At 43.7% G+C, this 144,179-nt stretch overlaps 1 protein-coding gene across 2 annotated transcripts; it reads right to left on the bottom strand.

Annotated features, from left to right (window-relative positions):
- Nucleotides 1–43,845: 43,845 nt before the first annotated feature.
- Wif1 (Wnt inhibitory factor 1) lies at nucleotides 43,846–114,662 on the bottom strand. Of its 2 annotated transcripts, XM_021174052.2 has the most exons (10): nucleotides 114,157–114,662; nucleotides 113,574–113,713; nucleotides 71,776–71,884; nucleotides 62,626–62,766; nucleotides 60,717–60,812; nucleotides 59,682–59,777; nucleotides 54,538–54,633; nucleotides 48,385–48,480; nucleotides 47,752–47,847; nucleotides 43,846–44,728 (listed from the first exon to the last, which is right to left on the bottom strand). In XM_021174052.2, the coding sequence occupies exons 1-10, from the start codon at nucleotides 114,296–114,298 to the stop codon at nucleotides 44,607–44,609; spliced, it is 1,134 nt and encodes a 377-aa protein (XP_021029711.1). In that variant the 5' UTR covers nucleotides 114,299–114,662; the 3' UTR covers nucleotides 43,846–44,606. The 2 variants fall into 2 exon arrangements, with proteins under 2 accessions (XP_021029711.1, XP_021029712.1); XM_021174053.3 differs by lacking the exon at nucleotides 47,752–47,847.
- Nucleotides 114,663–144,179: the final 29,517 nt, after the last annotated feature.

The following is a 144,179-nucleotide window of genomic DNA, read 5'->3' as shown; positions in this document are numbered from 1 at the left end:
GGTGTTGTCGAGCCACACATGCTAGACTGGTTGAGAGGGCGAGCCAAGCCTCATGTCAAAGCGTTTAATAAAACTCCCCTTTACTGCGGGAACTTCAGCAGGAGAGTTTGGAGTTCCACCTTCTCTAGGTAGCAAAATTATGCCAAGGAGCAGTCACTGCTGAAAACCCTGGCCCAGGCAGCTTCCTGGTGGTTAACAACCACCGGGTTTCACATTTTCTTGGATGGAATCTAGAGAGGAAAGGCCATACAATCCTGTGTTCTTCAGCGTGATGGCAGGACTCAGAGTCTGTAGCAATGAAGTCGTTGCCTTGGGTTATCTGATAATTCTTTTGGCTCAACGTGAAGTCTGGAAAGCCATCAAGTACAAAAGAGAAGGGGCTGGAAGGAGGCATAAAAGTAAATAATAGAGGGGGAAGTTGGACCGACATGAGGCGAAGCTCTCTAGAGCCCAGGATGCTGTTTCTGTGAGCCGACAAGCTCGGCCTGTAAAATCCAGTAATCAATTGTGAGCGACTTGCAGGAAATGCCGGACTAAGGATTCATCAATGCCATGTGCGCATCTCCACGCGACAGTCATCAGCCTGGGAACCGTGTGACGCTGCTTTCTGGTCTGTGGCTAAAACTCCTTTTAACTTCAAGGTGGATTAAAAGGATGGAAGACTCCTCTCCGTGTTTTCCTTGTGATGACAGCTCAGAGAGGCCGTGAAGTAAACTAATTTGGAAGATGGGATTTTTATGGCTTATGACTTCCCGGCAGCTACCCCGAAGATGAAGCAAGCCACACGGTGAGCCACAGAATCACAGAGACACAAACAGTTTTTGGCAGGAGCAACTTCAAGGCTTCTTCAAAGTTTCCAGAGATCGTGAGCAGGAGGTACCACGAGAGAGGAGCGGAGCCATCTGAGGACAAGTTCAAAGGAAATCAATATCAGAGATGACGATCGGGGGGGGGGGGGGTGTGGGGTGCTCCAGGCTTGCCAGCTCCTCGTTCAACAGAAACCGGCTCGAGAACCAAGAGATTGCAGGAGGGTGCGCTAGGAAGCCAGACTATACTGATAGTCTAGCTCTATGGTGGGTAGAAACCATTGCATCACGCTGGAGTTTACGTTTTCTTCTGTATGGCGGCTTTCTGTCTAGCCGGCTGCTGAGCCATGCTAGGGAGACTATCTCCACCTGCGGCTTCGGCCGTGGGCATGTAAATGGTTCTGCCATTCTGTGATGACAATAAACATCTTTTCACTGTTTATTATGAAAATATCCCCCAATTCGCCCTGGTCAGGAGTTATTTGATATGATGCTCTCAGCCTTAGCCAATCAGAGAATAGAATCACTTGACTTGCCCATCCTGGGAGCTCAGCACAGCATGGCAGATAGCATAGGTTTGACACTGACCATTAAAGCAGACTGTGACCTTATCCACTTTGCTTGTATTCATCTGAACGGATGATATAGATATCAACATGCAGAATGGAGTTGCTGGAGGGGCATTTCCACTGCATGTAACACATGCATGCACTTGCTGGCAAGGTGCTGCCAGTCAAGGGTCCCTCCCACTCCAGAGAGCTCAGAACAGCTAAGTGACTTTCTTTTCTATCACCTTTATTTCTTTCTCTTGCCTTATTGCTCTAAGATTTCGAGTCCTAGGTTGGTTAAGAGTGGAGACAGTGGACACTTTGTTTCATTCCTGACTTTAAAGGAAACATTTTTACTTTCTCCACCCCCCAGTTGGTGATAGGTGTGCTACGCATAACTTTTATTAAATTGATACATGTCTGATACATGTTCCTTCTATTCTACTTTGGTTTTGATCACAGAGCAGTAGTGACATCATAGAGTTGGTTTGGTACCATCCTTTCCTATTTTTTAAGACTTAAAAGATTATACTTTGAGTATAATTTCATGTATGTTTGCAATCAAATATGGTCCTATCTACCACATTTCTCCCCTGCTATGCTACATATTTTCACCTCAACCTGCCCCCTTCCAACTTCCTGCCTCTCCTTATTTCTTTGTTGATAACTCACTAGGTCCAGTTGGTTCCACCCTGTGTGCCTGGGTGTGCACCACCCACTGGTGCAGGATTCCCTGTCTGTCTTATAGAATAATTGAAGAACATTAGTTGTTAGTTCTTCTTTATAGGTTTGGTAGAATTTGGATGTAAATCTGTCAGGTCTTCGTTTTTTCTTTGTTAGAGTATTTATTTTTAATCACATATTATTTTGTGTGTGTGTGTGTGTGTGTGTGTGTGTATACATTCATGCCACAGCATACTGTGGCTGGAGATCAAGGAGAATTTGTTGACATTTGTTCTTTCCTTCCGTATGCTGGTGGTAGGTCTCTGGCCATCAGGTGTGACAGCAGGTCCCTTTATCTGCTGAGTTATTCTGCCATTTCATGGGAGATTTATTTTTAAACATGATCTTTAACCCTGGGGCTAGATAGGAGGCTCTGTGGTTAAGCACGCATTGTCATATAGAGGGACCTGGGTCCAGTTCCCAGCCAGATTTCACTCTAGTTCCAGAGAATCTGCCTTCTGTTAGCACTGCATGCATGTAGTGCACAGACAAAACATGCAGACAGTGAGACGATGCCGGGGCCTAGCAAACACAGGAGTGGATGTTCACAGTCAGCTATTGGATGTATCACAGGGCTCCCAATGGAGAAGCTAGAGAAAGTACCCAAGGAGCTAAAGGGATCTGCAACCCTATAGTTGGAACAACATGATGAACTAACCAGAACCCCGGAGCTCTTGTCTCTAGCTGCATATGTATCGAAAGATGGCCTAGTCGGCCATCAATGGAAAGAGAGGCCCATTGGACTTGCAAACTTTATATGCCCCAATATAGGGGAATGCCAGGGCCAAAAGAATGGGAATGGGTGGGTAGGGAAGTGGGGGGCGCTATGGGGGACTTTTGGGATAGCATTGGAAATGTAATTGAGGAAAATATGTAATAAAAATATTAAAAATCAAAAAAAAAAAATAAAATAATAAATAAATGAAAAAAAAAGCATATTTATGCTGTAAGATCAAGAGTTGACAAATGGGACCTCATAAAATTGCAAAGCTTCTGTAAGGCAGAAGACACTGTCAATAAGACAAAAAGACCACCAACAGATTGGGAAAGGATTTTTACCAATCCTAAATCAGGGGACTAATATCCAATATATATAAAGAGCTCAAGAAGCTAGACTCCAGAAAGTCAAATAACCCCATTAAAATGGGGTACAGAGCTAAACAAAGAATTCTCAACTGAGGAATACCGAAGGGCTGAGAAGCACCTGAAAAAATGTTCAGCATCCTTAATCATCAGGGAAATGCAAATCAAAACAACCCTGAGATTCCACCTCACACCAGTCAGAATGGCTAAGATCAAAAATTCAGGTGACAGCAGATGCTGGCGAGGATGGGGAAAAAAAAAAAAACATGCAGACAATACACCCACACACACAAAATAAAAACAAAGGCATTTTAGAATTTGCCCAAAAGTGTCTGCCTGCCTGCCTATCTATCTATCTATCTATCTATCTATCTATCTATCTATCTATCTATCTATCTATCTATCTATCTATCATCTATCTATATCTATATCTATCTGTTACCTATCTGTCTATCTATCTATCTAACATATATCTATATCTCTATCTATCTATTCCTATCATCTATCAATCATCTATCTTTTCTATCTATCTTCTATTTGCTCTCTCTGTCTGTCTGTCTGTCTTTTTATCTATCTTCTATTTTCTCTATCTCTAACTGTTCTATCTATCTATCTATCTATCTATCTATCTATCTATCTATCTATCATCTTCTATTTGCTCTATCTGTCTGTCTGTCCATCTGCCTGCCTATTGATCTATCTATCTATCTATCTTCTATTTGCTCTCTTTCTGTCTGTCTATCTGTCCATCTGTCTATTTTTATCTATCTTTTTATCTATGCATACACTCTATTTGCTTGCTCTATATCTATCTTTCTATCTATCTATCTATCTATCTATCTATCTATCTATCTATCTATCTATCTATCTATCTATATATCTATCTATCTATCTATCTATCTGAGGGGATAGGGCACATGCATGCTAAGACATACACGTGGGAGTCCGAGGACAGTTTGCATAAGTTGGCTTTCTTTTTCCTTCGTGTGGACCCTGGGGATAGAACTCAGGTCATTAGGCTTGGCAGCAAGCATCTTCACTGTTGAGCCATCTTGCCAGTCTCCACAGGATACTTCTTAATACTGTGCCCATCTCAGTGATCATTATAGATTTGCCCAGATTTTATGTATCCTCCTGGCTTAATTTTGTTGGGTCTCTGGATCTAGGAATTCTGGTTTCCAAAGTGTTTCCTCATGAGCGCCCTGGAACTTTTTGCTGTCTTTAACAATGTCTCCTTTTTAATCTTTTATTTCCTCACTTTGAGCCTCCCCTTTCTGACTGGAAAATCTGCTTGCTGGGCTCACACTGTCTTGTCCCATGAAAAGGAAGAAACCCTCCATGTAGAAAAATATATATACATATTATTTAATATATAAACATTTTTGAAGAGTAAATGTACAAAAGTAAATATTTCAGTCATTATTATTTCTAAATATTTGTGAGTACATATGCCTGTGTATGTGTGCAGTGTGTGTGTGTTTGTGTCTAGGGTGTATGTATGTGTGTGTGCATTAGTATGTGTTGTGTGTGTACATGGTATGCATAGGTATGTATGGATATGTCAGGTATATGGGTATGTGTGTGTGTGCATGGTATTCACAGGTACACATATATGTAGGATGTATGTTTGCATGTGTGTGTGTACACATGGGTGTACATGTGTGTATGTGGGTGCTCTGCATGTAGATGCATGGACATAGATTGGTGTTGTGGGTGTCCTCCTTGCTTTCTTCTCTCCTTTATTTTTATTCTATTATTTACATTTGTTCTTTTTCTGTGTGCTCTTTGAGATTCTAATAGAAACACTCAAAGCTATGGTCTCCTCTGTAGAATTGTCTTTGATGTGTCCTCCAAAGTTCTAAGTTGTCCTTCTGCTTCCAATTTGATTCTGGGGATTTAAGTGTCTCTCAAGTTCTTCAATGCCAGGTTTAGTATTTGAGAGAACATTCCTTACTCTGCTTGGACTTACTCAATGAATGTAGTTCCTCTTCTATTGGTGTCTGGTTTTACTCCACTATATGGAATCAAGTAAAAATATAGGAAATAAATTTTTGTATTCTTAAACTTGCTTTATGTAATTTACTTATCGTCCACTTTTGTGGAAGGTCAAGGCTATTGAGGAAAATATGTCTCTGTAGCTCTGTGATGGAGCAGTCTACCGACACCTATCAAGTTCAGATGATCAATGATGCAATCTAGCTCTAAAGTCTCTTTGTTGACTATTTTTTGCTGTCCATGATTAAATGATGTATCTACTGATGAAAACTGAGTATTGGCCTCACCCCTTACCATCCGATCTTGACTGATCTATCCAACAGTGCTTATTTCAGGAAGCATGGCGTGTCAACATTCAGTGCGTATGTGTTTGCAGTTGTTACCTATTCTTAGTGGGGTTTTCCTTTTAAAACAATTACCTTATTTATTTCTTCTTCCCAATTTAAAAATGATTTTAGTTTTTATTTTTAAATTATGTGTGTCTGTGTGTCTGTGTGTGGGTAGGTGTATTTGAGTGCAGTGCCCCTGGAGGAGGTCAAAAGAGGGTTTCAGAACCCCTGAACCTGGAGTCACCGGCCATTCTGGGCCACCTGCTAGGGATCCCAGCCACTGAACTCAGGTTTTCTGGAGATGCAGCAAGTGTTGCTTAGGAGTCATTTCTCCCGCCCTGATTTTATTTCTGTCTGATTTTAATTTGATAGCTACTTCAGTAGCTGATTTTTACTTAGCCACTCTGGAAGTTTCTAGCTGTACCATTTATATCTTGGTGTTTTCAGCCTGTGAGGTCAGTAATGATGAGTGTCTTTATTATGGGCAAGAAATTTAACCCAATCAGCTTGTATCACTTCATTAGAGAATTTAGCCCATCAACATTTATAGTCATTTTTAAGAGGTGTTAATCAACTCCCATCTTCTGTTGTCTTATTTTTCTGACTGGTCATGGTCTTTGTTTTATTTCCATTTCTTTGGGACCCCTCTGTGCATTAGGGACTTGCTGGTTTATTGAGTTTGGTCATCATTGGTTCTTATGTGGTTCATCTTTGTTCCTCAATCTGTCTTCTTCCTCTGTGGGTAGGTTCCCATGAGTATCTTCTGCAGCGTTGTCTCGATGATTAGGGATTGAATTTGTACTCATCTTGGGATGCTTTTATTCATCCATCAAATTTAAGAGATAAGGTTACTGGATAAAGTTTCTTCGTTAGCGTTTATTGACTTTCAGGGCTTGAGATGCATCATTGTAGCCTCTCTTGACTCTTAAGGTTTCTGCTGAAAGTCGGAAGTTGTTCTTCCAGGGTGGCCTTTCTGTGTGAGTTTGTTATTTGTTTGGTTTTTTTCCTCTTGCATCTTTTAATACTGTTTCTTTGTTTCATGTTGGTTATAGCGTTCTATGGAAAGATTCTTGTCACGTGTGTTTGGGATCCCAAGTACTTCCTATGCTTGGATAGAAATTTCCCAGATAAAAGAACACTTCTTTAATTTCACTGAATAGATTTCTCTATGCCCTTAGATTCTTTTCTTTTTATTATAAGCACCTTCTGCCCCCTCAGTTTCTTGTTGGTTTTTTTTTTTCTTTTCTCTCAGTCATGTCTCAGAGTTCTGAGATGCTGTGGTTACTGCGTTTCTTTTTTCTTTAGTAATGTAGTAATTAATATTCCTCAGATTTCCGTGCCTGATATTCTTTCTTAAATTTGGTCTAGTCTGCTGGTAAGGATTTCATTATTTTTGCTTGCTTATCCGTTTGAGTATAATTTCTTCATCTCCAACACTTTGGCCCTTCTTTGCCCCCCAAATCTGACTTCGTCTTTTCTGCATTTGTCTTCTGCCTCTTCTACATCGCCCACTGCCCCAGTGATATCCTCAACGTATTTCCTAACTTCATTCTTTGACCGGCTTCCTTTTTGAAACCATCAATCATTTTTTTATTAGGTAAATTTGGTCTTTGGTAATCTCACTCGTGTGTAATGCACTAGGATGCTCTCACCCTGGCTCATTGCCCACTTCACTCCCATGTTACTAGGCACTTTCCCGCATTGATTTCCTGTTTGATTTGTGTCTCTCTGGGTTTTCTAGGGCTCTCTGTGTGGCCCCAGGATTAAAACTATTCCCTGGAGCCTGGTGGGCTCAGCAGTAGGTATTCAACTGAAGACAAAGGAGCCCCATCTCCCAGAGTCTATCAGCAGCCATAGTTGAGCAGTAAGGTGAAGGGCCCCATGAGCACTCCCTTTTCTTGGTGACATTGTTAATCCTGTTTATAGGGAGACCTTCCCATTGAGCACTTCAGACTCCTCAGTGCCTGTTGGATTTGGTAATTGAGGAGTTGAAGTCTTTGGAGGACTTTCTGTTGCTTTGTCTTTTTCTGTTTCTGTGTTACAATCTGTGCAGGCGCTGATTTATTTATCTCTCCTGTTTTATCCATGAATCTTCTTGGAGGGAAGGCTGTTCTTACATGTTCCATCTCTGTACCACTCGGTGAAGATAAAAGTAATTACGGTAACAGCAACAGTGCCCGTATAAACTGATGGCATGCCCTCCCCCTGATATGGACAAGAGGAAGGTTTTTCTTATAGATAGGTATTGCCCGCGCTTTTGTGTGTCCCCCTGGTAAGAACACGCTCAGGGCAACCGGAATCTTCTGCAGCACAAGCTTTATTGCTTACCCCATCAGGAGCCAGTGGAGAAGGGAGCCAGAGAGAGCTCCAGAGAGAGAGAGAGCTGGCGGAGCCCCCTCCCTTTTATGGAGGACTGTCCTCCGCCTCGGACGTGTCACTCCCTGATTGGCTGCAGCCCATCAGCCGGAGTTGTCGTCACGGGAAAGGCAGAGCATATGGCGTGGAAAGCTACCCCGGCACATGCGCAGCTTGCTTGTTTACTACTTAGAACACGGGTGTCAGTGCCATCAGCGCCATCTTGTAATGGCGAATGTGAAGGCGGCTCCTTACAGATAGGAGAGAGGACAGCCAGAGGCATAGGAAGAGTCCAGAGCAGAGAGAGAAAGTAGGAGACTGAACATGGCCATCCGACTGGTCCTGGGCAAGAGAGAAGCAGGATCAGGGCAGAGAGAGCAGAGGAGAGAGAGCAGGAGAGAGAGAGAGCAGGAGAGAGAGAGAGCAGGAGAGAGAGAGAGCAGGAGAGAGAAAGAGCAGGAGAGAGAAAGAGCAGGAGAGAGAGAGAGAGAGAGAGAGAGAGAGAGAGAGAGAGAGAGAGAGAGAGAGAGAGAGAGAGAGAGACCAGGAGAGAGAGTGAACAGCAGTGGGGAGGGAAGTCATGAGCTGGAGAGGTTTAGGAAGGGCCAGGACACCAGCATGAATCTGAAATGTGTGACACTGAGGGAACCTGGATCCCAGCATGCACTTTGTGTACTAATAGGCATTCCAGATAACCATTAGCCCCATGACAGTGATAAGGAAAGGACTCTCCTTTTGTTAGAGCATAATCAGCCCCACAGATTCCTGAAGAATGCTGGCTTTTGTCTAACCTCTGGGTTTGGAGGGAAAACTGTATTTCCTTTGGAGCCAACACTACCAACCTGAACAAGATACAAACCGATGAGATCTAACCGACATGCCATGAAAAACACAAAAATGATGTAGCGTACGGAATGATGGTAAATGTTCTATACAGCGAGTTAAAAATGGTGGATAAGCGAATAAAGAAAGGGGCCAAGGAAAGGGCTGAAGCAAGTAAATGAAGCAAAAGTAAGACAAGGAAGGAAAGAGAGGAATGGAGAGGACTGATGAGAAGGGATGGAAATCCAAGAGGGAAACAATGCCCTGAGATCAAAGTGCATAGAGCCCAGAGAGGCAGATCAGCAGGTAAGAGCACTGGTCTCATAGAGGACCCAGGAATGGCTCATGACAGTCTGTAACTCCAGCTCCAGGGGATCTGATACCCTCTTCTGACCTCTGTGGGGACCAGGCATGTATTCAAGTATGTAAGCAAAATACTCACTATATATATATATATATGTAGATATATATATATATATACATATACATATATATGTATATATGTATATATACACACACATATATGTACATGTATATACACACACATATAGATGTACACATCTATATACAATTAAATGTATATACACATATATTATATACATTTAATTATATTTAATTATACATATGCTATATCATATTATGATTTATATATTTATATATTATATGTTATAATATAATATAAACACACATTATTATAATATGTAATATACAATATATAATGTAATATATAGCATATAATAGATATTACACAATATAATATTATAATATATTATATGCACATTGCATATAATATTTGTATATTATATTTACATATAATATTAACAACTATATAATATACATTATATTCATGTATGTTAATTATATATTACATAACATGATTGTATCATTATATAATATATAACATAACATAATATAAAATGTGTAATGTATAATATAATTAAATATATATTTAAAAAAGAATATGTAAACAAAGATAGACAAGTATCAGAACAATGTAAGTAAGAACATAAATGCATTTTAAAGTGAAGTAACAGCAAACTATTGTTGCAAGTATATAAAGAGGGAAAAGGGGGAAGCAGCGACCAAAACAACAAGAAAGCCATGACTGGAGCAACCTGTGAAGGTGAGGGCGGGTCCGCTGCAGTCAGAAACGCTTGCTTTTCCTACCGCTAAGGCAGAGTTGAACCTGACCTGGTCCTTGTCTGGCCGCCTTCACATTGAGAGCCTCTCTTCTTTACATATGGAGAGCCTCTTCTGGCCTCAGTTAACTTTGCCTTCTGTGGCCCAGATGGGTTTTTCCCATATTCCTAAAAGCCCTGATTTCACACACCCTGGACTAGGTAGTGTTTTGTCTCGGGGGCGTCCTTCATGTGTGTTGATTGACACAGTCTGAGAGGACAGGAGGACCAGTATCTGCTTTCATCTCCTTCTCAGGTCTCTGAGGGGCTTAGAGAGTAGACTAGTGTAAGAGGTAACTTTTTACTATTCCTTTATCTAAAGGAATTCAGCTTACAGTGTCTGCCCCCAGTATTCAACCACCCGTGCATGTCTCATGGTGAACAACTGGATAGGAAAAAACATAAAGTTTAAAGGTCATGTAAGATCTGAGGATACTGAAGCTGCTAAGCTCGTGTTTGAGGGTCCAAGACTGTGTTTCAAGGACAGTGAATGCACGCTATGAAGGTTGGAAGGAGCGAGAAGTGCGTCAGATTTCCTCCTCTCGCAGAGTGACTGTTCTATTAAGACTCTTCTGAGCTTTGGCGTTAATCAATGGAGTTCCGATAAACTATCAGCCTAACCCTGATAAAACATCCCACTCTAGATCCACTATCATAGTCACAAGCTCAAGATTTTAAATGGTCTCCCAGGCTTCTACTGCGACTCAAGGGCGCGAGTCTGCTGCTCTTCCTACAGTGTGGATTTCACTACAGATGACAAACAGTGGTAATATCAAAAATGTCTCTCTTTCTGTAAACTTAAAAATATTCTTGTGAGCTTCAAGAAATCCTCTTAGATCTACCTCTACTGGTCAAATGGACTCCAGGTAATTACTGTCAATCAACAGCCAATTTCTCTCCCCACCTGCCTATTTCTGAGGGTGGGATCAATTCCCCTTTCTGGGTCCTGGAACCTCCCCTCCAAACTTCCAAGACCATGATCCTAAAGGTTTCAAATATACACCCAAGAAAAAGTTTTCCTCCCTAAACTCCTTAGCCTTATCTTTTGCCCCTGAAATATATATCTGTTCCAGCATCCTGCCAGGTTCCAATGTTCCTTCGAAATCTTCATCCAGGACAGCCACTAGCTCCAGATGTCCACACAACCTAGACAGCAGCTAAAACAGCCTGCTCTTCCCAGACTTGGCCAACATGCCAGATTTCTGTCCCCTCCCAAAACCAATACCCCAATATCAGCAGGAAGTAGTCACAGATAATGACATCATCCCCTATTCATTGGTTATCAACAAAAGGCGGGGATATTGGGAATAAGACCCGAGACAAGCAGCTGAGGTGCATATTTAACAGATCAAAGTGGACCTGGCCTCTAGGTTCTCCCAGCATCCCTCAGTCCTTACCTGTTACAGGGCATGGCTGCATACTCTATACTCTGCCCTCTATGCTGAGCTTTTCAGCCCAGGGGCTGGGATTCCCCCCCACCCCAAGCTCTTCCCTATATAATCTAGACATTTTAGTCTCTCCTTTCTCTGTTTCTCCTTCTCTACATTTTTTCTCTCTCCCTTCATGTGCATGTTCTTTCTCTTCACCTTCCCCTCTGTCTCCCTCTCCATGGTAACGTCCCTCCTCTTGTTTCTTGGGACCAGTGAGTGAGCTCCCCAATAAACCTGCCTTTCTGGACTCTAATTTGGCCTGAATTGGCTCATTTCGTTGTTGGAAAATACCCATCTCTTTCCATCCCTTCTTCTGCAATGACCCTGGAGCCTTAACTGCAGAGTTGTGTTAGATGTCCCCATTGGGACAAACTCCACAAGTCTGTATTTTGATTAGTTGTGGCTTTCTATAGTCATCTTTATTTGTTGCAAAGAGAAGTTCTTTGATAGCTAAGGAGTGAGAATGTAGTTAGGGGTTATGCTGGTAAAGTAGCTCAAAGATCTGTGACTTCACTAGACCTGAGTATCTGGCTAGGTTTCAAGTACTAGTTATGATTTGCTTTTTGAGCAGGGTCTTAGATCCAACTAGAGAGCTGTGGGTTACCACCAAGGTGTGTGTGCCACTACTACATTCTAGGGTTATCATACTATGCTAGCCTTTGTGGTTCATAGGATTATAGCCAGGTGTAACTATTGGTTATTTCCCTCCATTGGAAGTTCGTGTGCTACCTTTTGGTACCATGAAAGCGAGGCGTAGGGAGGAGGCTTCCAGGGCAGATCCAGCTCAGGGTCTTCCGGTCTTGTGTCTGAAATGTATAATATCTTCAGCAAAAGGGACTTAACGTCTACGTCTGGGAGGCAACCAAGGCAACATAAATAGCCTGTGATATTTTAGAAGTTTCTTGGATAAGCTTGAACAACTCAAAAGAGTTTCTCATGCCTGGTATGATGTTTTGATTAGCTCTTGTGGGAGACATTGTCAGCCCAGATGGGAAAAATCACTTAAATTATATGTATATGGATATGTATGTATATGTGTAGATGTAGATGTCGATGATGTATATGTAGATAATGTATATATAGATAATGTAGCTGTAGATGATATATATGTAGAGGATGTATACATTATATGAATATTTAGATGATGTAGATCAGATGATGTAGCTGTAGATGATGATGTAGATGATGATGTAGATGATATAGACTTAGCTGTAGCTGTAGATGATGTATATGTATATATAGATGATGTAGCTGTAGATGTAGCTATAGATTATATATATATAGATACATACATATATATGTGTGTGTGTCTGTGTGTGTGTAGATGATGTAGTTGTAGATGTAGCTGTATTTGTAGCTGTAGCTGTAGATGTAGCTGTATCTGTAGATGATGTATACGTATGAGTAGGTGTATGTGTGTGTGATGTGTATGTGATATGTATATGATGTATACACAGGCTTACATATATTATACACACACACAAATACATATACATATATATATATATGGTAGATAATTGTATGATTCCTTCTGGCTGTTTTAGATCTCCTTGCTGTCATTTTGTCCTTCTTCTGTATTTATTTATCTTTATTTCCTTTCCCTAATTAAAGCCTTAGCCCATTTCTCCCATCTCTCTGAATGTACTCAATCTTGTATGATCCACTCTTGAAAACAAACAAACAAACAAACAAACATCAACTTGAAAACATTTGGAGCTGGTAAGATGGCACAGCAGGTAAAGGTGCCTGCCACCGAGCCTGACAACCCGAGTTTCATCCTTGGGACCCACTTGGGAGAAAAGGACTTAATTCCCTCAAGTTGTCATCTGACCTCCACAGGAACCCCAGCCAGCCCACACAAAATAAGTAGTAAAATCAAAGTTAAAACGTTCTACCTAATCCAGGCCTACACAGAGAAACCCTGTCTCTAAATAAATAAATAAATAAATAAATAAATAAATAAATAAATAAATAAAACAAAACAAACAAACAAACAAACAAAAGTTCTACCTGTGATAAGGTGGCACACATTCCGTTTGTCGTCTGCCTTCCTGAATTTGATCTTCATCCTCAGTTGTGAGGTTTCTGTTTTGCATTCGGGTCTGTGGGTCTTCTGTTGGCAGAATGTCAGTCAGTTAGGTTGGAGCAAGTGACACTTAAGAGATCGTGTTCTGAGAAAGAAGAATATCTGCAGGGTTGACCACTGAACTCAGCTGCCACAGCACTCAGGTCGAGTCAGCTTGACGGGCAATGAAGCCTAAAAGCCACTCATGAGGCAAAGAGTTTCAAGGAAGCTCTCCTCCTGGAGTCTGGCGTTCTCTCTAACCCATACATTAATTTTCCATTCCTGAGTTAGTCTAGTGTATGGATCCACGTGCTCTCTTTTAGTATTATCCGAGGGTCTGCGGCACTCAGCCCTGAAACACAGAGGCTCCTGGGTAACAAATGCTATTGTCTAAAAGAAGGGATGGCATTCTTGGCTAACATTTAGGTTGAGTGGGTAGCAGTAACCAATGGTCACGCTGGAGACCCACTCCAGGCACTGCCTGATCCACCCCATAATGCTGTATAAACTCACCAGCATCTTATAGTGTGTGTGTCTACACATGCATCTTGGTGGGTACACATATGTGAGACTACACGGCACATGTGCTCTCTCAGATGTGGAAGCCAGAGGACAACTTTAGCTGTCACTCTTCAGGCACTGCCTACCCTTTTTAAAAGTCAGGGTTTTTTTTTCTTATGGCTGTGGGGCACACCCTGGGCATCATCCCTGCCTCAGTTGTGCTGACAGTAGAAATGCATGTCACCCTGCTGAGCTTTTAAAACCTGAGTCCTGGGGCTCAGATGCACATCATCACCATGCTGGGCTGAGTTCTGGCTTCAAACTCAGGTCTTTGTTCTTGTGAGGAAAGCAGAAAACAGGAAAGCGCTTTGAGCTGCCTGCCTGGCTAAATATTTTACATTTTTGCAGCGGGATTTTCTCTCTACCGAATGTGACTAGGAGAAACTGAGCAGGGACCACTCTTGCCCAGGTAATTAACATAATGTTTGTCCCCAGGGCCATTTATATATATATATAATGTTATTCACACGGAGCTAGCTTTCTGAAGACCTGGGTAGGAAGCTTGAGTGCCAGCACAGGTACTTTCCTGAGTCTGAGCGACTACTGAATCGGTAAGAGCATACGCTGGAAAGAGAGCTTGCTCTCCAGTGCCCGTTAGAGCTCAGCTCTCGGTCTCTGTATTCTGCACACGGGTGCTCTGTGGAGTGTCAGCTCCTCAGAAGGCGGATTGATGAAACTGCTTAACTGCTTCTAAACACAACATTCTCTTACATGTTAAAATTCTTCAAGCCGGGTGTGGTGGCGCACACCTTTAGTCCCAGCACTTGGGAGGCAGAGGCAGGCGGATTTCTGAGTTCGAGGCCAACCTCGTCTACAAAGTGAGTGCCAGGACAGCCAGGGCTACACAGAGAAACCCATTTTCCCATCCCCGAAATCTCTCTCTGTTTCTCTGTCTCTGTCTCTGTCTCTGTCTCTGTCTCTGTCTCTGTCTCTGTCTCTGTCTCTCTCTCTCTCTCTCTCTCTCTGTGTTTCTGAAATTAAAGTAAATCTCTCTTGGCATGTGGCAACCCCATCGGTTGCATAAATAGATCTACACAAACTGCATTCCACAGGACGAGTGTTTATCCCCCCTCTCCCCCTCCCCAGGGCTCAGGTAACTCAGCAGCGCCTCGGGTAACTGCACTTGGCTCCCAAAGGCTCTCACCACACATTTTGTTTCTTGCTGAGACTTAGGTTGTCTTTGAGGGCCTTTGCCTTTCCACCTCCCTGAATGCTATGAAACAGTTTACTGGAGCGGAATTGCTTTCATGTGTCGGCTTTCTCCCATCATGGCCTTTTCTGGCTGGTTCCTTGGCGGCGTGGCTGGCTGTTGGCATGCACTGTGAGGCTTTGGTAACTGGGCAAGCCGTTAGGAAAGCCAGACAAATTTTCCCCTCTACAGCCAGGACTTCCTGGCTCCTCTGTACAGGACTTGGCTAAACAATGAGGATGGAGGGAGGAAAACAGTAAGCCACTTTTGTCTTTAAAACAAAATTAAAGCATCACTTAAGCTGCTGCCATTTTATAGTTGAGGGCAAGATGCTTCAAAACCCAATGCCAGGGGAAGTGTGTGTGTGTGTGTGTGTGTGTGTGTGTGTGTGTGTGTGTGTGTGTGTATTTACACACACTTGGATGCCAGAGGTCAAACTGGGGTGTTCTTCCTCAGGAGCTATCCGTCTCATTTCTGTTATAAATTTTTTTATTTTATTTTTTATTTTTAAACAGTCCCTCTTTTATTTTTTTAAATATTTATTAATTTATTATGTGTAAGTACACTGTAGCTGTCTTCAGACACTCCAGAAGAAGGCGTCAGATCCCATTATAGATGGTTGTGAGCCACCATGTGGTTGCTGGGATTTAAACTCAGGACCTTTGGAAGAGCAGTCAGTGCTCTTACGTGCTGAGCCATCTCGCCAGCCCCATAATTTTTATTTTTAAAACTGCATCTGTGTATTGATCGTGTGTGTGTGTGCGTGTGCATCATGCCGGTTCATGTGCCATGGTGTACATGTGGCAGTCAAAGAATGATGCTCTGGAGCCGGCTCTCTCCTTCTGCCTTTACGTGGGTTCCAGAGATCAAACTCAGCTCTTCAGGCTTAAAGGCAAGGGTTGATAACGTGGTGAACTCTCTCGTCGGCAGCTACCTTATTTTCTTCAGTCTCAATCTGAGCAGTTCATTTGAAACTTGTTGGACTATGCTGGCTGGTTAGGTGGTGGTGGTGGTGGTGGTGGTGGTGGTGGTAGTGGTGGTGGTGGTGGTGGTGATGTGTTTATAAAAAGATAAAGAAGAAGAATCTGTTCTATGGGGGTGTGGTGAGGTATGGAGGAAGGGGGTGTCACAGCAGGCCTATGCTGAAGCATCCCTTCCCCTTGAGGGACGAGCCACAGGTAGGTATAGTATAGAATAGAGTTTATTCAGGGTATGGGGAGGGGAGTTAAGTGGGTAGTAGAGGCAGAGAGAGGGAGAGAATGGAGAAGTAGAGGCCGGCCATGCCACGTGGAGGGGAGGAGGGAAGGGAATGGGGAGAGAGGGGGGAGCAAGAAAGCAAGAGGCAAGGAGGAGAGACAAGCAGCCCCTTTTATAGTGGCCAGGCCTGCTATATAAGGCATCCCTTCCCCCTGAGGGACCAGACACACACTGGTATAGTATAGAATAGAGTTTATTTAGGGCATGGGGGCAGAGAAAGGCAGAGAGGAGAGAGGAGAGAAGTAGGGGCTGGCCATGGCCACGTGGAGAGAGGGAAAGAGGGGGTGGCAGAAAGAGAAGGGGAAAAAGAGGAAGAGGGAGGGGCATTCCCCTTATTTATATGGTAAATGACATAACAGAGGTAAAGGTGGGAGGTGAGCCAAGTGGATTCTGGGAATATGGTAGCTGTTGTCTTGGTAACAGATCCGTAGGTCTCACTGTCGCCTATGTGATGTCATAGGTTTGGGAGGTCCTGATGCCAAATAGGAGCATATCTGGCTGTTGCCAGGTAACTGTGGGGTGGAGCTTAGGCAGAATGCTAACAGGGGGCCAGGAGTCTTTCCCTACTTCCCTTGGGGGAGTGGTGGTTCACGTGGTCGGTCACCACCACTCCCAGCTTTGAACAAAAGTTCTGGGGATTGGTGTCATGTCTGTGTGCTTGCACAGTGAGCACCTTGAGCTCACTGTGCCACCCCCAAGTCCCTGATCAGGGTCATTTTGAGAAGACATGGCATCCTCACCTAGACTACCATCTGCGTAAACTTTTGTACCTTTCTGCTGCTGTATAGCAGTTTAGGAGCAGATATTCAGACTCCTTCGTGAGATATTGCTAATGGCAGAAGTTTCTGGAAACTTCTGCTTACGTTCCAAGATGCTAGTTTGGGAGAGGGGTTAGAAACTGAGACAGACACCTCTTCAGACATCTTGGAAACAAATGACAGATTAGGCTGGAGTTGTCATTAGAGCCCGAGACGAAACTTATTCCATCCTGGAAACTAAACAAGTTAGGGAGAAGTGAAAAAAATCTAAATATAATTTATGGACGTAGAAAAGAAATGCTGAATTAGCGGGACTAGGCAAGGGTCCAAAGGGAAATCGGAGCATGGATTCGGCAGGCAGAGGATCAGATGGCATATCCTTTTAAAGCTTTTCAAAGTTCTGGATGTTGTTGCTCTTGAAGTGCCATGGAGGAAACAGAAAAGCCGCGCCTGGAAGCTTTCTTGAAACCAGGGGAGCAGAAATTCTCCAGTCTAGCAAGCTAAGCTTGGTGTCACCACATTCTCCTTTCCCTTTGTTCTATGTATGACTGCCAAGGGACATAACTGGGACCCTTATGAGCAATAAAAGCCTGAGAGAGAGAGAGAGAGAGAGAGAGAGAGAGAGAGAGAGAGAGAGAGAGAGAGAGAGAGAAAGAAGAAGAAGAAGAAGAAGAAGAAGAAGAAGAAGAAGAAGAAGAAGAAGAAGAAGAAGAAGAAGAAGAAGAAGAAGAAAAGAAGTGGACTGTAAGAGGAGACTGCATTCCCGAATCACTCTGAGGGGCTCACAGCACTGTAGCTGTATCCTTTGTCTTTGGAGACACCACGTGGGACCTGGGAGGGGGTGATGGGATTGAGTGTGGAGTGTGAGGGTGAAGTGTGGGAGGGAGGGAAAGGGGCCATTGAGGATGAGAGAGGATAATGAATATCAAACAAACCACAAGAAGACCAGAGTGCCAGACTCCCCAAGAGACATTTCAACACTTTCAGCACAGGTAAGCTGGGGAAACCGCACCAAATGCGCCGCCCTTGATCTAAGGCGGTAAAGGTGACGCTTCCTTTGTGTTATGCTTTCTGAAGGCCAGACCCATGGATGCAGATGGACGATGCTCTTGCAAAGAGCACTGTACTCAGTTTCTCGACTTGCTGGGGCTTGCCATGTCAATGGGACCTTAGGAAGAAGAAGTTGCTTTTCTGATGTATAAGAACATTCTTGAGGGGGAGGAAGACAAGGTCAGAGGACTGACCATGTGACTTCCTGACAGTGACCAAGCACATGGACTTTGACAGAAGAAAACCTGCAGAGTGCTTGCTAACGAACAGGTACAAGGAGCGTGTAGTACTTCCCAGCCAATGTGATGGGGTACATGACGAAGCCATTTAGGGAAGGACCAGCTTACTTGGCTCTCAGTGGGAGAGTACAGTCCACCACGATTGAGGAAGTCAGCCAATGGAGACCGAGGTAGCTGGTCACATGTCCAGTCAGGAAGCGCAGAGGCGCAAAGGCTCTTGCTCAGAATGCTTTTCCTTTTAATCGAGCCCAGGACCCCAGTCCATGGAATATTTAGGGTAAATTTTCTCATGCCAACTAATTCAGGCTAGAAATTCCTTCCCAGGCACGCTGCAAAGGGTGTTTCCATAACGATTATAATTCACAGCACATCACGACACGCTGAAGCATCACAGGCAGTGCTGGATTTTGTTTGTTTGTTTGTTTGTTTTTTGAGACAGGGTTTCTCTGTGTAGCCCTGGCTGTCCTGGAACTCACTCTGTAGACCAGGCTGGCCTCGAACTCAGAAATCTGTCTGCCTGGGATTAAAGGTGGCGCCACCCCGCCCGGCTTAGTGCTGGATCTTCTGAACCTTGAGTTCTGCAAACAGAGATTCAACATTCTGGTGTTCTCATGATGTCATTCCTCCTCACAGATAAACAAACCAACCAACCAACAAATAAAACCAGAACTTCTTCGTCCCTTTTTTTTTCCCCCTAACAACTTCCACAAAATCTCTTTAAAAGGAAAAAAAAATAGAGTATTTCTTGTTTTCTTCGGTCGGAGGCCCGTGACATCATCACCTGAGTCCTCTTCCCATCTTGTCTTTTGCTTGGTGTCACCACATTCTCCTTTCCCTTTGTTCTATGTATGACTGCCAAGGGACATAACTGGGACCCTTATGAGCAATAAAAGCCTGAGAGAGAGAGAGAGAGAGAGAGAGAGAGAGGAAGAAGAAAAGAAGAAGAAGAAGAAGAAGAAGAAGAAGAAGAAGAAGAAGAAGAAGAAGAAGAAGAAGAAGAAGAAGAAGAAGAAAAGAAGACAAGCAAGAGGATCATGGTGTGAGGAGAAGATCAATGAAGAATAGCCACCGGTGGGTTGTCAGAGGCGGTCTACAATCACAGGCTAATCTGATCTCTAGGGGCTCAAACTACAAAAGAAAGGAGGGAAGCTTCCTCGGGCTTGTTCCCAGTACATCTGTTTCTTCTTGAACTTGGTGGAGATTAGTGTTCCCCAAGCATAAGAGTAGTTCCATCTGACAGCCTTCCCCGGGAGTGGGATGTACTGATGTAAGTGGGCAACCCCGAGAGCTGTGCCATGGGAAATACCACGGGTCTACCTGAAGACCTAGGAGAGACTTCGAATCTGGGCTTCTAAGAAATATGTAAGTTCAGAACTATATTTAGATCCATGGCTAAATCTCATGGCGCCACAACATCACTCGTGTTTCTCTTTCAAACAACACTCACACAGGGTTGACATAAGATACACAAAGTCTCCATGTTGCCTCTGATCTAACAAAGGCAGTGGGTGGAATCACCGGGCGCCCCCTGCTGGCAACCTTACTCGGCAGCTCCTGCTGTGTCTGCGCATCAGGGACTCCCTGCCCAGTGCACCAGATGGTCAGCCCTGCAAGTGACTCCGCACTGCAGAGAAGCCAAACCAGGTGGCACAACAGAACATGGATGCCACCAGAGGGCCTCGTGACCCCGTGAGCACATGCTTCTACATGAAATAGCGGTGATTAAAAGTTGACCAGATTGGAGCCTAATGTCGCTTGGACTTGTCTAATATGTGCAAAGACTGAAGCCTGGTCCCCAAACACGGAGAGAAGAAAAAGGGGAACATCTCTTGGCAAAGCTAAGCATTGTTTAAAGTCAGGTGGGTGGCAGCCTTGCCTGAGGGTTGGAAGGAGCAAGAAGACTTCTAGGAACGCGACGCGTTCTTCTTAGAAATTTTTACCAAGTAGTATAATTGTGACTTTATGCTTCTGAGTGGATGTAATAGTTCAACTGAAATTTTCTTCCTTAAAGTGTCTTCCTTTGGGTCAAAGCACATCATTTCATGTCTGTCTCATGATAATTATCTTGTCACGGCTTCCGGTCGATGCCTCCAAGGGTTACAAGAGCCGACTGTCCAATTTACAGACAGTCAGAGTACCGCTGTGTCCTCACATGGAGCATGGGAGGAGGAGAGCTTTGTCTAGCCTCTTTTGTAAGGGTCTGGGATCCTGTTCACAGGGCTTCATTGTCATGGCCTAGTCATCTCTCAAGTGCTTCACCCCCAGCACCACTGCCAAGGAAGGCTGGGGACTCAGGGAAGACAACCAGTCTCTCCATCACGGTAGGTATCTATGTTTGTGAAGTGAATTGATTTTCTTTGGAATGCCATTTCCAACCATCTGTCCTTGTCCTTCTGGGCAAAATGCCACTGAACACACATAGTTTACAGATGTCAGCTACATGGCAGTGGGTTACCGTGGTCCCCGGGTGAGGACACCCAGTGGGCAGGTGCTTGGCATTTTTATATCTTACGTTCTGTTAAGCACAGGATTAAAAACCCAAGCCTTAGAGAAGTCATTCTAAATAACAGATGCACATCATCTGCTCTGGCACTCCGTGGTTGAAGGGGGAAAAATAAAACAAACGAAAACCCTAGAGTCAAGTACAAAGGCCCAGTTGCTCTAGGAAGGCTGGAAGAACTTCCCACCTGACGCTTTCCCTCTCACCCTGACATTCCCAGGAGTGCCTACTCCCTTGGATTCTGATTTCTCTGTATAACATGTTAGTCCTTAGGTTTAAAATGCACTTAAAATGTTTTTCAAACAAAAAGCAAGCTTAAAGAGAGGTGGTAGCTATGATATAATTGTTTGGAGGATACAACACTCTGTGATAAGTCGCTGACCCAATATTGTATAAACTGATGGCTTGACCCTTCCATGGAATGGTTAAGGTGAAGGCTTTTATTTGGTGTGTGTGGGGTGTGTGTGTGTGTGTGTGTGTGTGTGTGAGGGAGAGAGAGAGAGAGAGAATGAGAACAGCTAGAGGCATCAGACTGGATAGGCAGGAGCAGAGCAGAGACAGAGAGAGATAGGGGGAGACTATGGAGAGTGTGTGGGAGGGAGACAGAGAAAATGAAAGTAGGGGGTGGAGGGGAGACTAAGGAAGGCAAAAAGGCAAGCACAGCCAAAATAGCAGCATTATAAGGAAGCCTGTGAACTGGAGGGAGTTTAGGGTAGGAGAGGAGATACAAAGAGGCAGGATGCTAAGGATGCTAATGCAGACTCTGAAATGTGTAGCTGGTGCTTGCTGATATAGAGGGATCCTGGAGGCCAGCATGCATCTGGGTGTGCTACTTGTCTCTTCTAACATCAAGAAGGGAAATGGCTCCTTTTGGTGGAGGGGAGCCAGCTTCACAAGTTCCTGAGGAGTGCTGCTGACTTTCTTCTAACCATCAGAATTTGGGGAAATCCAGGTTCCTTGAAGCTTAGCAGATGCCACCTCTTCCTGAATACAGGGCCTATAGCCTATATTCTCTCACACTGTCTCACACTGCAGCATCCCGATTCAGGAAGTTTACAGTGACACATCGTGATTGGCAAAACTTGTTCTACCTGCTGTCCCCATAAAGCCACAGAAGGTCCAGCTGAGAATCCTACTTCACCTCATCCACCTATGGCAGCAAGAGTCTCTCCATGGAAAAGATCATCAGCTAGCTCTCCGGAGCGGTATCCCTCAATATGAGCTTCTCCACCATGACTGTATGAACCTAAAATGTTCACCAAAAGTTCATGAGAAAGGCTTGGCTGTCAGCTGATGGGCTTTGGAGAAGCATATACCAATACAACTCTTACTGCGACAGAGCACCCAACAAGAAACAACTTGAAAGAGGTTGGATTTATACAGCTTACAGTGGAATGAGACACGGCGACCCATCAATTTTGGAAATGTGTGGTGGTGGCAGGGTGGTCAGCTGGTCACAATGCATTAGCAGTCAGGAAGCAGAGTCAACAGGAAGTAGGACCAGGTTATAAAACCTCATGTCCCACCTCCAGTGACAGCCTTCCTCCTGCAAGGCTTCATCTCCGTGTGCCCAGCCAGCTACCAAGTGTTCAAACACAACTTATGGGGACGTTTCACATTCAAACTATAGCAGGAAGTGAATGGATCCCAGGTACTTTGGACTAGTGGATGGGCTAGTCTTCCTTGATGGACTCAATAGTGTGGAGGCAATCCTGGAAGATGGTAGAGAAGGAGCCGGGCCTGATTGGAGGCAATAGGATGCCCTGGCAAGCCATTCCTTGCTTCTTGCCTGTTTGTTTTTGTTCCTAGCCCTCCATGGCTGCCCCAAGTGGGCCAACTCTGCTCCGTGAAGCTTGTCACCACAGCGCTCTGACTCACACCAGACCCGCTGGATCCGGACCATCATACACAGCAACTCTTCTGAAACAGAGACAAAGATCTTCCGCCCTCTAAAGTTGTTCCAGGCACTTGGCTGGAGCAGTGACAGACACACAAAACAGAAAACACAAACTGTTTGCTCATGAATGAATTTGAGCAATGAGTTTTTTTTTTATTAAGCGAGCCCAGAGGCGGGACGCATCTCTCTCCTCCAGTGTTCTCAGATGGCACAGCATTCTAATTTATGATATGACTCACCTCCGGGGGTCACTTAATAGATGTGTGTCCGCCCAGCTTCTCCCCTCCGTCACTGTTACTTTGTAATCAGAATTAGTGGAAGGAAGGTAACTTGGGTCTTTGTAAATGTCACGTTCTTCATCACGCTGTCAATGTATTAGGTTATAAAGCAACTCGGCATAGACTGTGGCTTCCTTCTTCCGTGGGCGGCCCCTGCCCTCTTTACATGTTTTTATTGATATGATCATTCATTAGCTTACGTGGGCTGAGAGAGAGCTGGGATGCTGGTAAGGTATACATGTGATTGTAAAGGCATTTCAAGTGCAGGTTCTTGCATGGATTAGCAAACAGAGGGGAAGCCCGGCTGTCAGTGTGGGCAGTGCCATCCCATGGACTGAAGGGTCAAGAAAGGCTAAAAGCCAAAGGAAGGGGGAATTCCCAGACGAGCTGAGTTCCCCTCGAGGCAACACTGTTTGTTGCAGCCATTGATGCCAAAGATGCCGTCCAGGTTACTCAGACTTTGAACCTGGACTCTAGGAGTGACACCTCATGGCATTTGGGACCATCAGCCTTGGACTATGTGATCTTCCCTGCCCTACGGTTTCTAGGTTCTTGGACTGAGAATTGGTGATTTCCCTGGCTTTCTGGCTACAGATGGTTCCGCTAGTCAGCCTCTAATCACAGACCCCAATCTAATGAATCCCTTCTTAGAATTAAAGGTACATTCTGTATGCCCAGTTCCTCTAGACCAGCAGTTCTCAACCTACGGGTCACTCACAACCCTTTCACAGGGGTCACATAACAGATATCTTGTACATCAGACATTTATACGATGATGCACAACAGCAGTCAAATTACACTTATGAAGTAGTAACTGAAATCATTGTACAGTTGTAGGGGTCACCACAACACTAGGGGCTGTATTAGAGGGTCTTCTAGCTTGGTAAGTGGATCCAGTCCAGGCCAAACAATGGCCTTTTTCTATCTCCTGTCATTGAGCATAACCTTATTTCTCAACCTCATCATATTTTTGTCCGTGGGAGTTAACCGAATCTTTCCAGGAGCCAACGGGTCCACATTCACCCATAAATGTATCTTTATTTCTATATCTTAATTTGTATGTGGAAACCTCAAGTTTCTAGCCAGACACCAACTAATATGAGAGGGTTCATAATTGTAACTGTGTTCCTCAGAGTGTACGATGGTTTGTTTCAGTGTGTCCTCCCTCCCTCCCTTCCTCCCTCCCCCTCTCCCTTCCTTCATCAGATCTCAGTCTGAATCTCAAGCTGTAGCTCAGGCTGGCCTGAAACTCACTAGGCATCAAACTTACAGTCATTCTTCTACCCGTGCATCCTAGTGGTATGACATCCACTTAGTAACAAAAAGTATTTTGGTTTTGTTGTAGGAGACTGAACACAGGCCTAGTTCTTTACCTACTGACCGAGAAACAGATATGCTTCAAGCCGATAAGGAGGAATCTCTGGTTCCCTTTTATAATAATTCCAGATAAACATTTGCCATACAGGTTTTATTTCTCTCTGGTTGAGGACAGTGGCAGACATGAGTAACAAGAAGGTTGAGCGCTGATTTATAATTTTCAATCAAGGAGGATCACTGGGAATTCAACTCGTTGGCCTTCCTTCTACCTAAAGGGCGCTTGTCATAATTAAGACGGAGTGCTTTGCTGCTGTGGGGAAGTAGAGTGAGGAGGGAGTGGGTTCCGAGTTCACCAACTCCCAGGCAGGGCTGGAGAGTACTTCATTCAGAGGCCGTTTCCCATACTGAACAGAGTGTCACCCCCTGCTTCTCACGTCCTCTCCTTCAGTGTCTTCTATGTCAGAAACACTCCCACTTACTTGAAAGCGGTTCCTAGGAGTTGGGACATTTATAACTACTATCCTGGGGAGATTGCCAGGGAGCCCCACAAGAATGACTTACTGGGGTACACCACCTCCATAGACCTAAGGACTTCCAGGAAGGCTCCAGCTTCCACACATCCCAGTGCCTCCCAAAGAAGCCATCCTGAAGACATAGCCTTTAGCACAGATGCATTTTGGATCACCATCCACACATACTCCCCATGAACTATGAATTTGTAACAGTTAAATTCTAAAGACAGAGCCAGGAGAAAAAGCCTGGATCCTGGGCGGTCATGTGGAAGAGGGCTTCCATTCATCAGGAATGTCTACTCCGATTTCAATACATATGAAAATTTAACTTATATTATTTCTAAACATGTAGGGTTTTTTTTCTTTATTACAGCAATGAGTTATTTCCGAATACTTTTGACCCAGCAGACAGAAGGTTAAACTGGAGGACAGTTGCTTTGTAGAATTTATAATCCTCTGCTTCTCTTGGCCTCTCCCTCTCTATCTCACCCTTTCCTTCTTCATGTCTTCCTTCTTGTCATCACATTTGAACACCCTTTACAGCTTGGAGGGAACTGGGAGAGGAAATGGGGAATCCTATTTGAGTTTCCAAGGCCAAACAAGACCTATACTAGAATATCAGGGAGTAAAATGGGAGTTTGGTTAGCTCATCTAATATTTCTTAGGAGTTTGCTTTCCTCAGAAACTATGATGAAGACCGTGGTGTCCAGGGTGGGTGATTCCTTTTCCATTCTGTGATCATAATATCCAGAGACTCAACTTTCATCTCTGCAAGAAGAAACCCTTACTGGGTCCCGTCTCAAAACAGTGAATTTCATATAAAAGCTTATTACTGTCTTTTTCAGCGATCCACAACAATTAAGAGATCTTTAAAAATATTGTGAGATAATTCTACTTTTTTTTTTTTTTTTTTTTGGCTAAAAACTCAGATAAAGACGCAAGGAGTCAGTAGAGGGAAGGAAAACTGCGGTTGGGTTCTAATATATGAGAGAAGAATAAAATAAGTAAATAAAATCAGTCCTCTTTCCAAAGCCAAGGTCATAGGTGATGGAAATGTTTAAAAAAAAAAATGTTCAGAAAAACCCTGTCTCGAAAAAAAAAAATGTGGATGGAAGAATATAGGGTACACAGAGTAAAGTCTTTTCTCCTTATTAAAGATTTATTTTTAATTTTAATTATGTAAAAGAAAACCTTAGGGGTCAGCTTCTTAAGAATGTCATGTATGGCCAGGCGTGGTGGCACACGCCTTTAATCCCAGCACTCGGGAGGCAGAGGCAGGCGGAGTTCTGAGTTCGAGGCCATCCTGGTCTACAAAGTGAGTGCCAGGACAGCCAGGGCTACACAGAGAAACCCTGTCTCGAAAAACCAAAAAAAAAAAAAAAAAAAAGAAAAGAAAGAAAGAAAGAAAAAGAATGTCATGTATGACGTTCATAGGTAACACGCACGATGTTCAGGGCTGGGGGCAGGGGAGCTGCTCTAGGATTCAGCTCATCTGGGAGATGTATTTATGGGATGTTGTCATGGTTGTCCCTGCCGTCTTTTTTTCCACCCAAGTTTTTTTGGGAATCTTTTCTGCAGAAGGCAGGCTTAATCATCTTTCCTGTTCAGGTCAGAATGAGGCGCCTCTTCTACACCTGTACTGTGTGCCACAGTACCTTCTACGGGCATGCATCCCACAGAACGTTCACAAATGACCCCCCCCACACACACACACACACTTCCCTCCTCAAAGATTTGTTTCTTTGCCTGTTTGGTTGTGAGCCCAGGCTTTAATGGCTGAGCCATCTCTCCTGCCCTTCTTGCTTTGTTCATGTGTATGCAGGTGCTGAGGCTAAAGGTGTGGGATTCCCCCTGTAACTGGTGTTCCAGGGGGTTGTGAGCTGCCTGGTGTGGGTGTTGGGAATGGAAAATGTGCGCTTCTCTGGAAGATCCGTGAGCTTTCTCCTTGGCTGGATCATCACTCCAGCTCCCAGCTCTTTTTATTTGGTTCTTGTTGCAGGGACTTCATCTACAAAGTTGGAATGTGGTACAGGACTAAATAAACTCTCTCCACATCTGCAGCTTCTCTTGCTTACATTGTATTGGAAAATTGAATTGTGCAAAGGTCCCCTCAGGTCTTTAGAAAAGTGTGGACCCTTTGGTGCGGGGTGGGAGGGAGTGTTCTCTGAGAGATAGTTTTGTGGAAATCTTACTTTTGGTACCCTGAAGAACTTTTGCTTGGTTTCTGTCCATCAATCCACATCACTTTTTTTTTTTCCTGGCAGTGCAAGACGTTCTTAGCTACTGATGGAGGAAATCCTGCTACAAATTGAGTCCTGTAGACACTTAAAAGGAAGTGTGTCTCTTAGGAAACCTATGTTTTGCCATGCCCAAGTGGGCCTCTGGCACTTGAGGACATTGGGCCCAGACACCAAAATGAAATTAACAAAGCTTGCCCCAGGAGGAGGACTGGGCATCTGAGCAGCCAGCTGGGCCCAGTGAGAGTGCTAATGAGGTATTTTACAGGATTCTGGCAAACTTAGCCTGCGTGTGCTCTGAATTTTCTCTCAAGGTATCATTAAAATCAAATGATTGTCTCATTTTGAGGATCCATTTACGCTGTAATTATCTCCGTCTTTTGTAGTGACTTTTTGTGGTTAAATTAGGCAATTCTTCTCCTGCCTGGGTAGATAATGTAATGACTTTTTAATTATTTGTTTTCCACTATCCAAATTGTTTCCATGATACCATTAGAAATTCTTCTGTAGAGACTCCAGTGGGTTTATTGAACTACTTACTGGGTGTCAGTCTGGGCTGCAGGCTGCTTGCTACAAATACAGCCAGTGAACAGTGAATGCCATCCATGTCCCCTGGAACCCAGAAAGAGACTAATAATTGTGATGAAATAACTTAGTTCCTTATGTTTGTCATAGAAAATGTGAAGAATACAATGTGGTTAGAAAGAGTTTTTAGGGAAATTGCACTTCCTGTTTTGTTCCCATATAAAAGTGATACATTGTTTTTACAGAAAATTTAGACATATGTAATATATATATATATAATCAAATACACTGTTACTTTGTGATTTAAAATCATTATCCTGTAAGGTGATATTTCCTGATGGTTTGCCTTTATTTTCTATTATCTAACATCTATCTTGAAATCATTTATCTATTATTTTTATACTATTTATGTCATCTATAATATGATGACTTTTTATTATCTATCATTCTCTCTAAATTTGTTGAACTTTTCTATCTGCACAAAATTAGAGCCATACATTGCAACTACAGAGGTTTTCACCTGGTTTGTAGGTGTCTTGTGGGTGTTAGAGGTTACAACTATTACTAGCTTGCACAGTGTCTTGTAGCTATTCTCAGAAGTTGCAGCTGTTAGTGATTCCACAATTTACTGTTATAGTCATTTGTTCTCCAGATACTTTCTAAGAGCCTGATATGGCCGAGTGCAGAAGATGCTGTGACTTCGTTTGTCATTTCTCTGTGGTTTGAGCATCTCAATCCCTTAAAAATATGGCAAATTCTTGCTTTTCATTTTGATCCCTATGCTTAAGAGTGTAAGCCTGCATCCCTTGTGATGGCCTCTGAGGCCTGTCCCCAGCCTTGTGATGGCCTTTGAGGTATATCCTCCACCTTGCAATGGCCTTTGGGGCCCGACCCCAGCCCTTCCTGTGAGGTTTCTTCTATTTGTCCCTCCCACTTGCTCTGCCCATCCCAGTCACACTGGGTCTCCAGCAGGCTTTCCACCTGTCCCTCAGACTTGTGCCTCTGGGCTTCAGAACTAGCTCTTCGCCATCACTACCCAGACAGCCCAGCAACCCACTTCTCAGGCCTCTTAACTTCTTTAATGAGGTGTTTTCTTCCACCTCTTGCCTCTGATCTCTTTGTCTCATACAATCATCATTTATTTGTGGCAGAACATGTTTTTGGAATTATTTGATTACTAATACCTCCAGACTTGAAAATATTCATGCAAAGAAGCGGCCATTCGTGATTGGATTAAAGCCACGCCGTAGGCCTCCCAACCCCTTTGTTGGGTGCCTTTATGTTGCTTTTTATGTATCTCCAAATGAAGTAGGGTGTAATTTTGCCTCTTTTGAAGAGGAGAGCATCTATATGGGCTCTTCTATACTGTTCATAGTGCTGTGTTTTTAAGACACCGTGTTTCCATAGCTGTTCATGGTTTTACTGCTGTCCAGTCATCTCTCATACACATACATCCCATTTATATGTCCAGTGTTTTTTAAATAGACAATTATTTTTAAACAAAATTTCTACTTTCCTGCTTTATGATCCTGGAAGCAACATTTTGGCCCACTTCTGTAGGGTATTTACCTAGGAGAGGAATTGCTGTGTACAAAGTTGTTTGAAACTCCTCTTCAAACTGGCTGTGCCAATTTATACTCACATTAACAGCGCAGGGGAATTCTCTTGCTTCACACTTTGAACTGCCAAAATGACAGAGAGCGAAACAGATCTCATTGTGGTTGAATTTGTCTTTAATGGATACTAACTGAAGACATTAAATGCCCCTTCAAATGGCTATTGGCTATTCATTTTCCCACTTGTCTTTCTTTATACTTAAGGAATAGCAGCCATCATCACAATTATTGGTGGATATTGCATTCTGTGTCCCAGGCATCTACAGGTCATACTATCCCTCGTTAATTTTATGAAGACGTTAACACTGTATTTTGGGGGCCTAGAGAGGTTAGTAATGGAACATGTGCTACAAACTGATTTCCCCTAAGTGATGGTTTTTACATTGTTATAGCACATGACCTGAAATCGAAGATAAATCTGTAACTCTGATAGATTGCCGTTTAGTGGCAGGCAAGTCGCTGCTAATGTCTGCATTATGGCCTGTCAGGGAGTTAGAACATGTTGCCTGTAGTTCTCTGAAAGAAAAAGTCACAGAGTTTGTCTCTGATGCCATTTCACTGTCACCTTGGTAGGCAAAATAAGACTGGCATTTCTGTTTCTGTTTAGAAATTATCTACATGAAGGAGCTACCCAGCAAAGGCACCCAGTGTTTTGTGTTTAATGAATCTATAACCACACTGGTTGGTCTCAACTGTATATGATCATATATATGATCACTGTCTCTCTCTCTCTCTCTCTCTCTCTCTCTCTCTCTCTCTCTCTCTCACACACACACACACACACACAGAGAGAGAGAGAGAGAGAGAGAGAGAGAGAGAGAACAGAAAGTATGGTTCATGCATTATACATTCACATGCTTGCTGGATTGGTCCATTGATAAGTCAAACTCCAGAAAGTTTTATTTCAGTGTAAGGAACAACGTAAGAAAATGGAAACCAAACCTAGAGTGTGTGTGTGTGAGTATGATAAAGTTGTAATTTGTGAACACCTTAATTATGATTGTCTAAAAGTAGTTTAAAAACTCCAGTCTGGCACTGCAACTCGCTTGCTCCCAGAGCCATATGGAGATGGAGATACCATCGTGTTGAGAGAGGAGTCCAGCGATCCAGACGCCCACCGCCGAATGAGAGGAGCCCACACACGGACCGTGCTCCAGCTGAACCCGAGAAAAGAAGGACACGTCTCCAACCTTACCTGATTCGCTGTCATCAAGCCAGGCTAAGACATCAGGCCAGACCAGAGGTTAGTGAAGTGTGTATGTATGTGAAGGAATGCGATCCCATGTTGTTCTTTGTTACTATTCCTGAATCAATAAGTGGTTATAACCTGACCTCCGAGTCTGAGTCCGAGGCTTCCTTCTCGCCTCTGTCCTTAACCCTGATTCGAGACAGTATTCATGACCAGTTTCTCCACAGTTTCACGACATTCAGTCAACTGCCTGTGATCCATTATACACCCCTGAAAGACCTGCCAACTCTCCTGAGAGGATACCCATAAGAGATGTCTTGAGACTGACCCAAAGTGCCACAGAAAGGCACTAGCTGATGGCCATTGGATTGAGGCCATGTTTGGCTATTATAACAATATTGCTATGAGTATTCATTGGCAAGATTTCCTGTGAACTGACACTGAGACCTCTGTGGCTTTTGACCTGACTAGGGTCAACAAGGGAACAAAGAAAAGATAATAACACTTACACACACAGAAAATCTGGGATTGGATGGGGCTGGCTCTCTAAAGGAGAGGCTGCAGCACCCTGGAAGCTCAGAGTGTTTATTGCACCCATTTGAGCGGGGAGGTGTGATTAATTGATTAATTCGAAGAGGAAAACAAGAACACAAGGGGGTTATCTGATTTCAGTAGGGGCAGTCTCTGTAGGGGGCAGTCTCGCTGTTGGGGGCAGTTTCTGAAGGGGGTAGTCTCTCTGTAGGGAGCAGCCTCTGTAGGAGGCAGTCTCTCTGTAGGGAGCAGCCTCTGTAGGAGGCAGTCTCTCTGTAGGGGGCAGTCTCTCTGTAGGAGGCAGTCTCTCTGTAGGGGGCAGTCTCTGTAGGGAACAGCTTCTCTGTGGGGAGCAGTCTTAAGAAGGCAATCTCTCTATTGGGGGGCAGTCTTTCTGTAGGGGGCAGTCTTCAGACCTTAACACTTTCGCTATAGACTCAACAGCCACACATGGACTAAAGGAAGGCTTTGCCAACGCTCTGAGTCTCACCTTGTGGCGTTTCCCATGAGTCTGAGATTAGGTCCTTGACACCCACATCAATAATATGCCCTCAGGACTTCCTCCACTCCCTGACAACATAGGTCCAGCTTCCTAAGAGTAGAATTGACAGGCTGTATGGTCCGTCAGTCCACATCTATCTTGTTTGATAAACTGTCACGAAAGTAGCGTATCTTTTTATCACCCTAGCAATTGACTTCTTGCTATGAATTCTATCTTGTATGAGTTTTACCTTCCTCTAAAAGCTGGTGGCTTCTTGGTGACAGAAATCCTGCCTGAGACCTCACTGTGAACACAGAACAGGTTTCTGCTTCCTGATGTATGAGGGCTGTAGTGGACCAAGTAGTGGTTCCAAAGATTTGTTCATATTGTGATTCTTGGAACCTGAAAGTACGGACCTATGACAAAAGATGTAATTAATGACCTTTGACCCTATCTTTGAATTTGAAGTGGATCCCAAGTGCCACCACTAATATTATTAAAAGGGGACAAAAGCCAACGGAGCTTGAACACAGACACACAAGACAAGAGCACATGCGACCGCAGAACTGAGAAAGATGTGTTCACAACCCAAGGACTGTTGGCAGCGGCCAGGAAATGAAGGCAGGAAAGGAGACATTCTCCCCACAGTCCTTCAGAGAGATGTAACAACACCTTGATTTCTGCTCAGTGACACTAAATCTTTACTTCTGTCCTCCAGAGCTACAGGAAGAAATGTCTTGTGTTCGGAGCTCTGGTTTTGTGGTAACTTGCTATAGAACCCAATACAACTGCTCAAAATGGCACCAAGATAGAGCAAATTTGAAAGCTAAATCCTGTTCCAGTGGTGGGTGTGGGTGGGGGTGGGGGTGGGGGTTGGGGAAGGGGAAGGGGAGGACGCAGGGGTGGGGGTGGCCTAGCAGACAGTAGACAGAATCCCTGGCTTCAGGGCTAGCCTTTCTTAGGAAGGAAGTGCATCTATTTTCCCACTAACCATTTACCGTCCACCGATGGAGCTCTAGTTGCTGTGATTACTTGATTGTACACCTGTCCTTCTTTCCTTCTGGGAGGAACTGATACACACACACGCACACACACATATACATACACGTATACGTGTATGTATATGTATAAACAAACAAGATTCTTCAACCAGACTGCAAGTGGACTGGCTCTGTGACTTCCAGCATGTCACAGGCCTTCTCAGGTCCTTTATCTGTGGGATGAGAGTCATAATTGTGCATCCCTGTGAGGCTTTTGTGGGAGTAGACTATTGGCATTTAGCCTCCCGCTCTCCAGGGAAATACAACCTAGGTTTTCAACATTTACCAATTTCTGGGGTAAAACTACCCCTTCCTTAGGTGGTTTGAAGTTGTCAACATAGGATCTCAAATATAGAGTTGGGAAGACAGGCAGAGCGGTTCATCGTGATGTTTCCCGTGTAGAAAGAATAGATGTAAATGACTTCAAAAGCAGAACTATAGTAAACTAATAGGAAAGAGATTGGCTTTGAATAGTTGTCACCTTTTAAAGTGAGTTATCAAATTAAACATTTTAATTTTTAGCTGTTGCTTTTAAACGGATATACATGGCCCCCAGCTCGCTCGCTTGCTCCAGTGTAGAAGTCCCTGTCTGGTCCCCAAAGAACAGTAATTATAGTCAGACGATCCAGCTCCGAGGACATCGGCATTCAAGAGCAGTGCAGGGTTAGAAACAGTATGAAGGGAAGCTTGCCATCTCCACCTCCGTCATCTCCATCATCTCCACCATCTCCACCTCTATCATCTCCATCATCTCCACCATCTCCACCTCCATCATCTCCATCATCTCCACCATCTCCACCTCTATCATCTCCATCATCTCTATCATCTCCACCATCTCCACCATCTCCACCTCTATCATCTCCATCATCTCTACCATCTCCACCTCCATCATCTCTATCATCTCCATCATCTCTACCATCTCCACCATCTCCACCTCTATCAACTCTATAATCTCTACCATTTTCATCATCTCCACCATTTCCATCATCTCCACCATCATCTACACCATCTCTACCTCCATCATCTCTACCATCTCCACCATCTCCACCTCTATCATCTCCATCATCGCCACCATCTCCACCATCTCCACCTCCATCATCTCCATCATCTCCACCATCTCCACCTCTATCATCTCCATCATCTCTACCATCTCCACCTCCGTCATCTCCATCATCTCCACCATCTCCACCTCTATCATCTCCATCATCTCTACCATCTCCACCTCCACCATCTCCATCATCTCCACCATCTCCACCTCTATCATCTCCATCATCTCTACCATCTCCACCATCTCCACCTCTATCATCTCCATCATCTCTACCATCTCCACCTCCATCATCTCCATCATCTCCATCATCTCCACCCTCTCCACCATCTCCACCATCTCCACCTCTATCAACTCTATAATCTCTACCATTTTCATCATCTCCATCTCCATTATCTCCATCTACACCATCTCTACCTCCATCATCTCTATCATCTCCACCATCTTCACCTCTATTATCTCCATCATTTCCACCATCTCCACCATTTCCATCATCTCCACCATCTCCATCACCTCCACCATCTCAATCATCTCCATCATCTTCACCTTATCCATCATCTCTACCATCTCCAACCTGTTCATCACCAAGTACTCACGTGACCAAACTCTTCTTTGCTTGGGAGACAACCATTGGGGATACAGAGGAAGCCCAGCCAGGGGGACAAGATGGCCACATCTAGCTTAAGGGGCATCACTTTGAGACTCTTAAAATAGGATCAAATGTAGGATTTTGTGGGTAATCCATGGGGCTCCTTGAAGGCTGGGTGTTCCTCCTGTATGGCTGAGGTCTGGACATGAAATGCCTTCTCAAGAGCTTATGTATTGAAGGCTTGGTCCCTAGATGGTGGTACTATAGGCAGATCATGAGGGGACTTCATTAAAAATACTAACTAACAAGCAGGATGTGAGGGCATAACGCCTTTAGAACCAGCACTTGGGAGGCAGAGACAGGGGGATTTCTGTGAGTTCCAGGACAGCCAGGTCTCTATAACAAGCTCCAGGTTAATCAGTTACACAGTGAGACCCTGTCTGAAGAAAAAAAGTCCTTATAAGAATTACTTCTCTGGTGTTCTTATATCTTTACAAATCTGGGATAAATAGATCCATTTCTCTCGAAATACATACGTAGGGGAAAACTAGGCAAATTGCCTAAAACCAACTGATTTATAATTCAAACCGCAAGCCCTTTGTATTGTAAATTACAAGGTTCAGTTCTCTTTGAATTAGCTTCAAACAGACAGTACAAGAATAAAAACACTAGAGAAAAAAAGTCTAGGAATGACTCAACTTTAGGGACTTCAAACCACTTAGCTAGGGGTGTGCTCCCCAGTGTGTGTTGGACAGGGTTTTTGTTCCTGGAAAATGCTTTCATGAAGAAAAGGGCATCTTTATTCAAATAAGTTAGGAACCCAGCCTGCTGGTCCTTTTTGCGGATACACAGCAAAATGGTGCGACTGGGACTCTGAGACGTGATGCAGCACGGACACCCTCAGCTAGTATCGGTTGGTCAGACGGTCCTTGTCTGCTGTATCTGTTTGACTCCAGAACCCCTTTCCATCTAATTCCTATGAATGTTTCAGAAACCACCATTCTGAAGGACAGAATTTTGGCATCTCTACAATGGCATCTTCTGCTTCTAGACTGTTTCATGAGCATTTATTTACAAATGCTATCTAGCCCCGCCCCCACCCTGCCCCCCACCCTGCCTCCCACCCTCACCCCTACCCCCTTGGTTTGTCTTAGGATGCCCTTAGTCCCCTCTCTGAGCAGTGTGAATCCACGTTTCCACAGCGACTTTTAAAGGTGGGTGATGTTACATTCATGGTAGAAGACACGCAGGCGAGATGAAAGCCCATGCATTCTTCTCTGACTGCATTTTGCCAGGGATCTCAGTCATGCACGAAGCTACGATGTCAATCTCTGGTTGACATCCGTATTAAAAAAAAAAAAAAATCAATAGATACTTGGCAAAAGCCAGGGAAGCTCCGACTTGTTTCAATTTCAACCTGATAGTCTGTTTTCTTGAAAGGCACCACTGCCACAATTACTTCCCCTGATATGTTTGAAAGTCAGTCCCATGGAGGCAGGTTGTCACGGGATAGCCTGCTTTCCCACTATGATGTCAAGGGTGGCTTACGTGTGGAGCCAGGGTGGCTGCTGCCTAGGGCTCCCTTCGGCTTGTTACATTGAAACGGTTCCTTCAGTCTGGTTTTGGTTTAGGAGAAAGGCAGTATGCAGTCCAAATAAACAAGCCAGGGCAGACTCTCTAAATGACTACAAACAAAACAGCGTTCGAGCTCTGGTAGAAAACCTACAGTTCAGCTCTCTCCACATAAGCCTAGGGTTCACGGTTAAAGAGGGTACCCGATGGCCAAAGACATCCATAATGGCTTTGCGTCTGAAGAGGCAGCATTTGCTTCTTCCAAAAGCATGCTGGGTCTTCGCCTCAAACGCTTAGTAACTACTCACGTTTAAAGAGTAGGGGAAAACGTTTTTATTTATTTATTTATTTTTAAGTTTTGGGTGTTTTCTTAATTTGAGGCAAGACTAATTGGGGCTTTGGGGACATTTGTTGTGGGATTTTCTGGAAAGTGTCATGTGGCTCTTCATTGAATTAGGATTCCGTGGCTAGGATGAACTCATGGTCTGTCAAAAGGCATATGATCCCAGCTCCTCCAGGTTTCCATGTTTCTGTCTCCTAATAAAGAACAGAAACCAGAAGTTGGGATAATCCCAAGTGATCTCTTTGGTTATAATGGATTGTCCACAGACTGATGGAAAGTATCCTTCCCTTGTGAGCCGTAAATTCAAAACTACCCGTTTTCTTTTTCTTCCTTAATCAGGAACCAAAGTTCAAAGACTTTCACTGGAATAAAACCTAAAGCAAATTAATTTGGTCCCCTTAACTTGACCCCCTCTGGTCTTTCCGGTTTGTGTGTTTGCAATATTAATTCAAAAGAAGTTTGCAATGGTCACTGACTTAGCTGGTCCTCAAGGCCTGTCCACCATGAAACTGAAGGGACAGCCATCCGGCTAGTGCCTAGGCAGAGACTGTAAACTTACTCAGACAGGTACAATGTAATGACCCAAAGGACCCGAGACCAGAAGTATTCTGGATTTATAAATCTTAAAAAAACATTTTTAAATGCACATGATGTGCATTCCTACGGTTGGAAATCAAGTCTAAACATAAAGAAAGGCTTTGTGTGTATACACACACACACACACACACACACACACACACACACGTATACTATGAAGCTGTTCAATGTCATGTCCAGTAGAGCAGAGAGCTGAGTATTCACTCTGAACTGTGTCCATTTCAATGTCCCCTCTGGTGGATTTTGTGGACGTTTTGACATCTACATGTGTAGCTTTTCCTGTCATTGGTGGACATCTAGTTGGTTTGGACTTTTAAGATATGTCAGGTCATTTTAAGAGCTGAAGATGATTAGGAAGGCAGACCTGTTGCTCAGGGTGAATACCGAGACTCCAGTGCTTATTAAAATGTTTCTCATTTGTAATTTTTAATATACTTATCAATTATAAATCAGTAAACAGGTTAAAAAATCAATTTACATCGGGAGAGTACATTAGTGTTCTTAAAAATCGAGAACCGAGGTGCTTAGGGAGCACCTGAGTGTTTTGTTCGACGCTGTCAGTTTGCGGTATATGGTTTCTATTTCTTAATCTTGAGCCATATGGAGGATATTTATTCAATGTGCTTATTAAGTTTTTTTTTATATTTGTACCAGTTGCACAAACTGTGTAGGAATTGTTACAACAAAACTCCAAAGACAGGAGTCTTTGGAGAGGCATTTGGTTTCTTCTTTCTTTTTTTATTGCTTTCAGGAAAAAAAAAAAAAATCTTTTGAAACGGTGACAGCTCTCCATGACCCAATTTGTTGACCGCAGTATTCTTCCTTGCCTTGGTACCATTCTAGGTAGAAATGCTTCCCTTAAATTGTACTTTCCTGTGAATCCTGTGACTTCTGAAAGAATATGAAGAGGAAGAGCCCTGTACCATTCTAGGTAGAAATGCTTCCCTTAAATTGTACTTTCCTGTGAATCCTGTGACTTCTGAAAGAATATGAAGAGGAAGAGCCCTGTGACGGCTCTGTGCATGTTATTCAGCGTGTCATGGAATCCACGCGTCTTAGTCAGGGTTTCTATTCCTGCACAAACATCATGACCAATAAGCAAGCTGGGGAGGAAAGGGTTTATTCAGCTTACACTTCCACATTGCAGTTCATCACCAAAGGAAGTCGGGACTGGAACTCAAGCAGGTCAAGAAGCAGGAGCTGATGCAGAGGCCATGGAGGGATGTTACTTACTAGCTTGCTTCCCCTGACTTGCTCAGCTTGCTTTCTTATAGAACCCAAGACTACCAGCCCAGTGATGGCACCACCCACAAGGGGCCCTTCCCCCTTGATCACTAATTGAGAAAATGCCTTACAGCTGGATCTCATGGAGGCATTTCCTCACCTGAAGCTCCTTTCTCTGTGATAACTCCAGCTTAGGTCAAGTTGACACACAAAACCAGCCAATACAACATGGTATTCTGGCCTTTTTCTGAGAACTATAGGAAGGGCTGTGGATGTAGTTCAGTGGTAGAGAATTTGAATACCATGTGAAAGGTCTTGGGCTGAGCTAGCATCGTGAAAGCCCACAGGAGACAAACCTCTCCTTTCTCTCATTCAGAGCAGCCTGAAGGCCCAATGTTCCTGGGATCATTCTGCCACAAGGTTTCCCAGGTATGAATTGAGATGGGAAAATGGCTCATTCCGAGACTGAAAAGAACCATGTAAGAAAGAGCCTGGGATGGTGGTAAGGATTTCAAGAAATGTGTTCAAAAATCAAGATGCTTAGTAAAGTTCCCCTGGGGTAGGTTGGCTGAACTTTACTGGAGAGTGTGGCAGAAACAGATAGTCTTGGGGTAGTGTCTTAGTTAGGGTTTTACGGCTGTGAACAGACATCATGACCAAGACAACTCTTACAAGGACAACATTTAATTAGGGCTGGCTCACAGGTTCAGAGATTCAGTCTATTATCATCAAGGCAGGAACATGGCAGCATCCAGGCAGGCATGGTGCCAGAGATGCTGAGAGTTCTATATCTTCATCTGAAGGTCACTAGAAGAAGACTGGCTTCCAGGCAGCTAGGATGAGGGTCTTAAAGCCCACACCCACAGTGACACACCTACTCCAACAAGGCCACACCTACTCCAACAAGGTCACACCCACTCCAACATGGCCACACCTACAAACATGGTCCATACCTTCAAATAGTGCCCCTTCCTGGGGCAAGCATATTCAAACCACCACAGACAGTGACTAGAAGCAAACCCTGATGGAAGCTTTTCTTTCTCACTTCTTGTTCTAACTTTTTAAAAGATTTATTTATTTATTTATTTTATGTATACGAGTATACCATTGCTGTCTTCAGACACCCCAGAAGAGGGCATCTGATCCCATTACACATGGTTGTGAACCACCATGTGGTTGCTGGGAATTGAACTCAGGACCTCTGGAAGAGCAGTCAGTGCTCTTAACCGCTGAGCCATCTCTCCAGCCCTTCATCAGCCCTTCGTTCTCACATTTTTATATGGTTCCTCTAAAAGTGAATGTGAAGATGTGCTCTCTTTGAGGGATGGCAAAAAGCAAATTTTCCACCATACCCATCTCCCTTTCCTCTTTAACTTCTACGATATTTACTTATTCTTGTTTCATGTACATGGGCGTCAGCCTACACATATGTATGTCTGTGCACTATGTGCATGCCTGATAACCTCAGAGGCCAGAAGAGGGTGTTGGGTCCCCTAGAACAGGACAGTCAGGTGGTTGTGAGCTGCCTGATGTGGGAGCTGGGAACTGGACTCTGGTCCTCTGTAAGAGCCACACGCTCTCTTAACATTGAGGCATATCTCCAACCCCGGATCTACATCTCTTAATCTTCCTTTTCTTTCTGGAGATACTTCCTGTGGTTTGACATCTGAGCAATGACTTTACCTCGTATGTATGCCTTTTGAAACTTGTAGCCTAACCAGCTATGGTTTTCTCTTGAAAGCGGCTGAAACAAAGCATAGAGACCAGAGTTTGTACACATGACTTGACTATTGACTAACCTCACTCCTTGCCTTGTTTTTTTTTTTTTTTTTTTGGTTTGTTGTTTGTTTGTTTTTTGTCTAAACTTCATTTTATTTCCCTATTTTTCCCCTACATGTTTCATCTTGCCAAGCCAAACAGTGCATGTCTTTCCAAATCTGTTCAGATATTCCCCCCCCCCGCCCTATTAACTCAGCTTCTCACTGTTTTTATACTTACTTATTTTGAATGGAGAGGTATAGTTGTAAATTAGTTAAACTGCTGTAGCTTCCAGCACCTACCCCAACAAGGCCACACCCACTCCAACAAGGCCACACCCACTCCAACAAGGCCACACCCACTCCAACAAGGCCACACCCACTCCAAAAAGGCCACACCCACTCCAACAAGGCCACACCCACTCCAACAAGGCCACACCCACTCCAACAAGGCCACACCCACTCCAACAAGGTCACACCTCCAGATAGTGCTCCTCCCTGGGGCAAGCATATTCAAACCACCACACTGAGTTAATATCTTTTAAAATCTATATTTCATCTCTGTTACACCAGACCCAACAGGGGAAGTAGCCTCTAGGGCCACTTCCACAGATCCTTACATGCCAGCCAGCCTTTAGGTTTCATCTTTCATGAAACCATCATCCATCATAGCGATCCTCTGCCACTCCTCTCTTTCCCTGTCCCTTGCCTGCGCAACCTAAAAGTCCCACCTCTGTCTTTCTGTCCAGCCATCGACTGTATGGCAATTCTTTATTATCAATTGAAGCCAGATGGGATCAGGGACCCTCAGGTTTGGAAGTGCTGCTTTTTGGGGAGCTGAAATAAGACAAGGCATTGGAATCAATGCCCAGCAGAGAGGGGCTCATGCCACTAACAAACATATGGCATTCAGAGGACAACTTACAGAATTGGTTCCTAGCCACTGTCCTATTGGTGTGATGGAATACCATGACCAAGACAATTTACAGAAGAAAGAGTTTATTGGGGTCTTGCTTACAGTTCAGAGGGTGAGTCTGTGAACATAATGGCAGGGAGTGTGGCAGCAGGTGGCAGGCCAGCATGGTGCTGGAATAATAGCTGAGAGTTTGCATCAGATCCCCAGCCCTACTCCTCCACACACACACAGTGAGGGAGTGTGTGTGTGTGTGTGTGTGTGTGTGTGAGAGAGAGAGAAAGAGAGAGAGAGAGAGAGTTAACTAAGACTAGCATAGGCTTTTGAAACTTCAAATAATGCCCAGTGACATATCTCCTTTAACCAAGGCCACACCTCCTAATCCTTCCCAAAAAGTTCCACCAACCGAGGACCAAGCATTCAAACATATCATCCCAGCTATCTACTTCTACCATGTGGCTTCTAGGGACTGAACTTAGGCTGTCTGAAAGCAAGAGCCTTTACTGAATGGGCCATTTTGCTAGCCCCCGACTCTTAAAATATATATAAAGGTATTTTATGCAATTACCTCCTTCTCCTTTCTCTCCTCCTCCTCCTCTTTTCTTCCTCCTCCTCCTCCTTTTCTCTTCCTCCTCCCCCTCCTGCTCCTCCTTCTCCTCCTTCCATGCTTTCCTACTTCCCTTATGGGTAACTTCATATAAATAACAAAAAATCATCTCAGATCCTATAAATTAACAATTTCCAGTCTTTGTTTGAAAGCTGAATTCTACTGTTGTGACTCCACATAAATTAACAAAGTGAGCAAGAGTATATTTTTGGCTAAAGATTCAAAATATACCTGGTATCCTCAGTGCTCAACAGATAATAAAGGCCATATGTTGGTAATTAGGTAAGTAGCAAAGAATGCCAGTTACATATGGAATCTAAAAACAAAAGTGGGTAAAACCACACCTAGCTAGATAATGCTTTCAGGTGCATTTTGTATCACAAGTGTCCAATATATAATGTGTATGGTTCTGTTATAATATGGCTGATAATGGACCAGTCGTTGGCTTTGAGCACCTAACTGCATTTTAAGTGCCTACTAGGCATCTCTGACACAACCCAATGGAATTTTAAACCAAACAACTCTGAAATCCTCCTTACTCCGGTCTGAAATCTCTTTTGAGTCACTGACCCTAAAGTCATTTTAAATTGTATTTCTCCACTTATGTGATGTGCCCTTTGGGATGTGTGCATATGTGGGGTGTGTTGGTGTGTGTACCATTTGGGTGTATATGAATTGGATATTGAATATTATCATTTATGCTTACATTTTTTTTCTCTGCCTTTTAAACATTTCTGGTTTTCATGGTGTACATGTTAGCATGCTGATCTCCTCTTCCTCCTCCTTTTGAGACAGAGGCTGGCTTCGAACTCACTATGTGGGGTTAGAAAGCTGGCTCAGTTGTTAATTAAGTATGCTCACTGTTCTTGTAAAAGACTGGAATGCAGTTCCTAACACTCATGTCCGGTAGCTCACAACAACCTGTAGATAAAGCTCCAGGGTATCTGACACCCTATTCTGGCCTCCTATGGCACCCTCCCACAAAATCAGATGAGTAAATAAAAATAAAATAGCTTTTAGGAAAACCTTCACTATGTACCAGAGGATGACTTTGGGCTTCTGAATCTCTGGTCTCAGCTCCTGAGTGCTGAGATTACAGATGTCTGCCACCATGGCCAATTTTATGTGGTGCTGTCAATAGAATGCAGGCAAACAGTCTAACAACAAAGCCAGATCTCTGGTCACTGTCCTCACAAATTTCTCATGGAGCCCATAATTAAATAGGGTGGGAGATGATCAACATAGATTGCTTCAGCCTGTAATTTTGAGTGGAGTTAAACTTCTTTTTTTTTTTAAAGATTTATTTATTATTTGTTATATGTATGTGAGTACACTGTAGCTGTACAGATGGTTGTGAGCCTTCATGTGGTTGTTGGGAATTGAATTTAGGACCTCTGCTTGCTCCAGCCCAAAGACTTATTTTATTATAATAAATAAGTACACTGTAGCTGTCTTCAGACACACCAGAAGAGGGCATCAGACCTCATTATGGGTGGTTGTGAGCCACCATGCTAGGATTTGAACTCAGGACTTTCAGAAGAGCAGTCAGTGAGTGCTCTTACCTGCTGAGCCATCTCACCAGCCCCTAACTTCTTTTCTGCATCTTGTCTCCTGTATCACTCAACTGACCAAGCCATGCCCCCAACCGGAAAAGACTCCGTTGGATCCAGGTCCTGTATGAAATAAAGCCTACTCTCTCTACCCTCTAGAGAAAGAGGGTGAACAGCATATCTGGGAAGCTATTCTCTAGAGTCTTCACGGTGTGTTTCACAGTGCCGATGTAAAGAGGGATAGCAACCCAGTGTCATCTCCTTGGAGTCAGATGGCATGGTTCAAACTCTCTGCCCATCATTTGTGTCCTGGTGTAAATGTTTTACTATCTCCATACTTTGGCTTCCTACCTATAATAAAAGAAATGATAATATTTTCTTTATAGAGTAATAAAATAACACCTATGTACTTGGGATCAATAGGTTAAATAACAAACAGTGGTACCTTATATTTGGGAAATTACCATACATTCAACCAGTCTTAGTAGTCCTTCCACTAGTAGGATATCGCTATCACTTCAAGTGACTTCCCCCAGAGTTCTAATGTGGGAAGTTTAACCAAGGCAACTGTGGGCAGGGCCACTTAATAAACCATGATGGCATCATGAGAATTCTGCCTCCAGAAGTCATTAGTGAATATTTTTTTTGAGTGTGTTAGTTACCCTGGAATTTAGTTGTGGCAAACACAAGTTCGGCTCCCTCTGCTCCTGTGTCTTCCTCCTTTTCTGCCCTTCTGCCTTCTGCTATGACATGAGGCTCAATCGGACTGTAGAGCCATGCATTTCCCTCCCCCCTAAACCACAACTGGTCTCTGCTGTTCCGTTATGTTAATGAAACCGAAGTGGAGAAGGGCTTAGTCCGTCCTAGTCAGAGCAGATATCTTGAAAGAAATGAGATGTGACCTAACTGTGAGTCTTGCAGGCAGTGACAGCAGTATCCTGTAGCAGGGCTGGGAAACAGGAAGAAAGCCAGTGGAAGGGGCATGGAGGAGGAGGAGGAGGAGGGAGGGAGCCCTGAGGTGGAATCAGAGGACTGGACATTCTCTCCTTTGTGATGGTACCAAGCACCACTAATCAGCAGCCATCTTTATTTCTACCAGCTAGCAGTCTTACAAAGACCCACACAGCACTCAGAAAGTGAAAGCGTCACCTTTATTTCATACATACAAACAGTATAAAACGTTTACTATGTAAGAGCTGTGTTTTGTTTACAATATATTATATTGCTTCCATCCAATGCAAAGGCTTCATACATTATATTCCTTATCTCGTCGTGTTTACAATATATTATATTGTTTAAATGCCGCTAACACAGTGTAATTTTTAAAAACTTTGTTCCCCCCCCCCAAAAAAAAAAACTGAACTGTCTAGAATAACAGCAAGGGTGAAATAGATTGTATGCATTCAAGATGGGGGGGGGTCAATTGAAATATTAATTAGACAGATGTCCAAATATTTGACAATAAAATTGGAAATACTGTAGCTTAAACACTGCTATTGGCTTTATCCGAAACCTTGTAATTTATGCATCTCTGCCCAGTTTAACCTCTCTAACGCTCCCCATTCTAAGACCACAAATGTGTTGTGATTTTGCAAGTATCTGTCAACTACACACTGAAAAGACAGATTTTTTTTTCTTTTTAACCTGATCAACCGACACAATATAAGATCTGTCCCAAAAGGACTGAAAGAAGAAAATCTATACCATCATGCTAGACACGCTTAGAAAACCTAAAAGGAAGAGTAGATATCAGCCCAGTGATTTATAACGAAGCTAATAAAATTCAGGCCTGCGTTCTAAAGTGTAATGAACAGCATTCGAACATCCAACACGCGAAAGGTTAACAAAGGCTGTGAACCCGGTGTAACATGAACCCTTTCAGATGGTGGGGTGGGGGTTCACCAGATGTAATTGGATTCAGGTGGATCCCTTCGCTCCTCAGCCTTTTTAAGTGAAGGCGTGTGTCGTTCCAGCCCGGCGCCTGCTGGCCTCGGGGCATGCATGAGGCTGGCTCCATACCCTGCAAAATTATTCACAGCTTAAAAGAAAAGAAACTCCAAAAAAACAGGCTCTTGAGATTTTTTTTCATTAACCATTCAAATGAAGCTAGTTTCCTATTTAACCCTGAATGAGACCATAGTGACCACACAGAGCTACCTGAATAACAGCAGGTGACAGCAGGTGACAGGTTCAAGGTCTGCTCACCAAGACCCATGTTACTGACTTCACTGGACCTGCTTTGCCTTGGGTCTGCCATTCACTCTATATTTTGGCTGTGTAGAAAATAAATCAATCTTTCTCTCTCTGTCTCTCTTTCTCTGTCTCTGTCTTTCTCTGTCTCTGTCTTTCTCTGTCTCTCACTGTCTCTCTGTCTCTGTCTCTCTGTATGTCTCTCTGTCTCTTTTTGTCTCTGTTTCTCTCTCTCTCTCTCTCTCTCTCTCTCTCTCTCTCTCTCTCTCTCTCTCTCACACACACACACACACACACATATAGCCTGGATTGACCTTGAACTCCTGATGTGAGCTATACCCCTAGGCCCACCACTAGATGGCTGAATGGAAAGGCAGGTCCCATGCTTGAGATCTCCAAGGTCCTGCTGAGAATTTCATCACTGATTCTTTTCACTGCGTTAGTGAATCAAACCAACCTCACTTAGGTGAACACAGTTCAATACAGCAGCTTCCACTGTTCACATCGATCCCATGACCAAGTTTATCACACTCATACAACACACGAATTCTGCTGAAATCAGGACCTCTGCCCAGCGTGGTAGAGAAGAGCTATGATTTGAACTGATGCCTATCAGTAGGATTTGTGAGTTTTGCTCAACATGGTCACCTACTCTATTTATGAAACTCTTTATCTATCTATCTATCTATCTATCTATCTATCTATCTATCTATCTATCTATCTGTTTATGAAGCCTCCTTTCTTTCCATCCGGGAACTTCTAGAGGTGCTGGGGGCACCAACACATCCTTTTGCTTTTCTAAAATAGATCCAAGACAGCAATTACATCTTTAAAAAAAAAATTCTTGTCTCCATCTTCCTGTGCATCAGAGTCCATCAAACCCAACATTTCGTGTGTTCCTTGTGGTTTTTAAATGCAAGCGCGCTGTCAAACAGCTATTGAGAACAGAGCCCCGTTGCTGAGTGTGTTTCTTTGAATTGTCAGTTCGTCGGCTACTGGCTCACAGAACGGTGGAAACTCGGGCCAACAATGCACTGAAGTCAAGCTGCTCCCATGTGGCTTGGCTTGCCACCCATGAAGCCCAGCCTCCCCGCTGGGGTGGGAGAGCCTAAGCGGAGAGTTGGTCGGTCTCCAGGACCCTCCTCTCCTTTATGACGCCCGGGTGCCTAGGACCTCCCAACGTGCCACCCCACTGGGAATCTGCTCTTTACCAGAACTCCGTGACTCAGACATTCCCTGTCACCTCCCCTAGTCAAAATAAACCCCATTCTTTCAGCTCCATCCATGCTCTCCATTCATGTACAAAACAGCTGGGTGGCCACCCCAGGATAGGTTTGCAATTGAGCGAGTACCAGGGCATCTTCTTGTGTGCAATACCTCTGTCAGAGGTACGCTTGATGGCAGATGAGCCAGTATGGTCTACAGTGAAGAGCGATGTGGTGGGTTCCTCATTGTGGAGACAGGAAGGCTCCTAACTTGCTTTCCTTTTGCATAGATGACAGTACCTCTGTGCCCAACTCGCTGGGCATGCTCGCTGGGCTGTGTTGCACTACCCTCTGAAAACTGCTCTAGGAAAATAGTTGAGGTGTAAGCGATTGAATCAAATACAGATCTTTTTATTTCAGAGGTACTGAAAGATTGGGATAATCTGTCCTTGAAGTGTCCCCTGAAGAACACCTCCTTTTCCTCAAAGCAGGGTAGACAGTGGACATGTACACAGGAGGCTGCTCCAGGGAACAGACATCTCTGTCATTTTGTATACCTGTCAGTCAGTCCCACTCTGCACCCTGGACTGCGTTCCCTACAAGGCAGGGTCTTCCTTCCTCCTTGTTCATGTGGTCCCAGTGTCTGCATAGGCCCAGAGGGGGACACCTATCGATGCTGAATGGTTTGATTTATCAAGCTGCACCTCATGCATAGAATAGTCCTGCAGTTTATCCACATCGCTAGTTTATTTGGGTTAGTCAGTAAATCTGAAAGCCACCATTATGTTACACTGTTTTCCCAGGAAGGGTTTCCGTGGGCCTATCCTTTCCTTCAAAGCAACTCTGCTACACATTACATCCAGTGCCACCGAATGGTCTCAAAAATATGGATTGTGCATTACATACAAGTTGATGAAGCTTGAAACCAGAGGTCAGTAGATACTGGTGTTCACTGAAAATCTTAAGGACAGACTGTAGTTTAGTGCTAGAACAGGACACTTGCCTAGCAAGGCTTGTGACTTGGGTTGGATCCCCAGCACCATGACGAAAGAAAGAAAGAAAGAAAGAAAGAAAGAAAGAAAGAAAGAAAGAAAGAAAGAAAGAAAGAAAGAAAGAAAGAAAGGAAGGAAGGAAGGAAGGAAGGGAGAAAGGAAGAAAGGAAGAAAGGAAGAAAGGAAGAAAGGAAGAAAAAGAGAGGGGGGAGGGAGGGAAGAAGGGAGGAAGGAAGGAAGGAAGGAAGGAAGGAAGGAAGGAAGGAAGGAAGGAAGGAAGGAAGAAAAAGAGAGGGGGGAGGGAGGGAAGAAGGGAGGAAGGAAGGAAGGAAGGAAGGAAGGAAGGAAGGAAGGAAGGAAGGAAGGAAGGCAAGCCAACTTTAACTAATCAGTTTTCTCCTTAGGACACCGAATTACTGAACTAGTCGGATTATTATGTATTATTAATTTAACCCAGAGAACATTTCTGGAGATGTTTTACAGAACTGGTGGCATTTTACAGACCTTCTATTCTAGAGCTAGGTTGGCTTTGAAGTTGGTAGAAGAGATGAGCAGAGGCCCAGGGGAGAGAGAGGGTGTCACTTATAGCAGCAGGGCTGAGTTACAGGTTATCTGAGGAAGCCGTTCCCCAGAGCTCTGCTAGCTCTGCTACTCACTCTTATTGCAGTGTCTGCCGTGCCAGCCCTCTCGACACTGGCACTTGTTGGGTTCGTGGCAGGTTCCGTGGGCACCACAGCCGGGCTCGCAGACGGCTAGAATCAGAGCAGAGCAAAGCCATGTTTCCTTGACTTTTCTGTGTCTTTCTTTTAAAAGAGCCACAGAGCTACTTTTCCTCTAGATTGTGTTAGTTTTGGCTTCTCCCATTATGTTTCTTTTTCCTTAGTCACTTTCTGGCCAAAAGTCGGCTTCAGAGTTGAGAAAGACAAAAATCCTTAGGAAGGAAGGATCTTTACAATAAGCCGTGTGTTTCTCACACACAAAGACTCTGAGCTCTGAAACTGCCACATTCCGGGAGAGCATTCCTTTCAAGAAAATCCGTAAATAGATAAACAAACAAGCAAACCAAACAAGACAAGACAATGAAAGGATCTGGCCGTGTGCATAAATATTTTATGTTCAGGGATTCCCACAACGCCTGTGGTCTAAATAAAAGACGCATCTACAGCAATCAGGGTGGAAGCTCAACTCTGATGCCCAGACACCACGCAGCAGGTGTGGACACTGTATAGATCCCGAGAGGACGTTAATTCAGCTACTCCGCACCCACACTGCCACTGTGTGCTACTTACGCTTAGAGCACAGGTCTCCTTGGTAACCTTTCGGGCACTTACACTTGCTTTTACCAATGCATTTACCTCCATTTCGGCAGGGTTGGGGGCATTTGCCTGCAACAGAGAGAGAAGCAGCTAAGGACGGAAGGAACACAGGCTTTATTCTATAGTCACTGCATCCTTCAAATGAATAACAAAGCTTTGAGAGGAGAAATGCTTTGAAATGTCCATCATTGCCATTGATTTTTAGGTCTATGCTGGCTTTTATATTGTTTTTTGTTTTGGAGACAAGCCAATTATTGACATGATTATATATGTTATATTACAATATATAACTTATAACATATAACTTATAACATATATCATATGATATATGATGCTTCTTTTCCCACAGTGAATGAACTTCCAAATGCACAAATTGAAAAGTTGAAACTATTCTAGCTCATAAATGCTTGTAGTTTTTTTTATACAGGGTTCTACAATGCACCATATGACTGACTTAACCACATGAAATTTTTTATAACTTCTGGTTTCTACACAGCACTTCTTCTGGAAGTGAGGATGTCTATAACCTCAGCTGATGATAGCTTAGCCTAGCATCTTTCATATTTCTTTCCCTCTGCAATCTAGAATTTTCTATTTGAAGGGTGACTTTTTCGAAGTCACTGATAAGGGGCTGTTAACCGAAAGCTGAAGCCACACCCTGCCAAGGGAGAGATGATGAGCCGGGAGACAGCCAGAGGCCACGAGGTTTCAGTCACCAGTTTGGGATCTGCTCTTCTTCATTTCTTTGATTTTTTTTTTAACTAATGAAATCTTTGCCATTAACAAACTCACCTTTGTCTCGTGAACTCCTTTCTTCATGGCCAAAGAAAAGTTGAGACGAAGCCAACCATAGTATTATTTACTAATAAGCACTGTTTTTTGACAAAAGAGTTGAACTTTGTATAAAAAGTGTTTTGCTACAAACACTTAATTTTTTACTGTGTACTTAGCCCCCAAAACTTTATTTGTTTATAGGTTGGACAAAGCACATTTAGTCACAAAGACAATATGCACACAACAACGTTGGGAAGTTACAGCCTTGAAAATCTACAATAGACTAGACTTTGGCTTTTTTTCTTCTCTCTCTCTCTCTCTAAAACTCCCGCCTCTCTTTCTTGAGACAGAGTCTCATGTAGCCCAGGCTAGCCTCCAGTTTACTGTGTAGCTGAGGAGACCCTTGAACTCCTTTTTGATCCTCTTATCTCCACCTTCCCAGCATTGGGGACCAAACAAGGAGATTTGTGTGTGTTAGACAGGTATTCTTGTCCCAACTAAGCTACAGTCCCAGTCCCAAAGACCCCCCGTTTGATTGACCACTCTACGTCCCAAAGAGTCCTGTTTCCTACAGAACACTCTCTGCTGCTTAATATGATCCCAACTCTTAATTTAAAGAAAAGGTTCTGACTCCACATTTCCACAGAACCATCTGTGCCCAGCGCAGCCACAAAACTGGATCAGGACACCAAATTCTCTCCAGCGTTTCAGGGTTGTTCACGCCAACTCTAGGGGGGATGATCATTAGGTTGCAAAGACACATGGCCCTTCTGTGGGAACAGGCTGGTGAGCTCTGTGCTGCATGGTAGGGTGGGGAAGGTGGGCTGGGGGGTCCTAGAGTATGAACTTGGTAGTCAGGAACAATGCAGAATAACTTGTAGAGTCTTCTCCCTGATTCCGTGGGAATGCTTGTGTTCCTAGTAAGAGGGAAATGAAGACTCTCCAGTTCTTCTCGGCTGGGAGAGAGGGAGGAAGGAAGGACAGTCCCTCTTGGCTCTAACCTGTCAGGAATGTGATTCCCAGGGACTGACAGGCCATAGATAGTTGAAAGACTGCGGGATCCGACCTCACCCTCGGATTGTTTCAGTATGTAGAACACCCGAAGTGTCTTGGTATTGACTATGTTTGCCTAAAAGCACTTTGCAGCCACATTATATTGGTTGGACATGGGTATACTGAAATCCTGAGGAGTCAGCCTATTTGTAGAGATGAAGTGTTGTCTAAGGACAAGAAGACTTAACTGTTTAAACAGTGTTGTAATATAACTCGAGGAGGAGTCCTTGTGAGAGTAATGCTAGACCAATAGGCACATACAGTGAGGACATCAAATGTCCCCCACCCGTGAGACTGGGGGATAACTTCATATTGTGACTCTGTTTCACAGACAAAAGGATGAAAGAGATACAAAAGTGTTCAAGGGCCAACAACCACCATGTCGGAGCCTTACAACAACAAGTGGCTTTTAATTATTTTCTTCAACAGTCCAAGTTATTTTCTAGAGAGAGCCTTTATGACAAGGCCCTGCTAAGTTACTCTTAAACTTAGTTATAATATGACATGAATAATTTTTGAGACCCTTTTTAACTGAAGTTCTACGGAAGATTCTTAGGAAACCTATTGGCTTTGCCTAGCATCTGAGGATGCTCTGACTGACCCAGTGACAGCATCTCGAGAAGGTGTTGTAACTGGTAGAAGTCAGGAGAAATGGAAATTAGACTGACAGACAGCAGAAGACAGATACATGTCCTTCAGAAAGAATATCGAGTGTGGTGAGAGGGCAGGGCATTGGAGTTGCTGGTGGGCTGAGAAATGAGAAACAACCTCAGAAAACGCATTCCCTTATGGCCTGGCAATTCTCCTTCGAGGAAAACTTGGGTCATGGAGATGACTCGGCAGTCACCAGTCACCAGGCCTGAAGACTTGAGTCCAGTCCTCAGGAGCCATGAGGCAGAAGTAGAGAACTGACTCTCAAGAATTGTCCTCTCATCTGCACATATATGCTATGGCACACACACACACACACACACATACACATAGAGATATACACACAGACTCACAGATACACACACAAGACACACACAGAGATACACACACAGACACACACAGAGATACATACACACAGACACATGCACATGTATACATGCACACACAAAAGCATACACACACATACACACACACTTAAAAATGGAAACCAGTCTACATGGAAACGTGCTCACAAATATTCACAACTGTGTTGTTCAAATAACCCTGGTGTGGGAACAATTCAAATGCTCTTCATCTGGCAAATGAATAAACACATTAAGTCTATCCACACCGCTGGATGCTACTCAGCAGTGAAAAGGCGTGAAGGGCTGCCATCCTCTGCTCCATTCATGATCCTTGACAATAGTGACCTTAAGTGAAAGACTGGGCACGAGACCCTGTATCTCCTATGACCCCGTTTCTACAAGACGTTCACAACAGGCAAAGCTAAAGAGAAAGAAAGTAGACTGGAAGACTGCCATATCCAGGGATCCATCCCATAATCAGCTTCCAAACGCTGACACCATTGCATACACTAGCAAGATTTTGCTGAAAGGACCCAGATATAGCTGTCTCTTGTGAGACAATGCTGGGGCCTAGCAAACACAGAAGTGGATGCTCACAGTCAGCTATTGGATGGATCACAGGGCCCCCAATGGAGGAGCTAGAGAAAGTACCCAAGGAGCTAAAGGGAACTGCAACCCCATAGGTGGAACATTATTATGAACTAACCAGTACCCCAGAGCTCTTGACTCTAGCTGCATTTGTATCAAAAGATGGCCTAGTCGGCCATCACTGGAAAGAGAGGCCCATTGGACTTGCCAACTTTATATGCCCCAGTACAGGGGAATGCCAGGGCCAAGGGGTGGGGGTGGGTGGGTGGGGGACTGGGGGGGGAGTGTATTGGGGACTTTTTGGATAGCATTGGAAATGTAATTGAGGAAAATACCTAATTAAAAAAAAAACATAAAAAAAAAAAGAAAGTAGACTGGAGGCTGGCAGGCCCTGGGGTTATGAGGGGACTTGGAGACATTTTTAATAATCATAATTATGAATGTTTGCTTGCTGGTTTGTTTGTTTGTTTGTTTGTTTGTAGGTCGAGATGATAAAGCGGTTTGAAATCATAGGTCACAGCATTGACTCGTGGAAATGCAGGATGATACAGTTTAAAATGCTGTCTTACAGTATGCTTATATAGAGTCACTAAAAAATAAGAATAAATAGTTCAATTCTGCATTTTGACTGTAGACTCTGAGAGAAACAACTCCACACCTATTCCCCGCCTCCATTTTATTCCTGGTAGAGTTGTTTTATTTCTTTTAGACCTAACAGGAAGTTTCCTAAAGGGATTTGAATAAAACTTGTGGTTGAATCTATGATGAGTTTTCAAAACCCTGCATTTTTGGTCCAGTTAGAATTTAAAAAAAAAAAAGAAAAGAAAAGAAAAAGACAGTAAAGGGAGGGGGGTAGAGAAGGCTGGAGAAGGAAGAGAGGGAAAGAGACGGGAGGAAGGGAAGAGGAAGAAGAGGGGGGAAGAAGGGTGAGGAGGGAGAGAGAGGGAGAGAGGACCTCCACCTGAGGAAGGTTCATAGACACAAAGGCATAAGGGCAGACACCTTTACATGAAATGAGACCAGGAACAAAGACTCATAAACAAACTAAGTGTGCCATGCCTGGGGCTGAGCATTGGGGGGGGAAAGTGAGGGGAGTTAGCTCAAGATGTGTTTATCAGGAAAGAGTAATTAATAAGAGCAGAAACCACATCCTGACAATTAATTACATGTTCTATGGAAACTTCAGAGCTATTTCATTTGAACTCTATAAAAATGGTTACTTCATCTACTACTCATTAAAGCATTAAAAAAAAAAAAACAAAACCCACAAATAAATTAGAGGTTGAAAGTTAGAATAGGAACTTAGCATTATTCAATTTTGAATCCACCTCAGCTTTGGAAACAGTGGCTGTACCAAGCAAGCACAGCAGTGCTTTAGAGACTGTAGAGCTGGGAAGGACTCCCCCCAACACACATGGAGAAGGCCGAGGCAGACCGCTCAGCAGGCACACGGGATGGCTTGGTGGCTCTATGGCTCAACAGCTGGATGGTTCAGGCCTCTGTGAGCTTCTGTGCTAATTGTCTTCTGCGTCACAGTGATGCTTAGACCGAATGGGTTCATTTCCAAGTTTCAAAGAGAGATCTGAGTGGTTTGCAGAGCTCTAGACTGTGCTACGATTCCATTTTTCAGCTTTTTGTATTGAAACATGACAGCCCAGTATAGTACGGGCAGAATGGGTGTCACTTTTAAGCTTACCGCTCAGCTAATTTTTCTAGAACACTGCTGTAGATCACACGGGCATTTCCTGAACCCCCTAAGTTCTTTTTGGTCCCACAATGGGCAATCCCACTTCCAGCCTCCATCACTGAGGTTGTACTCTTGAACTTGAAAACCGCGGACTTCTGGGTAGGTTTTTTTGTTTGTCTGCCTCCTTTTACATAATATAACCCTGGGAGTCACTCAGGGTGTGGAGTTACTGTTGTTTTCATTGCTGTGCACTGTTTTCCCCCACTGGGTCTATCCTTTCTTCTGAGATGGGTCAGTAGGCTCAAGGTGATTGGCAGGAGAAACCCTCTGTGCTGTGGGTAGGCAGAGCGTTTGTCTTGAGCCTCTGGGAAAAAAAGTTCTTGGCCTAGCCTTCAGACAAAGAGGGCAGCAGTTGAATCTAGTAAAAAGAATCCACTGGCGATGGACTGACTGAAGGAGCTGAAGGGTTTGCAACCCCGTAGGAGGAACAACAATATCAATCAACCAGGCCCCAGAGCTCCCAGGGACTAAAAAATCAAAACAAAACAACAACAACAAACCCACCAAAGAATACACATAGAGGGATCTATGACTCCAGCCGCATATGTAACAGAGGATGGCCTTGTCGGGCATCAATGGGAGGAACGGCCCTTGGTTCTGTGAAGGCTCAATGCCTCAGTGTAGGGGAATTCGAGGGCTGGGAGGTGGGAGTGGGTGGGTGAATGGGTGGGTGGGAGCACACCCTCATAGAAACAGGAGGAGGAATGGGATAGGGGTTTCTGGGGGGATCAGCAAAGGGGGTAACATTTGAAATGTAAATAAATAAAATATCCAATTAAAAAATGAGCAAACATTAAAAAAAAAAGGACCTCACAGGAGGTCCTAGGTCTACCTTGACTTCAGATCTATCAGTGGCAAAAGGAAGCAGGAGAAAGGTTTCCACCCCCAAGCCCCGCCCAAAGCCCCACCCCCAAGCCCCGCCCAAAGCCCCACCCCTAAGCCAAAAAGAATGTGGAAGTGTGTACTTACTGAGTTCACACTGCTCTCCCTCGAGTCCAGGAGGGCAAATACATTTTCCCGGGTAAAAGCAGGTCCCTCCATTAAAGCAGGTGGTTGAGCAGTTTGCTGGTGGAATGAACGACAGGGCGCTTTGTGAGACAAGAAGTTAATAGCCTGGCAAAAATTTCACTTAAAGTGGGTGATACTTCTTCAGTGTGTGTCTAATCCCGTCCCATTTACATAATAAGCAACTCGCTTTACAGTTTTGAAACAATCGATTCAAATCATAATCACATTCAAATTACAAAGACTCTACGTCAGAATCTAAGAGAGAATAGGCTTGTCAACACATTGCATTCATTCCTATGAAAAAGGTATAGTAAATACAATCTATGCTCTATAAACAAAATCTACAAATCCAAGAAAATTTTTTCGAAAGCATCAAGTTGGAAGATGAAGGGAGAAAACTTCTCTGGGTTAGATAAAGGAGAAGAGACAAAGGTGTCAGGTTCCAAGCAGGAGGAAGTGGCTCTCCCAGAGATGAATGGAGGTTCATTTTAATGAATAGGATTTTAAAAGAGACTGCGATGGTACTTGGAGAAAGACTCTAATTGCCTCCAGAGAGAGAGGCTAAGGTGGGTCGGGAGGATGAGGAGGAGCCGTGACTGAGCCTGGGAGATTGACGTTCCAAGCAGTGAAAAGCCTGTTTATCCTGAGCAGTGAACACACTGTCTCTCAGCACAAGCCCCTCCCTCTTGGCTTCAGTTTCTTGAACTTCACTGATCTTTGGCACTTAAAGTAGAGGGTAGAGAAACGGGAAGAGAAGAGAGGAAATAGTGAAAAGGGGGGAGCTTCCATCTGTCAGTAAAGAAGGTTAAAAGGGAGCTTGGGCTGGGGGTAGAAGCGTTTGCCTGGAGTCCCAGAGGTAGACAGGCAGGGGAAGTGGATCTCACTGCTGGATACATAGTAACTTTGAAGCCTGGAGTATGTGGCTATGTGGGCCCTGCCTCAAAGCGGGTGGGGGTGACCAAAACTAAAAGTTAAAGCTTAGCTTTTTCAGTCTCAGTTACAAAGTTAGGAAGTTAGGAAGTTTTGTCTTTGTGTCATGTAAAACATATGGATAAAGGCTTTCGGTGCTAAAGTCAGAGACTTTAAAATGTGTGTGTGCTTTGTGGAAAAGACGTTCCATTAAAATGTCGTCCCAGAACATCAGGCTTCTTAACCGACAAACAGCATTCAGATTGGAAGCACCTCCAGGAGGAAGGAGAGGGTGCGTTTAGCATCATGATGTAGAATTGAGCAGAGGCTGATCGCTCTGGGACGGGATTGAGAGTTTAGGAACTGCAGCACTCTGGTCTGGCTCTTTGCCACTCGGACACAGTGTTCTTAGGACTGTGCAGTTGTTCTTATGAGTGAGTCCTGTCTCCCCACTCATCTGTATGTCTCCCCAGTGTAGGAGTGAGCGAGAGAACATTAGGATCAATATTCTCTTGTTCCACACCCCACTGGTCCTGACGCCCACTGCTATGTAAAGGACAGTGGGCCTGACGGCACACTTGAAACAGAACGTGCTAAATCTGGCTATATAATAATTTGATTGCTCAACTCCCTTCTTCTTGAGTTAACACACAGCTATGTAGCCCTTGCTGGTCTTTCTTTAACTCACGACTCTTCGGCCTTAGCCACCAGCATGAGGAGCTACAGGCATCAATACCACTCCTGTCCTGGCAGTTTTGTGACAATTGATACAGGTTAGAGCCTTCTGAAAGGACAGAACCTCAGTAGAGAAAAATACAGCTGTAAGGCATTTCACAATTAGTGATTGATAAGTGATTGACTCTTAGGGGTGGTGTCATCCCTGGAGTCTATAAGAAAGCAAGCTGAACGAGCCATGATGAGCAAGCCAGTAAGTAGCATCCCTCCCTCCACGGCCTCTGCATCAGCTTCTGCCTCCAGCTTTCGTCCCTATCCTGACTTCCTCCAATGATGGACAGGAATGTGGAAGTGTAAGCCAAAAAAAAAAAAAAAAAAAAAAGTCCTTTCCTCCCCAGTTTGTTTTTGGCCATGGTGTTTCATCCCAGCAATAGTTACCCCAACCAGGACAGCGCTCAAATCAACTCTTCTGATTATTCTTAGTATTTTTAACCTTCTTCTGCCATCCTGACCAAGACTCAACATTTCTGCCCTATGGTTTGGTGAGCTTTGACCTTGGTCACCAGAGCACAGTGTGAAGAAGGGGTGGGATCACTCAGAAGTGGGATTTAATGGACTGTGGTTAGGACACAGGGACCATCAACCTCCGTAGTAGCATGGTATAGGGTCGCCCAGCCCTTGAAGCTCTCTGGGTTTGCCTTGTCCTGTAATCTCTCCTTGCAAATACTCCCACCGTGAAGCCAGCTACCATGTTGGGATGTGGCCTGAGACCCTCACCAGAGCCAAACAGATGGTAGCATGCTATTGAAATTCCAGAACTGTGAGCTTAATTGGCTTCATTTCTCGGAAAAAACAAAAACAAGAACCCTCGGGTGATTTCTTATCCCAACAGAATGTGGACTAACTAACACACACTTTGTTTATGAAGAAGCAGAGACACTAACTTTCACTGTGGCTGAGGGTAGATTGGCCAGCGCTTAACTAGTTATTTCCTAAAGTTTGTGGCAGATGTCCCCAAGGCCAATGGACATGACTCCTCAATGTTTGTTCCAAAATACAGTGCTAACATCTACCTCCATGCCAACTAAGCCCCATCTCAGCAGTTCCCTATTGTTGTGGATAATAGGAGAATCCTCTGTTGAGCCCATAAAGTAAATGTATTTTATGCTCCCAGGTCTCTAGTAAGACAAAGTAGAGTTTCAACAGATTTTCCAAATAAGTTTTAAAAGAAAAAGGGTATAACACGTAGTAAAATCTTTCATCTGAAAGGCAAAATATTATGAAATTTGAAATGTACTGAAATGCAAATGCATATTTTTCCCTTCATGACTCTGAAGTATTTGTGACACTGTAGCATTATATATATATATATATATATATACACACACACACACACATATATATACATACACACATATGTGTGTTTGCATGTATGTGTGGGTGTATATAATATATATACATATATGTGTGTATGTATGTGTATATAATATATACATACAGATGTGTGTACATGTGTGTATACACATGTGTATGCATATATATGTATGTCTATGTATATACGTGTGTATGTGTATATGTATATATGTGCATATAATATATATTTCATATATGTGCATGTATATGCATACACACACACACACACATACATATATATAGTCCCAGACACTTTGGGGACAAGATTGCTTGAGTCCAGGAGTTCTCTGTGGTACCACGCTATGCCTGTCAGCTGTCTGTACTAAGTTCAGCATCAATATCCCTCTGGGAAGCAGGGAACCACCAGCCTGCATAAAGAGGGGTGAAGCAGCCCAGGCTGGATAAAAGACTTCAGTAAGCCTTTTATTATATAAGCCCTGGCAACAATGGCCACAGCTGAATAGACAGGTGTCAGCAATCATTTCACTGATCACAGGTGTGGGTGTGAGTTCACTGTTCAAGTCTGGGAAGGTTTGCTCTATTTCCACTCGCTCTGCTATAGGCTGAGTTTTAATGCATTCCAAGAAATACTTGGTTTTGAAATAGCAGAGGTTCCAAATGTTGAATCTGAATAAATGAAGTTGAGCTCTGGGTCATTTTACTGACTTACTGTTAAAAGCTACTGTCATAAGCTACTGTCATCTTAGTCTTTAGGAATACGCATTTAAACTATTTTTAGTCTAATAGTGTGGTTTGAACAATAAAAACGATTCAAGTGCTTTTGGTTATGATCCCAGTTGCAGGATGGAAGACAGGAGGCAAGTAATCTAATTCCAAATTGAAAGAAGGAAAAACTCATGACCCAAGCTGTCTGATCAAGTCTCAGGTCACTTAGGAGGAGGTGGGACCTGATCAGATAGAGTGACAGGCAGTGAGGTACAGCAAAGGGAATGGATTTGGGCCATGGGATTCAAGCCATATAAACCTCCGTGCGCTTCTTTGAGAGTGTGAGGTCCATTGCTTCCCGTATCACAGAGCTTGTCAAGAACCCAACCAGACATGTGTATGAAAGTACTAGGACAGCAGACGACCTCAAGAGATTCCTCTAAAACATACCAAGAACTCTTTGCTTTAACTTGCCCCCAACTTTTAAAAACCAGTGCGCACACACACAAAAGCTAAGCAAACACAGGAACTACAGTATTGCTCTGTGCTAAACAAGCAAACACAAGAGATGTTTCTTATAAGCAGCATCTTAGCCTGCTTACAAGCACACCTTATTAACACATCAATAGTCTGCAGCAAGCAGCGCTATGGATACTACGATACCTTCATTAAATCCATATACTTTACAGAATACTTAAAAATGTTTTCCCACTGTAAAGTGTGGGCTGGCTTAGTGGACAGGTAGCTTTTCAGGGCCAAGTTGGAATCTGCTCCCTGTGAGTGAAGTCTGACATACCATTGCCATGTTTAGGAAGAGGCACCCAACCTTTTACAAATAAAGTATTGAATGAGGCCCTCTACAAGGTCATAGGCACTGAGACTTTTAAGTCGCTGCTACTTTAACATACAGTGTCTAGGAAAGGAATTATCTGTATGTCAGCAACCTTCACAGCAAATATTAACTGTGCTGGGATTTTTGTTTGCAGCTGATGAGAGGCTTCTCTTTGTCCCCATATTTCTTTCCCTGCCTTCCTACCCTGTCTGAGGACCATAGGTAGATGTCTAGGTCATTGGCCTGTATCCCTGCACTGGAGCATTCTGGGAGTAAATTAAAGCTCTGCATGGTCAAGCAACATCCAAATTGGAGTTCCAGTTATTACAGCCGCCACCTTCACCTCACAGGACATACTATGTTTACAAAGTGATGACATTACTAATGCTTATTTGGGGGCCGGAGAGATCGTTCAGTGGTTAAGGAGACAAGCTGTTCTTCTAGGGGATGAGGTTTGGTTCCAGCCAACAACATAGAGGCTCACAACCATCTGTAAATCCAGGTCCTGGGGATCTTATGGCCTCTTATGGCCTCTATCTGCTTGTGTGCAAGCACACACACACACACACACATCTTTTTAAAAAATTAACAACAACAAAAATCCCATTACCTTTGTCACAGTTGACACCGTAGAATCCAGGGGGGCAGATGCAGAAGCCAGGAGTGACACACAGACCGCCGTTCATACATCGGGGTATGCACAGGGCTTGTGGGGGGAAAGGACTCTGGTTTAGGCCAAACAGGATTCTGGCACAGGATCATTTCGCAATGACAAAAATTCCACAACTTAAGGTTTTGTGGAAGACTCTAAAGTGTTTACTCTCTCTCTATATATATATACAACTTTTCTATATTAAAATTGTTTTGTGACATTAACCCGGCTGTTTCTCAACGTCTCAGGCAATTTCTTAGACAAGAATTTTGAATTTGTTCTACTTTGAGTGCTTGACTCAATCTTTCCCAGAATCAACTTGACTATGCTGTGATTTCTTAACTGTAAATATTGTATGCCCTATTCCTTGATTTTCAAATTCTTAAGAATCCATGCAAATAAGAAAATATTCATATTTCTTAAAGGTAAATATATTTTTCTCTTACTCTGGTCAAATAAGTTCTTGGAATTTAAAGGTCCATGATTAGTAATTTCTCTGTTATCTCTTTTCATATAATGTTCTCAGAAACGGTCACCTCTAAAATAAATGCACTACTCAAATTATCCCCAGCCCTTCTTTCCGCTTACGCTAAGGGGTAACTTATACTCAGGTATGGATTTAATTGGGAATTGAGCTGTTTTTAATTGGAAGGATTTCAAATCAGTTGTGATGTCAGCTCCTCAAAACTTTCATAAGAGTACCACAAAGAACACTGTAAATAAATATAGGTCAGCTAGAGGCTTGAGCACAAAGAGAAGATGCCAGAGCTCAAAGCTCTCTGGCTGAAGTTCTGGCCACATACTTCATTAACAGAAACTGACCCGGAGAACAACTTTCCAACAGGTTTTCTGTGGCTATTTAAAGTTTCACCGATCCTTAAAATATTACCAAATAATAATAATTTTAAGAGGTGTGCTTTATAGAACATTGAGTCGCGTGGGGCGTCTATGGCGTCCACGTTCATCAGGAAGCAAGTCGAAACCCTTGCTTACCTTTCTCACAGTGAGGCCCGTAGAACCCATCTGGACACTCGCAGACCCGCCTTTCATTACAAAAGCCTCCATTTCGACACCCTCCGGGGCACTCAGCTGCACCAGAGAGAAACAAGGCGTAAAGACGTGCCCTCGAGGTCAGGCGGGGCTGAGACATTTATATTGCATTTATATTTCAGAGCACCAAATGTAACTGATTGAATACCCACAGTCCTTAACCTTCCCTCCACACCCTGGTCTGCCTTCAATCCTCTTCCTGCAATCTTATTTCCAACAGTAGGGGTCGCACACGAGGAGAGTAAACAATTTTTACTCTGCCTTCCTTCTGCCTACCTCCCAAAGTATTGTGTACTGACTGGTTTTGTGTGCCAACTAGACACAAGCTAGAGTCATCAGAGAGGAAGGAGCCTCAGTTGAGGAAATGCCTCCATGAGATCCAACTGTAAGCCATTTCCTCAATTAGTGATCAGTGGGAAAGAGCCCAGCCCATTTTGGGTAGAGCCATCATCCCTGGGTGGCCCGGTCCTGAGTTCTGTAAGAAAGCAGGCTGAGCAAGGCATGATGAGCAAGCCAGTAAGCAGCATCCATTCATGGCCTCTGCATCAGCTCCTGCCCTGTTTGAGTTCCTGTCCTGACTCCTTTCAATGATGAACACTTAGCTGAAAAATAAACTCTTTCCTCTCCTACTTGCTTTTGGGTGGTGGTACTTCGTCTCAGCAATGGAAACCCTAACCAAGACATATATTAACTCTTTAAATTCACACCAGAGGAGTAAGGCATGTTAACTTCACTGCCAGAGAGCAGATGGCTATATTTGTATTCGTTTAGAGCATGGACTGGCTCCAAGGTAATGCTGGGAGGGAAAAGGAGCTATGCCCTGTGGTGAGTGGGCACCCAGGGTAAAGCAATGAGGTGTGGAGGCCCTGCCTGGCAGGACCGTTGTGTGATCATGATTTTGTATCTTCTGTGGCTGTGAACTGTGCCAAGCATTCAGCAGGGACATGGGTAGTGTGGCTTTCAACGGGGCAGGAATGTTGGTAGTGGCTGATGCCTTCAATGGGGAACTGGAAGAAGAAACTGGGAAGACTGTGCCTGTAGGTAAGATATACCTGGGGACTTCTAAATGTTCTGTTAGAAAAGGGGAAAGAAGAGCCCATGCTTTGATAGCACACTGGAATCCCTAAGGTTCCTATGTGGTGTCAAAACTGGAGAAAATCTTAGTACTTGTTAATGGACAATGTGTTTACTACCTGTAATGGTTTGTATATGCTTAGCATAGGGAGTGGCACTATTAGGGGGTGTGGTCTTGTTGGAGTAGGTGTGGCCTTGCTGGAGTAGGTGTGTCACTGGGCTTGGGCTTTAAGACTCTCATTTTAGCTGCCTGGAAGCCAGTCTTCTAGCAGCCCTCAGAACAAGATGTAGAACTTTTGGCTCTTTTTGTGCCACGCCTGTCTAGATGCTGCCATGTTCTCGCCTTGATGATAATAGACTGAACCTCTGAACCTGAACCCAGGCCCAATTAAATGTTGTCCTTATAAGAGTTGCAGCCGGGCGCGGTGGCGCACGCCTTTAATCCCAGCACTCGGGAGGCAGAGGCAGGCGGATTTCTGAGTTCGAGGCCAGCCTGGTCTACAAAGTGAGTTCCAGGACAGCCAGGGCTATACAGAGAAACCCTGTCTCAAAAAACCAAAAAAAAAAAAAAAAAAAAAAAAAAGAGTTGCCTTGGTCACGGTGTCTGTTCCCAGCAGTGAAATCCTAACTAAGACACTACTGCTCCCTACAAAGTATACAAAAGTATACAAAGTATACAAAAGAATACAAAGTATACAAAGAAAAGGAAACAAACAAACAAAAAAAGCCTCATTCTCGCTTCCTCCAAAGCTTTCTCTTGAGCAGCATGGGAGCTCACCTTGTTGACATGTTTTAAAGAAGATAGCATTCTGAGGGGTCCTAAGGATGGTGTTGCCTTCAGAATTCATGACAATCACATTCACTTCAAATGCTGCTACCCCGTCTTGTTTGCCGAGACACGGGAAACCAACTTGAACAACTAAAAGGAAAAGAGAGCCGGTGAAGTCAGTTTAGCCAATCGATTCTGGTTTTGCAGAAATCACAAGAAGAGAGAGCAAGAGGAAGCAAAAGGTTTCCAGTTCTGTGATTTTCATGTATCTCCACTGGAGTTGAGATGGTGTTTTGGTTACTCCGGCATTCTTTGTGAAACTTGCAAAGCATGGGGGTGCACCAGTTTTCATACCTTTATTTGTTTTGTTTATTTAAAGGAAGTTTTTAAAATCCTAGCCCTTGAGAGGTAGAGGCAGGCAGATCTCTGTGAGTTCAAGGCCAGCCAGGTCTCCACAGAAAAATCCTGTCTCAAAAAATTAAAAAAAAAATTTTTTTTCTGGTCTGAAAATTAAAGACACAAAAAGGAAGCATACATTTATTCATTAGAATGAGACATTTACGGGAATAATTACCATCCCCAGAGAACCGGAAACAGGCATAATATATAATATAACATAACATCATTTCCATTAAATGAGCCCTTGGAACAATAGCTCCTTGTTTATTTTTTATTCTTCTGGTTTGAAAGTATCATCACGAATTCTCTGAAGATAGTCTGCATTTCAGCCTGGACTCCAGTAGTGACTGAGTCAACCAGGGTTCCTCTTTCTCAAGATACACATTCACGTAATGCAGTGTTTGCTGTGCTAAGCTAATGCAGCGCATAGGCCTCGTCTCCTGAGTTAGTTAGCTTCTGGACGTGGAGTCACTTGCATGTCTGTTGGGTACCTGTCCTGTCCAGATGTCAACAACAAAGCCAGAAGGCAGGGTGTAGCAACTCACAATGTTTCTGCACAACAAAGATGAAGAGGCCAATGATTTCATCATAGTCACAGTCACAAGGTGATATGGGCTAATCAGATGTTGACTACTGTACAAGAAACTGATTATAGAACTTTCCAGAATATAGTGGCTTATCACACCACCCACTGAGGAAGACTGATCTAGCTGACAACTAAACTCCAGTTCTGCCTTAAGTAGATAAATAATAAACAAGGAAGCAAGCAAATGCAAATACTGTCATAAGTGTACATAGAGCTTTGCATGGTGGGCACAGCTACCGAGCCTGGACTCATCTTATTAAAAAACCAGAGCAGACCTTTCCCCTTTGGCCTACGGCTATTCCTTCCTCCTAGAGTTAGAAGAAGAAGAGAGCTGGGAATTGCTCCCACCAGCACACAACCTGGTCATACTTATGTGCTTGCAAAACAAAAGTTCCTTTGCAGGCCCTGGCATTGCCAAGAGTTAGAAACAGAGCCATGTCCTTCAGCAAGGATAAGCCTGCACATAGAGGTCTGCTTTTTACCAAAGGCTGAATAAAACAAAGCCAGACGATGTGCAATTCAGTGCAGGCTGCACTGTGTAATCTAAAGCGGGCTGAAAGAGACCAGTTTAGAAAAACTATGAGTCACTTGAGTGGCATTCGAGTATGTCTTGATACACAGTTGACTGCACATAAACGGACTTATAGAGAAGTAAATGAAAACGTATTTTGATCTACTTCCCTTAAGGGAAGGAAGGAGCTGAGGGGCAGCAGGGATTCAATCTCAGCATCACACAATTATAACCTGTTCCCTGATTAGACAAGGGCTTGGGAGAGAGCTCAGTCAGTAAAGTGGTTGCCTTGTGAGTATGGAGGCCTGCATCTGATCCTCAGAACCCAGTGCAGATGCCGGGTGCGCGCAAGTGCTTTCTGTAGTCTACTACCGAGAGCAGAGGACGAATAGCTCAGCGTGCGTGGGATCCACTCACATCTCGGAGATCTCCTGGGAAGAGGGGGCAGAGAGACTGTGAGAGCCAGAATGGTGGCTGTGATGGTTTGTATATCCTTGGACCAGGGAGTGGCACCATCTGAAGGTGTGGCCTTGTTGGAATAGGTGTGACCTAGTTGGAATGGGTGTGTCACTGTGGGTGTGGGTATAAGATCCTCACCCTAGTAGCCTGGAAGTCGGTCTTCCACTAGCAGCCTTTGGATGAAGACATAGAACTCTCAGCTCCTCCTGCGCCATGCCTGCCTGGATACTGCCATGCTCCCACCTTGATGATAATGGACTGAACCTCTGAACCTGTAAGCCAGCCCCAATTAAATGTTGTTTTTTTATAAGACTTGCCTTGCTCATAGTGTCTGTTCACAGCAGTAAAACCCTAACTAATACAGAAGTTGGTACCAGGAGTGGGGTATTGCTGTGATAGGCCTGACCATGCTTTTATTTGAAAGAATGTGGATTTTGGGACTTTGGATTTGGAAAGCAGTGGAATGCTTTAAATGGGGCTTAATGGGTCATCCTAGTAGGAATATGGAAGACTTTGTTGCTGGGAGTAATTTGAACTGTGTTGACCTGGCCCAAGAGATTTCAAAGGAGAAGAATTTCAGAATGTGGCATAAAGACTGGTTTTGTGGTATTTTGGTGAAGAATGTGGCTACTTTTTGCCCTTGTCTGAAAAGTTTGCCTGAGGCTAAGGTGAAGAGACTTGGATTAATTGCATTGACAAAAGAAGTTTCAAAAAAGCCCAGCAGAGACTTTGTTCTCTGGTTAAGTCTTATGAAGAAAAGTTTGAACAAGCATAGCAAGCTTAGAAAGGAAAAATATAAAATATATGGTTTGAGTATTAAAGGAGTACCAGGAAGTGAAATGGAGCAAAATCTTGTGTTCTAGGAGATAAAGATTAAGGGAGTGGGACCTTGGGGCAAGATCTACCCAGCTAAATTAGATCCAGGCATGGTGGTACACAGCTTTAATTCTGTGAGACAAGTATGCTGATCTCTACATTCAAGGTCAATGTACAGAGCAAGAACCAAGCTTAGGCAGTGAAGGATTTAGAAAACATAAAGCTAGTGATAATGTAATAATACAAGGGGATCATGTTCTAGTTCCTGTAAGCAGCAGAACTCAGCAGCTTCAGCCATGTGCCTCTGGCTCTAGAGTTAAGAATGGAAGGAACTACTGGGAAAATTGATGCTGGTTATCTGGAGCTAAGGAATTAGTGGTGATTAAGAAGAGACCAGCATCGTTGAGGTGAAATCTGGAAATTGTTTTTTGGGAGCACAAAGAAGCTATGTTCCAGAGATACCCAAGGTTGTACCTCATGCTGTGGCTGGACTTGGTAATGTGTAAGAGTCACTCAGGTGGTACTGCTTGTGAAGGAATGAAGGGATCATGGAGAGAAGCTGAGGCTTAGCACTGTGAGAGGCCAGGGAAGGCCATTGGAGAAGGTGAAGCCTCAGCTGTAATTGATGGCCCAGGACTGAAGGGGTCATGCAAAGGATTTGAGGCTTGGCACCCTGAAGAGAGCCTATGAGAGGCTATTGGTGAAGCCTAGTTGGAGTGGAACACCCCAGTGTGTTGGAGATGTCAGTACCATGGGATGATCACCAAGAACAGCAGCCGTAGTGGAGTGGATCAACCTGAGCATAGAGTGCTACAGAGGACAGAGATGGAGAAGTGATGCCAGCCCTGAGGAGGAGTCCAAAAGATCAAGTGGAATCCCAGACACTGAAAGAAGAAGCTGTAACATTGAAATTGCCTTGGAGACTCAAAGATGTTAAAGATGCCAGAGCCATGGGATACATGCTGAGGAAAGCTGCTAACAGGGAGTGGAACCAGCCCAGGAGGAAGCAGTTTGTTGCAGTCAAAAAAGATGAAAAAGGAGTGGAGATCTGAAGACCACTTTGACATCAGCCATGGAGATGCAGAGTTTGGAGTTTGCCCAGCTGGTTTCCTGCCTTGCTTTGGGGATTACAGTTAATTAAGTTGAATGAATCTCAGAAGAGACCTTGAACTTTGGACTTTTAACATTGTTGCAACTGCTATAGACTATGAGGACTTTGAAAGTTGCACTAAATGCATTTTGCATTATGCTATGTTTAAGTATGGCCCCCATAGACTCATGTTTTTGAACAAGTCTATGGGGAACAGGGAGTGGAATGTGATGGTTTGTATATCCTTGGACCAGGGAGTGGCACCATCTGAAGGTGTGGCCTTGTTGGAATAGGTGTGACCTAGTTGGAATGGGTGTGTCACTGTGGGTGTGGGTATAAGATCCTCACCCTAGTAGCCTGGAAGTCGGTCTTCCACTAGCAGCCTTTGGATGAAGACATAGAACTCTCAGCTCCTCCTGCGCCATGCCTGCCTGGATACTGCCATGCTCCCACCTTGATGATAATGGACTGAACCTCTGAACCTGTAAGCCAGCCCCAATTAAATGTTGTTTTTTTATAAGACTTGCCTTGCTCATAGTGTCTGTTCACAGCAGTAAAACCCTAACTAATACAGTGGCTGACTACAGGGGAGCTGCTTTCCTGACACTGCAGGGCAGCCCTACACACAAACTCAGACTGTGACAGTGAGCACAAAGACCTACGCAAGCTCAAGTCAGACAAAGAGTCCAGCACAGGGACGGGGGAATGCACGTGTACGTATATGTATATGTAGAGTGGGCGAGAACAAGAAATTGGGTAGGTGGATAGGCAGGGGTGCCCTGGGGAGAAACTGCGGGGCTGGGTGTAAATATGAAAACAAGTGCCATGAAATTCTCAAAGAACTAACAAAAACTATTATGTTTTTTAAATGCTGGGTATGGTGGCCCATGCTTGTAATCCCGGCATGGGGGAAGCAAGGACAGGAGGATCTCTGGATGCTTATTGGCTGGGTAACAGAGCCTAATTTGTGAACTCCAGGGCAATGCCTCTCTCAAATCATGTGGACAGTGTTCCTGTGGGTGACACCCGAGGTTGTTCTCTGAATTCCACACTCATACACACACACACACACACACACACACACACACACACACACACACGTGCTCTAGCACGCACCGCCCCCTCCCCCCAGGAACACGCATGCACACGTGCACATGGATATAAGGCTTTCCAACCTAAGTACTCAGTGCTTCAAGCTGTTGTAACTCTCAGTCTCTCAGCAAACACTGGCCATTTTTCCTGGCCCAGAGAAATCAGGAAGGTACCCTCCAACATTAGCACACACTTAAAAACCTCTACACACTGGATCCCTCAGACATTGTGCTGGTCACGCAGTGACAGAGTGTTCAAAGAGGCATGGCCTTGGCTTTATGGGGGAAAAATATGCGTATAACTCAGTAATTTTACTGAGCCACTCCACAGTTTGTGTTTCCTGTTTTCATTCTCTTCAAGTGCCAGAAGGCAGGCACTTCATAACTGTTAAAGATCAAGAGATATCCAGGTACAAAGGCTCCTATGGGATAAAAGGCCAGCTTAGCAGATTGGGGTATAAAACAGCCCGGTGCCGTAATGAAAGCTACCTGGATGCTCAGGAGCAAAGCACGCTGATTTGGTTACTTTTTAATAATTCAAGGTCCCTTTGCTTCTCCTACTGTGGTGACCGAGCTAATGAGGCTAACGAATCGCTGCCCCGCAATGATCTGAGATCCCTATAAACTTCTCGCACCTGCGGCTTTGCAAACAAACCCTACATCTGCTTCTAAATGAAAAGGGGAAAAGAAATACAAATATATATATACACATACATGCACACACTAACGTGAAAGGTAAATGCAGGCTGAGTGGAGTGTGTCCATGTGGGGTATCACTCTGTACCTCCCCCCCAAAAAATGCCTGTTCCCTTTTAAAATCTCTCACTATTCAAAGTGGCATCTGCTTTTCTCTCTAAATTTAATTTTATTATTTATGTGTGTGTGTATGTGTGTGTGTGTGTGTGTGTGTGTGTGTGTGTGTAGGGACCAGCAGTTGATATCAGATATCTTCCTGTTTGCCCTCCTTCATACTTTTTGAGACAAGGCCTCTCACTGGAGATGGTGCTTGCCATTGGCTAGCTTGGCTGGCCAGCGAGCCCTAAAGATCCTCTTGTTCTAGGTTCTCCAGTGCTGGCATGATAGTTGGGCACTGCCAAACTCAGCTTTTTGCCAGAGATCTGTGTGGCAAGCCAGTGGGGACATCTCTCCGGCTTCTAAGTGTTATTTTTCTAGATTTTGTAGTATTAGAAAGTGATATTGAATGTAAATATTTCCAGTGAAGGCATTCTTTCAACACGTACCCAATATTTGATGTGTTGCTAGCTCCAAAAAGTAGAATTTTAGTAAGAACCCTTTTACCAGACACCCCAAGTGGTTAAAGTTAGGCAGATGTCAGATGCAAGCACGGAGTTAGAAATGATTTGAGTTTTATTGGAGGCTCAGCCTACACAGCCATGTAATGAGCTGAGCTGATGACTTTTAATGAGTTCCCGTGAGCTTCCATGAGTTTTACCAATCAGAAAAAAGAAAGGGAAAAAATGAAAAATATAAGTTGGATACTGAGAAACATGCTAAGTGTTCATTCTTAGCTTCTGAAAAAAAAAAAAAAAAAAAAAGAGGGCTGGGCAGTGGTGGTGCATGCCTGTAATCCCAGCACTTGAGAGGCAGAGACAGGTGGATTTCTGATTTTGAGGCCAGCCTGATCTACAGAGTGAATTCCAGGACAGCCAGGGCTACACAGAGAAACCCTGTCTCAAAAAAGGGGGGGGGACTGATTAAGAAAAAAATTTATACAGAATTATCTTTGGCTAAAAAGAAGCACCATTGCAGCCGTTGGCAGGAGCGCAGGTAGTGACTGGATCCCGAGAACTTACGGAGCTGGGTGCTTGCTGTTTCTGTAAGGTAGTAAAGCCCCTCTGAGGATGCCATCTTAGTGGAGTGGAAACATCTGTGTGCTTGGAGTAGAATCTCAGGCACTGGAATCTCCAGAATACAAACCCTCACCCTTTCTCCCATGCAGATGGGCAGCGATGCCCTGGGTCTCACAGTGAATGCCCTGGGTCTCGCTCCTTCTCCTATGCAGTTAGTTGGGCAGGAATGCCCTGGGTCTTGCAGCAATTGCACTGGGTCTCACATCTCCCTGGGAGGCTGCTGCTCACAACAGCACTGGGAAGATGACAGCAAGGAGCTAAGATCCTCCTCGCCCGGGATCTAGAAAGGCTACCTTCAAGTCTCAGTAGCGTGCCACACCGCAGATCCTCTGGAAAGGGCGGCAGACCGTAGCAACCCAGTTTCTGTAAAGGGGCCTCATTTCCTAATCACTCCACAGGTTCAAGTTAGCTCCTGAAGGGATTCTCGCTTGACAGCTGACAAATTACTTAACATTCCCAGAAGAATGACGTTAGAAATAAGGGTCACCATTACTTATTTCAAAAAACAAACAAACAAAAAACAAATGCTGTAAAGCCACTGGCATGGCTGACATTATGCATGGAGATGTATGGGCACAGCATGGGAACCTCTCGATGACCAAGAAGAACAACACGGGCTCCCGCTCTTCTTTCATCGACTGCCAAAACAAAGTTTCATGGGATACTAGAAGTACATTTAATTGATCACTTGGCAGCTTTCTGAAATGGGACTTAATTTTGAAACAGAAAAGGAATGGGGACAATTGCAAAGGGAAAAGAGAAATTTGGCAGCATGAATTCTCCCACTAACAAACAAATAAATACATAATAAATAAAATAAACAATAACTTGAAAAAAGTGGTAAAAGATAAGGAAACCAAGTTTATACGTCCCAAATAAAAACTAATAAAACCACTATTATCTCAATATAAAAAAATAAGTAGGCTGCGCTGAGATTACACATAGTCTACTAAAATCAGGGAGGATGCTCTATCTGGGTAGGAAAATTTAAAAGCCAAATTAAAGAACAGTGAGAAAAAGCCAGTTTTCACTTTTGAAATTGGCAAAGTAGTTTATGTAGTTAATAACCTACCTTGATGAGATTACAGTGAATCAGACACATGGCCACATAATAGGTATAGCCTTTAGGAACGTACTGTTGGCATTTGAGCAGTTTAATACATTTTTTAAAAAAATTAATAGTTAACACCATGGTGTTTGCCACAAAAAATATGACTTCCAACTATCTATTACAATAAAGAATTGTGCACCAAGAATTTAGTGTATATATACATATATGTGTGTGTGTGTATATATATATAAAATGACTTTCTGTGTGCTGTCTGTCTGTCTGTCTGTCTGTTGAGCCTTGCATTAGGAGGGAGCTATAGTAAGATAAATGGGACCCCTTCCCTTATAGCAGTGAGATCTAGTAGTTTCAAAGGATATTTGTCATGGTGTTTATAGCATGAAAACTCTAAACACAAAATCTCATTAACAAAAAATGAGGGAACAGAGAAACAAACAATAATATATTTATAACATAGTATATTATAATAGTTTCATCCTTACAAGGGCAAGAACTACCAGAAAGGTCCGTAAATGGTGCTGATCGTGAAGTGTCAAATGTAACAACATAGGTCCTTGAAACAGGACTGGACAAAACACAGGGGCACTTTCTGTTTCCTAAAGACCAGAAATCCTGGGCTCTGATTACTAATGTTTGCCTTTGTACGTATTGGTTACGTTGCGTGACCCTTCACTTTTTAAGCTTATACAAAAAAATGGAGCTATAATTCTGGTCTCACCATGATCAAGTTGGATAACGCTTGTGTGGGTATCGCTTGTGTGGGTGTCACACAAGATGAAAAACTAGGACTAAATCACATATACAAGTTTTCTCAGCCAAACAGGATGGAGAGAGTTGGAGGCTTGGATTGATGTCCGTCTGTCCCTTGAAGGGTTTCTGGCACTGTGCTGACGTTGGGGAACTTAGTCTTGGGTACCGTTTGCTCCCAACCACTTTGAACCTGTGTTGCGTTTGTGTGTACTGTGCTGATATCCATCTAACCAGGCATGTTTACCTTCTTTTATCTTTCTTCCTTTATTAAAGAATTAGCTAGAGTCATTAATGAATTAGGTGTGGCCTGGGCTATATTGGGATATGAAGAAAGTGTAAGCCCGTCATTTCTTTATCCTCATGCTAATCCTTTGCCTAAAGGATGACTAAGCTGCCCCCAATTAAACAGCTCTCCTCAGGAGAGCATTCCATGATCCTCTAATGGATGGCAAATGGATCCTCACCCCCCCATGAAATCTTACGAGCAAACCTTTCTCCTAAGCAAAAGACCACCCACCTGATGCCTTGTGAGGCACTGTTCCCAGCAGAGGGACATTGACAGTTGGATCTGCCATGATGCCTTTATCCAGGGAGCGCAGAGACAGGAACTCGTAGAAGTATTCTGCCTACAACAAAAGGTGTTATGGGTCAGTACCAGGGAAGCAGCGATTGAGAAGGCATTGCGTAATGGAGCATCCACGTGATGGGAGTGTGAGCTTTTTCTCTCTGGGAGCTCTGAAGCCCCAGACATCTAAGATATCATACAGGCATAATTCACATTCTCTGATTGACCCAATGGAGTTGAACCATGCTTGGAGAGAAGAGAGTCCCTAAAATGCTCAAAGCATTTATTTAGAGCTTGCTCAAAAGGTTATTTAACTTCAACAATATTATTAGTTGCTGTCCACTGAAAGTATTGGGAAAAACAGAGAGGTACGATATATCAAAACAATTAGCAACCAGCCCTTAGAGAATCCATCTCAGCAACTTGGCTCATCAATATTTTTTTAAAAAATCTTTTAGTTAGAATTTGTAGAGCTGTGATGTAATAAATAGTGATTGATGAAATAGAAACCTAAGGGCAAAGAAGACACTTTAAAGCCCCAAATTTAAGGATGCTGCCTTTAAGTCTGAAAGGTTTATATTTAAGGTCTCAGTTTATAGAGAGAAAAGCACAAAAGCTTAAAACAACACAAAATAAAAACATTGGAATGACAAGAAGCCATTAAACTTTACAATGTAAACATTTCCAGTTCCCCACTATGGCGATCATTATGAAACAATCTTGCTACTCAGTGACCACCAATACAGAAAATAGTTACGGATAACTAACCATGGAGCTTCGATGCTCGTGGGGGCTGGATGGAGAGTGGTTAGAGCACTTGCTGTTTTTCCAGGGGGCCAGAGTTCAGTTCACAGGCTCACAACTCCTGCTCTAACTCCAGCCCCAGGGCATCTGACACCCTCTTCTGGCTTCTGAACACACACACACATACACACACACACACACACCATCTTAAAAACATGGTTTATGCTAGAAACATAGGAATAGCAGGCAACTAATAAAGAGCACCCATGGTAACCCGAGAAATAGGCAAGTCGAGGGGTTCTGCCATTGTCCGTAGAGCTTTGGATTGGTTAGTTATAGAAACGAATTACAGTCCATGCACGTGTATTGAGTGGTTTTTTTAAAATGTGATTTTACGTACATTTAGCATAATTTTTATTTTACAATATGGAAAATATGGAGACTGCACAGAAGCCATTCAAACCATTTTCTGCTTTAACTCACTGTCCCATGCTATAGTCACCGCAGAATTCTTGGAGGATAATAAGAGAATCACAGCTGAATTGAGATTCTGTCTGCATGGACAGTGAGCTAAGAAATACTGGGTTCATGAAGCCCAAACAGCACTTCCATTAGCCAAATCCCCTTCTTTGGTTTGGAGCAGTGATCCCAAAGGTTCCAGACGTCCACTGTGTTTGCTCCCTTAGAGAGTGGCAGAGTGAGATGAGTTCATTTAAGTTGGCCGGCTGAAGGGGGAGGGTCAGCTCGCGAGACAGATGAGCGCTCCCCTGTGGAAGAGAAAGCCGGGATCTGAAGGAAACTCATGAAAGCAATGCTGTCAGGAGAGGTAATTCAATTTACAATGAAGTCCTTTGAGGGGGGAGAATGAATAGTATTTCTGTCCCTGCAGGAAAAAAAAATCGATGAGAAAGACACCAGTTTCCAGAGATCCAGGTGTTTCCAATGACTTCTATCGACCGCACCACCCTCCCTCTGCACTTGATTCCGTGGTGTTTATCACTAAAACATTTTAGTTTATAACATGGTTAAGGTGGCACAGTGAAAGGACTTGATGCCGAACGCCACTATAACTAACTATGTTCTGGTTAGTCGTGCCAGCGAAGGGACTAAAATAGCAGCAATAGCCCAGCAAATCCTGGTGTAGTAGATATCGAGTGTCCAAAATCAATAGGAACTCTTTATTAATGCGACTTCATTAATTAAAGAGTGACATTAAAAACCTGCGTGGGTAGAGCAGGAAACTTCAAATCCTACAGGAGATACATTATCTCCTGTTACCCTGGAAACGTGCCTTTGGGCTTTTTCCACCTTGGAAGTTAAAACTGCCTTCCTGTATGTGATACGTTTAGACGTTAACATCATCTTGGTAAGAAACTAGAGTTTTGGTTTTGGTTTTTGGGTTGCTTTGTTTTGCTTTTGTTGTTGTTTTGTTTGTTTTCAATGGGTTTTGTTAAGAAGAAAACTGGAATGTTGAGATTAACACATTATTGAACTAGAACTGATAATAACAAAGAAATAGTTTTTCTGCTTTCCCCATATTTCCAGTACGTGGTCTGTTGTTTCGTGACATTTAATGCATTAACTTAGAAGCAAGCATGGAACCCACAGACAGTTCCAGTTGGGTAGGGATGGCCACTGATCTGGGCACACTGGAGCTCGGTTTTGAGCATCTGTGCTCACACAGGGCTTCTTGGCTCAGATCCTTGAATGGGTGAGAAGAACAACTACAACTGGCCGGCGTTAAAGTCATTTCTGAATGTTTCTTCCAAACCCCCCCCCCAATAATAATGTTGGAAGACTGGATCGGGGAGGAGCTCAGCTAGATCCTGGAAGTGCAACTTGCAGGAACCTTCAGTTCTCTATGGCATTGAATACCGCAGGCCAGGAAGGCATGGGTCTCTTGGTCCATTATCTTCTGACTAGCCTTAGCTCTGGGACTACAGAGCAGGGAGAGATGAAGTTGAATGGGTTTCTCTAGATGGCCAATACCTTATCGGCAGCAGCTTCGACACTATGGACTTTGCGTATCATTCTGGTCTCTTTGGAAGTCGGTACACATTCTGGTTTTCCTGCTGCCGCTGTGATTCTGGATCTAAGAAGTCTCCTAGCATGAACTGGTCCTAACAGTTTCTTGGCTGTTATCAGCAGAAGGTAGCCATTGGAGCAAACCTTGTCTGCTTAGCCTTCTTACTGAGGATAATAATGGTGCCCACATCCCTGAAGTATGTCATTTCCTTCACACTTGGTTTGGTTTTGGGGGTCTGTAAAGTTTTTATTATGCTTTAAATTTATCTTTTCTTTATTTAGTGTTTTTGGTGGCACCGAGTCCATTGTGGATATCAGGGGGCAACTTTTGGGAGTTGGTTCTATCCTTCGTCATGTGGGTCTTTGGAATTGAACTCAAGCTGCCAGGTTTGGCTATAGGAGCCTTTACCTGTTGAGCTGCCTCATCAGGATTCTTTCCCACTTACTTGTTTAACTTCATCTTAAAAATTCTAACTTGAAGGTTGCTTACAAATTAAACAACATTTCATGTAGTCCTGACACTGACTTTTTTGAAAAATTTACCTACCATTGTAAAGAGGTCTACCCATGGTTACCGTGTAAGTGTGTGTGTGTGTACCATTGCCACAACACAGAGAGTAAATCTATCCTTTATTTAACTTAAGGACTTAAGTTAAAAAGTCATAAAATGGTTGCTCAAATGAACGTTAAGATTTATGTCATATTCTACCTTCTAGACAGAACTTTCCATTTTTGCCTTATTTATAATATAATAAATATTCCTAGACCCCAATCTCTCCATTGGAAAAACTTATTTGGAAGCAAATAAAATCCAAACTCTATGCCAGAAAGAACAGAGAACTGTTCTTTAAAGTTTGAGAACTGGCTTTAAAGTTTGGGAACAAGTTTCACAAATTACAGATTTATTACTTAGATAAAAGGAGCGCCGCATATGACCTACAATAGCAGAGTTATACTGGATACTGCTATTAGGAAAAAGTACAGTTTTGTTTTATTAAGTGACATTAGTGGAAATTCAGGTAGCGGTAAGGAGGGCAGTGTTTTGGGAAATGCATGAAAAGAGTGTTTTTGCATTCAAACAAAGAGGGAGTCTATTCAGGAGAATGATCAATTCGCTTTTAAATTAAGTTGCTGAAAAAAATTTTGCTTGACTGCTTTGCCACACAGCAAAACAATTTTTTTTTCATGGAGAAGTATAAAAGGCACCCAAATATTATCAAAGGAGGTGTGCTGGAAGCCATTCGTCTTGCTTCCAATGGACTTGGCTGAATTTGGAGTCGTTCCATCCAAATAGATGAAGACATCTCTTACGTGGCAAAGTTGAACAACTCAGAAGGCCTTTGGCCGGGGCTCTTTGGAGAACAAATAGAGAAAAAGAAGCAGAGAGCACCATTAACAATGGGAGGAATCTAGTGTGTCTTTTCTACCTTTGAACTCCCGGCTTGGCGAGTATGCTTAGTCTTATACACCTAATAATCGCCGAGAGCTCTCATCAGTCTTTCATAAAACCAGTGGCCCCCAAACCTCTCTTAAACTCTATCAGGATGCTGACCCAAGTGGCCATGGGAGAAGAGTAAAACTCTAAAAGTAGCCTCCTTGTGCCAACGGAAATTTAAAAGTCCTGCAGATGCAAAGCATAAAGCAAGCAGTAGGTTCAGCATTCTAAACATGTATCCGTGCTGTGTGTTGGCTATACGCGAGTTCCTAGTCTTCAGCCTCTCTACTGTTCTTTAACAGTCTACCATGACTATACCATTCAAGAGCGAGCCGACCGGCAGGGCACTAGGTATGAGAAGTATCATGGGATGTAAAATAGTCGCTGTACTGTGTGTGTGTGTGAAGGACGGGAAGATATCTACCTAAATAAACAAGAAAAGAAACAGTGTAAGGTTAAAACCCCAACAAAATGGATAAGTGTGCTCAATGCTTAAAATAGCAGGCCACCTGCATGACCAAAGACTGCCAGACCTCTCGCTCTCTTCTTGTTACCCCTCACCCGTAGCGGGAGGGGCTGATACTAAAAATCTCGGGTTCCCCAATTGTTTTTTGATTATGTCAATAAAGAGGGCAGAAGCCAATCACTGGGCAAAGTGAAAAGGATGGGATTTCCAGGTCCTAGGAGGAGGAGGAGGAGAAGAGGGAGGAGAGGGAGGAGAGGGAGGAGAGGGAGGAGAGGGAGGAGAGGGAGGAGAGGGAGGAGAGGGAGGAGAGGGAGGAGAGGGAGGAGAGGGAGGAGAGGGAGGAGAGGGAGGAGGAGATGGAGGAGAGGGAGGAGAGGGAGGAGGAGAGGGAGGAGAGGGAGGAGAGGGAGGAGAGGGAGGAGAGGGAGGAGAGGGAGGAGAGGGAGGAGGAGAGGGAGGAGAGGGAGGAGAGGGAGGAGAGGGAGGAGAGGGAGGAGAGGGAGGAGAGGGAGGAGAGGGAGGAGAGGGAGGAGAGGGAGGAGAGGGAGGAGAGGGAGGAGAGGGAGGAGAGGGAGGAGAGGGAGGAGAGGGAGGAGAGGGAGGAGAGGGAGGAGAGGGAGGAGGAGATGGAGGAGAGGGAGGAGAGGGAGGAGGAGAGGGAGGAGAGGGAGGAGAGGGAGGAGGAGAGGGAGGAGAGGGAGGAGAGGGAGGAGAGGGAGGAGAGGGAGGAGAGGGAGGAGAGGGAGGAAAGGGAGGAGAGGGAGGAGAGGGAAATGCAATTTTAGAAACACTCACCCTTCAAACTCCAGAACTCACTGCTGAGTCCCCTCACACTTTCTGTTTTCTCTTCAAGTCCTAATCAGCTCTCTCTGCTGGGAACACAGCAAACCACTCATATCCAGTCACCATCCCAGTCATCTTGGTGCATCCACACTCCTGCTCCCAGTGACTTCACCTCGACTGAACTACGAGGACCTAATCCTTCTTCCCTTTCTCGTCGTGTTTTGGACCAATATCCCGTCCTCTTAGAGAACGTTTCGGTGATGACGATTGTTCTGGGTGAATGAGTGGTCCCTGAAGTGACCGGGGTAGTGCCCTTAAGATGAGGGACTCTAATAGAGATGGGGCCTTGAGGGAGGTCCTTAGATCACGGGGGACACGCCCTCAAAGAGAATCCAGATCTCTTGCCACTCTCTGTCTGCATCCTGGATGGTCATGTGAACAGTTTACCTCGCCTGCTGCTACCACCGTAATATGCTGCCCTCTCTGGCGGCCCCAATCCATGCACTTAATAACTGTTTTCTTGGTTGTAAGTCACTTGCCTCAGATATTGTATCGCAGCGATGTGAATGAGCCGATGGCTACAACTCAACAAATACAATGATCGTCCTGCGAAAGCTCAGAACATGCTCTCCTCCTGCCTCCTGCCTCCTGCCTCCTGCCTCCTGCCTCCTGCCTCCTGCCTCCTGCCTCCTGCCTCCTGCCTCCTGCCTCCTGCCTCCTGCCTCCTGCCTCCTGCCTCCTGCCTCCTGCCTCCTGCCTCCTGCCTCCTGCCTCCTGCCCGTGCTTTCCCTCGCGAATGCTGGTTCATTACTGTCTGATACAGCTGGTTCCTTCAGGCTTGTTAATGGTACTATTCTTTTTCCAACAGCAAAGACCCTGTGCTTCGTCCACTGTCTTTTCTTGTTCTCTCTTAGAGCCGGGCTGCAGAATGTTATCTTACCTTTTCTTCTGCTACCTTTCCCTGCATCCTGCTTTGCCCCGTTCTAACACAACCTTTTCTCTCCCATATTGATCATAAGCATTGCTATAAGTCCTTCTTGCTTTCCTTTAAAAAACAAACAAACAAACAAACAAACAAACAAACAAACCACTGGCCACAAATCAGCCATTCTCATTGAAACCTCGTTTTTGCCATGTCTGGGTCTTCTCTGATGCTTCTTATCTCCTAGATGAGGTCTTCTTTAGTATATTCGCAGTCTGGATCAAAACTTCATGTCTTATTCTTCAACAGCTATCACTTCCTGGAATTCGTCTGGCCTGTGGTACCACCACTGCCACATTCTATTGCGTTCACCTAGGCTAACTTCTCTGGACTTCAACCAGCATGTGCTTCAATATATAAAGCACTGTATAATATTGTTCAACTGTTCACAAATGCATATATATATAAAGAAATTATATATATATATATAATTTCTTTAAAACTAAACAAAGTTTGGATGGGACAGCACTAGCTTTACTCCTTGTAATCAGGCCCTGCACCACTAGGCTAAGTGTCCAGCCCCTAGCATCTCTTGGTTCCTTGTGGGTACGAATGGGATCTGTGGATTTGGTTTTTCCCCAATAGATTTCTGGAGATGTGCGCAATCAAAGTACTTGAAAATTATCCCAGGAGTGAGTGACGAGAAAGCTCTAGAGGCATAAATCCACTACATTCTAGAACACGCTGTGGCAGCATTAGTTTCTAATTCTCCTGCAGGACAGAGCTTTCTGTTTGGCAACCACTAACTTATTTTGTGGATCAAAGGATGTCTCTGACTTTGTGGCCTGGTCACTCTCTGCCACTCACTTAGAACATATGGGCCACTTTATTTTTTTTTTAAAAGGGCAAACAAATAAATATTGATAGTTGATATCCAGCCACTCTGTGTATAGTTTGTGCTTATTCTGGAACCAACTCTTGGCAGTGAGACTACCAGAAAGAGTATAAATGGACAATATACACAGAGTCTGGTTCTGAAAAATAATGGTATCCCTAAGCTCTGCCATTTGGATCTCCAAGCTCTTTGCCTTCTGTAACTTTCAGTATGTCATTGTATTAAGACGAGGAATTGTGGGAATATCAACAAAGCCCTCCCTCCCTGAGCCTTTTTTGGCAACTGGTTTTCAGGGGGGGGGGGGAGGGAATGTGTGTACAAAATCAAAATAAGAAAAAGCACCTTTCCATGGAGAATAGTTAATTATTTCACTGGTTGGCATTGCAAGGAATGTGGTGTGGGGGAGAACACCAGGCTGCCAAGTTCTCCTGTTCTGGTGATCATTTTTATGCACACCAAACCAGACCACAGCTAGTGGGCTGGATGCAGGGAGTGAAATTACTGGAATATAATGGTGACATTAAAGCTTAAAGTTCAAGTAAACACATCTGGGACCATGCAAGTTTTGTAAACTAAAACTGGCAAGAGATCACACAGTTTGGCTTCACATAAATTTGAAATTTCTAAGACATTTTCCATTTTTCCTCCTAGCGTTTGGAATCACCATTGCTTCTGAAAACCAGAAACAGACCTGGCGAGCTGACAAGCCGTTGGCTAGTCGCTCTCTTTCAAAGGTCCTCAAAGCACAGAGGCAACAGAGGGCTATGCCGATCCTTTGTAAGAAATGACCCCAAAGTTAAGGTATCCATTTTGAGAAGGAAAGGCAACAGGGAAATAGAAAAGTAAGAGAAAGATGGTGGGGATTAGAAAAGACTTTTCCAGGTCTGTCTTCAGGGCAAAGGAACAGAGAGGAGTGCTTAGAACACAGCTTCCCCGTCCTCTCTGCAGGGCTGGAGGAATATCTCCTTGGTAGGATGCTTGTCTCACATGTGCGGGGTTTGAACACCAGCACGCTAACAACAGATGCAGCCCTTTCCCACGCATGGCTTTCAGCACACTGCCCACATTTCCACTGGACACCGTTGGGCTTCTGAATGCTTCTGCTTCCTTTTATGCTGCATTCTGGGTAACTAAAACAGGAACATGAGGAGAGAGAGAGAGAGAGAATATGGTGGTGTGGTCTGCCTGCCACTTTAGAGATGAGGAGAGTCTGACTGGGAAGTTCACCAGTTGCTGGCAAACGTGAAGGCTACTGTTAATTTTCACTAGCAGGCAAGAGTTCAGAGAAGAGGGAAAAAGAAACCCTTAGTGTATTTTTCTTCTTGTCTGAGGACATATTTGATTTTTGCTTTTCTTAAAGCTTCAGACATAGGGAGTTTTTATTTGCTTTGAGGCATGGGGGAAAAATGCTAAGAGAAATTTCCTTAATCGTTACTACCAAAGAGGAACAATTGCCTGTACCTCTCCTGAAGTCTACGTCTTTTTCGCTGGTATCTCATTCCCCTGTCTGTTTCTTCCCACAAGTCTTGGAGTCTATGTCAGCACACTCCACTTTTTTGGACAGAGCATGTGTAAAATGCACACAGAAACGTAGGTAATAGGTGTAAGCCACCCCCCAAAGACAAAATGAGCATCGCCTTTCTTTCTTCGTTCTGCACGGCATGCACTTATCTCTGTGGGTGTGCCTACTAATTCTAGTGATAACAAGTGTCTGAATCTTTTAACTGACTTGGAAACACCAGGAAACACTCTCAGTGATGACTTTAAAAATATTTCAAACGAGGTCATGTTTTCCTTAGTTTTAAGGTCTATGTAGTTTTAAAAAATCCTTCAATATATTTTTATTGAATCCATATGGATGGTATTAAAAAGTTTTTTTTTTTCTTCTTTAGCTTTGGCTAATATCGTTCAAAGTTCTTTGGAGAAAGTCATAGGATCTGGCTGAATATAAGTATTTTGCTCATGAAATTGAAATTCCATATGTCGAAATACCAACTACAAGGTATTCTCCAATGCTTAGATTGTCCTGATTCTAAAAGCCAGACGGGAGAAGGGAGAATGTAATTTCGTGGATATAAAATCCAGAGGGCTAGTTGTACCAGCACAGCAAAAAGGCTATCCATTTGTTCTATACATTTCATTTTACACTTTAGAAAAAAGTCATTGCCTAAAAGTGTTTTTGTTTTGTTTTGTTTTGTTTTTTGTTGTGTTGTTGTTTTGTTTGTTTGTTTGTTTGTTTTTTGGTTTTTCGAGACAGGGTTTCTCTGTATAGCCCTGGCTGTCCTGGAACTCACTTTGTAGACCAGGCTGGCCTTGAACACAGAAATCCGCCTGCCTCTGCCTCCTGAGTGCTGGGATTAAAGGCGTGCACCACCACGCCCGGCTCTAAAAAATGTTGTTTTTTAAATTGCTCTTTTGGAAGCATTTTTAGAACATTTATTTAGCTTCTGTGTGTTGGGGGAGGGGCATGCATGTGACACAGTGCTCACGTGAAGGTCAGAGGGCAACTTGTAAGTGTCATTTCTAGACTCCCACCACGTGAGTCCCAGGAGTCCAACCCAGGTTGTCAGGCTTGGCAGCAAACACTGAGCCACCTCCAGAGCCCCCCACCTCCCAAATCGCCCTTTTACTCTCGTGAGCTCATGCACGGGTGTGGTATTTGCTTCTATGTCCATTGTTCATCCTGTTTCTGAAACCGAGGAACTGATGCAGGATCCCATCAATCTCCTGGGTATTGCTGATGATAAAACTCCACAAACTACAATTAGGTTTCTGTGATTAACTCTGACTGCCCCCAACCCCAGGATCCTTGAGAAATTCTGAGATCAGGCTAGATCTGTGTGGCCATGTCTGATTGTCTGTCAAGATCCCTGGGTAATTCTTTTAAATAGCTCCGGTCTCTCCCCAAAGACCTCCGCTCAGTCCCCCTTCCTTCTCTCAACTTGAAACAATGTTTCGAGTCATGAAAACAATGTTTACCCAAAATGAATTCTTTGAGCGCTCATCTATCCACCTGCAAATAGTCCTTTCAAATCATGCTCAACCATTTTACTTTCCTGAGCCCCCGAGCCTGGCCCCCATCAATGATGTCTTCTTTCCTCACACATATAAATGTGGGAGAATGTGGATTCTGTCTCTATGTCGCTCCCAGCAAGAGTCTGTAATCATGGCGTCCATAGTCCATCTTCCCATCTCAGTATGAAGACCCACCATCTTTGAATTCCAGTGAACATGTCTCTGTCTTTGTCACCATCTTCTCTGAAATTTTTTTTTCAATAAGCGACCTTCCTTTTCTGATGTACGAACAGCAGCTGTCTCTCCCCTCTTAGCTTCTACATATTCTCTGGCTGCTTCTGTGCGCTTTTCCTCCCTAAAACTGTACCTGAAGTAGAAATTCTGCACATAGACTCATGCACCCTTAGACTCCATAGCTCCTGTGTCCATAGGTATATGGCTATTTTTTTCTAAGAAAAATGAACCTTTGTTTCTTCCATATTCTTATAGGAGTATACAACTTTAAAAAAAAAAATTAAGAACTACAACCTTACTTAGTTTATGTCCTTGTAGAGTTTGAAGTTAGTCTCTCATTGAGTAACTTTTAAAATCTAGGACTATGATAAAGAGCCTCAGAGACCCACAGAGGACCTTAGATGTGCACTTTGATTTAGTTGTGGGGATGGTAAAGAGTTGCCCCCAAGGAAGGATGGCAGAACTAAGATCTGTTCAGCAAGGGAAGGTTAGGCAGGGTTACGGGGAGTCAACTTTTTCTAGCAGAGGGAATAAAAGCACCCCTGGGTGCTTGGGCTGAAGGTGTGGGATCAAGGGTGACCTCCAAAGCCTTCAGCAGCATCATGCTTGTGCTGTGGGTGCAAGCAGCAGGGCTCAGAAACAGAGCGGGGACTGGAGAATAGCCCCTAACAATCTCTCTGTCCGAGTCTCCAAAACCTGTATCCTATGGTTTGAGTTAGCACTCGCAAGTGATAGCAGGATTCTCTTTAGCTTTAAGGTAAGTTAGTCAATATTATCAAATAGAAAATGTAGGAGACAGATGACCAAGTTGACCCATACCACAAAGACACAGTTAGACTCTAGGAAGCAGGCTGCCCACTTACAAACTTTGGAGGGGCTCCATTTCTTTGAAAGAACAGAAAGCTTGACTCTTTTTGGGGGGGTGGGGTGGGGTTCGAGACAGGGTTTCTCTGTGTAGCCCTGGCTGTCCTGGAACTCACTCTGTAGACCAGGCTGGCCTCGAACTCAGAAATCCACCTGCCTCTGCCTCCCAAGTGCTGGGATTAAAGGCATGTGCCACCACTGCCCAGCAAGTCATTTTTTTTTAAAGGTGAAAGATAGAGGGGAAAATCATAGATCAAAAGAGACCAAGAAAGGCTAGAGGATGTGGACCCTACATGGAGTTTGCAAGATATGATAGGAAATTTAAATACTAGCTGTGTTTCATCATATCAAGGAATGTTTTAAAGCTCTTAATATATATAAAATATATATACATATATATGTATACATATGTGTATATATACACACACATATATGTATATATGTATGTATATGTGTGTGTGTATATATATGTATATGTGTGTATATATATATATGTATACATACATACTGAAATATTAGGGATGCAATGCTGCTGCCTCCATTGCTTTAGAAGGAGGAGAGAATGGGAAATACTGATGAAACACAGCTGGTCACGAGTGAGGAATGATCCATGCATTCATAGTATCTCAATAAGTGTATGTTTGGAAAGGTCCCTTATTGGCTTCTGTATTGAATGACGGTCTTCAACTCATAGAGAACAACATATCACACACTGTTTGTATCAGGATCTCCGAACCCCAGTAGTGACATCACACCTAGGCGACACCTGTTGCCAAGGCAACAGCAACCATATTCCCAGAATCCACTTGGCTCACCTCCCACCTTTCCCTGTGGCTAGGTCACTACCCATCTATGAACGGAAGTGACAGCGCACAGCTGTAATCCCTGCTACTTGGAGACGGAAGCGAGAGGATTGCATGTTTGAGAACAGCCTGTGCAACGACGTAAGACTCCTTTTCTAAATCAAACTCTAAAAGGTTCAGGGCTGGGCATTGGTGACAGAGCGGCCCCCTGGCACATGTGAAGCTGTTGGTTCTATTACAGCATCAGAGATTGAAAGTCCAGGGCTGAGCCAGCTGTGAGCATTACCTACAGAGACCCCAGTGTCACGTCAGACAAGAGAAGAGCTAGAGAAGGGAGGGCATTATCGATTTCCTTTGAGAAATTCTGGCCATCTGGGGCCTGGACTTAAGGAAGTGAGGATTTCTTAAAAATACATTAACATTTTATCCTGTGCAGCCAATGTCCTATATTACTATGTGAATAGAGAGAAATCATATATCGATAAGATTACTGTAGTTACATTATACTGTGTCTAGATTTCTAAAAACCTGTTTGCCTCCTGTAGACTCTATCTTCTGCTTTAGCAATCAGTTTTGGCCTGTAGCTCCTAGCATGGCAGAAATTTTAAAGTAAGTCAATTCTAACCAGTGGCAATAATAATAATAATATCAACAAATGGTAATAATTATATTTTCAAACTGAGACAAAAAATGAAAGAAAAGCATCCTATTCTACTGGTCTTTCTTTGTCCTTTCCTTCCTTTTGTGATTCAGTGGGTTCTTACTGAAACTTCTCAATATGTGCACATGACTTCGGGTGCGGGGGGTACGGTATCCAATGATGAACTCAAGCCCTGGTCTTCAGAGAGCTTGCTCTCCATGTGGTGAAGAAGAGGACGAAGAGGAAAACAAAATGCTTCAGTGGACATGAGCTGTGTGCTGTGTGGGAAAGCAAAGCAAAGAGAAAGAGAACATGTGGGGGGAAAGGGGGCGGAGGGGTTAAAGTTAGCGTGGCAGGGGGTGCCCTCTTTAGAGAGGAAGGGCAGAAAGGCTACTTACTGTAAGCTCACAGTTTACCAGAGGCTAGACCAGAGGGCAGAGCAAGCATGTGCCAGGGAAAGGCACCACAGACAGCCGAGAGAACAGTTAAGACTAAATGAGGCAGCTGCGCACTTGGCATGCGCAGAAACCAACATGGAGGCTACGTGGACCGAGTGGGCACCCTGGCCACCAGCATCCAGCAGAGGAAGCTGCATCCCAACACAGACAAAGCCGTCAACATTCCCAGGAGAGGAACCCAGGAAAGCAACACAATTCTAAACTTCTTTTGGGCCAGAGGACACCCCAGTAAGGCACAAACACCCAACCCTCCTCCCCCTTGATTCTTTTCTGTGCCATTAGCCCCTACCTAGGCCTCCATCTATGGAGAAACAGAATGGACCTAGTGAGGTGCAGCAACCATATTTGCCCCCAACCTACCAGCTACAGCCCAGGCAGGAAAGAAGCACTAACTTTGAGTGAAGACCAGAGCAGTTGTTAGACCAAAATAATTAGAGGACATTTTGCCACCGAGGTTGATGAGCAAAAATCCAAGGATGGTCCTAAGGATCCATCCCAATGCCCAGGGGAAAGCCACCTATCCTGGAGGCTTCCGGGCCAGCTGGGAAGGGGCACAAGGTTGACTACACACGATGGCATTTTGCTTATTTGGTGTAATGGTTTTAAGCCCACTTCAATCCTTATTTGAGGATGTTAAGAACCAAGAGGGAGGCAACATATTTTCCATTTGCAGTGTTAGCCAACCCCACAGTCTTCCTTTGTCATTCACTTAAGGCACGCCGGAATGCTAGTATGAACCACAACCTTCTTCATACAATGACTGGCTAAGAAGTTACCCAGCCCCTTTCTCGTTTCTAAGTCACTTTTCTACAAATTCCACAGTGCTTGCCATTCCTTTCTCTTGCTTTGTCCCTAATTAATGATCGGAGCTGTGTTCTAGGAGAGCAGTGAATGACAGCGCTTCTGAGTCTCGAAGAGCAGTTCTGAGACAAATTTGAGCAGACACCCTGGTTAGTCAGGCTGATTTATTAAAAAAAAAAAAAAAAAAAAAAAAAAAAAAGAACCAAACAAGAATGCATTAAAGCTGAATCAACTGTCATCTTTTAGTGACGACTGTTGATCTGATGTGGCGAAAGAAAGGTCACGTGCATGGATAGGTTGATCCGGCTTCTGGATGGCTGAATATCGTTAACTCGTACAGACTGATTCTGGCCTACGTTCCAACCTCTAAGCCTTTGTTCTCAAGGCCCAGAGGATGGCTTTGAAGTTCTAACACACCATTACCAAAGAGTAACCTTTTGATTATGATCTCATGAAAGTCTAATCCATAACTTACACGAGTTAAAACCACGGCAGACAATGACGGCCCTGTAATTGGGCCTTTATGAATTCCATATGTTGCGATCGCTCCGTTAGCTTGTGGTCCTGAGTGGGATACATATCTCTTCCCTAAAGACAGCTGCTGAACTTTCATAAAAGGCAATGAAACTTTTCACAGGTGCTACCAGCCCTGAACTCGTCAGAGCCTTCATTTGGGTGTGGGGACTGAAAGGGCAGAATTCCTGGAAAACCTATATGGATATATAAATATTTTCTCTCATATCCAGTAGACACTAATTTGAGTAAAAGCGTTTTAAGCAAAGCTAGTAACTTTTTACCTAACTGCATGGCCGGTGTGCTTTCAACAACACCAGGAGATAAAAAAAAAAAAAAAAAAAAAAAAAAAAAAAAAAAAAAAGGTTTCTCGGTGTACAATTGTTAGACAGATACTGTAAAGTTCCGCGATGATTTGGAGCCCACAGGTAATGATTTAGGTTGTCTCTCTCTGCCAGCTTCTCCTTCTGTCTCTCCCTCCGCCTCTCTCATTAAAATGAGTTACATTGTATCCGTGAACTGGAACTAGGCGTGTTTGACATTGCTTAACTGCCTCCGTTTAGGGAGAAAGAGCAGTAAGCTTGAAAGTAAAGATTTCGGTGGACAAGTAGCAAGCTGTGTCCCCACGGATGTGACAACAAATCCAACGGTTTCTGATCAATGGGAACAACAAACCTGAATTTCGCAGGAACAAATGGTAACACAATAAGTGATATCCGAGGGAAAGATCAGGCTCCTAGTTTTAGATTACGGTTTTGTACTTCAACAAGACAAGAGTATAGAAAGCCAACAGCAAAAGAAAAGAAAACAACAACAACGACCACAGGACCAAGCAAAGGAATTTCTTCTGCACTGGTCTCCCATCCTTCCGGCAGCTGTGACTGCCATCCTCGTCCCTGCACTGTCACCTGGATGAGTTTTGATACCACTAATCAGGGATTTTCTTTCTTTTGGAATACACTTAAAAGTCACAAACACCAGTTTTCAGCAGCAGATGACGTCTACAGGTCTGGATCCCTGAGTTCAAATCAGCAACTCTGAGAGAGTACTAAGGCTCTCCTTCCCCCAGATCCTCCCCGCTTGACAATAGACTGGTATATTGTTAATTATAATGGTATAGTATTATTATAATTAATAATTAAAATTGAAACCATTGACTCCCAGTGCCTTCCTTGCATCCCCACTGAAGATCTGATGTTTGGCCTGCTCCTTCCACCTGAGCGTCATTCATAAAGACAGATGCTGTAGCCACCATTGGCTTCCAGTGTCTGCCTTACTTCACAGAGCCAAGTTTTGCACAGTACAAAAGGGAGATCAAAGAAGATGAGCAACTCCAAAGGGGCCACGGCTTAGGCTCTTAACCATTTCCAATTTGGCCGCTTTTAAAGAAAATCCCAGGGAGCTCATTAGAGTCCCCAGTTGTGACAGAAGATGACAGAGCAGATGAGAAGAAAAGAAGCAGATCAATAGAAAAACTGATGTACACAAGTCAGGGAGGCTGGTGTGACCTGAATCACAATTCAGTGGATGTATGGAAACCAAAAAGCCCTGAGAACGGAGTCTCTTTTGTTCGTTATTCATTTAAAATAGATGACTGCAGATTACACATTGACAGCTTCAGTACTGGTTTCAGAGATGTGTGTGTGTGTATGTATACACATATGTGTATATATACATATACATATATATATGTATATACACACACACATATATACATACATACACACACACACACACACATATACTAGACTTTAAAAAAAAAAGTCAGAGGAAGTAGAAAGTACCAGACCAAATTCCACATCAATGTTTCCTCAAAACAAGGGTGTGAGAGCAATAGGAAGCAATGGACCTTATTTCAAAACGCAGCCTTAGTTCCTTCTAACCTGGCACACTGACTGACAGGTAGGCAATCTAGCCTTTCCCTTCCTGACAGATGGCCCAGCCACTATTTAAGCACAGATCTATGATTAAAAAGGAATATAGACTGGGTAGTGACTGCCTTAGTCTTAGAAATGGACTTATTAGGGATTTTTTTTAAATGAAGTAAACAAAATGCAAAGACATTGAAAAACCTATGGCTTTCCTTAAATTGAGTAGGTTTTAATACTCAGGGAGAGACCGACTTCCGGATGTCTTGACTAGTTAAAAAATGAAGCCATTACACCCAGTAAGCTGACTCAGACAGATACAGACAATCACAGCCAAACAGTGGATGGAGCTTGGGGACTCTTATGGAAGAATAGGAGGAAGGATTGCGGTCCTGAAGGAGATAGAAATTCCACAGGAAGACCAAAAGAAGAGTCAACTAACCTGGTCCCTTGGGGCTCTCAGAGACTGAACCACCAACCAAAGAGCATGCACAGGCTGGGCCTGCGTCTCCCCACACATATGTAGCAGAGGTGCAGCTGGATCTTCATGTGGGTCCTGAACAACTGGAGGGGGAGCATCCCAAAGGCTGTTACCTGACTGTGGGATCTGTTCTTCTAGCTGGGCTGTCTTGTCTGGCCTAAGTAGGGGAGGAAGTGCCTCGCCTTGCAGAGACTTGAAGTGCGGGGGGGGGGGGGGGGGGGATATTGTGGGAGGGGATGACTGGGAGGGGACAGTGAGTGGGATGTAAAGGAAATAAGTTAAAATTTTAAATTAAAAAATTTAATGCTTCAACAGTGGGCACTAAAATTCACATGTGCATGCCTGTGTGTTGGACTGCTGGACACACACCAGCGGGCGTCTTCACTCTACATACTAAGACACTGTAAGGACAGTGTCATTCCGTATTTCGTGGAGCTGCCATGATATGGCTCCTTCTCACGGACTAGAGTTGAAGGCTGAAATAAAGTGGAGATCTTGGCTCCGAGGAAACATACTTTTCCACTACCAGCTCCATCGCTAGCTGTTTCTGATATTGCCAAAAGTCTGTCATCATAGCTAATGTGTGGTTTTCTCCTCTGAAAAACAGGGTACTTGAACTTATTCTGAAGGTGCCTTGCCTTCTGAAAACATGTAAGTGCTCTGCATCTCCCCCACCCGCCTCCCCAAACCCCCAGGTTTAACAAAGAGCCCTGAGCTTTGTAGGGTGGGGCAGATACAGTTCCTCTTAAATTTGCGTCTATGCAGAGACTACATAAACTCTACGGGGTTTGAAGCCCAGCATAGTAGTTCTGTGGTAGTAGGATCTAATGAGCAACCTCTGAAATAATTACAAAGCTGGGAATCCGGCTGGAAACAGCCATGGAGGCGCACTGTGCCTTTATCGATCCTTTGTGCGGATGTATGGTTGTGTGTTGGTAGCCAGTTGATGAGACAACGTAGAATAAGCCAGTCTAAGAGTGAGGCGTCTCTACCACAGTTGGACTTTTGCTTCTGTTTGCCACGTGTCTACCCTGTGTGCTGTGCTCTCAGCAGCTGCGGGCGGGCGGGACACGCCTCTCTTTGAAGAGACAGCGGGCGGTGGGCTGAGGCCAGGGACAGATAAACAAGACTTTGCCCCATTCCTGATCTTATTACACAGAGTAAACCTTAACGGAAGTGAAGGTTAAGACGGGACCTGAGCCCTGCCGCCTCCTGGGTGCTCACTCTGAGGACTCTGCCGGATCTAGTCCTTCTTCTCTCCAGGCAGCTCTAGAGACTGACTGGCAAATTTAACTTGTTTTTTTCTTTGTGGGAAGAGTAGAAGGGGGCGTGGCTAGGGAGGGAACACAGGGCAACCCCTCTACTAAGCCCACAGTGTACTCTGACCCCGTCCATCTTTTCTTTTGTCCATCTTTTCTTTTATGAATTCCCAGAAAAGTCTATTCTCTTAATAAACTATTTTTGGGATTAGTGTATAAAATAGTGGATTTAATTATGACAATTCATATGTATACGTCATTGGGTTTCCTTAATTCACCCTCTGTCCTCTGTCCCCGACCTGCCAGTCTCCTGTTCCCCACCTCAATGAGAGAAAGCGTGCCATGCTTTTTCTTTTTCTACTATCGTTATGTCTTGTTCCCTTCTCCACCGTGAGTGTGCATGAGGGGGTGGGCACAGTTCCCTCATATTGATGAAATATGATTGATAGGAAAATTGGTAAACTCATTCTGTAGCTGGCCTTGAACTCGTGGCAATCCCCTGCAGCTGCCTCTGGAAGATTGAAAATTACAACGGTGAGTCACTAGACCTGGCCCATCCTTCCTTTCTAAAAAAGGTTGCTATTTAGTTACTAATGGCAATGGCTCTGAACCTGGAAGATTCAAATATGTTACCATCCCGGCTCCTGCCTGGAAGCCCTCTCTAAAACAGCAGTTCTCAACCATCCTAACGCTGTGACCCTTTAACACAGTTCCTCATGTTGTGGTGACTCCCGACCATAAAGTTATTTTCATCACTACTTCATAACTGTCATTTTGCTAGTGTTATGAATCGTAATCTTCATGTCTGATGTGCAGGATCTGTAATATGAGACCACTATGAAAAGGTCATTTGACTCCCAAGTGGTTGAAGCCCACGGGTTGAGAAACACTGCCTTAACGACCCTCACAGATCTACTTTTTCCTTCAAACAGTCAGCTCTAGAGACTCTGGCAAACTACCTGTTGGTCTCACACTGTCTTGTCCCATGAAAATGAAGAAACCTAACCCCCCATGTAGGCAAATATTTAATATATAAACATTTTTGAAGAGTAAATTTACAAAAGTAAATATTCCACTCGTTATTATTTCTAATTATTTATGGGCATATATACTTGTGTGTTTGTGCATGTGTGTGTGATCATGGGTGTGTGTATGTCTATGTATGTGTGTATATGTATGTTTGTGCATGTGTGTGTGATCATGGGTGTGTGTATGCCTATGTATGTGTGTATGTATGAATGTGTGTATTTGTGTGTATGTGTGTGTATGTCTACGTATGTGTCTATATGTGTGTTTGTCTATGTATGTGTTTATGTGTGTATGTGTGTGCATGTATGTGTGTATATGTGTGCATATGTCTATGTATGTGTGTATGTCTGTGTATGTATGTATGTGTATGTGTGTCTGTATGTGTGTATGACAAACAAAAAGCTCTTTAGGGTGTATTCATCCATTTAAAATTAGTAGAAGAGGTAACTGGAGAGATGGCTTGGCAGTTAAGAGCCCTTGTTGATCTTGCAGAGAAACAGTTTGATCGCTGCATCCACATGATGGTTAACAGCCAAAGGAGTTCCATTTCCTACGTTCCATTTCCAAACCCTTTTCTGATCTCTGCATGCACTGGGCACACACACACTGCACCTACATATATGCAGGCAAAACATTTGTATGTGCAAATAAAATAAGTCCAAAACTAAAGATAAAAGTAGTGAAGGGCCCAGCGAGATGGCTCAGTGGGTAAAAACACTTGCCACTCAGTCTGAAGACCCCAGGCACCCACACAACAGGAGAAGAGAACTGACTCCAGCCAGATGTCATCCACCCTCGCTTTCTGGCACATGCACACATACACATACAAAACAAATAAAACATAACAAAAAGTATAAAATAAAACCAGTAGAAAATGTGCCTTCTTGAGTTCAAAATGCGCTGCTTTGTGCACTAGAAATCACCCTACTGCTTTTCTATCTGCAGACGGAGAGCACGGCATCTGTCAGAGGACTCCAGTGCTCACGGTTAGTAACCATCCCTGCAAAGTGGCGATCCCCAGCCTTCCTAAAGCTGTTCATTTCGTTGCTACTTCATAACTGTGACTTTGCTGCTGATGTGAATCATAATGTAAATATCAGGTATGCAGGATATCTGATATTCGACCCCTGTGAAAGGGTGGTTCCACCCTCCAACGGGTCACAGGTCGAGAACCACTGCTCTAAAGCCTCTTACCTTGAAGGACACCCACAGCCTTGTCTACCAGAGAGAGCTGCCTACCACACACTGATGGCTCGCTGCCCCCTACAGCACAAAAATCTTACTGAGTTAGGCTTGTCATACCTGATCAGAAATACAAGCACACATCCACTTCCAGGGCCAGTTGGGAAGCATCTTGTGGGGGGTGGGGGGGGAATCCTTTTAAAGCCATAAAAGAATAGAAAAAGAATAACATTTCTTTCATAACTCTGTTGGAAGTACATGAAGTAGCCATCATAAGGTCAGGGGTAATGCATGGGTCAAAAGCTCGAGTGTGGAGCTGGAGTCTTTGACTCAGACATCCCACGTCTGAAATTTAGTCCTAAGCAAGTCATCTCAATACGGAAAAAGTTTCACACAAACATGCTGTTCTTCATGATGTTATTTACCATAGTGAAACATTATGAATAATTTAGACGGGAGAATGATTAAATATGCGATGGGATATTGTGTAACCATTTAAAAGTTAAGTTTACAAAACATGTCGGCAAATATGTAGGAAAGCGCTGCCCTATCCTTAGGCAACCGACAGAGGAAATGGGACTTGCTACTTTGCTCAGACAAGCACCCACAGATTAGCATTTTCGTAGGTGAGTCACCCACCTATGATTGTCCTCCTCCGTCTTCTTTCTCTTTCTCTGTACTCTCCAGAGGCTTTTAGTGAACAAATGCAGTAGTTCACAATGGAAAAAAAAAAAAGTAATGAAGAAGAACTTATCAGGATCCATCAAAAGAAATGCTTTACTCAGGAAGTGGAGGATGGAGCTCTAATGAGATCCAGTTTGTGTTCCTAGTGAGTAATGGGTTTTGCAAGTTATAATTATTACAAAGACAGGCAGAGATGTGAAAGCCTGTCTTTTAACAGACAGAAAAAGATCTCAGAGTTCTTAGTTCTTTGCAAAGAGCCAAGCCAGGAATAAATATGAGTGTCTATAAAGAAGGTATGCTTTGGGGGGAGGTTTTGAAGGACAGATATTAATAATAAGGCTCTTCTGTCTTCTCGTCTTAGAGCTCAGCTCCTAAAGTCATCTCATTAGTCAAAGCGAGGGAGTGGAGCACACTAGTACAGAGGGCATCAACGCCATCCGAACCGAGTTGAGTAGACTCTGTAGGCCAACGGTGTTTGGCAAAGTTATTGCTGATTTGTTTCATCACATTGACAAGTGATGGTACTGTCTGAACTGTTTCTATTATTGTAATCTGAGTTCAAACACAAGGCTAAGAACAATGCAGAAAAGACACCAACTAATAAGAAGTCGGAGGCATCTTAGAAGAGAAAGAAACCCCCTCATGCGACAGATGAGAGAGAAAGTGGAATACTTGTTTGAGGTCCCAGATAGCGGGTGTGGGAGCTGGGCTCGAAGCCAGGTCTCCTGAGGCAGGCTCAGTGTGACACTCTGAGTTCAGAGAGGAGGACACCATTCGCTTACAGTGGAATTTGGGCACCCTGCCAACACACTCCCGGCTTGGGTTCTGGCAGCCAATCTTTCTCTGGCCCCATGACTCCCACCTGGCTCTAACGGCTCATTAATACAAAGAGAAGAAAAGAACCCCACTTCCTCAGTGTCTACTATGTGTCAAGCGCTTTGTACACATTATGTGACTGTAATTTGCTGTCCCTGCGAAAAGGTAAACTATTGATTTCATTTTAGTCCTTGACTATGAGGCCCCAAGAGTTTAAGTTAATCAAGACGTAGGCTCCATCAACCACTGTGATCTTTGAATGGGTTTATTGTTTAGGGTCTCTAGAGAAATTGAACTAAGGGGAGATCTCTCTCTCTCTCTCTCTCTCTCTCTCTCTCTCCCTTTCCTCCCTCCCCCAGTATATGTGTGCGTACAAGATATAGATGAAGACAGAGACAGACAGAAACAGAGAGAGACACGCACACAAAGAGACACACATACAGAGAGGGGGAGGAGCGAGAGGGAAAGAGACAGAGAGAGAGACAGAGAGACAGAGAGAGAGAGTGTGTAGAGAGATTAACTCACATGAAACAGAGGCTATCAAATCTCAAGGTATGTAGCAGGTCAGGCTGAAGACCTAAAGGAGCCCACACTGTCTTTTCAGACTGAAACACAGTAACTGGAGTCCCAGGAAGCAAGAGTGTTTCAGCTTGAAGGAGCAAAGCTGGGAGCAATGACTATTGTCTAATTATAAGTAGGTTGTGTTCTTGTATGGTCCATCAATGGATTGGATGGGGCCCACTTACATTAGAAAGGCCTATGATGTGCTTTACTCAGCCAATTGACTTAAATGTTAATCTCACCCGGAAACATTCTCAAAGACATACCCACAATAATGTTGAGTACATATCTAGGCACCTCATGGCCCAGGCAAGTTGACACATAAAATGGAGGGTGATACCTCTTCTCTAGTATGTCCATGTGTGGTCTAGACGAAAGATACTCTCCCCCCCACCCCAGGGTACGCACTCAATCCCTCTGGTCACACAGGCATCCTGAGTCCCCCCCTTGCCCTAATTTACTTCTGGTCCAGTGACCTACCCAAACAAGTAGATTCTATCAGCTCTCATAACTTGCATCATTTTACATGGAGGGGACAATTTCCCACAGGCAAAGAAATGCCATTCAGACAAAGCCTTCAGGATGGAAAGCTTTTCAAGGAGTTGAGAACAAAAATAAGATTTAAAAATGACTGAGCTATTGAATACAAAAGCCGGGCGAATGCCGATTGTTTCTGTTAGATTGAACAGGATGGAAATTCACTTGGATTTCCAACTAAAAAATTATTTGGTGGGGCTGGAGAGATGGCTCAGCAGCTAAGAGCACTGACTGCCCTTTCAGAGGTCCTGAGTTCAATTCCCAGCAACCTCATGGTGGGTCACTACCATCTGTAATGGGGTTGGATGCCCTCTTCTGGTGTGTCTGAAGACAGCTACAGTGTTCTCATATACATTAAATAAATAAATAAATAAATCTTTTTAAAAACATTAAAAAATTATTCAGACAATATTTATTAAGTAGGTTTCTGTTGGTTTTTATTTAAAAGAAAAAAATAGTATCTCATGTCTTGCTTCAAAGTCAACATGCAACTGAAGGTGACCTTGAACTTCTGATTCTCAGAATCTAGGTGCTGTAGCATGCCATGACATATAGACATGAGCTACCTTGCCTGCTTTCTGAAGTCCTGGAGATTGAACCTAGGCCTTCCTGTAGGTGCTGCAAGCACAATACCAACTGAGCTCCATTGCCAGCAGGCAAAAGCATTTCTATAAAATCACAAACACAAATCCTTTGTGCACCATGCAAAGATGTACAACTATTAAAGATTAGGTTTGAATTATTTTTACCTTGGCTAAACTCCATTCCTCATCTATTATTCTTTGTATTGGGATATCTAAATTTTCACAGTAAATTTTAAATGGTAAAAAAAAAAAAAAAAAAAAAAAAAAAACTAGTCATTGAGAGCTGGAGAGATGGCTCAGTGGTAAAGAGCACTGACTGCTCTTCCAGAGGTCCTGAGTTCAATTCCCAGCAACCACATGGCGGCTCATGACCATTTGTAATGGGATCTGATGCCTCCTTCTGGTCTGAAGACAGCTACGGTGTACTCATATAAACAAAATAAATAAATCCTTTTTTTTTTAATTGAGAGAGGTGTATCAACTCCCTAGCTTAATGAGTGAGTGCTTCCTCAGGTCCCACCCAGCACGGGGCAAGAATGACCTCCCCTCCCTCAGCTTAAGGCTTCAGATACCCAAGAAGCCTGGGAAGTGTCATTACTCAATGAAATGGAAATTTTCAGAATCAAGGACAGTCATCCATCCTGGAGCTGAGTGGATCATGCATGCAATCACTTGGCTTCTGAACTGGATCTTTCTCACGTGCTTTGATAGCACTACAAATGAGGCTGGCTCTTAAAAGGTTTATCTGCGGGCAGGGGTATAGTTCAGTTGGTTGGACACTTCCCTAGTATATGTGATGTCCTGAGTTTGGTTTCAAGCTTTGCGTAAAGCCACACACACACACACACACACACACACACACACACACACACACACACTCACAACACACTCACACACACTCGCTCACACACACACACTCACACATACACACACTCACACACACACACTCACACACACACACTCACACACACACACTCACACACACACTCACTCACACACACACACTCACACACACTCGCTCACACACACTCACACATACACACACTCACACACACTCACACACACACTCACACACACACTCACACATACACACACACACACTCACAACACACTCACACACACTCACTCACACACACACTCACACACACACTCACACACACACTCACACACACACACTCGCTCACACACTCGCTCACACACACTCACACATGCACACACTCACACACACTCACACACACACTCACACACACACTCACACACACACTCACACATACACACACACACTCACAACACACTCACACACACTCGCTCACACACACACACACTCACACACACACACACACTCACACACACTCACACACACACACACTTACAATCCTTGCTTGCTCTTGGGAGGTGGAAGCAGGAGCATCAGAAAGAAATTTGGCTATGTATTGATTTCAAGGCCAGGCTGGGTTACATGAGACCCTGTCTCAAAATTAAAATTATTTGGATGAACAAGTCATGCTATGTTTATGAGATGAAATGTGGAAATTATGCATATACATGACTTGGCATCTGACTGCCAGGGTTCAAACCCCCACTCCTGCAGGTGACCAATGTGTGACCTAGAGAAAAAAAATCACACAATTTCCATGGGCCTCATTCTTTTCTCACATTGAATGCAAGGAGATAAAGATAAAACTCACAACCTACCGAATCAATTAAAGCATTAGGAAGAACAATCCCGATAAACTGCTTAGCTCACTCACAGCTAACACCCGATAAATGTCACTTGTTATTATCATGATAACATTAAGTCACTGGAAATCATTGATTTTGACATCCTGCCCTGCAAGAGGGCTTGGAGAGTAGAGGCGCTTCCTACCAAGCCGAACAACCTGATTTCGATTCCCAGGTCCCACCTTGTGGAGGAAGAAAACTGACTCCTGAAAGTTGTGCTCTGACCTCTACACATACCTCAGAGCTTGTCCCCAACCCCATATACAAACACACACACACACACACACACAAATAAGCATAATGCATTTTGTAAAAATTAATTCCGAGTTTTTCTTCCCCAGCTTTGGCTCCCAGAAGGAGGACTCTGAGACTACTTATGTAAATGCCTAGGTCATAAGCTTTGGCCCACTCCCTGACTAGCTCGTAACTTATTGAACCCTTTTAAGCTATTCTATGTCTACCGCTTGGTCAATTATCTCTCTTCAGTCCCACTTCTTCCTTCGAGTCTCCTCAACGTCTCCCTCAGCATCTCCCTGAGTTCATCCACCCATTAGTTTACACCCATCTCCCTGCTGCTCTCTCTGGCTTTCTTCCCCAGCAGCTCCTTTCAGTCTCTCACCATTTCCCAGAGTCCTCTCTCTTCCTGCCAGTGTCCCACCTCCTATCTCCTGCCTCAGCTCATTGGCCATCGGCATTTTTATTGACAGGTGTTGTTTAAGAGCGTCTTGCTACAAATTTTTAAAATTATCTTTGCTCTTCTAAAATGGCAGGCTCAAGTAAACCATCGGCCACGTTATTAAAATCTCTTTGATAGTGTCTGGTCAGGGTGCTCACTTAAAACCATGCCTCACAGCCTACGTCAGGATACGCTGTATATGAATGCAATATGATATTCAAATTAAAAAAAGATTCAGGAGAATAATGATTTTAAGAGTACAAGCTGCAATTTCATCTACCAGGTTTTGACTACCTGGTTGTATATCCTGGTTCTACTGTCTGCTAGCTGTGGCCGAGGGTGTGTCATCTAACCTTGTGGGGACTTAGTTCTCACTTTGTGAGATGGGAATAATAGTATGTTTATGGGAAGTAAATTAGATAATGATAAAAAATGTTTCTATGTCATTTTCTTCTGTTTCTCCCTCCTTTTTCTTCCATAGCTCCTGCTCATCTTAAAAGGGTTATTTACCATTATTTTACATGCATGTGTGTTTTGTATGCATGTAGGTCTGCAACACATGTATGTCTGATGTGTGGGGAAGCCAGAAGAGAGTGTCAGAGGCCCTAGCCTGGAGTTACAGATGGTTGTGAGCTACCTCATAAATGATGAAACTCAAACCTGGGACCCTCTGCAAAATCAGCAAGTGCTCTTAACCACTGAGCCATCTCTCCAGCATCCCCCTTCTTCTTTATCACCTAGATATTACAGAGCAAAAAAAGATGCTTTCAAAACTGTGTAAGTGGGCTGGAGAGTTGACTCAGTGGTTAAGAACACTGTTCTTCCAAAGGTCCTGAGTTCAATTCCCAGCAACCACATGGTGGCTCACAACCAATCTACAATGGGATGTGACGCCCTCTTCTGGTGTGTCTGAAGACAACTACAGTGTACTCATAGATATAAACAAACAAACAAATAAATAAAATCAACTCTTTGCTTATCAGAGTAAAGTCCTAGTAAATTCTATCCTGGGAGAATGTTGTACTTTTGATTAAAAAAAAAAAAATACAGATGGAGGTTGAGGAAGTATAAAGCTGGTTACATGGAGTAGCAAGTTTGGCATAGAGAAGGGAACTAGAGCCTATGGTCTAGTCTCAAATGAGGAAGAGGTTAAATTTTAACCCACAGACTCCAGAAAATAGGGAGCAGATTGAAACCAGGAATTTTAGATGGGACCCACCCAGGCATCCTAACAGAGCCCTGACTGGGATCTGGTGTTTCTTGTTGTCCGTGACACCCACCCTCCAGCACACACGGAAAGGTAGAGTGTTTTATGAAGTTGCCTAGAAAATAGAGACAAATGTCACTGAAGGAATTTAAGGCCTAGCCCGAGTGCTGCAACTTAGCATCTAAGGAGACCTGAGTGCCAGGATCGGGGTCTAAGGTACCAAGAGACAAAGAAAGCTCAATGTCAAATCGTGGAAAGGGGTAGACTACTCTCATTGCCATGTGGCCCCAAGGCCTATGAAGAATTTAGCCCAGCTTGGTCAGCTTGCCCTGCTATGAAATTACTGCTTAAAGAGAATGGGCCGCTTGCCCAGGCCTGGGAAGCAGCCCGATATCGTGGCGAGGGGTCAAACTCTCTCCATCCAGGGTGGGCTTTGTGGAGCCATAGTAACTCCCAGATCATTGCTGGCAAGAAGAGGAAAGGAAATAATGTGCGAGCATAAATTCACACGGGATTCTCTAAATCAGCAATTCTCAACCTTCAGTTCTCAACCTTCTTAACGCTGTGACCCTCTAATACTGTTCTCATGTTGTGGTGACCCCCAACTATAAAATTATTTTTGTTGCTGCTTCATAACTGTCATTTTGCTACTGTTATGAACTGTAATGCAAATATATGCCCCCCGATTGTCTTAGGTGACCCCTGTGAAAGGGTCGTTCAACCCCTCAACCCCCAAGAGGGTTGCGCCGCACAGGTTGAGACCATTGCTGTAGAAGCTGGAGATATTCAGGTTGTAGTGGGAAGACGGACTGTGGCTTTTTATGAAAGGCAACTGTGGTTAACCAAAAAAAGATTTTTAAAAACCACGTCTTTCTGAGAGCCCTGCCATTGGGCATGCTCTATCGAAGGCTGAGCCCAGAGCTCTCCATTGGGCATGCTCCATCGAAGGCTGAGCCCAGAGCTCTCTGATGCTTTGAATGCGGTTGGAAGAGACATCCATCCTCCTCCAGCTACTGAACGGCTCCGGAGAGCCGGAAAAGGCAAAGCAAACACCAAGTGCACACGGAAAGATGGCCTCGAACTGACTCCTCCTTCAATCTAAGCACTGTTTAAACCAAAGAAAGACGTCACTAATATGTGATGAAATCCTTCCTGTCTTTAGTGACAAACAGCTCTTGAATAGATCATGAGCTATAACGATAGCGGTGGATAATTTTGAGAACGATGGTCTTCCAACACACTAAACGCCCACAAACCAACACTCTTAGTGGTCTATTAGCTGGAAGGTACTTGAGCCTCAAAAAATGTTGAGGTAGAAAATATTCCCCTAAGAAGTAGTTTACTTGCTTTAAATGATAACAACATAAACACAATCTTAAGTCTTAATCAACTTCTAAGTGAAAATAGAAATTAAGATTATTAATTATTCACAATGTTAATTAACGAGTCATTAACAAATAAAATTAACGTGAATTTTAATGGTGGAGGAACAAATGACTTCACTAAGTACTGTAAAACCAAACACCAAAGTATTGTGCAAGTCTGCAGGAGACCATCTGGTTGTCGTTGGAAGAAAAAGGACTCCCTTGGACTTAGCGTCAGAGGTAAATCCTCCCAGTGGTACAACCATGGGCAACCCTGGAGCAATCCTGGAAACAAGCACACTCCCAGGTTTGATCGCGCTCATCTTTGGCTTCCACAAACTGGTTTATCATGACTATTTCCGGGTGGCTTGCCTGGGAGAGTTGATTTGCTCTGCCACCTAACGATAAGGGTAGCCTTAGTCAAATCCCAGTTCAGATTTTTGTGACAGTTGGAAGGCATAATCCACGAGGCTCAAGGACTAACAAGTCATGAAGTGGAGAGGACCAAGCTCCATGTGCTCCGTGCTCCACAGAGTGTCCTGTGGAGCACCATGCTTAGCTCACCCTCTCTACCAGCCAAGACTCCCTCCCCAGGACTTTCCCGGTGCCTTGCTCACCCTCACTTACATGATGTTAGATAGTGCATGACTGTTATTTTGGGTCATACCTGTTTCTGTACCAGACTGTGAACTCCATGAGAGCAAGCTTTACAATCAGCTCACTCCAATCTTTTCAGTGTTGGTCCTAGGCTTGGGCATTAGGTAGGGCCTTAATAAATATTGAATTAAGGTCAAAAGAAAGAAAGGGGAATGGAAAGGACATGAAGGAGTTAACCTTCAAAACTCAGTATTTCTGTCATTCATATCGCATCTTAGCTCGAGATTCAGATTTTCAAGTGTCTACTGGACTTTGCCATCTGGTGTGGAAAGTACTCATGGCTTCCAATGGAATCTCATTGTCTTTGCATCTCAAATGCTCACTTCTCTAACTACAGTGCCATCCACTAAGCCACCTGAAGTCATTTTCTAATCCCTTATTTTCATTAACGTCATGTGCAGCTACTGATACTGATGGAGAAGGACATGCATCCCTCCCTCCTTCCCTCCACATCCTACCTGGGTTTTGGTTTGCCTTACTTTGTGTGTGGCCACTCATCAAATAATTTCCAAAGTGGCCCCAAGCCTCCAGTCAGACTTCAGTCTATCAACCATTATCCCTCACTCAGACACCATACCGTTTACCTTTAAATTTTCAGTGACTCCCTATTCATCATCTACAAGATAATGTCCACTATGGCATGCAAATAACTATCATAGCCTTTCCTAAACTTACGTTTTTAGACCCGCAACCCTCAGTTTCTGTTCTTTAAGCTCTAACCACTCATAGTAATCGTTACTCTGAAAATAGTACAGCAATGAGTCTCACGTCTGTGTGCCTTCCCTGTGGGTCCTTCATTATAGCTTGATCTAACAATCCCTGCCTTGACCGCTCTGCCTACTCTGCATCTTTCCAGATGCCACTCAGATCTTGCCTGCTTAGCCATGGCATCTCTAGAATGTACATGCTTGTTAATTTACCTCAACGGTAGCAAAAATTCCTCTGGGGTTAAGCCCTCATAGCGCCCCCCTCAGGACATCTGTGGAAACACAGCTGGCTTGTTTGGAGCTCTCCGCTAACCAGATGAAAGTGCTTTCTCTGAACAGGGGTAGCTTTGTGCCAGAGTCTAAAGGCCGAGAAACAAAATGCGGGCTGGATTTCAGCCGGCATCCCTTTGATCAGATTCTCAAGTGCGAGGAAACATTTTATCCATGTTGACCTGGAGGACACATCACATTGTTACAATTGCCTCAGAAATGTCAGCGTCTTTCCTCTCTTGAAGGCAGTTGTATTGATCACAATTTATGGTTCCTGTTCTCAGATACAGGAAGCATCCATGTGTTCTTTGAATTGTTGATTTTTTTTTTTTTTTTTTGGAATGAATAGAGCAGATTTGAGGAAAGCTTCTGGAACACACAGAATGTTTTTACACTTCTAACACGCACTTGATCCGTAGCCTGACTCCTTTATATTGGCCTTTCCTATTTGTAAGATGGGGAGAGCAACACCGCCTACCTGTAATACTTTGAATGTCTAAGCTCTGTCAAGGGCTCCTGTGTTTGAACACCGGGTCCCTACCTGGTGGCCCTGTTTCAGACGCTTGTAGAACACTTGGAACTGTGGGCTAGCTAGGAGAAGTGGGTTTCAGGGGTGGGCCTCGAAGGTGGTATTTTCTTCTGGTTGCAACTCTAGTCCTCTGCTCCAGCTATGCCAAGATGGGAAGGGCTTCTGTCACCAGAGCCTCCACCAGGCCTTCTGAGCCATGAGACAAAACAAAACGTCTTCTCCTGGCTTGCTTCTTCAGGTGCTTTGTCACAATAATGACAATAGTAACTAGCCCAGTACCATAGAGGATCTGGTGAGAGGGAATTCATAAACAGTCCAGGGTGTACCTGATGGAGGCTGTGGTAAGGATTGGCTTCTGTTTCTCTGGGTGTTGGGAATGAACCCGGGCCTTGTAGATACTAGATAAGCAGTCTGCTGCTGGGCTACATTCTAGGTCACTAATGACTATTATTCTTGATACAGAATTAAAAAAAAAAAAGTGAATGCTTTGAAGTAGCAATAAATACAACCTTGCTAGAGGAAAGAATCCTGGAGGCTTCTAAAACTGGAGGTAGATGGTTTATTCTGTATAAAGATGTCATTATGTTCACTGACTGGAGATGCTTTACTGTAGAGAGAGACTCACGCTGGAGACGTTGGTAGGGTTTAGATAGAACCGAACTGACACTCCTGATATGCAATCACCAAAACACAAATGGGCCATGTGACCTGTCCTACAGCTCTGGTGTTTCTTGCCTTGACCAAACGCCCTGCCTCATGTCATCTTCCATGTGCCCCTCACACACTGAGTATTCTCTCTTCCATAGGCTAAATCCAGACTCAGGCAGAGCGCACTTCTCTCCCAGAATGCACTTCTGCAACCCCTCTGAGTCTCCCTAGGCCAGGGCTTCTGTCCTCCCTGACTGACCAGCTTCATGAACATCCTTCCCATTGTTAAGCCATGTTCCCTGAGCCCAAACCAGCTGCTTCTGCCTCTGTGTTCCCAAAGCTCTGTGTTCACAGCGCTGTTTAGTGTTTGCACTAAAGTACAAAGTTTAGGTACTTTCGTAAAGGGTCTGGGCTTGAATCCTGACTCTGCTATTTATTAGTGGAGGGATCTTGGCTCTTCTGTGACTGGGTTGCCTTATCTGTGGAAGGACAGTAATAATTAGCCATGCGTCCTTTATTTGTCCAACGTAGAATTACCAACTGTGCGCTGGGAGCCAGGATGCTCTGGCATCAGGAGATATACAGTAAACAAAACAGAATTCTTGCTTTCATGAGCTCACAGGGAACAGAGAGCCAGACAATTAAAGCCAAATGTAACCGAGCGCCTCCATCATTCTCAGCTGAGGAGAACTCAGAGTGTAGGGGACAGTGTGGTGCCTTTTTAGGAAAGTCTCTCTGAGGAGGGGAGGTATAAATAGGGGTCAAAGTGAGAGGGCCATGCAGAATTCTGCAGGAAGAACATTCTGAACAAAAGGAATTTCAGGTACAAAAGTCCTGAGTGAGAAAGGCAGGCATTTAGGGGTGGTGTGTGCATGTGTGTCTGTCTGTCTGTCTGTGTGCATGTGTCTGTGTCTGTGTGTGTGTGTGTGTGTGTGTATGTGTGTGTGTGTATGTGTTTGTCTGTGTGTATGTGTGTGCAAGTGCATGTGTGTGTATGTGTGTGTGAGTACATGTATGTGTATATATGTGTGTCTATCCTTCTGTGTGTGTATGTGTCTGTGCATGTGTATGTGTGTGTGCATGTACATGTTGAGTGTGTCTGTGTGTATGTCTGTGTCTGTGTGTGTATGCATCTGTGTGTATGTGTATGTACATGTGTGTGTATGGTGTCTATCCTTCTATGTGTCTGTGTGTGTATGTGTCTGTGTGTATGTGTGTGTGCATGTTGTGTATCTGTGTGTATGTCTGTGCCTGTGTGTGTATGCATCTGTGTGTATGTGTGTGTACACGTGTCTCTCTGTGTGTATGTGTGTATATGTGTGTGTGCCTGTCTGTGTGTATGTGTGTGTGTGTGCAAGTGTCTTTGTGTGTGTGTGTGTGTGTGTGTGTGACAGAAAGGCTGATGGGACACCGAGTGGAGCACAATAGAGAGGAAGTGACTCCTTATTTGTGGCACCACGATGTTCAGAGTTTTATTGCCTACATCTTTCTCCAATCCAATCTACTTCCCTCCTCTCCATCCACGATCTTCTCCTTTGCTCCCAGATGTCTTTGCAGTTGAGAGCTCCTCAACCTGCTACAAGATAGTCTGAGGGTGTCCAGTACTCTGCCTCTCTAGGGACTGACTGGACATTGTCATCTATTGTTCTAGTTTGAATAGGGATGGACCCCATAGGCTCATAGACTTAAATGTTTAGTTATTAGGGAGTGGTACTACTTGACAGGGGTTAGGGGGTGTGGCCTTAGAGTGGGTGTGGCCTTGGACTGGGCGTGGCCTCGCTGGAGGAAGTCTGTCACTGGGGGAGGGCTTTGGGGTTTTAAATGGGCAAGCCAAGCCCAGTGCCCTCTCTTCCTGCTGCCTGTGGATCTGGAAAAAGGACTCTCTGCTCCTTCTCCAGAATCATGGCTGCCTACCTGTGTGCTGTTATGCTCCTGACATGAGAGTAATGGATAAAACCAGCCCCAATTAAATGCTTGCCTTTATAGGGGTTGCCATGTGACCCCCCCAGCCTGGTGCCCCAAGGCCTGGACAGAGAGCAAGCCTGAGATGACCCCCAGTCTGGCACCTCACAGCCCAGATCCACAGCTTCAGGATCTCCATGGCAACAGGATATCAGAGAGGGGTCCTTGTGAGAGGATCCAGTCTTGATGGTGTGGCAGAAGCCAGAGGCCTTGACCCAGAGCAATGACATTTTGCAATGAGCAAGTAAAGAAGTGTGGACAACAGGGGACACTGCGGGACACACTGTGACACACCACAGCTTCCACAATGAGATTTTTTTTCATTGGGGAGGGGAGGCTACAAGGGTGGAGGGTGGGTATGAAGGGATGGGGAGAAGGGTGAGACTAGGGTGCATGATGTGAAATTCACGATGAATCAATAAAAAGATAAAATTTTTAAAAAGGGTTGTCATGGTCATGGTGTCCCTTCACAGCAGTAGCGCATTGACCCAGACATCCGTAAGATCGCAAAGAAAGCTCAGAAAACGGCCACCCACGTCTGTCTGAGGGGACCAGGAATAAAGAGTGATTTTCCTGTGTTTGGATCAATAATAAAATCTAAAAGAAAAATAAATATTAGAAGCACCAAGCATATGTTAAGCAAACCCACAAACAGAGTCTGATTTTCTCTTTCTCAGATGGGGAGGCCGTCAGCCAAACTTGGTCACAAGCCTGTGTTTACGTTTGTTTATATTTATAGGGTGCTTGTAGGGATTGGAAAGGCAAGCGAACTCGTTTGCTTTCTTCAAATTAGCAAACTGGTTGCCCTATGTAAGCCCTTTGTGGTACATTCAAAGATGAGACGCCATTAGGAAATTAAATTCATTTCTTAAGTTCTATTCCCGTAAAAAGCTATTTTAAAGATTTATATTTATTTCTATGTGATGTGTATGAGAGTTATGCCTGTGCATATGTATGTATGTATATATGTATGCATGTATGTATGTATGTATGTATGTGTACTACATGTTATAGAGGCCAGAAGAGGGTGTGGAGAGAGTGTGGAATCCCCTGAAACTGGAGTTGAAGACAGTTGTGAACCACCATGTGGGTGCTGGGGAATTAAGTCTGGGTCCTCTAAAAGAGCAGCAACTGCCCTTAACCCCTGAACCACCTCTCCGGGTTTGCAGAAGACATTTTTATAGTTCCATGTCCAACCCACCAAAGTCAGTGGGTACAAGGAGGAAGGACGATAGAAACGAGAGAAATAACCACCAATCCTTCCAGAGAAATCTATGAAAAAAAACGAGCTCAGTTTTAGTGATGGAGAAGATGCCAAGCATTCAACACATAAACAAAGAATACTCGAAGCATCCCCATGAACCTGTAAGGTAATGAGCACGTTCTCTCAAAGGAAGGGCAAGCCGATGAGGAACACAACACGGGAGCGCCTTCTACGTCCTAGTCTTTGGCGCCCAGATCCCTCTCTATCTTTTGACCTTTAACACCTCGTCATTAGAGACCCATTACCCCCCAGATGAGAGTTGAAGCGGCACACAGTCACCAGGAACATGTCTGCTCCCTCAGGACCACCAAGCATTGGGGCATCCCAAGTCTTGGAATTTTTCCTAGTGACCGATCCGACTTATCCTTCAGGGAATTAATTCACACAGCACCTGCTTAGAGAGCCTCCTTCCTCCCTACAAGGGGAAGGCGTGGATTTCTTTGGTGCTCCCAGTCAAGCCCATGCTTTTCAACCTCATCTGAGTTCTGTGATGGAATGACCGACGTTCGCCTTCTCAGCTCTGAGGTCCTTCCTGGTTTTATGCTGTGTCTTACGATGCTGGAGTCAGAGGGAGAGGCTACAGGTGAGAACAATGCCCATTTCTTCAGCTCCCAGGGCATGTGACTGTGTTAATCCCACATCACTTGAGCGAGGTGGCTAAACTCCTATAGTCAGCGAGGCCCTGGTTCACCAAGGCCTCCTCAGACCACAGAACGAGGGCCGCTGTCATAAACTCAGTTTCCCCGCAGATGTTTCCTCAAAACCTCCTCTTAGTTATCAGGGACAGGTGGGTTAAATGAGCTTAACCTAAAACAAAAGGCCTTCCTGTCTCACCATGGGAATTTAAAATACTTTTATTTGTGCCAGAAAATCAAAGCAGGACTATGCAGAAAGGATAACAGCGAAACGTTTGTTTACGTGCCTTTTTTCGCTGCTGCGGGAGAGAGACGTAACGGAGTTTACATTTATGCCATGTAGACCTCTACAGAACCAGATGTGGCTTACAAGGTACCTTGTAACTCATCTCCTCTAAGCTATAAAGCCCCTCCCCCCCCTTTTTTCTGGCTCAAATTTGAGGAACCAACTGCTGTTTTCTATCAGCCCTGCGACAGATGGCTGGCATATGCCCGCTTCACTAAATGAAATGGGGCTCTCCGCAGTTACTCTTTGATCCCCAGTGGCGTGTCCACGGCACAGCGTAAAAGACCGGGGCAGAGCAGAATCTTAACACTGAAGGTTTGAAGCAGTCCTTTTGAGATGTGGACCTCCTTTAAAACATCATGTCCGTGGTATGTAAACATATCCACATTCCTTGTCAAAGAGGGAGCCCACTTTAGTGCATGTCTTCAAAATGCAGCTTCTCTAATGGGGAGCTTGAGACCTGCAACCGCAGAACACTTGAATGGAGCCAGTGTTGAATCGTGTCAACACTGCCTTGGGAGCAGAGGCTCTCTGTCAAGGCAATAGCACTTGGCGGATGGACACGCACCATCCAGTTGGTGACTGGAGCACAGCAGGACAATCATTCTGATTCTTAACAAAATGAACCAACACCAGGAGCTGGCTGTTGGAGAAACGGCCTGGGTCGTTCCCAGGTCATGTAGTTTGGTAATGTGGTCTGTGGAGCTCTTACAGCCACCCGAAGACAAGGGTGTAGCTTCATATTTACGATATTTTAGGATGTCTACTGTCCCGGGGATGTATATATTTTAGAGGACTTGAGCTTCTCCGGCTGAACTGCATAAACACGCTCCTGTGTGGTTTTTAATTGATTTACTATGCGTGCATGGTATTTACTGTGTGTGCGCAGTGTGTGCGCACAGGAGCATTCGAGTGTGTGACTTTTTAGTGGTGCTTTCCCCTGGATGTGGGTGTGACCAACTAGACTCATCTATAAAGCAAGCCCAGACGAAGATCTCATGCTTTCTGTGTGCCTCAGTCACCATTATTATTTTTAATCAGATTTCAGTCATTCAGGACTGGTTTTAGCTGATCATTAACTCAGTTATAATTCAGTTCCCATGCTAGAAATGCTTCCTTTGAGACACTGTGACCTTGGCATATTTATTACATATTCTTGTCGCTTTGGGGTAATGTGGGGGGACTGAACCCCAAAAATGTTTGCCTCGGGTACTTGGCTACTGAGTGATTTATCCGGTCCAGTGTTTTCTATTCTTGATGGACGTGCGCAACCACAGAGGAGGGGGGGTGGTCAGTGTGAGCAACACTTGCTGCAGAAACATGAGGACCTGAGCTATAATCTCCAGAATGCACGGGAGAAGCCAGGCGTGCTTGTGTGAGCTGGGCGGAGACAGGACTTCTGGGGCATGCTGGCTATTAGCGGAGTGCCAGGGTCTATGAGCGACCATGTCTCAAGGGAATAAAGAAGAGACTAAGCACAGGACGCCCACTGTCCTTTGGCTCCCACCCATGACCTCATGTGTGCACACACCATGCACACATCCTAAATAAATCAGAAACCACAAAGTAGCATATTTATGCAGTTCAGCCCAATAAACTCAGGTCCTCGGGTCCTCTAAAATATATATTCCAGGACAGTAGAGCTTTCTCCGTAATTCGAGTGAATTAGATATTGACTGATTAGCTTCACCCAAAGAATTTCTAGTCCTTGGGCAGCAATCTTACCCCAGACCTTGTCATCCAACTAAGAAATTCAGACTTTTGGCCAAATGGAAGAATGGAAAATCAATATTGATGACTCAGCATGAATTTATCAACTGTGCCAAAAAAAAAAAAAAGAAGAAGAAGAAGAAGAAGAAGAAGAAGAAGAAGAAGAAGAAGACGACGAAGAAGAAGAAGAAGAAGAAGAAGAAGAAGAAGAAGAAGAAGAAGAAGAAGAAGAAGAAGAAGAAGAAGAAGAAGAAGAAAGAAAAGGAAAAAGAAAGAAAAAGGAAGAAAGAACAAGAAAGGAAGAAAGAAAGAAAGAAAGAACAAAAATATAAGGGAAAAAGTAACATAAAAATCGATGCATCTAATAATATAAACCTCACTAGGTACTAGATTCCTAGAGTCCTGGAGTCTTCATGGTTCTGCATGTAACAGGCTATGTTATCATTAAAAGATCAAGTCTGTATCAGCCTTATATATAAAGATCACATCTATACTCATAGGAATTACATCCATAAAACATTTTTGGCCTTATGCCAAATTTGTTCATGTGGAACTCAGCACCAATGTCCTAAAGTTAGAGTTCAGATCTGTCTAACGAAACTTCCCATTAAATTTTTTACTTGAAAGCCTTGGGGTTTAGGAAGTGTTATTTTCCAAATAAAATGTTTAGTTAGCGCCTAATTTAGAAAGCCAAAATGGCTGTTTATGGCCTCTGCCTGCCTCAAATTTAGAGACTACGAACGAGGCACGGACTCGTTGAAAAATAACAACTGTTAGACAGTTGTCCCCAGCAGTGAAGGGTCTTTCCCCTTCGTGACTACCAAGCCTTTAAGCCTAAGCCTTTTTCAATGGAAACTCTTCCCAGCTAAAATACATTAGAAAAAGACAAGCCACAAAATGAGGGTTTTATATGGAAGAGAAAATGGGGGCAAACGTCCCCACCTACTTGCCAAACCAAAAAGAAAAAGAATAAGAAAGAAAAGAAATTCAGGTAGAACAATTTCAGATACGAAGACCTCTAAAACATGTTTTTTAAGAGCCTCAAAAGCTAGTAAGACCACACAAGCATTAGTGAGATACCTGCTCTCCATAGATGACTGCCTGTGAAAACCACCTTTTCTGCCATTTTCTTGAGTGATAGGTAGTGTAGGAATGATATAGAATAATAGATATTGCTGATGTGTAGTATAGAGATGATACGGGCTATTGATGAAGTATTTATACAACATAGAACATCGTGCAATTTAATACTCATCCAACATAAACTCGTCCATTCATCCGCGTCTAATCTGAGATTAGTTTTTAGGTGACAGATCAACACACGCCCACTGTGGGGAAACCTCAATGTCCCAGTCCCTCTATGGCACACACTGCTTATGTTTTCAAAGAGTGGAAGCTGACCAAATGGATTTTCCTGTGACAGCCAACCTATTTATAGTAGAATAATAATAAAAAAAAAGAGTGCTATATCACAGACTAATTTGTTAATAAGAAATGTCTCCATGGTGTCAAATGATGCCTAAAATATCCATTGCTTCATCACATGCTGCTGTGATCGCTGGCCCTCTAAGTGACTTTTCAGCTAACTGTATGTTCATGTATTCAATTGTCTTAAGATTTGTTTCTGGAAATACATTGTCCCACTGAAAGGTTGCCTTTGAGCCTTTCCTTGCCCGAGTCAGTCCATCTGGCTTGGTACCCCATGCGCTCATCCGACGTGAGAGTCTGCACAATTCCCCACATACCAGAACACCTGCATAACAATTCCCTATGGGAAAATGAAGCCCATTGTAGTGGCTCCGTTGTAGTTCTCTGAGGTTGGTAGTGGGCTTTAAATGGCTCTCAACACTCTTGGTGACTGCGCTCAAAACTTCCTAGAAATACACGATTCCTTATTGCTTTTACTAGGTCTTGTATCTTCTTAAAAAAAAAAAAAAAAAAAACTTTGTCCACATGTTGCTAAAAGAGCCACAGCTTAAAATTTAATTAATCAGATATGTTTCGTTTCTGCAGTGTTGAAATGTCTAAGTGTTTGATATCATTTGGATTAAATAACTAGATAATGGGATGAACTTTTCATTTTTCGTGTTGCGATGTGGTTTGGCATAAGCTATGGATGCCTTTCAAAATACTTAATTGATATTGAAGTCATCATTTTTCCCGTCTTCGAATTCCCCCTGGCATGTCAAAATGTGTGCTGCCGGAGTCACATTATTTTAAGGAGCAAAATTAGTTATATTTAAATGAGATTTAAAACACACCTCTTTGGGCCTTGGGAAGTTCTGTCCATGCTACATGTGGATTCAGAGTAATGACCTGGAGTTACCTCTCCATAGAGAACAAAGTCACTTACTGGACGGGTAACATTGTTATCTCTCCCTGGCAAACAAAGTCACTTACTGGACGGGTAACATTGTTATCTCTCCCTGGCGAACAAAGTCACTTGCTGGAGCGCTAACTGTTGTTCTGCCCAAAGAGATGAGCCATACATTTAATCAACACAACCTCAAGCAGGAAGGGACAAAATACTAGAGATCCTTAGATGGCTCTACCTTTCCCCAACCTCTCCACAAACAGCCCTGAGACTGCTCACTATGCCAATCCCTTTTACAGATATGTGTGTTACTCGGCAATGCACAAGGCAGCATGGAATTGCAGCCTTTGCTTTTAATTCTTCGAAAGACTCTGTCTCTGTCTGTCTCTGTCTCTGTCTCTGTCTCTGTCTGTCTCTGTCTCTGTCTCTGTCTCTGTCTCTGTCTCTGTCTCTGTCTCTGTCTCTGTCTGTCTCTGTCTCTGTCTCTGTCTCTGTCTCTGTCTCTGTCTCTGTCTCTGTCTCTGTCTCTGTCTCTGTCTCTCTCTCTCTCTCTGTGTGTGTGTGTGTGTGTGTGTGTGTGTGTGTGTGTAAGGGAGCTTGGCATTTTCTACCATTCTTCAGTTATGAACCCCTTTCATCTGGCAGGGTGGGGGTTAAACTACTTTCTAACATTATTATGAAAAAGCATCTTTAAAATATAGACTGTTGAGCGCAATAACAAGTGGTCAACACCAGCAAACAGATTTGGGTGAAAGAAAAGGAAAACATGAAAGCCCAGTTACTCATTAGTGATTTCCCAATGTACCAAACAAAACTGCACATAAAGTATCTACGAAGAGAGGATTGCAGGCAGGAACAAGAACAACAGAGGCTTCAATCAACTTCTCTGTGCAAACGGGACCATCAAATGTCTGACCTGGAACTACCAAACATCATTTAACAAAACAAAACAACAACAACAAACAAACAAACAAACAAAAAACAAAAACAAAAACAAAAACTACAGAGCAGAAGGAACACTGACAGTCTGGATAAGATCTATTTTTAAAAGATTCTTTTAAAAATAGAACAAACTTGAGGATAAAAAGACAGCTGAAGTGGTCATGACTGCACTGTAATAGGCAGTTATGGGGAACCAAAGTGGTTTCCTGATTTAGCATGGTTGCTTTTTATAAAGTGTTTTCTTGATTGCATTCTTCTTGAAAATGGCTATTTAAGTAATTTTAGAATTAAAAAAAAAAACCCTGAAAATGTGCAGTTAATTATAGTTACAATAGTTTTCATGGCAGACACATTTTTACCAACTAATAAGCAGAATTTATCGTGTGCACTTGTCCTCTAAACAATTTTAAAGTCACACAAACATCCTACCCTTCCCAAATAAGAGGACATTAATACAGTCGTGCAGATCTATAAACGGTAACCTAGAAGGCAGTTGCATGTTAAGTACTGAGAGGAACGCTTTGGTGACATAGACTGTTTTTTTTTTTTTCTTTTATTTCCATAGGGAAGCATTTTGAGTGGTCGCTTCAGAAAATCAGTAGTCTTTATTTTTCATAATTTGATATTACTTTTTTTTTGAGTCTCTGAACTTCTACAAGAAATGTGTGGTATCTGCAGCACTCAACATATCAGCCTTCTAAAATCCATGTCAAGAATGCCTATGAACTTACTTTGTTGTAAAGTGTAAATCCCATCACAAATGATTATCAGTTAGTATTGAAAGTCTTCTAAATACTTTGTTAATGTTTTAATATCAGTGATTACAGAAACACCATGATATGGATATTTGGGGTCTTTATACTCAAAACCTCATGATACCAAATCTTATTAAAGTAATGATCCTGAGTACATTGACCATTTATTTGGCAACTTTAAATACATTGGAACTGACCCCTTATGTGCTTTGGCAACCAGGCAAGAACTTGTATGGAATTTTAAATGGTACTGCATCACACACCATTATTATTACTATGGGCCACCGGAGCTGCATCACACACCATTATTATTAGTACGGGCCACCGGAGCTACATCACACACCATTATTATTAGTACGGGCCACCGGAGCTACATCACACACCACTATTATTACTTCGGGCCACCAGAGCTACATCACACACCATTATTATTGCTACGGGCCACCGGAGAATTGAAATACAAAAGAGTGCCTTTTCTCTACCGCTCTGTTATCAGAACTTACCTGCCCCGCAGCTTGCCAGGTAAAATTCATGGAGTGGATATTGACAGGAATGGCTGGCATTCTTTGTTGGGCTTTCCTGAAATCATGTGTAAAGGGGGCCATTTTCCCCTCCGAGACAATCAGAATATCTTCTTCAAATCCTGTTGTGTAAATAATAAACAAACCTATCAAACTAGTTGCGTTTCTAAGAAACAGACGTTTCATGTAGAAAGCAAAACCCCAGGGAACCAGTGCAGGTCGCCGCTTTTCATAAAGCACCTGCCTTTGATACCAACAACAGTGCCAGAGTTATTCTCCTCTGTCTGTGGTAAAAACCATGCTTACAGTGAAGTAAGCCGGTGCTACCGCTGGGTTCCTGTTACAAATCTGCAGTCAGGACTAGCAAGCAACAGCAGGACTGGGATGTTGGCTCGGCTTTGCTTTTTTGAGAAAGAATCTCATAAGCCTCTAAATAGAGAATCCTGATTTTTAAAAGGAGGGGGCAGTCACCCTTGAAGTTGTTTTAAAATACACTCGGTGCACGTGTCTCTGCTCTAATGGAGAAACTGAGGACCACTGGGAAGGCGCAGATGCTGGAACTTACCTATGAGCACTCTAGCCTGATGGGCGTCGATCCACAGGTACAAGCTCTCCTCAGGTGGCTGCCCTGCATCCGCTCGCAGCAGGAGCAGGCAAGGTAGGATGCTCCAGAGCGCGAAAGCAGGGAAGGCTCTTCTCCGGGCCATGGTGCTCGGGACCTTCTCGCTGGTGGTGCAACTCCTGCCGCAGCGACCTAACCTGCGCTGCTTGTGAAGTTCTCGCCTTGGCTTCAGCTGGCGGGGCTGGAGCTGTTCCTACTTAAACGACTGAGCGCGCAAGTCTCCAGTCTCCGTTGCGAGTGAGCCTGGGAGTGCTGGAGAGGAGGGAGCAAGGAGGGAGTGGATGCGCGGCCGCGTAGAAGGAGGTGGGGGCTGGAGGGAGAGGGGGCCGCAGAGACACGATGCTGGCAAAGCTGGCGATGCCAGCACGTCCCGCAGCGCCAGCAGCTAGAGGAGCACACTGGAGAGGGAGGAACCGCGGGAACTGCTGGCAGTCGGCGAGCACTCAGAGCGGCCGCTGGTGTGCAGGCGGTCGCCACTAGGGAGCGCTGTGGAGCCGCGGGGGCGGGGCCGCGGTACCCGGGAGACCCCGCTCGCCTGCGCCAGGTGAATGAAAATGGGGACACAACCAAGAAACGCACCCAAAGGGACTTCTGGGTCGTCACTCAGTCCTCCTGCCGCCCGAAGAGACACGTGTGGATGGCCGGGGTGCTATAAACAAAAAAATCTGGGCTCGATTGATGGTCAAAGATAAATTCCGTTTAACACTGGAGCTAACGGAATGCACATAGTCAGCCCACCCTTTCTCTTCAAACTACATTTCAGACTGCATCTCTGTGTGCCTGTCTGGAAACTCTGACTTCTCTAGCTGACAGTTTGCTCTCTCTCTCTCTCTCTCTCTCTCTCTCTCTCTCTCTCTCTCTCTCTCTCTCTCTCTCTCTCTCTCTGGGAAGTTAAATACTGAGACTCCACAGGCTAGTCGGGCGACTGCAGGCGCTGGTCCTCGCAGGATGTTCATTTATTTCTGCACTGTACAGACATCCGACAGGTGGCGTGGTTTGTCTTCTTGATAACCCAGTTGCACCCGGAATAGTTCCCTAGGACCTCGATGATAGCTGTAATCCCTTCCCCCCCCCCCCCATCCCTGCTCCACGACGGTAGGACTCCCCTTAAAATTGGATTTGGGGGAAAAAAACTGGAGGCTCATGCCCAGTCTCTGAAATCCTAGACTGAGGGTCTGGTGGGAGAGCACTTAGCTAGCGGCGGCTTGCAGCATTACCTACTGCACGGAAGGCTTTTTTGCCTTTTGCCTGCCTCCTTGAAAGTACAGAGAAAGCAGAAACAAACGGTTTTTCAAAAACACAGAAAGTTTTCAGACCCCGGAAAAACTTTGTTTACTTTTGAGGGGGGTGGCACCCAGTGCCTTTCCAGCAAATGCCCCCAAGGATCTAGACTCTGGCGTTGGGCTGTGTTCCACTCTGTCCTTTGTAGAGCGGCGGGTCTCTCGGCAGGGGAAGGCAAAAACAGAAACTACAGAACAGAAGCCGGACTTGGACGCATGCGTGTTCAACAAATGTTAGGTCACAAGCAGATTTTTTAAAAGGGAGGAGGGAGGGGAAGGGAGAAGGAGGAGGAGGAGAGAAGAAGAAGTAGGAGGAGGAGGAGGAGGAGGAGGAGGAGGAGGAGGAGGAGGAGAAGAAGAAGAAGAAGAAGAAGAAGAAGAAGAAGAAGAAGAAGAAGAAGAAGAAGAAGAAGAAGAAGAAGAAGAAGAAGAAGAAGAAGAAGAAGAGACATCTGTTACAACTGTGAAATCTGTCTAGGTATCTAACAGATTGGAAGGTGTTTGGGAGTTAGACACGAAGACTGACCATTGTGACTGTGAACTCCATGAAGCGTCATTTTTTAAAATTCTTCTCAGGCAGCTACTGTTACGACTCTCATTTTACTGATGGGGAACCAAAGCTTTAAAAGTCTGGTAAACTGACCGCAGATATTCAGCTGGTGAGGACAAGAGTAGGAATTCAAATCACGATCGCTCTAACTTCAAAGCCTCTTCTCGCAAATCACAATTAAGACGGTTTGCCTCAAAAAAGTTTAACAGCTACTCTTTCTTTAAAACAAAACATTTAAACTGGTTGTGGTAGCACACGCTGTAATCTGGGGGCTAAAGAAGTAGAGGCAGAGGCATCAAGAGCTCATTGTTAATACTAATCGACATATGGAGTTTGAAGCCAGCCTGGGCTACCTGGGACTCTGTCTCAAAACAAAAAACAAAAAACAAAAACAGCAAAAAACAAACAAACAAAAAAGGATCTTTTCCCAACATTTTATTTTATTAATTTATTGTTGCAGTGAATATTCATTTGTATAATGTTTTACTATATTAGGCAAACTTACAACCCTTTAATATTGTAAAACCAGTGTCATTCAGTTACAGGTAATAATTTCACAACACAATAGACTCTTTTTGACTTGGAATGTGGTTTTCGTTGAAGGATTTTCTTCCGTAGTATTGCTCAGACCTCCATGGCTCTTGGTGTAAGGACGCCCTCTACAGGTTGTTCTTGTCAAACACCAGCTGAGAACTGAAAGGGGAACAAATTCTATCATAATACAGCTTCCTCCGAGTGAGGATTTTCCGTAGCAGTCGTCTTTGATGTTGAGACAGCAATTTATCCTGCTATCAGGAAATTTCCCCAATTCTGGACAATTGTTTTGTTAGGTGTGGTGGCAAATGCCTGTTATCCCAGCACTCAGAGGCTAAGGCAGGAGGGTTTCAATGAAAATGAGGCCAGCTGAGGCTACTAGTGAATTCAAGTCCAGCTTAGACTACAGAGAAAGTAGCCTGTGTTATATCGTCATTATCATCATCATCAGTGGCCACAGCAACAGCGCCACCAATACTACCAACGACATTTTTCTGTACTTTTCTCCAGGAGGAAACATACTATATTTTTAGAGATATATAAAACGTTATTTAAAATTATTGGTACTAGAGAGATAGCTAAGCCGGTGAGGGTCTTTAACCTTACTGATCAAGCGCGAGGACCAGAGTTCATATCCCTGGCAAACAAAGAAAAAGCTGTCCGAGGTATTGTGCTCCTGTAACCCTAGTGCTGAGGCGCTGCAACAGGAGGATGCCTGGGACTTACTGGTGACTAGCCTAGCTCTGGGTTAGTGAGAACTCCTGCCTCAGGGAGTAATTGAAAAGTGATGCAGCAAGACAGCTGATGTCCCCTCTGTCCTGGTGCACCACATGCACATGTGTGCACACAAACATACACACGTGCACACGCTCACAACACACACTCATATACACACACATGCACACTCACACACACAACACATATGCATGCACACACACTCACACATATACACACTGACAACACACACTTATACACACTCTCACACACAACACACACATCCACTCACACACTCAAACACATATACACACCTCACACACTCACAACACAAAATCTCACACACTCAAACATGCTTACAATACACACTCCCCCACACCCAACATACCCATACACATTCACTCACATACACACTCACACACACACAAACACACACACACCTAAATTTAAGCCAGCTGTGGTGGCACGTGACAATCTTGTAATTTCAGTCCTCTGACGCCTAAATGGCTAGTTGAGCTACGAAGCAAAATCCTGTCTTAAAGAAATCTGTGTTTGAATAACTTGGGTTTTAAGGGGGAAGAAACATGCTTTGTGTAGGCAGGTCAGATATTTAACAGTAATAGAGTGTATCTCTATAGGAAATCTATCCAAGAACTGAAATTTTATCCCCCCTTTTTAAATAAGTTTATTCATTTAGGATAGGTATGTTTTTAAATTTTTCTAATAAAATATAGTCGCATGCATGATGTTGGCTACAGTGTGCTAGGAGTCGTGGTGTTAACTTTGAGAATTCTCTCATACATTGTCTAACCCAGAATGCTTCCTTCCCTTGTGTGATTCAGCCAGACCACTGTGTTTCTAGCCTCATTCATCTGTCTATTGGTTTATTCACTCATTCCATAAGATTTACTGAATACCCAGCACTGACCTAAAGCAAGAAAAAAACAGAACTTGAGCCCCTCAGAGCACCAGGCTCGCTAAGACGACAAGCGCCTCACAACCCTGATAAAAAGCAGAGTCCAGCAACTTTTGACAGAAGCTCAAAGAGGAAATCTGGCATTGAAAATTCTGAGCATTTTTTCACAGCATTACAACATTCCCAGAATCCTCAGGGGTTGCTATGTACTCTGCACAGGCCCTGGGATAGGAAGGCAGCTTAAAAGAGAAAAGAGAACAAGGAGGATGATTTCTTCCTGGCTGAGTGGCTTTTCGGTAGCCAGACACTCACTAGAGTTATCTTGGTGGCTATGGGTGTTGGGCTGGAAACTGGGCATATCAACTATACCTATGTTGTGTTTGTAACACATTACTGTGGAAAGGAACCCTCTAGAAAAGAAATTGAAAGGAGCCAAGTGTTATGCATAATTTAGTTTTGTTCTTAGAAGACGATACACACTATGTATATAATAACTCAAAGGCTTATTCTATCGATCACAAATACATTCACATTTATTTCTATATACCGTCTTGAAGATTGTGTACTGTGATGATTCCAGTAGGTATCTATGAAGCCTGGGGCTGGGGGTCGGGGTGGGGGGAATAGAAAATGATTTTTGCCTCATACCCATGTAGCATCTTCGTAATGAGATGCTCTTTTAGTTAAAAATAGTTTTAAGTGTAGGAAAAGGTTGCTTCTTTTGTGCTTCAGTCAGTCTGTCCTCAAGTTGGCAGCTGTCACCTGCCGGGGCACGCGCCTCCTCCTGCACACTTGATCACCTAAGAACGTTGTCACACATGACAGCTCATTACCAAGGCACACACAGCCGGGCGGGCACCATCACCCGCTCTGCCTTGCTCAGCCAATGCCATCACCAGGCAGCCTTGCATAGCTTCTCTTCCAGAAGCCGCATCCGGAACGTCCTGCTTCCCCGTGCCATTCTCATTCCTGTGCTGTTTAACAAAACCATGGCTTTATGATGAGGGCGAACGCGGAACACAATCTCTGCCACCTGACATCAGGAAAGAAGGGAGACAAATTAAAATACTTTTTACAGAGAATGTTCTATCTTTTTAATTATGGTTTTTATTATTGAAGACAAATTTAAACCTGAGTATATTTTGATCACAGTCTTCCCCTTCCCAGAGTCCTTCCAGGTCCTCTCCCCATCCCTACCCATCCGGCTTTAGGTTCATTCTGAAAAAAATAAAAAAAAACTGACAAAAAGCCAAACACAACACCACCCTCAAAACCAAGAAAACAAAATAAAACCACACCACAAAAGGAAAAACAAAAACAGCAAAGCCCCACCAAATTGTAACCAAATAAAAACATTCCCCATATGCAAACACACAGAAACCAACCAACCAAACAAACAAACAAACAAAAAACATGGAGTTCTTTATATGTTGGTCAGTTACTCCTGAACCAGAGCCTGTCCCAGAGTGGCCGTTATACCCAGTGTCACCCTACTGGAGAAAATGGATTTTCCCCTCTTCTTACAAGTTCTATGCCAAAGTGGAAGGAGGCCATTCTTAGGGTTCACCATTCATCATCAGCGTGAAACTTCTAAAGTAAAGTAAAACAAATGCCAGTCCTTACATTCCAAAACCACTTACGTTTATTAAGAAGGAAATGGGGGAAACAAAACCAAACTGGCTTTCTTTTAGAAACGACAACAGAAACACTGTTTATATTCATCAAAAATAGAATCCTGTAATGACAAGGATGTCCCCTGGGTTTTCAGAAGGTGTCTATGACATCTCAGGGCTTTGACTCAGCTGTTAAAAGATTGTTGGTTTGTGTGTATGTGTGTGTGTGTGTGTGTGTGTGTGTGAAAGAGAGAGAGAGAGAGAGAGAGAGATTTATCATATATCATGTAGCTTTCTGAAATGGCTTTGGTAAACTTTAACATGAAGAAATAGTTCACTTATTGTAGGCAATTAAAACAGTTAAGGGAGAAGATTAATAAAAGACTTTCATTTGGATAGCATTCAAATAATAGGTGTCAAAATGATAAATGAATAGATGTTAAAATTTTCTTGCCACACAGTAAATGGATCAATGAAACTACACGAGCAAGCCAAAGTAACCTCACAGGTGACGTAGCAGAAGTGATCTAGCATCTAATCACCGACGGATCCATACACCCTAAGACCCTGAGATTTAAATCCAGTGTGCATGGTTTTCTAAAGAAAACCAAATGAACATCAGGCTAGCAAGTCTTCTTATAGTCACGGTAGATACTTAATTGGGACGAAAACACATGGCTAGACACAGAAAACCAAACTCTGTCTCTGTTGATTGTAAACTGAACTGAACTACAGCATTCCAACATCTACAGAACACAATAAACACAGGTCCCTATGGCAACCACACACAGAGGAGTCTGCAATTCCATCCACCCTTAAACTTGGCTGCTTCTATGATATTCCCGTCTATCTAGAGGAGAAGGGGTTTGTGGAGGCATCAATAAAAGCCCTGGCTACGAACAGCTACTATGATAATTATGGAAGCGAGACTTCCTCCTCCAGCCATAATGGAGGAAACGATACTGTACTTAGCTCCCTACGGAAAACAACTAGAAAATAAGACAAAATGGTTTTTTTTTCCCTTGATCATCTTAAGACATTTAACGATAGATAGTGCAATACTGTAAACCTTAAGAGAGAAGGAAATGAGCTACTGAAGTCTGTTGAGAGTATAGCCTATCCCTGTTCAGTGTGTGGGGTGCTGAAACCCGCAGACAACGGATAGGTCTCTAAGGAGACTGAGATGGAGCCCGCGCCGCCAAGACTTCTGTAACAAAGGCCTTAGAGGAAAGAGCTCCATGAGAAAAGAAAGGCATGAGGGAAGAGGAGACCACTTAGGATGAACGTTCCTTGCCTCCATTTACGAATACCAAGCTGAGAATTCCCAGGCATAAACTTCACCGCTGCTGACGGTTGGGAGATTCTATGATGAAAACTCCCCAGATCTCCTCAGAACTAGGAGGAACGGAGTTTTTTTTTTTTTTTTTTTTTTTTTGGTTTTTCGAGACAGGGTTTCTCTGTGTAGCCCTGGCTGTCCTGGCACTCACTTTGTAGACCAGGCTGGCCTCGAACTCAGAAATCCTCCTGCCTCTGCCTCCCGAGTGCTGGGATTAAAGGCGTGCGCCACCACGCCCAGCGGAACGGAGTTCTTAACAAGCCTTGTGAGGAAACTCTCTGAATACCTAAGGCACAGGCAGAGACTTGGGAGAATAGTTTCTTTTCTTTTTAAATTAATTTATTTTATTTATATGAATATACACTGTAGCTGTCTTCAGACACACCAGAAAAGGGCATCAGATCTCATTACAGATGGTTGTGAGCCACCATGTGGTTGTTGGGAATTGAACTCAGGACCTCTGGAAGAGCAATCAGTGCTCTTAACCACTGAGCCATCTCTCCGGCCCCCAATAATACTTTCTTAATGGTAGGATTATGATAACCTAACTCTGTTGCCTGCCTGTGGATCCTGTTCCCCTAAATGGGCTGCCTCGTCTGGCCTCAGTGGGAGAGGATGCACCTAGTTCTGCAGTGACTTGATGTGCTGGGCAATGTGTGTGTGTGTGTGTGTGTGTGTGTGTGTGTGTGTGTGTCAGAGAGAGAGAGAGAGAGAGAGAGAGAGAGAACGAAGTTAATCTACAAGTAAAGACATTCCCTGAAAACAGACTCAAAGACTTTGAAGAGGGCTGCAGAGGTGACTCACCAGCTAAAAGCACTCGATGCGACTGCAGAAAATCCTGGTTCAGTTCCTAGCACCCACGAGGCGGGTCACAGCTGTTCCAGGGAACCCAACACTCTCTTCTGATGTTTGTCCACATACGCGGAAAACACTTAGACATGCAAAATAAAAGTAAATAAATCTTCAGACAGGTATGGAAGGCACATCTCCAAATCTAGGCATTTAGAGCCCGACATTTACAATGTTTAGTCCATAATGAAGCGATCCGTTATTGGAGGAAGCAGGAGAAACTGGTGCATAGACTAGAGAGCAAGTAAGTCAACAGAAAAATGCCAGAAATAAAAAGGAGTCACAGGTGAGGGATGTCCATCACTTCTTAAAATACACAGAAGATTTTGAGGAAGATGAATACAACTCGGAGAGAGGGCAGATGTAAAGAGTATATAATTAGAACCTCTACGCTCTGCTGTCTGTAGAGCAGTGGTTCTCAACCTGTGGGTCGTGACCCCTCTGGGGTCCAGTGACCTCTTTTCATAGGGGTCACCTAAAACCGTCAGAGAACACAGATCCTTACATTACGGTTTATAACAGTATTACATTTACAAAAGAGCAATGAAAACAATTGTATGATGGGGGGTCACCACAACATGAGGAACTGTATTAAAGGGTCACAGCATTGGGAAGGTTGAGAACCACTGGCTTAGTGCCTTTCATTTCTTGTTTAAAGTACATAAACAGAGATTTTTACAGTTGTTTGTGGGGAGTGATTTCCATCAGGAGGTTTTATATTTGTTTGTGATTCTCTTGCTGGGTGTTTTGCTTTCTCTGCTACTCATACTTGTTTCTTATGTTCATGGTTTCAAATGTGTTTGTGGATTGGAGAGATGGCCCAGTGGTTAAGAGCACTGACTGCTCTTCGAGAGGTCCTGAGTTCAATTCCCAGCAACCACATGGTGACTCACAACCATTTGTAATGTGATCTGATGCCCTCTTCTGGTGTGTCTGAAGACAGCTACAGTGTACTCAATCAATAAAACAAATCTTTCAAAAAAAAAATAAATCAAATGTGTTTGTATTAAAGGATCTTAAAAGTACCAGCCCAGTAGATGGTTTTTGTTGTTGTTGTTGTTATGGTGTCAATATTAACACAATAAAATTGTATAGAGTTGTCAGTTTGATTATTGACACAAACAACATGTTCACAGATAAACTGTCAAGTTGGTTTTTTAAAGCCTATGTGCTGAAAGCTGTAACAGCTGACATAAAAGTAGGTTAGGCACATTAAAAATAATCTGTCCACACATGTCATCTTCAAAAGCAACTACAGTCATCACACGGGATCATGAAACACAATATGATCATGAAAAGTCTTCATATTCATACACAGAAAAGAAAAGTCCACTAGACTTGAAAACAGTGTTTGAAGTTATCCAAACTGAATGATGGAAAATGAGAAAAGACGTCGGTGCAGAGCTCAGCAGTTTGTAAGACAGCAATATTAAACAGACTTTTTACGGACGATCAGTTTTCCAGAACAAGGGAGGGCAGAAAGAGAGAAATCTGTTGGAGAAGAAGGATATCAGGAATACTTCCAAAGTCGATGAGAAATGGAGAGCTACATCAAGAAAGCACATCTTACTAAAGAAAGTGGAAAATCTAAAAGGGTAGAAAGAGGGAGAGAGAGGGGAGGGGAGGGGAGGGGAGGGGAGGGGAGGGGAGGGGAGGGGAGGGGAGGGGAGGGGAGGGGAGGGGAGAGGAGAGGAGAGGAGAGGAGAGGAGAGGAGAGGAGAACAGAAGAGAAGAGAAGAGAAGAGAAGAGAAGAGAAGAGAAGAGAAGAGAAGAGAAGAGAAGAGAAGAGAAGAGAAGAGAGGAAGAAAGGAAGGAAAGAAGGAAAAAAGGAAGGAAGACAGACTGAGTGATTCTTTACAATCCTAAAAATGTCTGCTTAGCTGAAAAAGGTTTCTATATGCAAAAATCTTTTTGAAATAATAATATGCAATGAGTTTCTTTTTTTTTTAATTGGGTATTTATTTCATTTACATTTCCAATGCTATCCCAAAAGTCCCCCACTCGCTCCCCCACCCACTCCCCCACCGCCCCACTCCCACTTCTTGGCCCTGGTGTTCCCCTGTACTGGGGCATATAAAGTTTGCACAACCAATGGGCCTCTCTTTCCACTGATGGCCGACTAGGCCATCTTCTGATTCATATGCAGCTAGAGACACCAGCTCCGGGGGTGGGGTAATTGGTTAGTTCATATTGTTGTTCCACCTATAGGATTGCAGACCGAGAAAAGGAAACAGAGGTGTGGGTGCACTGTGTATGACAAGGAACTACACTGAATGCAATTAGCTCATAAGTTAAAAAAGAATATTTTAAATCCTGGCAGGGGGTGGGGTAGAGAGAGGCAAAATAGAGCAAAGCTAATCGCTGAGGTCAGTCAGGTGGAATAATAAAAAGGCATCTAATTAGTCTAATAGAGGAAATAAAGATGAAACAGAGCAGACATGATGAAATGTTACGGTTAAGGGAGACGATACTGCTAAATGCGTGAACTTCAAGTATCTATACATTCCATTTAAAAAGCAGAGGTAATCAGATTAAAGTTTAAACAATGAAGACTCAGCAATACTGTGTGTGTGTGAGTGAGAGAGAGAGAGAGAAGGAGAGGGAGGGAGGGAGAGAGAGGGAAGGAGAGGGAGGGAGGGAGAGAGAGAGGGAGGGAGGGAGGGAGAGAGAGAGAAGGAGAGGGAGGGAGGGAGAGAGAGAGAGAGAGAACAAAGTTTTAGTTTATATAACCATTCCTATCATTTGTGTGTGAGGTAGAGCATCTTGTGGCTGCACTGTTGGTTTTTTTTTTTTTTTTATGACAGAGTCTCACTTTGTAGTTCAGGCCGGCCGGCCTGTGACTTGATCTATAGCTGAGCTGGCCTTGAATTCATGATCTTTGTGCTCCAACCTTCTCTGTGTTTAGTCACTGGTGCAAGCCACTACACCAGGTGGAAAAAATATTTCAAGAGTCATGGGCTGACTCCTTCCTGTAATCCCAGCAATCAAGAAGCTGAGGCAGGAGCATTGTGGTGAGTTTGAGGCCACTCTGGGTTGTAGCGTGACCTTCTGCCTCCAAACAGAAACATAGAAGGCCTCAGTTGAGTTAAAGGTAAAAGAAAGGAAAAAAATACTCAGCAAGCCAAAGCTATTCTTAAGGAAGCTGGAATGACTTTGTTGATGCCAAACTAAATCCACTTCGGGACAAGAACTATTTACAGAGACTGTTGGTAATGCAGGGAGACAAATATTTGGCAGTTTGTTATGCTAGTCACTCTACTTTTGTATATGCTTGGCAAGTCCATTAATAGAAATATTAATAATTAAGAGGGGAAATAATTATGTGTTCAAACAAAGCCTGGAGATGCAGCCCTGGGGTAGAGCCTTTGCCTCACATGTACAGGGACCTGTGTTTAGTCCCCAGTGCAGGAAGAAACCAAACAAGAGAAGCGGGAAGGACTGAACCAATGTAACGACGACTCATTTCTATTCATTTCTATATGAAAATAGCCTTTACTGCGCTTTCCATTAGCCGTCTCCCACTCCAGAGATCAACTCTTTCCCTCCTTTAAAAAAAAAGGAATCTCTTGTCTCCCGTGGAATGACTATAATACATACACTTTTGAAACCGTGGTACTTGTGGGCTTTCAGGAAGATTTATGCTTCCCTGAGAATATGGAGATTGGTTCTGGAAAGCTGCAAGAGGCTGTCAGCTCTCAGAGGTGCCAGAGTTAGTCCATGCTGAAGTATTGTTGGTAGTACATATGTCATATTATCACATCAGAACATAAACCAATATTTCCCCCTTCCTTTCCTTCTGTCCTCCCTTCTTCCTTCCTACCTTCCTTCCTTCCTTCCTTCCTTCCTTCCTTCCTCCCTTCCTTCCTTCCTTCCTTCCTTCCTCCCTTCTTCCTTCCTACCTTCCTTCCTTCCTTCCTTCCTTCCTTCCTCCCTTCTTCCTTCCTACCTTCCTTCCTTCCTTCCTTCCTTTCCTCCTTCCTTTCCTCCTTCCTTCCTCCTTCCCTCTCTCCCTCTTCTCTACCCTTCTTTTTCTGCAAAACAAAGAAGCAATTTGAAAAAATAAAGAATGGCTCATGACTTACATGACAGCTCAGCAGAAGAAAATCACCTCACTTGGCTTTTATCAGACTGCAAAGTAATTTTTATGACTAAACTTCCTTTTTCTCCTTTGGGTATCATCCTCATAAGGATTTCATATAATTTTTTCACAGTTAGGTATTATTCCTAGCCTTAGAGAGCTATGATCTTCATAGTTAGAAGCAGAATATGTATATGTGTATTCCTTTCTCATTCACTAGGTATCACCTAAATTTCCATCAGGAACTGAAAGATAATAATAAACAGATTTTTAACCAAGTATACTACATCAGGCACACAGCATTTTGTTATATCCTTGATATCTTGCACTTTAATGAAACAATACAAAACATGTTTGCATGTTAATGTGTCAGCATTTATTTGTCACATAACACATGCCAGGCATTTCCTTGGCATGTTTATTTGTTTTAATTTGTAAGCCTGCTTGTTTAAACAGGGATTGCAGTGTTCTAAGAGATGTCGTATGACTGGACTGCAGACCCTTTCAAGCCAAGGAACTGCTTAGTGTCTACGTCCGAAGACAATATTTGTCGCTTTGCTCCAAACCTGGGGAGAGCATCCTTTCCCGGCTAAAGAAAGTCTTTCCTTTCCTTTCCTTATTTTTAAATAGAGCCTCTCTACATATCTCTGACTGTCCTGGAACTCACTATCTAGACTAGATTGACCTTGAACTCTCAGAGATCCGCCTGCCTTTGGCTCCAAGCATAGGGATTAAGAGCGGATACCACTATGCCTGGCATTTGGCTTTTCAGATGTTTGCCCTGTTCACATAGGTGGATCCTGTCTAGACTATATATTAGCATTACCTGGCGCTCTTAAGACCTTGCTAATGTCTGTTTCTGCCCTGTTAAACCATCTGGACTGCATCAAGCTGGGGGAAGTCCCAGCCTTCATGACTCTGAAGCTCTGCCTTGCAGTATTAACACCAGGTTAGCTCCAGCACATACTCTCCTCTCACACTATGTGGCCCACCAATCATCTCCTTCTACGTTTCCAGTCCACCAATCATCTCTTTCTATGTTTCCCCCACTAGGGCCGTATGGCTTAGGGTGCACTCCCAACTCAAGGCCTCCCTCCACAGCATCTTCTCTTTCCTATGTCTCTAACACTCGTTTCCTGGCATTCTCCACACTTGTTCCTCTGTTTCTTCACAGGGTGACCATGTTCATCTTACATTAGGGGTTCCCTGGTTCTGTGACGAATGCTCATCCCTGCCCTGATTCTCCATCTCCTCGTCCTGCTTTCTTTGTATCGATAGCATTTATCTCCATTCATCCTTCGTTAGGCTCTGTCCATTGTCTCCTAATCTCCCATGCCCCAGCTGCAGCACTAAATTCTGCAAGCAGGGCTTCCTTTGTTCTGCTCGCTGCTCTGTTTTTAGAGCCTAGGACAGTGCCTCACACTTGATTGAGAAACATGTCTCTGGAAGCTAAGAAACTAGAAACAGGTCTTTGGCGAGGGGTTTGGGGGTGATTTTAGGGAGGTGGGGATAGTACAAAATGGTAGACATGACAGTAGAAAGAGACAATACTGGGAGAAGGTGTCAGACAGGTAGAGATGGGGACCAAAAGGCCAGGAAGGTCTTAACAGGAGTGAAGTGTACATGAAGAAGCAACTTAGGACCATAGGAACTTACAAAAATATAATGAAAGCAGATGTAAGATATGCATGCTATTAAAGAACATGGGTACTGGGAGCTAAAGGGTTAAGGGGGGATGAGGAGAATGCAGGAGGGAAAAGGGGGGTGTAGATGGGGTTAAACAAAACTAAAGATGTATAAAGAAGCCTTATGAAAAACCCTACTAGTTTGTAAGCTTTTATATATATATATATATATATATATATATATATATATATATATACCCACACACATATATATATATATATATATACCCACACATATATATGCCTTTATATACATATATACACATATATATTTAAATATATATTAACTAAAAAGAAGTATGAACAGGTATATCCTATATTAGTGAACAATGCCCCTACCAAAAAATATTAAATGTAAATATTTAAAGGATATTAAATGTAAATCTTGGTGTTAGGCATGATTACCTCTTACCAGTTATTGATTTTGGAGGCCCCAGTGTCACCTGAAACCATACAAGCTATTATCGTCTTGCTTTTGTTTGCCCACCAAACCTACTAGAGAGCAAGCCACAGCTGCTGAAGACACCGTGTTACAGGAACCAGAGAAATCAATCCTGCATAGACCAGGAATCCCTCTCCCTGTCAGTCAGCCTCCATCGTGTTAGAAGGTGAGATGCAAGCTGCAGGTGAAGAGAAGACATCTTGTTCTATGTGGGACCCTGCATGCGATGATACCAAGATGCCAGAAACATATGTCCACTTACACAGTAGTGGCAAGTCAGTGTATGGGAATAAACAACTGTTTTCTTGGTCGGGTTTGAGGCCCACTCCACAGGAATAAAAATCATGCCTGGTATTGTAACTATGCTTAAAAATATGGTTGAGGAAGTTACAGGGCTAAGAGCTTATTGGTTTTGTTTTTCTAAATGGTCACTATGCTGGCTATTTTTCTGTCAGCTTGACACAACTTATAGTCATTTGAGAAGACAGAACCTCAACTGAGAAAATGCTTCCCCAGTTCTGGTTATAGTTAAGCCTGTTGACCATTTTCCCCTTAATTTATTTACTTATTCAACTTACATCCTAATCTCAGCCCCTGCTCCCTCTTCTCCTCCCAGTTCCACCCTCAGTTCCCATCCCCCATTTTCCTTCCCCCTCTCCTCTGAGAAGGGAAGCGCCCCCCCCCAATAGGTACCAACCCATTTTTAATTAATGACTAATGGGGGAGGGTCCAGCCCATTGTGGGTGGGGTCATCCCTGGACTTGGGGTCCTGAGTTCTATAAGAAGGCAGGCTGAAAGCCGGGCGTGGTGGCGCACGCCTTTAATCCCAGCACTCTGGAGGCAGAGGCAGGCGGATTTCTGAGTTCGAGGCCAGCCTGGTCTACAAAGTGAGCTCCAGGACAGCCAGAGCTATAAAGAGAAACCCTGTCTCAAAAAACCAAAAAAAAAAAAAAAAAAAAAGAAGGCAGGCTGAGCAATCCAGTAAGCAGTACCCTCCATGGTCTCTGCATCAGCCCCTGCCTCCAGTTTCCTACCCTGTGTGAGTTTCCTGTTCTGACTTCCTACAGTCATGTACTCTGACATGGAAGTGTAAGAACTCCATGTCAGATAAACTCTTTTCTCCTCAACTGATTTTGGCCATGGCGTTATATCACAGCAGTTATAAACCTGACTGAGACAGTCTTGTTGTCAAACCACCTTCTAAACATGCATGCTGATTTCCACAAATTTGCGCTGCTCCCAACTGGGGTCATAAACGCTTCTTACTGTTAAGTGTGTACTGGTTAATGCAGACACATAAATGGTCAATGTGCTGAAAATGAGCCACTGTGACTGACGGTCAGCCACAGATGCAGTTTCTATTATCATCCCCACATTTAACCAAGGCTCAGAGAGCACCAAAAAAGAGGGAGTGCAAAGAATGGAAAAACCAGAAGATGGGAAGGCATCCTGAGAAACACGTCCTCTGGACACGGCACAGCTGTTGCACACACAAGCTATGATGGTTTATATATGGCTGGCCCAAGGAATGGCACTCTTTGCAGGTGTGGCCTTGTCGGAATGGGTGTGGCCCTGTTAGAGTGGGTGTGGCCCTGTTGGAGTGGGTGTGGCCTTGATGGAGTAGGTGTGACTCTGTTGGAGTAGGTGTGTCACTGTGGGTGTGGGCTTTAAGACCCTCATCCTAGCTGCCTGGAAGCCAGCATTCTGCTTCAGATGAAGATGTAGACCTCTCAGCCCCTCCTGCACCATGCCTGCCTGGATGCTGCCATGCTCCTGCCTTGATGATAATGCACTGAACCTCTGAACTTGTAAGCCAGCCCCAATTAAATGGTGTCCTTATGAGAGTTGCCTTGGTCATGGCATTTCTTCACAGCAGTAAAACCCTAACTATGACACAAACTCACAGTGCCTCTGATTATTTGCACAAGATCAAACCAGTTGAAAGCTCTAGCAAGTAGGAGGAGGAGGAAGAAGGTCTCCTCAGGTCCCACTCCTGAGAAGCTGTTGGCAGTGGGTGGCTGTGGGCAGGGGTCGGAGGTTAGGGGGTATAACTTTTCTTTAGAGGTGTGGCCACTGGTTGGTTTCCCACAGCCCAGTGGAGGGCTCCACGGGCATGCACATCAGACAGCGATAATGGGATTCATTTGGGTTAAAGAAAAATACAAATAAACAATCAAAATAAAATTGAAAAGCACAGGCACACATCACCACAAGTGCCGCATGGCCAAACAGTTTGTGATGTTTTACGTCTCTATCCCTGCACTAGTGAGGCAGGTAGGGACAGCCACGAGGGACAAAACACAAATACAGTTTGGAATCTTAACCTGTCATAAAACACACACACACACACACACTAAGCCCCGAGGCCAAAATGTTTACAAAGCAGGATTGCTTTCTGACTAAAACAAGCAAGAGCTAGTGGAGTTCAAGGCAAGTATAAAAAGGACTAAATGGACTGGTAAATTCTTTGAAGGGGGAAAAGAAAATCACATCTTACAAAATGTCCTTCGTAGGACCGCCCTGCCCCCACCCCAGTCAACTCAAATGTCAAGACAAACTGTTGGAACAGAAGACTCTCTTGCCCTTGGCTTAAAAGCACCGAGTTCAGAGATTTCACAGCGGGATGGCGCATTATTAGCTTCCCAGTAGCTTTTCTGTAAGATAACCTCTTTGATGTCTGGCTCGCGACGACAGTTGCCTAGGATACTTCAAAGAAATCTGAAGGTCACCTTTGTCAGAAAATACTGACTTTCCTACTAGACCTTCAGATAGCTGACGGATGACTAAGCTGTGGGAAGAGGTTTGGCATCTGTGCCTTATTCTCTCTGTGTCCTTTGTGTTCTTAGCCCACGGGACACAGTCTGCATGTGGACACATTGACTATTTTAAAAACCGGTTTTATCCTGCTCTATAGTACAGGGCGTGCTTAGTCTGAGGCCTTTTGGAGACTTTTAGAGACGAGGTGTATTTTTTCTACTCTGCCCTTGTGCTTCTCCGCAGCTAGAGCACTCTCATCTTAAATCCAAGTACAAAACGGAAGGCCCAGGTAATGTGGGAACAGGTCGGGAGGATTGGGAGCGAGGCTTATCCGGGCGGGGGCGGGGCTTTGACGTCAACAAAGTCACTTGACAAATTCCAGGCCTCAGACTCCAGAGGAGACCAGCATCAGGGTGCAGAGCTTTGTTTATTGTGCAGCGTGTAAACTTATAAACGATGTTTGAGCCAAACCCAAGCCCCTAAGTCGTTGGCCAATCCTTTCTCACCGTGCCCTATCACCCACCGTGCCCCAAGGAAAGTCCTGCCTGATGAGCGTACTCAGAAGGAATCAGGGAAGCATAGTTACCTATTAGAACTTCCTTAAAGATGGGGTGGGAAGCAGTCACCACCTTGGCCTCAGTCCCTTGTTGCTGTCTTGTTGGCGTTCTGGGAGCCATCTTAGATCTAATGCCATGTGCGGCAGATCAGGGCTCTGTGAGGAGACTCAAGAGCCCGTGGCAGGCACCCTACTCTCCAGCCCACCTTTTTTCTTCACACAGTTGACCTCCACATCCCCACAAGGTCATTTACACAAGATGGCGACACAAGCTGGAAGAGTAATTCAGCCACTCCTGGGCTAAGTCAACCACCCGTAACCTTCAAGGCTAGGATGCTTAAGCACAAGAATGCTTTCTGTTGAAACCATGAAGAACAAATAAATGACTTAGTCTGCACCAGAAACGCAATCAACATCAGCTGTTCCCTTTGGTAAGTAGGCATACTGACCACCTTCAAGACCAGTCTTAGCTCCATTTGAAAGGACAACATAAACCCCTTTTGTCTCCACTTTAGGACCAGGTCTGATTTTGAAAAAAAAAGGCCTGAAGGCACCAGCTCCAGGGACATACCATAAAATCCAGAGCAAAATCCTAAAACCCCCCTCCCAAAAAATAGCCTGGGGGTAATCACAAAAAAAAACAGGGAAATGTCTTATCTCAGAATGGGCCATTTGTGCCGGGTTATCCTATTGTTAAACATTCATGGCATAGGGATGCAGACCACTGATCATCTGTGACCCTCTGGCACCCACCAGTGAAATTTTAGATTATCTAATCTTTCTAGAGAGTTCTCCTGGTTCCCTATAAGAAGGTCCACAAGCCTTTGTCTGGGGTCCCCATTTCAAAGAATAGTTGACTCCTGCATGGTGGTTGTTTCTGCAGAATAAATGTTCTTTTTTATTGCATACTGTGAGTCTGGGGTCTTCCTTCAGTGATTTTCAGACCCTTACAAGTTCTGCTTGAGATCTGATGTCCCAGTAAAGATGCTTGTTTTGTTATAATACATGGCTGGACCTTACTTCTGCTGTTGCTATCAGAAGCGCCTACTGTCTGGTATCACTTGAATATAGGTATTTGTTTCTAAGGTTATCTCCTCCTATTGATCTATAAAAACAATCCATCCTGCTGGGCAGTGGTGGTGCATGCCTTTAATCCCAGCATTTGGGAGGCAGAGGAAAGCAGATCTCTGAGTTCAAGGTCAGCCTGGCCTAAAGAGTGAGTTACAAGACAGCCAGGGCTATACAGAGAAACCCTGTCTCAAAAAACAACCCAACCAATCAACCAACCAAATACAATCCATCCCATTAAAGATCGTGCTGCTCATTTCTACCTGCTATTCCACATCTGTTGTCATTATCTTGTGTTGCTTTTTAACTCCATCAGAACTTCCTTCTAACCTCCCCCCTCAGGAAGAAGTGGGGGAAGGCAGACCACATTTCCCACTGCTGAGTCTTTATTCACCACTTGGCTCCTCTCATGTAAAAGTAGATATGTTAGGGATGGAGAGATGGTTTCAGCAGTTCTTCCAAAAGACCAGAGTTAACATCCCAGCACCTGTGTTAGATGGCTCATAACTTCCTTAATTCCAGCTCCAGGGAATGTGATATTGTAAGACTCCCTTTCGGGGACCCCCACTCTAGTCTCGGGAGAGAGAGAGAGAGAGCACCCAAAGAAAGACGAGAATCCTTCTTGATGTAAACACATGAGGTAGTTTAATGGCAGAGCTCCAGGTCGAAAAGTATCTCAAGCAGGAGACAGTGGATTTAACCCCAAGGCTTGAAAGCTAGGAGTTTTTATGGGGTAAAGGGCTTAGGGGTGGGGAATTCAGCATAGCGACACACTATTGACTTATTCAAACATCAGCAGAAAAATTATATGTACATGCAGATCAGGGTGTTAGAGTTCTGTGAGTTGGATGTTTATCAATGCTAGCAGAGTATCTGGTCAATTTGACTCAGTTCAGAGAGCCCTGTTATGTCCTCACATTCCTCTTTATCTTTATGGTCAAGCTGCTCCCAGGAATGTTTTAACTACGGGCCATGCCCTGGTTTGGGTTTTTTTTTTTTTCCTCAGCCCCAGGCAGCCTCTAGGCTCACAAACAACCTGCAATTTCTGAGTACTTTATATGACTTACAGGTCTTGAAATTTCATCTTCCTTTCAATATCTTCTTCTGGTCCCTGTGGGCTCTATCATCCAAGAGGTGTGTGTGCGCCTGCACACACACATACACACACACACACACACACACACACAAGTAAATGTTACATCTTTGAATTGAATGAAGTTGAGTTCAGTTCAACTCAGTTCAGTTCCCTGCAGTTCAGTTGAGAGTAATTGTGCTCAGTGCAGTTCGGAGCAGAGCAGTGCAATTCGGAGCTGCTGACTTTGGGGAGTTCAAGGCAGTCTTTCCAGGAAGATCAATTCAATCAGAAGTCAAGAGGAGCCAGTCTGAATCAGTCAGCATGGAGAGAAGTTTGAGCCAGAACACCTGAGTTGAACCAGCCAGCCAGAGTTCAGAAAGAGCTAGAAAAAAGTGAGCTTATTTAGTAGTAAGTCTCAGAGGCTAAAACACTCCGGGCATAGGTTAGAAGATAAAGGCTGGAAGCTTCCAGGCCTGGGCCTAGGGGTAGTTAGATAAGATGGTGAAGAGTCACACCTTTAGTTTCTATTATGGTTCAGCCCAAGCCATGTATTCATAAAGCTTGGGTATATCTCTCATCTCGTCCTTTCATAAGAAGAAATAAAAGTGATACATTTACATTAAAATTTGTTTGTGATGTTAGAGATTGAACTTGTGACCTTGTATGTGCTAGATAAGAAATCTACCACTTAGGTATACCCACAGCCCAAGATTTCCTATTCTGGTGTATCTTAACACAGCATCCTGATATTCAAGTTATCAAATTATTTTATTCCTATTGTAGGCACTATTTGCCCAAATAACATTTAATTCTTTCCTTTCCCTATTATTTTAGAATATCTGCTCATTGTAATCTCATTTATCAGCCCACACAGTGTGCCTCTATGGCTGGTCCTGCCAGTCATGGCTCATCGTACTATAATATAACCACTTGCCAGTCATGGATCATCGTATATCATGTAACCACCAAACTGGATTGTCTCTATAATAGCCTGTGTGATATCCTGTACGCAAAATCTCAAGCACAGAAAACCTCTAACATCTGTTTCCCTTGCTCATACTTGGAGACTATCTTTCTTGGCTATAGAATTATAGAACTAATCTCTCAACATCTACCAAGAATGATGGTAAAAGATACCATGGGTATTCCCCTTCAAATGTCTCTCACCTGAACTAGAAAACATAGAGAATCTTCTATGCATAATGTAGAATAAAAACTTAGTCAGGTTCTGCTGAGGAAAAAAGGACTACCTATGAAGTAGGGCTGAAGTGTAGCAACCTGGGCACTCAGTCATCACTTTCTGTAGGGAGTCTCTGACTTGATGTAATAATTACTGTTTGGTTGTAGTGATAAAAATACCCTAACAAAAGGAACTTAGGAAAGAAAGGATTTATTTTACCTCACAGTCCCATACAACAGGACTGTCATGGCAGGGAAAGCATGACCCAGCTAGAGGATCAGGAATTTGATTGACTACGTAGTCATCGACATCCTGTTTCCGGTATTTCCCAGGGATCATAAGATGGCACCTCTGCTTAGTGAGTTCAGGATGTGACACGTGAACGCACTGATGAGTTATTTCCTTTGCTCTCTGTAGAAACATACATCCGTCAACCTCACTTATAGAAACTTTATGTCACCATGTCTACTGCACATGGGCCTTTGGTGTCTAGATGAGCCTACGACAGTTGGGTAGACCCAGTTCTGGTCTAAGACTGCAATACACATAAACCACTTTCTTCAACCATGCTTTTTTCAATAAAGGGATATTTAGAGTTATCTTGCCAAGTTCTTCAAAGAAATGCTAGGATTTTGATTACTTATAAGAAATTCGGGGGCTGGAGAGATGGCTCAGCAGCTAAGAGCACTGACTGCTCTTCCAGAGGTCCTGAGTTCAATTCCCAGCAACCACGTGTTGGCTCACAACCATCTGTAATGGGATCTGATGACCTCTTCTGGCGGGTCTGAAGGCAGCGACAGTGTACTCATATACATAAAATTAATAATAATAATAATAATAATAATAAAAGAAGCAGAGGCAGGCGGGTTTCTGAGTCAGCCTGGTCTACAAAGTGAGTTCCAGGACAGCCAGGTCTACACAGAGAAAGCCTGTCTGGAAAAACCAAAAAAAAAAAAAAAAAAAAGAATAATAATAAAAGAAATTCATATTTATCTGATTTGAAGAACTTCCAGAATGTTGATCAAACTAGCTCTATCATTTTACATTCTACTTTCAGTGAATATATATATGTATGTGTGTGTGTGTGTGTGTGCATATATATATATACATACATATATATGTGTGCATATATATGTATGTATATTCATTTATACATTGTAGATACATACAAGATTTATGTATATATTCTTGACAGATATATAATTTTGCAACTATCTCCTATGTTAGGTTGCATTTTTGCTTTCTTGATAATATCCTTTTAAGGATTAAAAAATTTAAGTCAAGTTCATGTTTGCCTCATCTGTATGACTTTAATGCCACAGCTAAGTGCTAATCTAAGATGGCAAAGAGTTACACCCTTGTTTTCCGTTATGGTGTGAGCATGAACTTTCCCCACACAGCTTCTCCTTTTAAACACTGAGTCCCTAGTTGTAGCACTGCTTTGAAGACTGTGGCACCATTAGGGAGTGGACCGTGCTGGTAGAAACAGGCCTTTGGGAACAGGCCCTTAGAAGATGATACCTACCACTCATGGTTCTGACCCGTGCTCCGTGGTTCCTGGTCTACCTGTGAAAAGTTACCACCTCATAGTCCTGCTGCCACAGACAGAGCTCACAAGCTTCCTTGCTTCCCTGCAATCACCACCGTGAACTGAAAGTCCCCTGAAACTGTAAGCCAGAACAACTCTTTTCTCCCAATGAGGGACCCTAAGGGCTTTTTCCAGTCCCATACCCTCCTTACAACTTCCCCCTCCCATCTGGGGTCAAGGCTAGGCCAAGTTCCATTCTCCACCCACAGGAACATTCTCAAGTAAAAACATTCTCAGAATGTACTGACTGATAGTCACCTGACCCTCTAGAAAGTCCCAGGTAGAGTTCAAATGCGAGTCATGCTTGCTAGTCATTAAATTTAAAGGTCAACATGCTTAGCCAATAAGTTTGAACTGTAACCTTGCTGATGTAACCTGTGGCCCTTAAAAGTATAAAAACTGCTTGTAATAGCTGTTCGGGGTCTTCTCGTCGCTCGCCTCGAAGGACTGATTGAGAGTTGACCCTGACTCACTGGAAAATAAACCTCTTACTTTTGTGTGGATCTGCGTCTTGGTGTCTCACTCGGGGTGGGATGGGGGTAGGGGGGTGGAGGCGGGGGAGGAGACAAAGGAGGGGGGAGGCGAGGGGACAGGGAGGAGGGAGGTTTCTCATAGTAAATACCACTGACGAAGGGTCGGGGGTCTTACACGTTGAGTATTTGAAGAAGGCGATCAAAGCAAAGAAACCACTCCAGAAACTGTCAGCAGAATGAGCACATGGCCGCGTGCCTGCGGTAAATTGGACCGTGGGGGTCTTTGTGCCCATGGAACTGGTTGGTTCTTTAGAAAACATGGAAGAGACTGGAGCTGATTGCTAGAGAAGCCCCACATGCGGCAAGCTGCACTCAACGGATGACTCTGTTGAGATTTCTGAAGACAGGGAATGCTCAAAGGAGCTTCGGTTGTAAAAACCATACTTGTGGCGTTTTCAAAGGAGCTTCAGTTTACCTTACTTGTGGCGTTTTGAATGGAAATAAAGACTCTCCTGGAACTGGACTGGAGGGTATGTTGTGGCAAAGAACCCATGTTCTCTGTCTAGAAAACTGGAGTGAGAATGATTTCAAGAGTAATGGGCTTTTTACGTTGCTGGAGGAAAATTCAAGACAGTATATCTCTCAGGCTGTTGAGTTCTTATTGACTGATGGATGCCTTTATTTAGTCAGGCATAAAGTGAGAAGTGGGAGCAAAAAGAAAAGCAGAAAAATGTGGAAAATGTAGTTTGGAGAGGAGAGAACTGGGAATGTGGTTAAAGGTCTAGACCGCAAACAGGAACAAAGCGCTGGCTGGTACTTGTTAAAGACAGTTTACATGGTTAATAAGGTACCTCTCCCTTTGCACTAGAATAGGGATGCTTTCCTCAGGGAAAACCATGGCCAACAAAAAGCTCCAAGATATATATTTAAAAAAAAAAAAAAAAGTCCAGGCTGGTGAGATGGCTCAGTGGTTAAGAGCACTGGCTGCTCTTCCAATGGTTCTGAGTTCAATTCCCAGCAACTACATGGTGGCTCACAACCACCCGTTATTATATTAATAATAATAACAACAACAATAAATGTTTAAAAAAAAAAAGCTGTGTAGGCACTAGATAGCCAAGGCAGGGCAACTGCCCCAAGAAAGATGATTACTAAGCTGACAGCAGAACTTGGGTGTCATTCATGTGCAGCTTGCTTTGTAGGTGTGCAGAACACGAGTGGATCTTGGAGTCTTGCACCCAGGAGGGGAAGCAGGGTGGTGCATGGTTAGGATCTCTGTAGGGAGTTTCCAAATGAATCTCGTGAAACTTTGAAGGCAATGCCCAAGTGTCCACAGAGACTCCGCCTTGTTATCATGTCGGGCCATGAGACCTCTGCTGAGGAAAGATGTAGGGAAAAGGCAAAGCTAAATTTACAGATTACTCAATTTACAGATTACTCGTGTGTGCCGCCAATGGCAGGGCCATAGAAAGGATCTACCAGAGACTGGAGTACAGATGACGCTGCCCAGGTCCAGTCTGCCAGGACTTACATGACTTAATGCTGTTCTTGCTTGGATTCAGTCTTGCACTGTCCAATCTTTCCATGATATTTCCCAATCCCCCCCCCCTTGGAATGGGAATACTTACTATATGTCATTGTGTATTACAAACATACTGTGCTGGTTTCAGTATGCTTAGACTAGGAAGTGGCACTATTAGGAGGTGTGGCCCTGTTGGAATACGTGCAACCCTGTTGGAGGAAGTGTGTCACTGTTGGGCGGGGGGAGGGGGAGACCCTCCTCTTAGCTACCTGTAAAGATAGTTTTCTTTCTGGCTGCCTTAGGATCAAGATGCAGAACTCTCAGCTTCTCCAGTGCCATGCTTGCCTGGATGCTGCCATGCTTCCTGCCTTGATGATAATGGACTGAATCTCAGATCCTGTAAGCCATAGCCAATTAAATATTGTACTTGATAAGAGTTGCCTTGGTCATGATGTCTCTTCATATCAATGGAAACCCCAACTAAGGTTTCTTTTTTATTTTAGAGAGGCTCTATAGGGACTTGGGTTTCTGAACAGTGAGACTGTTAAGATTATGGGACTTTAGAAGTTAGACTGGATGTAGTTTGCATTATGGGAAATCCAGGACCTGTGGGAGCCACTGGCCAAAGGTTATTGTTTGAGTATGAAATGACCACCACAGACTAGTGTTCTGTACTCTTGGTTCCCATCGTGTGACACTTTTGAAAGCTGTGGAACCTTTAAGAGATGGGGGCTGAATGGCAGAGGTTTGTCTCTGGGAGGAGACCACTGAAGACGATACCTACTCAAGGTTCTCGCCTGGGCCTTCTGCTATGTGGTCCATGGCTTACAGACAGCAGCTGCCTCCCAGATCTGCTACCACGGATGGAGCTGCTCCTTCCGTGACTTCTCACACGTGATGGGCTGAAACTTCTCGAAGACGGTAAGCCCAATCAAACCTTTCCCTTTAAAGCACTGACTCTTAACATTCCTAATGTTGTAGATACAGTTCCTCGTGTTGTGGTGAGCCTGGCTTTACTTTGGGTTTTACTACTGTAAAAGATACCATGACCAAGGCAACTCTTACAAAGGACAACATTTAATTAGGGCTAGCTTACAAGTTCAGAGGTTCAGTCCATTACCATCAAGACAGGAACATGGCAGCATCCAGGCAGGCATAGTACAGGAGGAGCTGAGAGTTCTACCTCCTCATCTGAAGGCTGCTAGTAGAATAGTGGCTTCCAGGCATCTAGGGTGAGGGTCTTAAAGCCCACACCCACAGTGACACACCTACTCCAACAGGGACATACCCTCTAATAGTGTCATTCCCTGGGCCAAGCATATACTAATCATCACAACCCTAAACCATAGAATTATTTTCATTGCTACTTCATAACTGTAAAAACTTACTTTCATTTTGCTACTGTGAAGAATTGTAATGTAAACATCTGATATGCACGATATTTGATATGTGACCCCCTGTGGCAGGGTCATTTGACCCCAAAGGGGTCATGACCCACAGGTTGAGAACCACTTTAAAAGTATTTAGTCACAGCGCCGCTAAAATAACAAATACAGCTTCATGTAATCATTTTCTAATTTTATCTCCCAACCCCATTTATTCAAGAGGTTATTTTGCCAACTAATGGCTACTGATACCTTGACTTTTATTTTTTTAAATTTTTTGTTGTTGTTGTTTTTGTTTTGTTTTTATTTTGTTTTTGAGACAGGGTTTCTCTGTGTAGCTCCGACTGTCCTGGAACTCACTCTGTAGACCAGGCTGGCCTCGAACTCAGAAATCCGCCTGCCTCTGCCTCCCAAGTGCTGGGATTAAAGGCGTGTGCCACCAATGCCCAGCTTTATTTTATTTTTAAAGATTTAAATTTTCTTTTATTTATATGAGTACACTGTTGCTGTCTTCAGACACACCAGAAGAGGGCATCAGATCCCATTACAGATGGTTGTGAGCCACCATGTGGTTGCTGGGAATTGACCTCAGGACCTCTGGAAGAGCAGTCAGTGCCCTTAACTGCTGAGCCATCTCTCCAGCCCCTACCCTGACTTTTAATATTTGGATTAATTCCACGATTGTGCGTGGATGCTTCATGTCATCCTCACAGAGCTGTGACTGATACAGCTTTGTGATGACTCTGAGATTAGGAAACGTAGTCCCTCTCCTAGGTTTGCTTTTTCAGGATTGTTTTGACTACTTTGGGATCTTGACGTTTTCATGTGAACGTAGGTTAACCTTGAGGCTTTGATAGGGACTACACTAAGTTTCTAGGCCCACGTAAGAAGTATATTGTTGCCAGGCAGTGGTGGTGCACACCTTTAATCACAGCACTTGGGAGGCAGAGGCAGGTGGATTTCTGAGTTTGAGGCCATCCTGAGCTACAGAGTGAGTTCCAGGAAAGCCAGGATTACACAGAGAAACCATGTCTCGAAAAACAAACAAACAAAAAATAGTATTTTGTCCTTCCCTCGTTTCTCTATTTTATTATGATATGGCTAGAATGTATGATTTTGTAATTCTGTTGTTTAAATTTTGTTAAAAGTCATCTTTGTTTCTTGATCCAAAAATCCATGTCCAAAGACATTTAAAAATATAATCTGTAATCACTTACATGCATATATGAAAACATACTATATGTTATATGGTTGTCTTTTAAGTGATGCCACTTAAACCTTTGTAATTTTTGTTTCCTTGACTTGTAAATTCATACAAGTGGGGTTGTTTATAGTTTCCATTACTATGGGTTTTCAAATATCAATATTTCTAACAAGGTGTAAGTATGTATTTTAGAACTATGTGTTTAGATTATTAACATATAGCAAGTGTATCTTTACAGTCACTCACATCTTATCAATCCAGTGATTTGAAGACAAATTGTATCCATTTAAAAGTTCTTCATAGGGCTGGAGAGATGGCTCAGCAGTTAAGAGCACTGATTGCTCTTCTGAACGTCCTGAGTTCAAGTCCCAGCAACCACATGGTGGCTCACAACTGTCTGTAATGGGATCTGATGCCCTCTTCTGGTGTGTCTGAAGACAGCTACAGTGTATTTACATGTAATAACAAATAAATCTTTGGGCCAGAGAGAGTGGGGCTGGAGCAAGAAGAAAAAAAAAGTTCTTCATAATACTGAAGAACTTATTTCTTATTTTGTTTTTTCTTTTTCTTTTTTTTTTTTTTTTTTTTTTTTTTTTTTTTTTTTTTTTGGTTTTTCGAGACAGGGTTTCTCTGTATAGCCCTGGCTGTCCTGGAACTCACTTTGTAGACCAGGCTGGCCTCGAACTCAGAAATCTGCCTGCCTCTGCCTCCCGAGTGCTGGGATTAAAGGCGTGCGCCACCACGCCCGGCTTGTTTTTTCTTTTTTATTATATTTTTATTATTTAAAACCAATTTTAAATTTAAACATATTTTGGTCATAGTATTCCCCTTCTCCAGGTCTTTCCAGATCCTTCCCTCTCCCCCTACCCACCCACATTTAAGCTCTTCCTGAAAATAAAATCACCAGCACTTGGGAGGCAGAGGGAGGCGAATTTCTGAGTTCAAAGCCAGCCTGGTCTACAGAGTGAGTTCCAGGACAGCCAGGGCTACACAGAGAAACCCTGTCTCAAAAAACCAAAAAAAAAAAAAAAAAAAAAAAAGATTGGGGCTGGAGAGATGGCTCAGCAGTTAAGAGCACTCACTGCTCTTCCAGAGGTCCTGAGTTCAATTCCCAGCAACCACATGGTGGCTTACACCTATCTGTAATGGGGATCCAATGCCCTCTTCTGGTGTGTCTGAAGACAGCAACAGTGTACATGAAATACAATAAATAAATAAATAAATAAATAAATAAATAAATAAATAAATAAATACTAAGTCAGTACAATGAAATCCCCCCAAACCATGAATACCAAACAAAGCAGCCACCCAAAACAGAAGAAAACAAACAAAACCTAGTAAACTGTAACCAAGTAAAAGCACACCAAAAAACCTGTGCAGTCCATTGTATATCGGTCAACTACTCCTGAACAGGACGCCTGCCGGAGATGGCTGATACTCCCAGTGTCAGTCCATTACAAAACACAGATTATGAATTTTGGTCTAAACAATTAACGATTGCGGTGGCTCGACACCTCGGAAGATAATGAAACTTGGTGTGCTGTCCATTCCTATCCTTCTCCTCCTCTTCTGTTCCTGCCAAGGTGGAAATCATCTAGGATTCTATTTCTGGAAAATTAACTTTTATAGTTTTTATCGATAATGAATTAATCGTAATTATACTTCACATTTTCCTTTATTGTGATAAATAATACATGGATAATCCTTGTCACGGTTCCCAGAGCACACTAATTACTGTAGTATTCACAAGGATGATGGTGAGGGCTATCAGTCTACTGGCTTTATTTTGGTGAACTTATCAATACATCTCACTAACTCTGCTACATGCATTGTTTATGATTTCTAGTCATGGCTGCTAGGCCCTTTGTTTATTTTCAATGTATATTACAGATCACCCTCTAAATGTTCCACCCAAATACTAAGCGTGCCCCATATAAATGAAGCTGACTCCTAACTTCCTATGTTCTGCTGATAAAACATGTGTTCTCCTTGTTTCTGACCTGAAGGCCTTGTACACCGCGTTCCTTCTCTTGTCTTCTTGCCTGCGATCCTCAGTTTCTGGTGGCCCAGGACTAAAGTGTGTGGGTGCTTGCTTAATGCTCACTCACCTCCATCCCTCTCTGTCCGTACCTGCGATACACTGCTGAATCCTGTTGAAACATCCAAGTCCACTCTCACTCTCCTTCCTCTTTAGTTTGTTTTCCAAAGATTTGTTAATTTTTTGTTATCATTATGTACAGGTATGGGTGTCGCTGTAAGAGTTTGTGTGCAGTGAGTGCCCTCCTCAGTCAGGAGATTGCCTGATGCTGGAATTATGGAGGATTGTGAGCTGTCACGTGGCTGTTGGGAATCAAATGTGGGTTGTCTGCGGGAGTTGGGAGCAAGCGCTGATAGCTAGGCTCTGATAGCTAAGCTCTGGGTCCAGCCATTTTAGTTTCTTTCTTTGCTTGTTTACCTAGTGTCGCGTTAGACTTGTGGCTTTTCCTTTTATCTGGGAAATCCTCCCAACTCTCCTTGCATCTCAGTCTTCCTTAAACACGAGGCCAAACATGCACGTGGTCTGTGTAACAGGCTTCTGACTTACAAGTGTTTAGCTCCTGTAGTTCTCCGCTTGAAAATTTCTGGACCCCGAATCTAACCTACGTCAACATCCATAATGCTTCATGAATGCTGTGCCTCAGGTAAACACACAGATCTCTTTCTGAAGTCGTCCAGTACTTTCTAGACTCTTGGACTTTAATATTCCTCTGAGCATAAACTTTCTGGAATCAGCTCTGTCTATCGAATCCTGAAAACGCTTCCAGGATCTCCTTTAAAAACTCCCTATCCTCATACCCTCAAAACCGCCATCATGGGGTTTAAGACTTGGTGTGATGGTTTGAATGAGAACGGCCTCCTAGCCTCCTATGTTTGGATGATCGGTCCTCAGTTGTGGAACTGCTTGGGAAGGATTAGGAGGCGTGGCTTTGCTGGAGGAGGAGTGTCGCTAGGAGTGGGCTTTGAGGTTTCAAAATCTGTCACTATACTAGTTGACCGTGGGCCTCCAACTTTCAGATAAAACGCTAGCTCTCAGCTACAGTCCCAGCACCCTGCCTGCCTGCCTGCCTATCTGCCTGCCTGCCTGCCTGCCTGCCTGCCTGCCTGCCTGCCTGCCTGCCTG

Source organism: Mus caroli, unplaced genomic scaffold (assembly GCF_978045245.1).
Source record: "Mus caroli unplaced genomic scaffold, Mus_caroli_1 scaffold_9, whole genome shotgun sequence".
In the NCBI taxonomy this organism is placed as follows: Eukaryota; Metazoa; Chordata; class Mammalia; order Rodentia; family Muridae; genus Mus; species Mus caroli.
Note: the sequence above shows the minus strand (reverse complement) of the source record. Positions and strands in the feature narration are given on the sequence as shown.

Excerpts from the sequence above, each read along its gene's own strand:
- Wif1 (XM_021174052.2), bottom strand. The coding sequence starts at position 114,298 with ATGGCCCGGAGAAGAGCCTTCCCTGCTTTCGCGCTCTGGAGCATCCTA. Across the intron at positions 54,634-59,681 it reads CGGTGTCAACTGTGACAAAG|CAAACTGCTCAACCACCTGC; the intron begins GTAATGGGATTT and ends TCATTCCACCAG. Across the intron at positions 44,729-47,751 it reads CGGCAGACACTGCAATAAGA|GGTATGGAGCCAGCCTCATG; the intron begins GTGAGTAGCAGA and ends ATAATTTTGCAG.